This window comes from Eumetopias jubatus, unplaced genomic scaffold (genome assembly GCF_037043125.1).
Source record: "Eumetopias jubatus isolate StellerSeaLion01/CBP00866 unplaced genomic scaffold, mEumJub1_p1.0 scaffold_4, whole genome shotgun sequence".
NCBI lineage: Eukaryota > Metazoa > Chordata > Mammalia > Carnivora > Otariidae > Eumetopias > Eumetopias jubatus.
Window position 1 is genome coordinate 65,640,060 of NW_028274810.1, and position 144,179 is coordinate 65,784,238.

The 144,179-nt window shown below is 42.4% G+C and overlaps 2 protein-coding genes and 1 pseudogene across 3 annotated transcripts in view; all 3 read left to right on the top strand.

Moving 5' to 3' along the window:
* Positions 1 to 8,290: 8,290 nt before the first annotated feature.
* On the top strand, positions 8,291 to 70,401 carry RAB3B (RAB3B, member RAS oncogene family). The gene is made up of 5 exons (XM_028106736.2): positions 8,291 to 8,451; positions 17,108 to 17,335; positions 55,955 to 56,073; positions 60,000 to 60,124; positions 69,235 to 70,401. Exons 2-5 carry the CDS (start codon positions 17,108 to 17,110, stop codon positions 69,420 to 69,422), a joined length of 660 nt encoding a protein of 219 aa, XP_027962537.1. The 5' UTR covers positions 8,291 to 8,451; the 3' UTR covers positions 69,423 to 70,401.
* A 42,252-nt stretch (positions 70,402 to 112,653) lies between these two features.
* NRDC (nardilysin convertase) overlaps positions 112,654 to 144,179 on the top strand; it is a 106,061-nt gene continuing 74,535 nt past the window's right edge. For both annotated transcript variants that reach the window (XM_088022429.1, XM_028106810.2), the window contains exon 1: positions 112,654 to 113,153. In XM_088022429.1, coding sequence (XP_087878555.1) covers positions 112,810 to 113,153 — 344 coding nt within the window. In that variant the 5' untranslated portion in view covers positions 112,654 to 112,809. The remainder of the gene's footprint in view (positions 113,154 to 144,179) is intronic.
* LOC114212060 (non-histone chromosomal protein HMG-14 pseudogene) overlaps positions 119,220 to 144,179 on the top strand; it is a 27,506-nt pseudogene continuing 2,546 nt past the window's right edge.

The following is a 144,179-nucleotide window of genomic DNA, read 5'->3' on the forward strand; positions in this document are numbered from 1 at the left end:
TGGTTATATCATTTCCCTGCTTGAAACTCTTTATTGTCTCTCTTCCATTATTCTCAGGATGAATTCCAAAATCAGTAATATTGTTTAAGTGGATGCTATAATTTTAGGCCCACACGTCTCTCTCCATCTTCAATGCATGTAATTCTCTCAGTCTGTCGTGAGTATTCCAGCCACAATTGTGTTCTTTCCATTTTTCAGAGTTCCTCGTGCCTTTACACATGCTCTTCCCTCACTGGAGTGTCCTTCCCCATATTTTCGCCTACCTCATTCTTCAGAAACCCCACCTGAATGTTAATTTGAAAAGCCTTTCCTGATCATGCCACCAAAATGGCCTTTTCTTTTATATCCTCACTACTTTTCCTTCAAAACAATTATCACAATGTTAATTATTGGTGTGATTATTTAATGTCTGATTTCCTCATTAAAACATAAGCTCTGTGAGAATAGACTGTTTTGCTTATTATTGTTTTTCTAGTGCTCGACTGCTACCATACCTGTATACCATAAATAAATAGTTGTTGAATGAAAGCATGGGCAGTGTTAATTTCCTAGGGCTGAACATTTTACTTCAGCTCTCAGTATCAACAGCAAGCCTAAGGTCCAGAAATAGTAGGAAGGAGGGGGTGATTAAATTATCTCCAAGTAAGAAGGGTGGGATGGATGGCAGGATGAGTAAGGAGTTTTCTAGATAAAGGAGGGGTATTGAAGACACGTGAGGTAGAAAAGTCCTGTGCAAAAACACTGAGGTTTAAAGTCATTCTGTGTGTCCAGAGAGCTGGGACCAAAAGCATTAGTGATGAGAGATAAAGATAGAAAAAAGATCTGATCAAGTTCGCTAAAGAGGTTGAATTTTATTCTATAGTGCAACAAACATCACTGATTTTTCCAGTTCTTTCCTTTATTTAGGTCTGTTTTATCTCTTATCCATGGATACTTGGAAAAGTCATTTAATCTTGCTGAGTTTCAGTTTCCTTTTCTGTTGAATGGCTGATGAGAGACCTGAGAAGCTACTTCAGAGGTTCCAAGAATGACATAGATGCTGATCAAATGTTAGTTCCCTTTGGGGGTGCCTGGCTGGCTCAGTTAGTAAAGCATGTGACTCTGGATCTCCAGGTCATGAGTTCAAGCCCTACATTGGGTACGCCCAACGTAATTTTTTTTTACTTTAAAAAAATGTTAGTTCCCTTTTTTCTCCCCTATAGTCAGGTTGATTTCAGCACCATAGCTTTTGGTCCGTCCTGAGATAATGCAGTTCCCATGTAGAGCACAAGAGGGAGTATGAGACTGAACCTTTGCAAAGGGTCGTTAGGCTACCTTAGCAAGCCCTGGGAGAAAGACAAATAGAGGAGACATTCTTCCAAAAATAGAAAAGCAACCTGACTTATTTTAAAGATTTTAAGTAAGTGGTAACTGTTCTTCAGGTCCCTGGACATGTATTTGAAGGGGGAAACCATCGGCAAGCATGATGGATTTAGTTATAAGAGCTATCTGATCCCTTAAAGTAGCTGGTATTTTGTAATATCCTATTATACACTACCTATTTTCCATACATTATCACTTTTTAAATTTTTTATTTATTTGTTTGTTTTTAAAGATTTTATTTATTTATTTGACAGAGAGAGACACAGCGAGAGCAGGAAACAAGCAGGGGGAGTGGGGGAGGGAGAAGCAGCCTTCCCGCCGAGCAGGGAGCCCGATGTGGGGCTCAATCCCAGGACCCTGGGATCATGATCTGAGTCGAAGGCAGACGCTTAATGACCAAGCCACCCAGGCGCCCCGTATGTACATTATCACTTTTAATTTAACTCTCCCAAAGAGCCAGTAAAGTAATTCTCATCCCCTTTTTACAGATGAGCAACCTGTGTGATCAAGAGAAATTTAATCCCATAACTACAATTGGTGAAAGTTGGATTTGAACCTAGTCCTCTCTGATTGCAAAGCTTATGTGCTTTTGATTATCCCACACAGGTTTACCTTAGAAAGCCTTGGGGTTCATTTTAATTCAGTTCCCTTATTCAATAGAGATGGTCCAAAAAAAGAACTGGTCAGTGGTGAATGGTAACTGATGAGACAAAGGGGGACTTTGTGCCCAGAGTGGGCTTGTGGACACAAAGACCCTGACCACAGACCATCACTGTGCCCATGCGCATCCTGCAAGAGGGGAGGTTTTCAGTTTGGTCAGTTAGCCATAGTCTCACCCTGGGAGACTCACCTGTCCTCTCTGGCCCTTAAGTTCCTCATCTCTGGAATGAGCTGACTCCTTCTCCTACGGGTCTCAACTCAAATGTCATTTCCCTCAGAGAGGCTTTCTCTATTTAATCATTCTAAAATAATCCCCTCTCCTAGTTACTTTTATTCCTCTTGTTGGAATATTTCCTCAAATGTGCTCATCACTAACTGAAATTATCTTATGTATTTTGTTTGCTTATTTGTTTGTCTCCCCTCCTAGGATTCGTAACCTCCTAATGAGCAGGGTTCTGTCTGTTTATTTGTTGATTTAAATATTTTATTTTATTTATTTAAGTAACATTTACATCCGACAAGGGGCTTGAACTCACAACCCCAAGGTCAAGAGTCACCTGCAGCCAGGCACCCCCGTGGTAGGGGATTTTAAACTGGGTTTTGCGAGAGCCCTCTGCTGCTACAATGTGAAGCTTGGATTACAGGGGAAATTGGAGGCTATGGTAGCAGTAGGAGAGTGAGGAGGCTGTGGCCCTGGAAAGGAGAGAAAGGAATGGAGAGCTGTCAGGAGGTAGAATGGATCAGCTTCTGTGAGGGACTGGTAAGGTGGGTGAAGAAAGAGGGAGGGGGTGCTGGGTGGTGCCTGGGTTCTTACTATTCACCTCTTGAATGTTTCCCTGCGTGTCTCAGATTGCATTCCTGCTGACTGTGGTATGCCCTGATGCCTGATGATGGGGTAGCGTCCTCAATGTACATTTTAACCAATTTCACTTATAAACTTACGCTGGTGGGGAGAATGGCCATGCACGTTCATTTATTTTACAAATGAAGAAACTGAAGCACAGAGAAGGAAGGAATGATTAGTGCATGAGGTGGCATTTGGGATACTCATTATCTAAATCTGTTCTCACTCCTGTGGTAGATTGGTGAAAGGCAATAGATTTCTCTTCCCCGTATCCTCTCCATGCCCCTTTGTGATGTGACTTTGCTGTTCTTCCCAATCAGAGGTGACATTTATTTCTCCACTCCTTGGAATCTGGGCTGTGCTTGTGACTTGATTTGGCCAATAGAATAAAGTACATGGGATGTTATGCAATTTCTGAGGCTAGGCCTTAAGAGATAGCATCTTCTGCATTTACCGTCTTAGAAGGGTGCCCCGAGACCACCAGGGAAACTGGTCTAGCCTACTGGTGGATTAGAATTGGAGAATAGCCATGGCAGCCAGCCCTCAGCCAGAACCAACTGCCAGACCCGTGAGTGAGGCCATCTTAGACCTCCCGGTCCAGGGGACCTTCCAGCTGATGTCAAATAAAACCAGCAGACTAATCCATTCAGCCATCCACAGAATTATGAGAAACAATACATTATTACTGTTTTAAGCCATGAATTTTGGAGAGTGGTTTGTTACACAACCATAGGTAACTAAAACAACCTCTGTGCTCCTGTTGTCAGTAAATAGCTTCCTTGTCTACCTGGTTGTTTATGTCAGTTCCCTCTCCCTCACATCTCACATTTAATCCTTCCTAAATACATATAAAATCTCCCTACTTTTCACTTTCCCCTACTGCTAGGATATGAGTTCTGTTCCTCTTCATCTCTCACCTGGATTATCACAGCAATCTCTAATGGTGCTCCCTATTTGTTGAGTGCTATCTCCCTGCTCCCTACCTTTCCCATTCAATTTGTCATACCCACCATGATCAGAGCATTCTTTGCTATAGGCAGATGTAACCATGTTCCTCCACTGCTTAAAGCCTTTGGCTTGCAAGGTAAATTCCCAAGTCTTTAACATGATTTATGAGGCCTTAAGATCATCTGGCCCCTGCCTCTTCTCAGTCCTGTCTTCCACCAAGCCTCTCAGTGAACCCTGTGTTTCTAGAGCTGCTTCACAGGTTCTGGTGACCTTCTGGCACCTGTGTAAGCTCCCTCATTGTATGAGGCAACCTCTGAAGGGGTCAGATGAAAACACTTAACCTGTCAACACACCTAAGTTCCTAGGCCGGTCATGAGAGACTCACACTGGGGTGTGGATTTGAACCTTGTAAAGATCTGAACATTCCAAATGATATCCACCCTTATGATACTACCTTTTCTAAGTGACTGATTCTCACTCAGTAAAAAGCATCAATTTTATATTTCATATAAAAACCATGAGCTGGAGAAAGCTGATTACTCTGGCAATTAGAAAAGATTTAAGGAAACTTTTTTTTTGTAGGACTCTTCACCACAGTGGTACTCACTGAGCAACCATAATTCTGGGGTCGAATAGAAAGAGTCCTAGATTTGGAATCAGATAGACTTGGTATCTGGTTCTGCCATTTACCAGATATATACCCTTGGCAAGTCACTCGAATTTTCTGAGTTCTGTTTCCTCATTTATAAAAAGGGGATGACAATTGATACATTGCATGATTGTACTGAGGATTAAATGAGATAAAGATATGAATGAACCCATCATATGTTACGGCCTTAATGGTTATAGTTATATTTTTTAAAGATTTTATTTGTTTATTTGAGAGAGAGAGAGAGAGTGCATGAGTGGGGGAGGGGGGAGGAGGGAGGGGCAAGGGGACAAACAGATCCAGGACCCTGAGGCCATGACCTGAGCCAAAGTCCCACGCTTAACGGACTGAGCCACCTGGGACCCCCCCTTTTTTTTTTAAATTTTATTTATTTATTTGACAGAGAGAGACACAGCGAGAGAGAGAACACAAGCAGGGGGAGTGGGAGAGGGAGAAGCAGGCTTCCCGCGGAGCAGGGAGCCCGATGGGGGGCTCGATCCCAGGACCCCGGGATCATGACCTGAGCTGAAGGCAGACGCTTAACGACTGAGCCACCCAGGCACCCCCACCTGGGACCCCTTAATGATTATAGTTATTAATCAATATGATCCAAGGTAAAAAGTAGACTTTTGGGGTAGAATAAGTCTTTCTTCCTGTTTTTATTTGGGCATTTAGATCTGAAAGTGAAGACAGTTAAATACAATTTGATTTGTTTTGTTCTTCTCTCTGGTGGTAACCTGCTAGTTAATAGGGAGATAGCTATTGGGGGACATAATTGATACAGCTCAAGTGTCAGAAGTGGCCTCTCTGGGGCGCCTGGGTGGCTCAGTCGTTGGGCGTCTGCCTTCACAGGTCATGATCCCAGGGTCCTGGGATCGAGCCCCGCTTCGGGCTCCCTGCTCAGCAGGAAGCCTGCTTCTCCCTCTCCCCACTCCCCCTGCTTGTGTTCCCTCTCTCTCTATGTCTCTCTCTGTCAAATAAATAAATAAAATCTTAAAAAAAAAAAAAAAAAGAAGTGGCCTCTCTGCCCCCTTAAGATCTAAATGCAATGGGCTTGAACTTCCATTTTCACATTTTACAATCCTTATAAGTTCTAAGCCTTCCTGGGAATTTTTGTAAATAATGTGAGGGCTGTGCTCTCATAGTCTCTGCCCCTAGCCTCCATTTTCAACTCAGAAAAACAAAGCCCATTGCACAATTTCCCTACTCACTCATCCTCAGTACTCCCCTCAGACAGCATTCCTGAGTTTAACAGCCTTTACTGAGGTCTCAAGAGTCACAGAAAGTGGTCACATCGTACACTTGACAACGTATCCCATTTTATGCATCCTAGAGCTTAAACACTTTTTTGTCCACCTGCTATGGGAGAGTTTCTTCTGACCTTTTACCCATGTAGCACCTATCCTTACACTGATTTTCCTACTCATCTTCTGCCTCTCCCTCCTACTTTGCCAAGTGAATTCTAAATTCTCCTCCCTTTTCTATCCAGAGCAATACAGTGTTCCTCCTTCTCTTCCCATCCTTATATATCCACACTCTTCAAGGCCCTGAGTAGGACAAAAGGGCCTTCTGTACGTTAGGGTCTATCCTTCTTAGAAGGTGCTTGTGGCTAAAAATAGCATTTGTTTTTCTGTTATAAGAACCACAGTGTTTCCTGTTTATTGAGTGCTTACTATGTGCCTGACACTGTATCAAGTTCTTTTCAGTAGCTATCTCATTTTCTTATTTGGTCTTCATAATGACCCTGGGAGGTAGCTCTCATTATTGATATTTCTACAAATGAGCTTGATGTGTGTGTGTGTGTGTGTGTGTGTGTATTCAAAAAATTATGCAACTTGCATAGGATCACACAGCAAGCAACTGGTGGAACAAGGATTGAAAACCAGATCTAGCTGGCCCCAGTTTTGTGCTCTTTCCATTTTACTACATGACCTTCCAGGAGAAGGAGAACGAGAAAGTAATCAGAAGACCTGAGGCTACATAAACACAACACCATCTGTTCTCATATTGTTTCACAACTTTAAAAGGACAGTTTTGTATGTTATCTCATTATTCCTGTGAAGAATGAATAGTTGGGGCGCCTGGGTGGCTCAGTCGTTAAGTGTCTGCCTTTGGCTCAGGTCGTGATCCCAGGGTCCTGGGATCAAGCCCCACATCGGGCTCCCTGCTTTGCAGGAAGCCTGCTTCTCCCTCTCCCACTCCCCCTGCTTGTGTTCCCTCTCTCACTGTGTCTCTCTCTGTCAAATAAATAAATAAAATCTTTTAAAAAAGAGAATAAATCGTCATTATCATTACACCCATTTTGACATGAGTAAACCAGGGCCTTGTGGGAGACAGGGAGTGGGAGAACAGGTAGTATAGGATATTTGATTTGGGGATCACAAAGGCACTAGTTTGGGGTTAGTAAGAAGTTCAGGGTGTGACCATGGGAGCCAGTGGCCAAAGTGATGTGAAGAGGAGACAAAGGACTGAGGGATCAGGAAACCACACAGCTACTGAAGTCAGGATGGCAGGACAGGGACTAATGAGGCAATGCTGACTCCACCGCCTAGTTTTATGGCGTGTGGCGGGTGGGAAAGTGAGAAGCCTTCTTGCAGAGGGACTACAAGAGGAGTCCTGGAAGAGGGTCAAGTCTCAACAAGAAAAGAAGTAACCTGAAAACTCTCTGAAGCAGAGGGTGTAGGAGAGTTTATTGATAAAGGAACAGGGTTCTATAGGGTACAGTGGAATGGTCGGCCAGGGAGGTGGGCAGTCAGAAGGTGAGTGAAGGGGAGAGGGATGGAGAAGCTCAGAAATGTATAAGGATGAGTCTGAGAGAGAAGTTAGACAATCAGAGGGACTGTCAATTGGGCAGTTCCCCAGCTTGGGGAGACAAATTGCAGATAGGGTCATAATGGAACTTGGGGGAAAATGGTTTTGGTATCTGACTCAGACCTCTAAGATTTGAAATGGAGGAAGAGTGTGGGGAAGGATGATGATTCTAAATCAAAGCTGGCAACTACCCCTATGACCTCAGGAAGACTTAAAGTGAAGTCCATGTCAGGATGGGAGGTCAAATTGCCTCCTGTACCTGCCTCCTCTGACAGAATTGGGACTTCCTAATGATTGGCAATAACAATTTCTTACTCCAACCTACTGCTAATAATGGGAGCCATTGAAAGTTTTTATTTTGTTTTGTTTTAATAAGGTTGATGGTAGCATGGTGACATTTAGGACAATCACTCAGGCTGCTGGTGTACAGGATGAATTGAAGAGTAGGTGGGGAGATCAATTAGGAGGCTGTTACATTAGTCCAGGCAAGAAGTGATGAGGTCTGAAACAGGGTGAGAGCCGTGGAGATGGAGAGGAAGGGCAGAGATAGGACATGATAAGGAGGTGTTATTACCAGACTCATGGGATGTGGGGCATGAAGGAGTGCACCGAGTAAAGCACAATGCCCAGGTTTCTGACTTAGTTTCCTCTTGTAGTCAGCCGTCCAGGTTCTGCCTTTCTTCCTGGGCTTTTGTGAACATGAAGCAATATGACAGGAGAGTGTTTTGGAAATGGCAAAGCTGGGTACCCATCATCATCTACATTATTATCAAAGCTCTCTGATCACCATAGTAAGTTCAGTCTGTGAAATGAGATGTGACAATTAAGATAAATCACGGTAGTCACCCAGATATCAGCGAACTCAGGGTGGAGGGAGGGCAGGGATCCAAGATACAACGAATTTCTACACCTGCCGGCAGCTGGAGCCCGGGGCGGAGCGAACACAGACTCCGCCCCTGGGCGGGGCGTGGGTGGGGCCTGGACGCGGCAGTAGCGGAGCCGAGCTGTAGCCAGAGCCTCAGCCCTAAGTAGCCGCGGTGGGCACCAGACCCGACCCGCACCGACTCGCACCGCCGTGCTCCGCGAACCCGGCTGCGTCTTCTGCCTCGTGCCGCCAGGTCCGCCGTCCCGCAGCTTTGCCAGGAGCAAGCCGCTCGTAACGCACCCGGAGTCCCAGGTAAGGGGCGCGGCCCGGACACCCCGCCTGGAGAGAATCTGGGACCCACCCCGGCTCGGGGCTCTGGCGACAGCGAGCGGGCGCTGAGGGGTGCGGGTAGCGGGAGGCGACACCGAGAATAAGGGGCTGGAAGAGGCCGCTGAGGAGGGGGCACCATGACCGGGAGGGAGGCGCATAGCTGAGGGGGTCTATTAAACCGCGAGGGCGGTGAGGGGTGCTCCGAGGGCAGGGGGCGGCGGGAGGTGGGAAAGCAAAAGTGGCCACTGGAGCGCAGTAGGGGCTCGCTGGGGAAAAACACGGGGCGTTGGGGGCGGGGAGATGTAAGGAGGGCCTGAGAGGGGCAGTGCGGGAAGGGGGTGCCAGGCAGCTGAGGGGCGTGAAGCGGGCGCTGAACGAGGGCACTGAGGACAGCGAGGCAAGGGGGCGGCGTGGAGGGCAGTACACGGGGTCCGCAGGGGTCGTGGTGAGCTGGAGAGCAGTGAGGTGATGAGGGAAAGGGGCGCCGGGCAGAGGGGGGTGTTGGTCGGGGAGAGGGGAAGAGGGTGAGGGAATGTGAATGGAGAGCTGGGAGCGAAAAGGATGCGGAGCCCGAGGCCAGCTTGGCGCGGGCACAGGGGATAACCATGAGTCGGGGCTGGGGGGTGGGGCTCGGAGGTGGGAAGCCTGCAAGACTGGGAAGGTGGGAGGCAAGGCTGGGTCTACCCAGACTGCAGAGGAAGGGGGCGGGGAGCTGGTGGAGGTAGAGGGCAGTGGCCTTGGATATGGGCAGTGGGCGCCTGAGTTCTGCTAGGGATGGGGGGCGGAGAGGCACGGGAATAGAGCAGGGGTCCGGCGGTTGGGGGTGGAGGAACTGTCTGGGAGCTTGGAGAGATTAGGATGGTGGGTGTGCTGGGTTAGGTTGGGGAGGAAGCCAGGTATAGGTTGTGTGAGGGTGGAAAGACAATGGGGCCCGTATGGAGTCCATGGGCACCCAGGTGCTAAACGTGTCTTAGCTACTCAGAAGGCTGAGGAGGGGGCGCAGGCACTGAACTCTGATACACCACCACCTGGGATTACAGACAAGAAGAGAATTTTGGACAGAAATAGTTATCCACTGGCCGCCTCTGTTCATTAGTCTAAATGTATGAAGGATTTTAGGGAGGGCAGGGTGGCAGCCTCTGGAAGCTAATAAAGGTGTGGAGGGGAGTGGGAGAAAGACAGGGCCCTCCATCCCAACTTCCTGGAATTCAGATGGAAAGGGGTTGGGGACAGTAAAAGGAGTGTGTGTTTACAGGTGGATGCCCACCTGTTCTGTGCATAAAAATGGAGAAAGACCATGGAATACCATGAAAAGCCCTGGCTATGGTAGTGGGAAGTCCTGGCACTGTGTTAGCCAGAGAAGACATTCTGCCAGAAAGATGATGGGTAAGGGAAGGCTTTCTGGTCATGAAGGATTTAGCCAGCAGTGGAGGACAGTTGTGTTCCTGTCAGAGGAAACACTATGGGAAAAGGCAAAACTCTAAAATGATCTCCAGCCCAATAAATAAATCTCCAGTTTCGTAAGGAATATGATGTGAAGAGAGATACCAATAACCTATAGAGGATATTTTAAAAGATTTTCCCCCTGGGCACCTGGGTGGGCTCAGTTGGTTGAGCGACTGCCTTTGGCTCAGGTCATGATCCTGGAGTCCCGGGATCAAGTCCCACATCGGGCTCCCTGCTCAGCAGGGAGTCTGCTTCTCCCTCTGACCCTCTTCCCTCTCGTGCTCTCTATCTCTCATTCTCTCTCTCTCAAATAAATAAATAAAATCTTAAAAAAAAAAGAGAGATTTTCCCCCTAAGCTCAGAACTCCTTACAGTTCCTCTCCATCTTCCCAGAGTACAGCACAGGGTGTGGTGCACAATAGATGCTCAGTGAATGTTGATTCAGTGAACAATTGACCTGTGCTGGTGCTCCTGCCTCCAATTCACTCATCCCCCCACCCCATTGTTGTAAGAAGCAAATATGGTAACATGGGTGAAAAGAGCTTCATAAACTATAAAGCAGTGTACAAAAGAGAGAGGCCACTAATATTATGCAGGTGTGCCTACACTCTGTGTAAGACAGAATGCGTTGAAAGCACTTAGTAGAGTTCCTGGCATTTAGTAGGTGTGCAATAAATGGTAGCTATTATGATACAGTTTCTGGGGCTCTAAGAGACGTGGGGAAATAGTGAGGAGGTGGGCTGGGCTAGGCTGGCTGTGCTGGGTTGGGGAATGTCTAAAGAAAGTTTGAATTAAAAATAGAGTATGGCTTTAGGGAGCAGTTTGCATATAATAGGGTGAGGTCCACATTTGCCCATGTCGTATATTATCTAGATGTTTTACCAACATTGACTATAATTTTCCCAACAATGCTTGTTTTACAAATGAGGAAACTATGTCTTAGTCATGTAAAATTTCTTGGTCAAGGTCTCACAGCTAATAAATGACAGACCTGGAAACTGAATCTAGTTTGTTTGATTTGGAACCCCAAGCTATTTCTACTACCTAGGATGACTTGGTAGAAGAAAACATGAAGCAGACAGACAAAAAATTTTTAAGGGGTTTATAAGGCACTCTCCCATATATTGGTTTTTAATTCTTACAACAGTTTGCGAGGAAGTCTTTTGTTAACTCATTTTGTAGATGAGAAAACTGATCTGCCTGAGGTTTCATGACTGCTGAGAGAGCCAGGGGCTCAACCTAGGTCTCTAGGACTCAATCTTGTGCTATTTCTATCAAGAGAAGTTCAGGGCGCCTGGGTGGTTCAGTTGGTTAAGTGTCTGCCTGTGGCCCAAGTGATGATTCTGGGGTCCTGGGATTGAGTCCAGCGTTGTGCTCCCTGCCTAGCCTGCTTCTCTCTCTGTTCCCCCCCCCCGCTTCCCCACCACTGCCGACTTGTGCTCCCTCTTGCTCTCTTCCAAATAAATAAATAAAATCATAAAAAAAGAGAGAAGTTCATTCATTCACTTGTTTACTTCATGTAATGAGTTGATCTCTTACTAGATTTTAGGGCTCTCTCCTACTCTCTCCCCTCTTTCCTAGCTGGAATTAGCTTCTCCTTAGGTACTTATTTCTTCTGCCTATCAGACCGAAAGCCTTATTTGTTTTTCATACCAATGCTCTCAGGGGCCATTTTCTTCTTTCCCCCAGCTTGGGACCAGAGATGACTTCCCAGATGGTCCCTGGGCTTTCATCTTTATGGCTTGTCCCAGAGACAGTGAGCTACCCAGCTCTATCATTTATGTGACTGTCACAAAAGACAGGGAAGATCTGATCGATGCTTATCTTACAAATGCGTTCTGCACTCACCACTGTGCAGTGAACTGTCTGCTCATACCTGCCTTAGGTAGCTGCCTGCTGGGATGCTTTTTGCCTCTCTTCCAAATGTCTGTGTAGCCCCTGCCACCTTCTGAATATTCCCTTAGAGGCTTCCATCTGAACGTGCCTTTCAACGGAACCTCCACCTCTCCCTATTTGCATACCACCTACTGGCAAAGCTACGCTATGTGCACATAAACAGATGTTGACAGTACAGTATGGCAAGTTTTAGGAAAGAGCTGCACAGGGTGCTGGAGATGCTTCTTTACTCACCCTAAAAATGTTGAAGTTTTAAATTTCCCTAAGCCTAATCCAGTCTGGGAGTCATTAAATAATAGAAGGTCTAGTCATGATACTCCAGCTGACTTGCTATATGACCTTGGACAAATCACTTCTCTTTATGGAGCCTCAATTATTTTTTTTTTAACCTGTGAAATGAAGGGAAGTGGATCAGATTAGGAACTGAAACTTGTTTCTACTCTTGCCTCACCCCCTGTGGCAGACCTAGCTCATAAGGGCAGGCACTTTCCCCGCGGATTGTCCACGACGCCACGTGCGTTTTTCTTAACACAGTGTATGAAGCACATTCGTATGCATTCTGTTACTTAAAATCCACAGCAGCTTTCGGAGGTAGGTAATATCATCACATCATAGATGAGAACATTGAGGTTCAGAGTTTAAATGACTTGCCCAAGTTCATACATTGAATTATGAGAAAGCTGGGACCAGGAACCAGGCTTTTTGTTATGGTGAAGCTACCACACTCCCAAATCCGTTCTTATTCCAAAAATCTAAGAGTGTAAACAGCTGCATCAGAAAAAAATGAAGACTAATAACGTGACATTTACATCAATAGTCTGGCACATGGCAAATGCTCAATAAATGTTTATTGAAAGGAGTAACATGCCCTAAAGATTTGCTACAGGTCCAGTGTTGACAGAGTGTAAGGATGGATAAAACTCAGATCCAGAAGAGGAGGCAGACAGCTAATTGTAAAACAAGCTCCAAAAATGTAGTCCAGATTAGGGAGAAAGCAGTTGAACAAGATTTGACTACAGAAGTGAATTAGAGGGGCCAATGAAATAATATTTATTGCGTACCTCTCATGGGCCAAGAAACCATAGTAGATTAATTACATATGGCAACTGCTCATTCTATTTGTATCCCAGCTCCGTGAAGTAGGAGGTATTTTTCTCTATTCTAAAGTAAAAATGCTGTGACTTAGAGAGGTGATATGACTTGCCCAAAAATTCAGCTGAGGACTAGAACGGGGATTTTGAACTTTCCTATAATGAAAGAGACTAGGTCTAGTCTCAACTGTTGGCTTTGAGACTTGAGCAAATCCTTAATTTCTGGTCCTCAGTTTCTTTCTTGATTAAGTGGGAATAATAATATCTGCCCATCTAATTTTATCTCCCAGGTTTAGAGGATAAAATGAGATAGAGGATGTGAAATGAGGTAAGGATCCAATCTGTGTTTCAGTAAAGTTACTGAATATTTATTTATAATTGCTTTTATTTAACTTAGTTAAATAACTAAGTTATTTAACTTAAAATGACTGCTGGTTATTTAAGCAGCAGTTCCATTTCTAGGGATCTTCTTAAGGAAATAAATATGAAACTGAGCAAATATTTATGTAAAGACATAACCACTCTGATTTAATTTATAATAATTAAAAATAGAAAAATAAAGGTACAATATTAAAGACTTGGTCCTACGACACATCCATAGGATGGAATACAATGTAGTCAATTGAAATGATATTTATGAAGAGTTTTATTTTTTTTTAAGATTTTATTTATTTATTAGACAGAGAGAGACACAGCGAGAGAGGGAACACAAGCAGGGGGAGTGGGAGAGGGAGAAGCAGGCTTCCCGTGGAGCAGGGAGCCCGATGCGGGGCTCCATCCCAGGACCTTGGGATCATGACCTGAGCTGAAGGCAGACGCTTAATGACTGAGCCACCCAGGCGCCCCTCCCAATCCTCTCTTGATGAGAGAGCAGAAGGGTGACAGAAGACAAAGCACAAGCTGACACCCTGCAACCTCCCCCCCCCACTCCTGGGTGGGACAGTGTGACGTTCTTCCAGGAATCTCCCAACTATCAATGTTAATACCTTGCTAGAGGGGAAAACAACCTTAACTTGACAATGGCAAGGCCTCCATTATCTTGTAGGTCCTCTTTAGCATATGAAAATTCTTTTGAAACCTCCCTTTTCCTTACCTCCCCAACCCCATAGTATATAATCAGGCACCCCTCATAACCCCGGTGCAGCAACTCTTTCTGCCCACCTGTCCTGTTCCCGTGCTTTAATAAAATCACCTTTTTGCACCAAAGACATCTCAAGAATTCCTTCTTGGGCGCCTGGGTGGCTCAGCTGTTGAGCGTCTGCCTTCGGCCCAGGTCATGATCCCAGGGTCCTGGGATCGAGCCCCGCATCGGGCTCCCTGCTCCACGGGAAGCCTGCTTCTCCCTCTCCCACTCCCCCGCTTGTGTTCCCTCTCTCGCTGTGTCTCTCTCTGTCAAATAAATAAATAAAATCTTAAAAAAAAATTATTTCTCAGCCGTCGGCTTCAAACCCTAACGTCTTTCCTACATCATTAAAGGGCTGTTAATAATCCTACATATTTGTCTGACCTTTCTGCAAGAGAGCTTTAAATTTTCGTCAGTTCCTTGTCCTTAGAGCTCACCTGAGAGGCATATAGAGCTAAATCCACCAGTCAAAATCTTTCCTTTGAGGAACAAAAACAGGAATTTCTTTTTCTTTTTTAATTAAAATTTTTTTTAATTTAAATTCAATTAATTAGCATATAATGTATTATCAGGTTCAGAGGTGGAGGTCAGTGATTAATCAGTTGCATATAATACCCAGTGCTCCTTACATCACATGCCCTCCTTAATGTCCTTCACTCAGTTACCCCATCCCCCCACCCCTCTCCCCTCCAGCAGCCCTCAGTTTGTTTCCTATGCTTAAGAGTCTCTGGTTTGTCTCCCTCTCTGATTTCATCTTGTTTTAATTTTTTCCTGTCTTCCCCTATGATCCTCTGTTTTGTTTCTTAAATTCCACATATCAGCGAGATCATATGATAATTATCTTCTCTGACTGGCTTATTTTGCTTAGTATAACACCCTCTATTGCCATCCTCGTCGTTGCAAATGGCAAGATTTCATTTTTTGATGGCTGAGTAGTATTCCACTATGTATATATACCACATCTTTTTTATCCATTCATGTCAATGGACATCTGGGCTCTTTCCATAGTTTGGCTATTGTGGACATTACTGCTATTATAAACATTGGGGTGCAGGTGCCCCTTTGGATCACTACATTTGTATCTTTGGGGTAAATACCCAGTAGTGCAATTGCTGGGTCGTAGAATAGCTTTATTTTCAACTTTTTGAGGAACCTCCATACTGTTTTCCAGAGTGACTGCACCAGCTTGCATTCCCACCAACAGTGTAAGAGGGTTCCCCTTTCTCTGCATCCTCGCCAACATCTGTCATTTCCTGACTTGTTTAATTGTAGCCATTCTGACTGCTGCGAGGTGGTATCTCATTGTGGTGAGTGATGTGGAACATTTTTTCATGTGTCTGTTGGCCATTTGTATGTCTTCTTTGGAGAAATGTCTGTTCATATCTTCTGCCCATTTCTTGATTGGATTACTTATTCTTTAGGTGTTGAGTTTGATAAGTTCTTTATAGATTTTGGATACTAGCTCTTTATCTGATATGTCATTTGCAAATATCTGCTCCCATTCTGACTGTTGTCTTTTGATTTTGTTGACTATTTCCTTCTAAAACGGGAATTTCTAAAGACAGTGATACCCTGGATATTATCTCATGTGAGGGCTGTCCTCCCACCCTCTTCTGATCACTTACATACCTGTCCTAGAACCCAGTGTTGAGCATAAGGAGAGATTGCAGGTGGAGAAGTAGGGCACCTGCTACTCCAATAGGACTATGGGACCGAGTGCTGGATTATGGGGTTCAGATCCAAAGTGTTCTAGGAAAGGTGGCAGGTTTGAGAGAGCTGGGATCTCAGGGAAGGCGTGGCACATAAATAAATACTTGCTGAATGGATGAGTGAGCAAATAAATAAAGGATCGAGGCTTTAAGGGATTTGGAACAATAATGGCTAATGTTCACAGCTGTGTGGGATTTACCAGTTTATTAAGATCTTACTTATTGTTATCTCATTTGAGTCCTGTAACAGCCCTGTAAGAAAAGCAGGGCAGAAATTGTCCTTTCCATTTTCCAGATGATAAGATTGAGTCCCAGAGGGATGAGGTAACTTTTATTAATCCAGCACACATTTACTGAGTGCTGATTATGTACTAGGATTTGTGCTAGAGGCTAGAGATGTACTTCAGAAATGAAGTACATTAGATCCAAGATACTTGGTCTGAAGGAGGAGCTGGAATAGTAAACAGCTGTGAAATGATACCAGTGCTGTTAGTGTGCTCTGGGGGCATAGAGGCAGGAGTGCATGTATACCTCTGCCATGCACAGGAAAGGTGAGACTTCATTTGGATCTATAAGCATGAAGAGGAGTTTATTAGAAGAGTGTTGTGAACAGAAAGAATGCATGTCTAAAGGGACAAAGCAAGAAATAACATGGCATATTTAAAGCGTAATTTGGTACAAAAGTGGCACAGATTGGTAGGGAGAAGGCCTAGGGGAAGATAAAGTTTAGAGAGTTTATTCTTTGGTTAGTTGGTTCTTTGTCAAGTTAAACAGTTTGGGCTTGATCTTTAGAGCCATAGGGAGCCATGAATGATTTTGAAACGGGAATGATAGCCCTGTGCTGAGCCTTTCCTGGAATATTCATGTGTTTACTGTTTTGGCTTTTTCTTTTCAAAACTTGGCTCAGGAGCTGCCTCCTATGGGAGACTCTCCTTGACCATCATGCCTTCAAATTGGGTTAGATGTCAGATGTTTCTTGTGGGCTTCCTGGGCCAAGGCTTCCCTCCGTCTTATGATTTATCTACTGACTTGTTACCCTGTGTTTACATGCTGTTTCACTCTAATCTGTGGCCACTCGGAGGTCATACACCATGTCTGATACATATTTGTAGTCCCTATACCCAGCACAGGGCTTGACCCAGAGCAACATGCTCTGTAAATATTTGCAGAAGGAATGAATGGGAGGAACCAGGTTCCACCCCAATCCTGAGACAACCTTTGAGAGAGCAGGTGCAGTACTGGGGTGATTCTGTGGTGTGTGTGTTTCTTCAGTCATGCTTGGGTGGAGAGTATGTTTGTGAATGGTGGAGTAACCATTAAAGATTGGTGACACTGGAGGTGTGTTCCTGAGTGACCACAGGTGTCTCCTACAGATGGCTTCCGTGACCGATAGTAAAGCTGGAGTCAAAGATGCTTCCGACCAGAATTTTGACTACATGTTCAAACTGCTCATCATTGGCAACAGCAGCGTTGGCAAAACTTCCTTCCTCTTCCGCTATGCTGACGACACCTTTACCCCAGCCTTCGTCAGCACTGTGGGCATTGACTTCAAGGTGAAGACAGTCTACCGCCATGAAAAACGAGTGAAGCTGCAGATCTGGGTGAGTCCTGGGCATCTTGGGGTGACTAGTCTGCTAATATAAGGGCTGGGAGGTGGGCGCCAGTTTGGAACTTCTGGGTCTTATGACATCAAGCACCAGTGCTATTGAAGGTCTGGCCCCTGGACTGCTCCTTGCTGATTTTATAGAAGTTTCTCTCCTCTGGGGGCTCAGTTGATTCTGCTGCTTAACTAAGAGGCTTTATCCTGCCCATACACATGAGTGACCAAGAATCTGGGCTTTGGAGTTAGAAATCTGGATTCAACTTCTAGTTCTGCCACTTATTAATCATGGAATCTTGACTAAATTACTTAACCTCTCTAGGCTACCTTTTCCTCTTTGGGGATTATAATAGCATCTACATCGTAGGGCTGTTTGTTCTTAGCATAGTTCCTGAAACGTAGTAAATGCACAGTAAATGTTAGCTCCTGTGTTCATAATCTATCACTGCATAACAAATCACTTCAAAACTTGATGGCTTAAAACAACAATAGTTCATTATTACACAGTTTCTGTGGATCAAACATTTGGGAGTAGCTTGGTTTCTATCTTGTGGCCTCTTAGGAGGTTGCAGCCAGATACTGGCTCAGGTTGCAGTCATCTGAAGGCTTGAGTAGGGCTGGAGGATCCCTTCCCTTCTAAAGCTGCTTACTCATGTATATCAGGTATTGGCTGTTAGCAGGAGGCCTTAGTTCTTTCCCATGTGGTTCTGTCCTTGGAGTTGCTTAAGTATCTTCATGGCGTCCCCCAGGAGGAGAGAGCCAAGAAACCAGAGAGAATGTGGCAATGTCTCTTATTACTTAGGCTTAGAGTAGTCTGTTGGTCACTGATTCAGTGTAGGAGGAAAGTAAACAAGGGTATGAATCCTGGGAGGTAAGGATCATTGGGGACCATCTTAGAAGTTGGAAACCACAGCTATTATTATTGGTATTTACTACCAATTTATTACTACAGTGGTACTAATAATATATATATATCTACATATATCATATATATATATGAGATGATATAGCAAAATGTAGATCATATACTTTTCAATAATGAATTAGTACCAGGATTGGAAATTTTGAAAATTAGTGATTTAAAGTATTCAATGCATGTGTTATTTATTATCTCTCCATTCAGCTTGTTAAATGTACATCAATACATTAGGCATATATCTTATTGGCTGTATACAATACTTTTCTTTTTATAAATTATCTCCATATATTATCTTACAGTTAACCCCCTGGGCAGATATTATTTTAATTCACTCCTATTTTACAGAAGAAAAAAACTGAGACTCAGTAATTAACTTGCCTTAGGTCGAACACACAGTTGCAAAGTGGAATTCCAACTCAGACCTTCTGATTCCAAGTTACATGCTCTTTTCTCTACACTGTGCATGTGAAGTCTTGCAGAGCCCATACTTCCATTTATGATAGTTAAGTATAAATTTATATAGAGATAAAAGTTTATTTTGTTCATTTAGTCTCTCTTAAAAGTATTGAGGAATTATGAGTTATTAGAAATGTAAGAAGCTAAACAGACTACTAAGTTCATTGGTTCTAGAAGTGTGGTTTTAGTCCCAGCATTACCTGGGAATTTGTTAGAAATGCAGTTCTAGAAATGCAAATTCTCACGCCCCTCCTGAGACCCACTAAATAAGAAATTCTGAGCTATGGCCCAACAATGTGTGTGTTATAACAAGCCTTCCAGGTGACTTTGAGGCAGGCTAAAATTGAAGAACCACTTTGGTTTAACTACCATTTGGTTTGCCCATCTCATGGTGAGAATCAGTAAGCATTTATTAAGTACCTATTATGTGCCAAGTGCTTCCCCTTGTGTGCTCTAACATCCTCTTCATAGCCAGTGCACAGAGAGATGAGAGCACAGGATATTGGGGCCTGGTGAGTAATACAGGGTAACTGGAGCAAGGCTGTGGAGAGCTGGGAGGGGTGCTGAGAGAGAAATTTGCTGGAGAGGCTATCAGGCAGCAGCTTGAGGGTCAGGGACAACTTGCACAGCAAACAGAAGTTTCTTGTCATGGGCCAGGGTTTACCTACCTGATAATTGTTGAGAGAGCTGAAGAAGCTATTAGAATTTATTTTTATCTATGAACATAAAATGCATGTTTACTAATATTTCTTATGTGGATTGACATTCCACATCACATGGTCACATATCTTGAATTCAAAAAGTCTTCCAGTAGGGGAAGACATTCTGACCTTCTAAGGGATTGGCAGGGGTGGTTCCCTCACTCCTTCATTTATGTTCAGCCGTTGTGAGCTTTTGCAGTGGATTTATTGATTATACCACCCTTATTTAACTAAATAAACCTTCACGATGGATATGTGGTTTTAAAAGTGTCCTGCAAATAGGGCGCCTGGGTGGCTCAGTTGGTTAAGCAACTGCCTTCGGCTCGGGTCATGATCCTGGAGTCCAGGATGGGGAGTCTGCTTCTCCCTCTGACTCTCCCCCCTCTCATGTGCTCTCTCTCTCTCATTCTTGCTCTCTCTCAAATAAATAAATAAATAAATAAATAATTTAAAAAAAAAAGTGTCCTGCAAAGAAACCTCTGCCTGAAGACTATACTCAGTATAGTGAGCCCAATGAGCACGGAAAATGGCTGAACTGATGTTTCTCTGACTCCCAGCACAAGTTCATTGTCAGGGATGTTTTGAGGTAAAATCGATGATGATCTAATTAGATCTGACATAGTCAATCACATTGCTTTTGCTAAAAAAAAATTGGCAAAGAGATTTTGTGCATGTGTGCTTTCCTATAGCAAAAAAAAGTCTGTACTGTTCATAAATGCATTAAAATGTAAACATTGAAATATTAGTTATATCATTTTTATGTATTTTAACATCTTTTGTGTACAGAAGTAGGTATATATGTACATATGATCTAAGTAAATATACAAATATTGTGGTTATGTGCTCACATGGCCTTACCTACAGGGGCTTAAATTTGGAGACCGTTGCCAGACAGTGGGGAGCTATAGAAGGGTTTTATCAAGGTCAGATTTGCATTTTAGAAAAATCCCTTGCTTCGGTTTGGAGGATAGATGGAAGCAAGGCAAGGAAGCCAGTGGTTTGGGTAAGTTACAAAGGGCCTGAATTAAGTCTGCTTCGGCTGTGGTAACAAATACCACAGACTCAGTAGCTTAAACAACAGAAATTTATTTTCTCACAGTTCGAGAAACTGGAAGTCCAAGATCAGAGTGCCAGCTAGGTTGATGTCTGGGAAGAGGTCTCCCCAAGGGTTGCAGGTGGCCACCTTCTAGCTGTGTGCTCACATGGCCCTTCCTTGGTGCTTATATATGGAGAGTGAGTGGGCTCTCTGGTGTCTTTTCTTATAAGGACACTAATCCTATCAGATCAGGACCCCACTCTTACAGCCTCAATTAACCTTAATCTCTAACTTAGAATCCCCATCTCCAAATATAGCCACATTGGGGTTAGGGCTTCAATGTATGAATTTTGGGAGAATACAGCATTTGGAACATAATAGTAAGACAGTGACAAAATGACCTAAGGGATGGAAATGAGGGTTTGCAGATTTGTCGATGGGGGGCTACATGTGATAACATAGTATTGTGCCTGGCATGTATTAGGAACACAATAAATGTTAGGTTCCTTTTTTTCTGTGCTCTAATCCATACGCAAAGGCTGACTGGGTCCCTTCCCAGGTTTTCCACCTGTGGTTCCAGGAGTGCTGGAACAGGACAGGCGCTGTCTGAAGTGTTCAATTAAATTTCTCCAGCCAGTTTGATCTCTTGGGATTTCAGAAAGCCATTGTCAGGGTGGAAGGTGGAGAGAGGGAACAAGAGGAGGTTCTGAGCATTGCTGAGCAGGACCATTCACGAAAGGAGTTTCTCTCATCTCTGAAGGGTGTTGATGATGAAGGTATTGGTAGTGCTTTGTTCCCTGGGGTCCTTGGCTACATAGGTCCCTGAGAGCCCCCTGTTTCATGAGAGGTTAATTATTGTGGATCAGAGAAGAGAATCTTACTGGGGAGGTGGGGGTAGGGGAGAAATCTCATTAATAGAGAGTGAGAGCATGCACAGGTGTGAAGGGAGAGAGACTTGGTAACTCCACAGCAACAGACCTGACTAGAGGCCATTTACTGCTGGGTGCTGGTTGCCAAGCAACCGCTGGAGGCCTGTGGGAAGAGATGAGTGGGAGAGGGCCTTCCACTACTTCTGTTTGGGGCCCACTTCAGGGACTCTTAGGTCTGGTGCTGGTCAAGGGAAGAATCGGGGTGTCTGCAGAAGGACTGAGCTGACCTAGGACTTGAGTCCTGGGTTTCAGTCCTGGCTCTGCCCTCTAGTCATGTGATCTGGAGTGATCCTTCTCCTCCACGGGCCTGTTTCCCTAACTATCAAAGGGAGAAAATAATCCTTGGCTCTTCTTGCCTCATGAGTTGTTATGAAGATCAAGTGAGGAAATGCAAAGGAGTGCCTAAAGAGAACTCTGAAGCCTTGAGGAGATCAGGGGATTATGGATGTTGTCAGCCATGTGAATTCTTCTTGTATGTGATTTTTCAGTCATTCTTTGTATCTTTCCCACCTTCCCTCTGACCCAGGGAGGTAGTTATCTCCATAAAGAATGGGTGTTTGAGGTCGGAGATGTGAAGTACCTTATGTGGAGCCAAACCGTAAACTTCATTCTTTAATTCATTAAGTAGACATTGTGACAGGCATTGTACTAGCTGTGGGGAAATAGCCTTCCTGCTCGCATGGAGTTTGCCCTCTAGGAGGGGAGATAGACACTAAGTACATGAGTAAAAAATACCTAATTTGGGGACACCTGCGTGGCTCAGTCAGTTAAACTTTGGACTGTTGGTTTTGGCTCAGGTCATGATCTTGGGATCATGAGATCGAGCCCCACATCAGGCTCCATTCTCAGCAAGAGTCTGCTTGGGATTCTTTCCCTTTCCCTCCCCCTCTGCCCCTACCCCTGCATGTGTGTGTGCCCTCTCTCTCTCTTTCTCTTAAATAAATAAATAAATAAATAAATAAATAAATAAAATCTTAAAAAAACAAAAAACAAAACTAATTTTATCAGTGGTAAGGGCCCTGAAGGAAAAGAATAGACTTGTTTAAAACCCAGTCCACTGGGACTCAGAACTCTGAAATCACTGAAATATGGCTTAAATCTCATCCCTAGGCTTGCAACTGGAGTTCAGGGTCAAATTCTGTTCACATTTTTTTTCTTTTTTAAGGCTTCCTGCTGAGCAGGGAGCCCGATGCGGGGCTCCATCCCAGGACCCTGGGATCATGACCTGAGCCAAAGGCAGATGCTTAACCGACTGAGCCACCCAGGCGCCCCTCTCTTCACAATTTAAAAGGCTAGCTTTGCTGATGATTTTCACCACACCAGTTCACCTGAGGCCTATCTCCGTCAGGGGACATGATACCAGGGGTCTCTGTCATGGAAAGATAGTATCTCCTCCTGCCTACTCCCACCAGTGAGGCTTTTTTGATGACCTGCATGTCAAGAAGACTTTAAAGATAAGAGTGCTTCATGTGTCTGGGGTTATTTGTATATAGATTGGGAAAAGACCGGCTGGCCTGCCCAACATTCTTCTTTGCTTGTTTAAGAACTCTGTTTTGTGAAGGATTTATAGGCCGCTGCCCTTTCTCCTGGGCCTATCCTTGTATTACTGTTTTCCATCGTCTTTCTTTCTCTACAACTCATTCCTCTGAAGCCCTCAGTTACTATAGCACTTGTGTGTACTGCCATTATTCTATTTGTTTTGTTGTGTTGGTGATGATATTGGAAGGATAAAGTGTGTAAAGCACTAACAGAATGCCTGGCATGGAGTAAACACTCAACAAATAGTAGTTTTTATTAAGGTTCCAGGGTGATCAAGAAATGATACTCCTTGGGCACCCATGTGGCTCAGTTGGTTAAGCGACTGCCTTCGGCTCAGGTCATGATCCTGGAGTCCCTGGATCGAGTCCCGCATTGGGCTCCCTGCTCGGCGGGGAGTCTGCTTCTCCCTCTGACCCTAACCCCTCTCATGTGCTCTGTCTCATTCTCTCTCTCTCAAATAAATAAATAAAATCTAAAAAAAAAGAAAGAAAGAAATGATACTCCTTTTCTTCCCTCCTCAAGTTTGGAACCAAGTGAGAGAGTCAGAGAGATGGGGAGTAATGTGACAGCCTTATTACTGATAAAAGCTAGGTTGGAGCTCCTGGTCCAAGTCTTCAGGGAAGTGGAACTTGCTAATACTTCACTCTGGAGTCAGGTAGACGTAGAAACCAATCACAGGTCAACACGGGCCAGCTGCAATTAGCTCATGCAGTATGCATCCAAGGTCAAAGTACATGTGGCCCAGACTTACTAATGCTTCAGGCCTAAAGCATCCCACCCAGGTCTGCGTTAGATGCCTTTATCTCCGTGTTCAGTCTTCCTCATGGAGGAAGGGAGGGTTCCTCCTCCAACAGCTCTTTTTAACATAGAAGTAAGCATTCACTCCAAAGGGAAGTTGGACAAAGTAATGAAAGCTGGGAGGGGCACCTGGGTGGCTCAGTCAGTTAAGCATCTGCCTTCAGCTCGGGTCATGATCCCAGGGTCCTGGAATCGAGCCCTCCATTGGGCTCCTTGTCTGCGGGGAGCCCGCTTCTCCCTTTCCTCCCTGCTTGGACTCTCCTTCTCTCTCTCTCAAATAAGTAAATAAAATCTTTAAAAAAAAATAATGAAAGCTGGGAAAAATAGGAGGAGTCTTAAGAGATTTCCTGGGAATCCTGAATTCTACAGTAATAAAGGGTGACTTCCTATGTCACCAGGAGCTGAGAACAATAAGACCAGATGAGATAACGCTGTCGGGGGCGCCTCGGTGGCACAGTCGTTAAGCGTCTGCCTTCGGCTCAGGTCGTGATCCCAGGGTCCTGGGATCGAGTCCCACATCGTGCCCCCTGCTCGGCGGGAAGCCTGCTTCTCCCTCTCTCACTCCCCCTGCTTGTGTTCCTGCTCTCGCTATCTCTCTCTGTCAAATGAGTGAATAAAATATTAAAAAAAAAAAAAAAAAAGTTGGGAAGTCAGCTAGGTTCACTTACTATCCAACTACCTTATTCCCACAAAGCCACCCTGATGAAATTTGGGTTACCACATGGCTTTTGAGTCACTTATAAATAAGAAAAGTAGTGAATATTACATTGGGGAATGTCAAAGACTTATATCTTGGAACCAGTAATATAAGAATGCAATAAATATGGAGCGCCTGGTGGCTCAGTCAGTTAAGTGTCTGACTCTTGATTTTGGCTCAGGTCATGATCTCAGTGTGGTAAAATCAAGCCCTGCATAAGGCTCCATGCTGGGCGCGGAGCCTGCTTAGGATTCTCTCTCTTCTCTTCCTATCCCTGTGCCCCTCCCTGTCCTACTCTCTCTCTTTCTCTAAAAAAAAAAAAAAAAGAGGGCAATAAATGTAATGGAGCTTAGGAATGTGGGGAAATATAATCATACTAGAAACCTACATTAAGAAGGATTGTGGCCCTTAGGCAGTTTTTTAACAAATATTTGCTACGGCTAACACTGGGGATCGAGAAATTAATACAAAGAGTAACAGATTCTCTGCTCTCCAGAACTAGTGACACTGGATTTACCTCTGAGCTCCAAAAGTGAAATAAAATGAGTAGCATAGTTCTCTTGTTCTTGGTAAGGGAAGCAAACTAGGACATCCTGAGAGGGAGACTTTTCCCAAGAATTTAAGTGTATGTAATAAAGAGTTATTTTTTTTTAAAGATTTTATTTATTTATTTGAGAGAGAGAATGAGAGATAGAGAGCACGAGAGGGAAGAGGGTCAGAGGGTCAGAGGGAGAAGCAGACTCCCCGCTGAGCAGGGAGCCCGACGCGGGACTCGATCCCGGGACCCCAGGATCATGACCTGAGCCGAAGGCAGTCGCCTAACCAACTGAGCCACCCAGGCGCCCTAATAAAGAGTTATTATATGAGGTTGGGTGGCTGTCTCATGGATGTCTGTATGAGTTTCCTCCTGCTGCTCTAACAAATCACCACAAACCCAGTGGTTTAAAACAACACAAATTTATTATCTTAAGTTCTGGAGTCAGAAGTTCAAAATTGGTGTCCCTTGGTTAAAAATTGAAGTGTTGGGGCACCTGGGTGGCTCAGTCATTAAGCATCTGCCTTTGGCTTGGGTCATGATCCCAGGGTCCTGGGATCAAGCCCTGCATTGGGCTCCCTGCTCTGCTGGAGGCCTGCTTTTCCCTCTCCCACTCCCCCTGCTTGTGTTCCCTCTCTTGCTGTGTCTCTCTCTGTCAAATAAATAAATAAAATCTTTAAAAAAAAAACTGAAGTGTTGGCAGGTGTGTGTTCCTCTTGGTGGCCCTGGGGAGAATCCATTAACTTGCCTTTTTTGGCTTCTAGAGGTCACTTGCATTCCTTTGCTTGTGGCCCCTTCCTCCGTCTTCAAAGCCAGAGATGCAACATATAGATATATATTTTTTAAAGATTTTATTTATTCACTTGACAGAGAGAGACACAGCGAGAGAGGGAACACAAGCAGGGGGAGTGGGAGAGGGAGAGGCAGACTCCCCGCCGAGCAAGGAGCCTGATGCGGGGCTCGATCCCAGGACCCTGGGATCATGACCTGAGCTGAAGGCAGACACTTAACCGACTGAGCCACCCAGGTGCCCCGAGTTGAAACATCTTTTGATCTCTTGCTCTCTCGCTCTCTCTCTGACCTTCCTGCTTTTCTCTTATAAGGACCCTTATGATTATCTTGGGATCACCTGAATAATCAGGATAGTCTCCCATCTCCAAACCTTAATTTAATCCTATTTGTGAAGTCCCTATTGCCATGCCAGGTAACATATTCATAGGTTCTGGGGATTAAGATGTGAGTATCATTTGGGATGCTATTGTTCTGACTTCCACAGCATCTGTTGATAACATGGAAAAGATCTGTTGTACGCATGAAACTGAAATTACATGGTACGTTAACTAACTGGAATTTATCTATCTGTTTATTTTTGAGAGAGAGAGAGAGAGAGCTTGTGCGTGCACAAGAGGCAGGGAGGGGCAGAGGGAGAGAAAATCATAAGCAGGTTCCACGCCCAATGCAGAGCCAGACATGGGGCTTGATCTCACAACCCTGAGATCATGACCTGAGCTGAAATCAAAAGTTGGATGCCCAACCAACTGAGCCACCCAGGCACCCCATTAACCAACTGGAATTTAAATAAAAATGAAAAAAGAAACAACAACAACAAAACAAACAAGAGGGACACCTGGGTGGCTCAGTCGGTTAAGCGTCTGCCTTCAGATCAGATCATGATCCCAGGGTCCTGGGATCGAGCCCCGCATCGGGCTCCCTGCTCAGCAGGAAGCCTGCTTCTCCCTCTCTCACTCCCCCTGCTTATCTTCCCTCTCTCGCTGTGTCTCTCTCTGTCAAATAAACAAATAAAATCTTTAAAAATATATATATATAATAAAATCTTAAAAAAAAACAAAAACTAACTGGAAGTGATAGAAGCAAAAAAAATAATAACAATAACACGGAAAAGATCTAATATAAATGCTCCTTATCCTTCAAGGCTCTAACTCCCTCTCTTCCAATGATAGTTCCCTCCGCTGACTGCCTGAAACAGGTACTGTCTGCATCTTAGGCTCACACTGCCCACCGAGAGTGCCTGTCACCTTGTTAGATGCCAACAAGCCTGTGAGGTCAGAGCTCATCACATCTCAGTCTCCCATTTTAGACATGAGGAGGCTGAGGTCCAGAGAGAGATGCAGACTTTACTAAGGGCCCACAGTGAGGTTTCTTAACATGTTTCAGTGCTCTTCCTACCACTTCAGGAAGGTGAAATCTGGCCACCTGAACATAGACTGGGGACCCATGGAGAGACTGGTGGACAGCATAGAGGAGGCTGCAGGCTGAACAGGGATGCTGGGGCTCTGACGGGTCCCTGTGGCTCCAGGACTATGAAGACAGTTCCTGAGTGCAGCATCTCGTACATAGCTCTTATGATAATCAGAATTGATTTTTCTAGGCAGCAAGTTTCCTGGTGTGGCTGCAGAGACATGTTGACACTTTCATCTCCTGTAGGAACCAGCTGCTGGAGAGGTTTAATCTGATTTTTAAAATCACCACAAAGACTATGGGAAGTCAAATCAGAATCACAGGCATAGTCTGCTTTTGCAGTTTGCAAATGAATTAACCAAAGGCATTATTGGCTATTCAAAGGGCCTCCGTTCTTTGGGGCCACCATCCCCTTAACCTCTACCTAAATTGGTGTGGGAGAAAAATAAATACCTACAAGCCATTTGTGTACTCATTCATTCAATAAACCTGTACCTATTATGTTCCAGGCACTGTCATAAGAGGACAAATAAAGAGCCACAATACAATACGAATGATATAATAAAGGGATAAAGAAAGTGCTGTAGGAAAGGGAAAGGAGCCGTTACCTCTGCCTGGGGAAGTTATTTTCAGCTTCACAAAGGAGGGGACACTTGAGCTGGGTCTTGGCAAATGAGTCAGTTTTTCAGGTTAATGCTGGAGAAGATCTTTACAAGCAAAAGACATTTGCAAAAGCATGATTGCTTTTAAGGACCCATTATATGCCTGGCTGTGGTATGTTCTGCAGGGACTGGTGAGACAACATCCCTACCTCTAAGGGGCACTCAGTGCAATAAGACAGATATAACATGGATACAAATATCAATGATGCTACACACATGAATGATGCCTTGAGAGGTACAGAACGTTTTAAGGGAGTTCAGAGAGGGAGTGCTCCCTCTCAGCTTGAGAGCCTCAGGGAGGGTTTCATGGAGGAGGTGGCCTTATTTTAATGAGAGTCAGGTTTAGCAGATACAACATCCTCAGAGGCAGGGCTCTCTGTCTCATTCATCTAGTTCTGTGGTCCAGGCTGACCTCAGTTTTTAATATTTTATTTATTTATTTGACAGAGAAAGACCCAGCGAGAGAGGGAGCACAAGCAAGGGGAGTGGAAGAGGGAGAAGCAGGCCTCCCGCTGAGCAGGGAGCCCGATGAGGGGCTCAATCCCAGGACCCTGGGATCATGACCTGAGCCGAAGGCAGACGCTTAACGACTGAGCCACCTAGGCGCCCCAAGGCTGACCTCAGTTTTTGACTCAGTGACAGTGTTCTGACATTGCCTGGAATGATTTGCACGTTCAGAAAGCAGTGCAGCATGTTCTTAGGAGCAGAGGCTTTGGGGGTGAGCCAGTCCCATGCTCCAAACCCATGTCTGCCATCGTTACCTTGTATAAGTCCTGTTACCTCCCTGTGCTTCGCTTTCTTCTTTCTGAAATAAGGATAATTTTAGTAACGCCTACGTGGTGTTGAGAGAATGAAATGAGATAATGCTTCACATAGTCCCTGGCACATAGTAAATGATCATTAGTTGGTAGTTTTTGTTACTATTAACTCTGGTACTCTCAGGGATTGATTTGTGGCACCAGAAGTCTGATCTCAGCTGCATCTCTTTTAGGAATTGATGAACATCCACCTGAATTCTTTCTCTGAGTCCTGAGCTGAGTCTGCGATGGTTGGTGGCTGACCACTTTGGCAGAACTGTGCCCTAATTAATGGCTTACGCAGTTTAGCCGGGGAGATAAAACAGTTTAGAAAACCGTAAAAAACTAAAGTGTGTGGTGCAGAGTGAATGCAATGGAAATTTAAAGGAAAGAGTTCAGTATTGGAAAGAGTGGGTAAAAAAGGCTTCTGGGAGGAAGGCCGTGGGCAGGGTGGGCACTACAGGACAGGAAAGAGGGAGCAGTGTCATGGAGACATCCCAGGCAAGGGGGTTGACATTAAGGGAGGGCATGAGTTGTAGTGTGCTTTGGGCAGTGTTTTTCCTGTGAGGTGATTGGACTCCTCCAGTACCTACCAGTCACAGCTCCTGCCTCTGCTTCATACACCATGTGGTGTAGCCCTTCCCTCCACAAGAAATAGAAGGAATGGCAAATGCAGAAGCCCTGAGGCACTGAAGCAGGGGTATGCCCGGCACATTCCTGGAATAGTAAGTTAGTGCGGCTGGAGCAGGGAGGATAGTGGTTGGAGATGAGGCTAGAGAGTTGGTGGGAGGGCCAGATTGTGTAGGCCCTTAGAGGCCTTTGTAAAAACTTGGGTGTTTAAAAAAAAAAAATTCTTTTTATTTGAGTATAGCTGACACAGAATGTTACCTTAGTTTCAGGTGTACAACATAGTGATTCAACTTCCCTATACATTATGCTCTGCTCACCACAAGTGCAACTACCATCTGTCACCATAGAATGCTGTCATAAGGTCACCAACCATATTCCCTATGCTGCGTCCTTTGTTCTCGTGACTTATTTATTCCATAACTGGACTTTGGGGTTTTTAAAAACAGCTTTATTGTTGTATAATTGATAACACATAAAAAAGGCACATATTTAATGTATACCATTTGATGAATTTGGACTTATGCAAACATGTGTGAAACCATCACCACAATCAAGATAATAGACATATTCATAACATTTAAAAGTTTTCTTGTGTCCCCTTCCCCATATCTTTTTTTTGGTGGTAAGAACACTTAACATGGAGATTTACCCTTTTAATAAAATTAAGTGCACAGTACAGTATTATTAATTATAGGCACTATGTTGTACAGCAAATCTCTAGAACTTATTCATTTTGTATAACTGAAACTTTATACCAATGAAACAACTCCTCATTTCCCCCTTCCCCAGCTCCTGGAAAGCACTGTTCTATTCTGTGCTTCTTTGAGTTTTACTACTTTAGTTATGTCATATAAGCAGAATCATGCAATATTTGCCTTTCTGTGATTGGCTTATTTCACTTGGCATAATGTCTTCCAGGTTCATTCATATGTCGCAAATGGCAGAATTTCCTTTTTTCAAAGGCTGAGTAATACTCCATCGTATGTGTATACAACATTTTCTTTATCCATTCATCTAGCAATGGACATTTGGGTTGTTTCCATATCTTGGTTTTTGTGAATAATGCTGCACTGAACATGGGATTGCAGATACCTCTTTTGAGATTCTGATTTCAGTTCTTTTGGGTACATACCCAGAAGTGGGATTGCTAGATCATATGGCAAAGGACTTGAAAAGACATTTCTCCAAAGAAGACATGCGATTGGCCAACAGGTATATGAAAAAGGCTCAGTGTTACTAATCATCAAGGAAATGCAAATCAAAACCATAAGGTACTACCTCACATATATTAGGATGATTATTATAAAAAAAAAATAACAAGTGTTAGCGAGGATGTAGAGAAATTGGAACCATTGTTCTACTTGTACACTTTTCTAACCTTGTGCACTATTGATGGGAATGTAGGTGCAGCCACTGTGGAAAACCGTCTGGGGGAAAAAAAAGTAAGGAAAGGCTTTAGGTTTTACTCAGAATGAGTTGGGAGGGTTTTGAGCAGAGGAATTACATGAACTAACATTTTTAAAATCAACTTTATTTTTGGATAATTTTAGCTTTATAGAAAATTTGCAAGGAGAGTACAGCAAGTTCTCATATATCCGTCACCCAGTTTCCCTAATATTAACATCTTACATAACCATGGTGCATTTGTCAAAACTAAGAAATTAAAATTAGTACAATATTATTAACTAAACTATAGACTTTATCTAGATTTCACTAGTTTTCAGATAATGTCCTTTTACTGTTCCAGGGTCCAATTCATGTTATATTTAATAACATATTGTAAAAGTTGAGATATAATTCATATCTCATAAAATTCACCCTTTTAAAGTATACAGTTCAGTGATTTTTAGTATTCCCAAAATTGTGCAACCATCACTATTAACTCCAGAATACTTTAATGACCTAGACTTCAATATTTAATAGGATTGCTCTGAGGAAGGATTGTAGTCATAATAATATTCATGACTATTTCAAGGATAAATTAGAAACAGACAAAGGGCAGAAGCAGGGAGGATCATTTAGGATTTGTAATAATCCAGGCCAGGAATGATGTGGCTGGAATTAGAGTGGTAATTGTGGTGGTCGTGAAAGTGGTCAGATTCTGTGTATATGTTGAAAATATTGCTGACAGGGGCGCCTGGTTGGCTCAGTCGATGGGCGTCTGCCTTCGGCTCAGGTCGTGATCCCGGGGTCCTGGGATCGAGCCCCGCATCGGGCTCCCTGCTCGGCGGGAGGCCTGCTTCTCCCTCTCCCGCTCCTCTGCTTGTGTTCCCTCTCTCGCTGTGTCTCTCTCTGTCAAATAAATAAATAAAATCTTTAAAAGAAGAAAAAAAGAAAATATTGCTGACAGGATTTGCTGATGAATTGAATGTGGGAACAGAAGGAAGAGGAGGAGTCAGGGATGGTGCTGAGGGTTTGGGCTGAGTGACCAGAAGGTCGAAGATGCCTCTGACTAAGAAGGGAAGACTGTAGGGAGGGCAGGATTCAGGGAGACAACTGGGGCTGAGTTTTGGTTATGTGAAGTTTGAGATGCCTGTTGGAAAACTCGAGTGGAGATACAGAATAGGCTGTTGGATGAATGAGTCTGCAGTTCAGAGCAGAGGGCCTGGCTGGAGATCTAAATTAGCAAGTCATCAGCATAGAGGTGGTGTTTAAAACCATGAAGCCAAATAAAATCAACAGAGAGAAAGAATATAGAAAGATGAAAAGTTCTGAGGACTGAGCCCAGAGACAGTCCAACACTAAGATGTTTGGAAGATGAGTAAGAAGCAGCAAAGGAGACTGAAGAAGAGCAACTGAAAAGGGAAAGTATAGTGTCTTTGCAGCCAAAGTAGAGATAGAGTTTTTTGGAGGAAGGAGAGACCAACTGTGTCAAATGCCACTGCTAGTCATGAATGTGAGGCCTGGGAATTGACTTCGGGATTTAGCAACGTGGAGTTCAGTGGTCACCCTGATATGAGCTGTTTGCTGGAGTAGTGGGGATGAAAGCCTAATCAGAGTGGGAGAAGAGAAAACGGACATACCAAGTATGCATGGCACTTTTTTTTGCTCTTAGGAAAAGGAGTCAAATGGGTGGTAGCTGAAGGTGAAGGGAGCTGTGAGTCAGGGAAGGTTTTTGTTTTTTGTTTTTTTAAGATGGTAGAAGTACTAGTATGTTTGTGTGCTGGTGGAACAATCCAATAGAGATCAACCAACTAAGCAACCAACAAAGAAACAAAAACACAAAACTGATGCTGCAGGAGAGGGGAGAATTGCTGGGATAATATCCTTGAATTGATGAGAGAATGTGGCATCACAAGCAAAGGGTGAGCCCTTGCTAGGAGCACGGACTGTGCATCCACATCAACACGGGAGAGAGCAGAGATTATGGGCACAGGTAGGCTAGGGGCTACATGTGCTGGTGGGAGTTCTCCTGATATAATTTTCCGATGAAGTAGAAAGCAAGGTCAGCAGCTGAGAGTGAGGATGGGGGGCAGGAAGTGTGGAGATTTGAGGAGAGAGGAGAATATCATCTAGGAAGGCAGAAGAATGAATAGACTAGGGAAATGTAATTTGATTGCTCATTAACATTAAGGCTCCACTTGAAATTAATTCATGAATTCATGAATTTGAAGCATGGTTATGTGTTTCTCTCCAACCATGTTTTGCTCCGTGGATACAGTCATAGAATAGGCAGAGAGTTGGATTTAATGAAAGTGTTGTTTTGCCAAGAATGGACAAAGCAATAGAAGGCCAGGGGAGTCAAGAGTGTGTGCGGGGAAGTCATGGTATAATTGGCCATAGGATTCAAGCTGGGCAGAGAGGGAGGTGATGACGTAAGGGGGGGTAGAGGACAGTGTAAAGATCACAGGGGTTGATGACCATTGAAGGAATGAGCTAGAAAGATCATAGAGATCTGTAAATGGGAGTCTGGAAATGACTATTGGCAATGACAAGGTGCGGGGTATGATGATGGGGGTGAGTGGCTGAGCTGGAGGGGTTAGACATGAACATCACTGGAGGAAAGAAGCTCAAGGAAATAAGAGTCCAAGATGTTGGAAGGTTCATCTTTGTGGACATTGAAATCACCAAGAATTATGGAGAGCAGAACAAATGAACCAGGAGTTGTTGACTGGTCAGTAGACAGATAAGTGGGTGGCATAGTGTCATGATGCGAGATTCAAAGCTGGAGGTGTTGTGATTTTTGAAGGAGGGAAAGAGAATGATCTGGAAGCAGGGGTGAAAAGCAGCAATATCTGTTCTACCTCCTGGCCTAGAGATTCAAATGTGGTGAGGGAGGAAGCAACCGTCAGTTTGGAGGCTTTAGGGGAAGCTGTGTCCTCAGGGAAAGCCAGGTTTTGGTTACAGCAAGGAGGTGAAGAAAACATTCAGAGAAGAGGAAAAAAGAGATTTCTCTAATGACTGACTGTGGGTTTCAGAAGGCCCAGGGAGAAGTGTCAGTGGGGAGGGGAGGGGATAGGGTTGGAAAAGATAAAATGCTGGGCTGTATGGGCTTCAGAGTCCAGAGATCAAGGATGGCTTGAGAGACTTGGGTTGCTTGACATGACTGACAGGAATAGAGGAATAAAAGGTACAACATAAAAAATTAAAATGCAGGGCACCCGGGTGGCTCCATTGGTTAAGCAACTGCCTTCGGCTCAGGTCATGATCCTGGAGTCCCGGGATCGAGTTCCACGTCCGGCTCCCTGCTCAGCAGGGAGTCTGCTTCTCCCTCTGACCCTCTTCCCTCTCGTGCTATCTCTCATTCTCTCTCTCTCAAATAAATAAATAAAATCTTTAAAAAAAAATTAAAATGCAGACGGATGTCACCAAGACAGACAGTGGTTGTGGAGCAGGGGCGGATAGGGCCTTACTTTCTCTTGATCCCTGCTTTTAGAGATCAAGAGGCTGGTGCAGGGGCACTTGGGTAGTTCAGTCTGTGAAGCATCCGATTCTTGATTTCAGCTGAGTCATGATCTCAGGGTTGTGGGATGGAGCCCCGAATCTGGCTCCGCACTCACTGGGGAGTCTGCTTGGGATCTTTGCTATCCCTCCCTCTACTCCTACCCCCATGCGCATGCTCTCCCTCTCCCTCTCTCTCTCTCTAATAAATAAATCAATCTTAAAAAAAAAAAGGGAGGCTGGTGGTGGAGGTGCTATTCTTACTTGGAATGCCTCCCTCTTGATTTCACACATCAATAATTATTGTGGCAATAAACCCCAACTACCATTTATGTAAAATATCCTCGCCTATAACATGGGGCTAATAATACCCCTCACAAGGCTGGTGTGAGCTGCCAGTGGTTGGTGTGGCACTGGATGATGGCTATCTGTACTCAGTGCCTTTAAAACAAAATATATATATATTTTTTTTTAAGTGATCTGTACCCCCATACAGATCAGTCTGTTAAGTAAACTAAGGTCCAGAGAAGTTAGGTAGCTTACTTCAGTTCACATAGGTAGCAAGTGGTAGAGTCCAGATTTGAATTGAGGTCTGTCTTCAAAACCCCTGTACGTCCTGTGCCCTGTGCCTCCTTGTTGTATCTTCACATGGGTAAGGGCTTGGGTGCTTAGAAAGTACTCAATAGATGGTGAAAATGTTGCTTAGAGTTGTAGTTTATTCAGAAGCAACTATATATTGTGCAAATGCTTTCCATACATTTTTAAAAACATCATGACAACTATAATACATAGAACAAATGAGAAAACTAAGACTCATAAGTTAAGGAACTTGACAAAATCTTACTAATATTGGTAAATGGCACAGCTGGGATTCAAAATTAGGGCCATCTGCTGCCAGAGCCTGTATTATTATTATTTTTTTAAGTTTTATTTATTTATTTGAGAGAGAGAGCACACACATGAGTGAGTCGGGGGAGGGACATAGGGAGAGAATCTTTAAGCAGACTCCCTGATGAGCATGGAGCCCCGACTCAGGGCTGGATCAGGGCTTGATCCCATGACCCATGAGATCAGGACCTGAGCTGAAACCAAAGGTCAGATGCTTAACCGATTGAGCCACCCAGGCGCCCCCCAGAGCCCATATTCTTTTCACAGCCAGCTCCTCTCCACCTTCCCACTGCCCTGTGATACTGCAAGGACCTCACGGGTGGTAGGGAGCCAATATCATGGCTGAAATTTGGAGCCTCCAAGCAAACACCCAGAAAGGGATGGGTTATGTGTTGTAAACTGTCTCCTCTTAGCTTTCCAGCTGCCCTCCCTCTGCTCCCTCTCTCCACCCCACTACAACTTCACAGATGATTCTGATGGGCATCCAAAGTTGTATAACACTGATACATAGGTATGTAAGTAAGCGACTTGGCACTTAGTGTAGTAGTTTGTACGGAGCTGCTGCATATTCTGGCAGAGTGAAAGGAAGGATGGGGCTGGGTTAGTTCAGCAGTGGTAGAAGCAAAATGAAATCACGACACCAGCATTGTGATAAATAATGATGTCTCTGAACCCCAGTTTTCCTCGGCTGTAAAATAGGAATAATATTAGTGGTTACTTCTCAGTAGTGCAGTAAAGATTAAATGAGATGATATAAGGAAAGGACCTAGCATAGAGCTTGTCACGTATTAGGTGCTCAGTAAACTTGCCCAAAGCCACATAGTGAGTGTAGAGCCGGGTTAAATTCATGAGTGTTCTATTGCGCCACACTATTGTGACTGATCTTGGTTACTGCCATTCCAAAGGTTGTGAGGCGTGGGTTTACAGGGTAGAATCCGTGAGCAGAGAAATTAGGTGTGAGTCGTGGACCTTTTACCCCTATTTTCAGTGAGGGATAGAGGGAGCAGCAGTGCTCTGCTCCTAAAGATGCCCAGTTGCCTTCGAAGCCTTTGAAGATTCTCTTAGCTTTCTTGGGTCCTGCCTGGTGGGTTGCTGAGGGCGGGGGCGGGAGGAGGGGAGGCCATGCTACTGAGGATTTATAATTCCTTCCGTCTACAGCCTCCCCTTTCCCCCACACCGTTGCCCCACACCTTGGGTTGCCAGGGGACAGCTGGAAACTCTTACCCTGTCTGTCCTCCTGTGCTTCTCACCTTCCTCTGTGAAGTCTGTCAACTCTGTGCTAATGACGCAGAGGCTCTGAGCTCAGGCCCCAGGTGGAGGTGCACAAGAGGGGTAAAGGATGGGAGGTCAAGTCCAAGGTAATATCTATACTGCCTCTCTTTTTGAGCCTCTACCTCAAAACTGACGGTCCTCCTTTTTTTCCTCTCAGCTCTTGTCCTAGTCATCAGGTTGTTCATGAGAACTATCAGTTCTGTCTCCCAAATTTCCCTCCTTAGTTCTGCTCCATAGACATTTATCTAGGGTTAACTGTGAGCCTCTCTTCTGCCCCTTTCCTACCTCAGATTTCTCTTATTTCCCCTTTAGACTGTAGCAGCAGCCCAGGCGGCTCCCCCTGCCCCCAGTCTTGCTCGCTCCATATGCTCTCTGACCACTGTCACTCCACTGCTTAAAACCCAGAAAGGGCTGTCTACTGATACCCAATAAATTCCCTTTCCTGGCCCTCCAGATCCTTTTTTGCCTTCCCAACTCCATCTTCAGTCACTCACCCTTCAGGCAGTCCACACTCCACCCATGTGTTCTCCAAACGCCCAATCCAAACACAGGGTGCACTTAAAAAAACAAAAACAAAAACAAAACCTTTATTTTTTAGAATAGTTTTCAGGGCGCTTGGGTGGCTCAGTTGGTTAAGCGTCTGCCTTCAGCTCAGGTCATGATCTCAGGGGCCTGGGATAGAGCCCCTCATTGGGCTCTCTGATCAGCAGAGAGCCTGCTTCTCCCTCTGCCCCTCCCCCTGCTTATGCTCCCTCTCCCTCTCTCTCTCTCTCAAATAAATAAAATCTTTAAAAAAATAGAATAGTTTTAGACTTACAGAAAAATTACAAAGATAGCACAAAGAGTTCTCATTTACCCTGCACCCAGTTTCTCCTATTTTTACCATCTTACATTAATATGGTACATTTGTTCTAATTATAACCAATATTGATACCTTGTTATTAACCAAATAAGTCCAGAGTTTATTCAGATTTCTTTAGTTTTTACCTAATATCTCTTTTCTGTTCCAGGATCCCATCCAGGATACCATATTGCACTTAATTTGTCATGCCTGCTTAGGTTCCTCTTGGCTGTGAGCGTTAGGATGCCCTTTTTTTGCATGTTGCTTTCCCTTTCCCTGGGGATTACCCCCCCCCCCGCCCCCGCAATCCCCTGACCCTCATTTTCCACCAACCAACTTCCATTTGACTTTCAAATAGAACCTCCTCTGGAAAACCTTCCCTGACCCACCTCACCCCTAGCTTGAGTTAAGGGCCCCGCCTTTACTTCTACATTTACCAGCTGTACTGCAAGTGTTTGGGACTTGTCTTCCTCCCACACTGCAAGTTCCCTCAGGGCAGGGTCAGGTCTGATTCATGTCTACAATTCCATTGCCCAGCAGGGCCTGGCAAAGAGTAAGCATTCAATAGAACCTGGCAAAAGGGAAGTCAGTCTCAGGCTGTGGCTTTATACTTCTCCAAGTCAAGGCCAGCCATGCTCCCTGCACCTGGCATGTCTGACCCTTCTTTTGGCCTCAGATTAAGTTCTGCCTCCCCCAGGAACCTCCTCTGGTCAATTCTGCCCCACGGTGGCTGGGAGGGCAGAAGCTCCTCTTGGATTGGCCTCCCTGTAGAACAGACCCACTGATTTCTCACGTGCTTTCCTCTCAGAGCCGTGTGGACACCAGTCCAGTTAGATCATTGAATACATCGGTGATCACATTTGATCCTGAGAGGAGGTCTTGTCATCCTCACTGGACACATGAGGACACTGAGGCCCAGAGAGGTGGAGTGTTTGTACCTTTCTGGAGGTCACACAGCTGGCAAATGGGTTAAGTGAGACTTGAACCCAGGCGTTCCTGACTCACCTTCAAATCCCGGCTCTTCTCATGGGATCGCAGTGTTTCTGCATATAAAAAAATGAGCTCGGGGTGCTTGGGTGGCTCGGTTGGTTAAGCGACTGCCTTCGGCTCAGGTCATGATCCTGGAGTCCCAGGATCGAGTCCCACATCGGGCTCCCTGCTCAGCAGGGAGTCTGCTTTTCCCTCTGACCCTCCTCCCTCTCATGCTCTCTCTCTATCATTCTCTCTCTCTCTCAATAATAAAAATAATAAATAAAAATCTTTAAAAAAATTAAAAAAAAAAAGAGCTCTAACCCCAAGCAACAATTCCGTGCTATCTTGGAGCCATCCCAGGACATCCCTGCTTCCCCCGCAGGCTTTGTTTTAAAGAGCGCTCCAGGCTGAACCCTTCAGTTTCCTCAGCTAGGACTTGGGGAGGAAGAGATGAGGGAGGTGAGAGAGAAGAGAAAGAGTGAAGAGAAGAAATCAGAGGTGATTCTGAGGTTGGACATTGTGTCCAGGCTCCCAGGAGGTACCATTTTGTGAGGAGAGAAAATGTTCTCTCAGGATACAATTCTCCCCCACCTGTGTGTTGCTGTGTCAACTGATTGAGCCCAAAGGCTGGCCTGGAAATTTACCACCAGTGGAGGCATCATTAGCCTTTTAATTTCCTTCCAGCGGAAGTTTGCTCAGGTAGTTACCGGCCCTGTTTTCTTGGGCTCCTCCCTCTTCTCACTTTTCCACACCTCCAGCTCTGCGGGAATCTGACGCCTGCCCTGGATGTGGCACCAGGGGAGGAACAGCAGATAATTGAGGGCAAGATGTAAATTGAATGAACATGACTAATGTTTATACAGAGCTTTACAGCTGCCCAAGCACTGGCACAGCACTTATTTTATCCTCCCAGCAAATGCAGGGAAAAGGATATTACTATCAGCCCCATTTTGCAGCTAAAAGATCAACTCAGAAAGTCAGATAACTGGTCTAAGGTTACACACCAGGAAGTGACAGAGCTGGAATTTGAACTCAGGTGTGTTTGACCCCCAAATCCATCCTCTTAACTGCTGCCCCTCACAGTACCCACTCATGAAATGTTAATGATGTTTAATTAAGTGACAAATAAGTGCTGAAGATACACTAAAATTAGGGGGATGATGAGAATGAGGATTTTAAGAAGCTTCTTGGAGGAGGTGATCCCATTCCTGAGATGGGAACAGAATTCAATACCAATATATAGAATTAAAAATACATATATTTAGGGGCGCCTGGGTGGCTCAGTGGTTATCTTTGGCTCAGGTGGTGATCCCAGGGTCCTGGGATCGAGCCCCGCATCGGGCTCCCTGCTCAGCGGGAAGCCTGCTTCTCCCTCTCCCACTCCCCCTGCTTGTGTTCCCTCTCACGCTGTGTCTCTCTCTGTCACATAAATAAATAAAATATTTTTAAAAAATGGTCTTGTTTCCAAAGGGATTTAAAGTGGTAAAGAAAGGTCAGTCAGAATGAAGGACTTATCTTTTTTTTTTTTTCCCCAGTTTGGTCCTAACTCTAGCCTGATTTTTTTCCCTCAAGGTGTGCCGCTCCAAATTATCTCCCAGCAGTTCAAACAGTCCTGAAAGTAAAAACCAGACCAAATGAAAAACAAAACTGGAAGAGTTTGTGGTCTCGTGGATAAGACAGCTTGGCAATTCACATAGTTTTTCATTAGAGGGAGGGTAGAATGGGGGGTTAGGAAGGCTGTGGGGTGAGACTGCCTGGTTCAGATCTTTATCAGCTGTATGACCTTAGGCAGGTATTTAACCTCTGAGTCTCAGTTATTTCATCTGTTGAAGGTGTACGATAATAGAACCTCTCTCAGAAAGTTGTAATAATGAATAGTACATTGCCTGGTGCACTCTAAGTTTCAGCAAATGGCAGCCAGTCATTACTTCTGCCTGTGGGTATTGGGGGAGAGGAGCGGAAATGTGAATCAAAGAAGAGGAAACATTTGAACTGAATTCTGAATGGTAAGTAGGGACTGGTTCAGCAGGGCAGGAGATCAGGTTGTTCTAGGCAGAGGGAACAGCATGAAAAAAACCACAGAGACTTTGAGGAACACAATGTTTGGGACCTGGGAAGTAGCTCAGGGGGATTAGAAACTGGGTAGAAAGATTGGGAGGGGTGGTATGAGCTTAAGGCAGTAAAACTATTAAGTTAGAGAACCAGGGATAAGTGTAGCATCCTAGCATCCTGGGAGGCACAGGGGTTAAACTAGCTTCAGCATTTACTAACTTGGGCAAGTAGTTAACCCCTCTGTTTCTTGGTTTCTTTGTCCTACCCACCTCATAGAGCTGGTTGTAAAGATTGTGAAGTAATGCATGAAAAACACTTGTCACAATGCCTGACACTTAGTAAATACTTGATTTATGTTAATAATTTTCATTATTACTATTTATCCTGACTCCCTAGAACTAGAAGGGCCCTAAAAATTATCTAGTCTGATGTCCCTGTTTTAAAGATAGAAAACTCCCATCATCAGACGAATGGATAAAGAAGATGTCACACAGACACACACACACACACTGGAACATTACTCAGCCATCAAAAAGAATGAAATGTTATCATTTGCGATGACATGGGTGGAACTAGAGTGTATTACGTTAAGTGAAATAAGTCAGTCAGAGAAAGACAGCGGAATTTAAGAAACAAAACAGATGAACTTAGGGGAAGGGAAGGAAAAATAAAATAAGATAAAAAGAGAGAGGGCAGCGAGCCATAAGAGACTCTTAACTCTAGGAAACAAACTGAGGGTTGCTGGAGGGGAGGTGGGTGAGGGATGGGGTAAGTGGGTGATGGGTATTAAGGAGGGCACTCGATGTAATGAGCAGTGGGTGTTATATGCAACTGATGAAATCACTAAATTCTACCCCTAAAACTAATAATAGACTATATGTTAACTAAATTGAATTTAAATTAAAAAATTAAAAAAAACAACAACAAAGATGGAAAACCCAAGGCCCAAAGTGGGGCATATTTATAACCCCACAAAGCAAGTTAGTGGTAGAATTAAATCATACTCAGGCCTCCTGACTCCCAGCCTGCACCATGTGGCTCCCTTACCATTGTCAGGCTGCCTCTGACAGATTCTCCCTCCCTCTTCAGATGATTGTCTCCCCTACCTTGTAAATAAATTTCGGGCATTTGCTTTGTGTTTATCCTATTTTTAGAGCACTCTGGCACCTGTATGCAAATGATCCTCAGGGGGCTTGTCTGCTATGGTGACAGGCCAACTCCCCAAAGAAAGCAGCTATGAAACCAGAGAGAAAGCACAGCCCAGGGCAGGGCAGGGCAGTGTTCCTGGACTATCTTTCTAGTTAAGTCCTAGAAGTCCTGGGGAGTTTATTCTTTTTTTTTTCTTTTTAAGTTTTTTTTTTTTTTAATTTTATTTATTTATTTGTCAGAGAGAGAGAGAACACAAGCAGGGGAAGAGGCAGGTAGAGGGAGAAGCAGGCTCCCCGCTGAGCAAGGAGCTGATGCGGGACTTGATCCCAAGACCCTGGAATCATGACCTGAGCTGAAGGCAGATGCTTAACCGACTGAGCCACCCAGGCATCCCCTGGGGAGTTTATTCTAATCTCTTACCTGCCATCTATATTTTAACTCTTTGTGTCTCTATTTGGAAATGAGTTCATAAGTAGGTCTCTGGCCAGGCTCCGAGTTGAGTTTTTGGGATTCGAATGTCATGTCAGAAGGTGCTGTGTAACCCAGGCCTGTGGACATTCATATCAGCTATTCAGCTGTGGTGCTGGCTCAGGTTCTGAAGAAATGAAGGAAAATGGAAGTACTATAGGGGATTGGAGGGAGAAAGACAACTTCATGAGACATCCCATGATTCTGCCCTGCAGAGCTGAAGAGAATTGGGACGCATGAGGTGATGAGGGGGGCAGAGCAAGGCCTCAAACACTTCTCCCCTAAAGGGCAATTTCCCTGGCCCTTGGCATAAGCAGCAGTGTCCCCATCACAAGGGGCCTCACCATTTAGCACACACTTTCTGTGTGTCTTCCAAGTGCTAGGCCCTATGTTGGGCACCTCAAACCCCTCAGTAGCTCCTTGTTCTCTTCAGGACAATGTCCAAGCACCTGGCCTGGCATTCGAGACCTTGATGATCTAGCTAGCTCCAACTTCACTTTCTACTTCCTCCCCCACCTAGTATTTTAAGTACTGTGTTTCAGAGAATCTAAAATGCTATCAGTTGTAATTTGCATTCTTATTTCAGAGATGCTAAAATGTGAAAAAGTGGACATCTTAGAATCCTTCTGAGTATTTTATATACTTCAGTGAAATTGGAACCGCTTGTATTTTCCCCAGACACCATGCTGTTTCAGGCTTTATTATTTTTTTTTCCTTTTTAACTGTTTCTTATGGAAAATTTCAAACACACACTCAAGTAGGGAGACTAAATATTACATGCACTCCATAATCCATCTGCAACAATTATCACCTTACAGTTTATCCTCCATGTTTTTCCCATATTTTGTTCTCCTGGGACTATTAGTAGTAATAGCTACTGCCACTACTTACTATGGGCTTAATTTTTCTAAATTATAAAAGTAATATATGCTCATTAAAAAAAATACTTTAAGATTACATCCAAGCAGGGGCGCCTGGGTGGCTCAGCTGGTTAAGCGGCTGCCTTTGGCTCAGGTCATGATCCTGGAGTCCTGGGATCGAGCCCCACGTCCGGTTCCCTGCTCAGTGGAGAGCCTGCTTCTCCCTCTCCCTCTGCCTGCCACTCTGCCTACTTGAGCTCTCTCTCTATCTGTCGAATAAATAAATAAAATCTTTAAAAAAAAAAAGGATTACATCCAAGCATAAAGAAGAAAATATTATTGATGTTTGGTTGGTTTCTTTTCTTTTTTTTTTTTAAGATTTTATTTATTTATTTGACAGAGAGAGACACAGCGAGAGAGGGAACACAAGCAGGGGGAGTGGGAGAGGGAGAAGCAGCCTTCCCGCCAAGCAGGGAGCCTAACCAACTGAGCCACCCAGGCACCCACGCCAAGCAGGGAGCCTGACGCGGGGCTTGATCCCGGAACCTGGGATCACCTGACCCGAGCCGAAGGCAGATGCCCAACGACTAAGCCACCCAGGTGCCCGATCCAGTTTCTTTTCTATGAGTTTTTTTTTTTAAGATTTTATTTATTTATTTGATAAAGGGAGAGGGAGAAGCAGGCTTCCTGTGGAGCAGGGAGCCCGATGTGGGGCTCGATCCAAGGACCCCGGGATCATGACCTGAGCGGAAGGCAGATGCTTAACCAGCTGAGCCACCCAGGCGCCCAGTCATTTCTATGAGTTTTTAACATAATTGAAGTCATACTGTACGTTCAATTATATATCCTGCTTTTTTAAAAAAAGTAACATTATAGCATAAGTATTGCTAACATTATTAGAACACCTTTATGAATATGTTTTTAATGACTTCATTGTACACTATAGGGAGATTGCACCAGATGCGTTCATTAATTCATGCATTCAACAATAGTTGTTGCACTTACATTGTTGGACACTCTAAATCATGGTAAAAGAATGAGCCACAATCTCTGGCCTCTTAAAGCTTAGTTGTTTTCCGTTATTTGAATGTTTAACTACTTTTCAGTTTGGGGCAGTTATGAATCATGTTACAGTGATCAGTGATCATCCTTGTGTGTAAAACTTTTCCTAGGTTTCAGATGATTTCTTTTAAATAGATTTTTGATAGTGAAATTCCTATCTCACTCCATCTTTGCCAGCATGGAATATTACATTATTTAATTTTAGCTAATTCAATAGGTAAAAAAATGTTATCTCATCATTTCAAATTGCATTTCTCTGATTACTTATTGAACAATCATCCATATATTTGTTAACCATTTGTTTTCTGCAAATTGTTCGACAAGATTCCTATTTTTATCACTGGCAATTTCTCAGTACAAGGTCTGACTATCATTTCCTTTTACTTGCTGTGACCTGGGAATGTATTAAGTATAATCTTGTTCCAAGCTTCTTTTTTTCCTCCTGGCCCTCTCCTACCTTACTTCCCCCACCTCTTCCTGTCTTGAAGGGGCTTTGGGTGAGTCACCTAAAAGATACAGGAAGTGAAAAATTAAGTGAATCCCCCAGAGAGACTTCTTAGCATGCTCTGAATGGTGCTGATGTCAATTTGGAGGCAAAAAGGGTGAGGAGGAAATGGGTTGGCAACTCTGATGCTAAATTTGTCCATGCCAAAGTACTAGGGTTTTATGGATGATGGTTCATTCCGCAGCTATCTTTAAAATACCTGCTATGTGCCCAGATCTGTGCTGGGTACTGATAAGGGCTTATTAGCTAGAGAAGACACAAATGAAATAGGTCATAATTAATAATCAACTATGTACACTTCAAAGACATTCAGACTAAGTGGAGAAGTTCAGCAGATAATTGGAAATTTCCATCTAAAACTTGGAGGTGAGGGGCCCAGGGGAGAATAAAGAGCCAGTGTAGAAAACAGAGCAGGAGCAGGAGGAGATACAGGGAACACACTAGTGAAGCAAGGTTTCATAGACAAAGGAAAGGAGGGGTTTCAAGAAGAGGAGTGTGTGAGGGAGCACCTGGGTGGCTCAGTTGTTAAGCATCTGCCTTCGGCTCAGGTCATGATCCCAGGATCCCCACGTCTGGCTCCCTGCTCAGCGGGAAGCCTGCTTCTCCCTTTCCCACTCCCCCTGCTTATGTTCCCTCTCTCACTGTGTCCTTCTCTGTCAAATAAATAAATAAAATCTTAAAAAAAAAAAAAAAGGAGTGTGTGTCTGGGGATGCCATCTTTATTATTTAGGGCAACAGAGAGATCACATTATCTGCCCTTCTCTCCTTCCTTCATTTCTTTGTTCATTTAGTATTTTTGAATACCTATCAGGTGCTAGGTACTGCTTGAGATATTGCTGAAGGTACAGAAATGAAAGACAGAGCCCCTAAGCCACAGTCTAAATGAGGAGATACAGATAGGAGTGGAGACAAATCCCTGCTATAAGTGCTATGGTGCATTCCTTCCGAAAATATTTATTGAATACCCAAGACATGGCAGATATATTGAGGAACAGTGAAAGGAAGTCCTATGACCTTTAGTTTATCTGCTTGAAGTAAAATGTAATGCCTATATCTTAATGGAAATCATGGAAATCAATAGTTCTATCCTTGAGAGATTTTGAGTTTTGAGTTTTTGAGGGTTTTGTGTAAGAGACCAATGCCAAAACTAAGAATCCAGGGCACTCATTTCTCTGGGCCTTGGCTTCCCATCTGTAAAATGAGGGAGTTGACCCTATATGTACCTATCATGGGATTTGTCACATGGGAAGTAACTTTCCCACGAGACTGAGAATTCCCAGAGCAGGGATTACATGGATCTTTTTTACTGGCACAGTGTGGGCTCAATAAATATTTGTGGAATTGATTATTCTCGTAAGGTAATCTTCCTGCTCTAATACTCTGTGCTCTGCTGTCACTAAAATAAAGTCCCATGTACATTCTGTGGAAGCCCAGAAGGAATGATCACAAATTTTGATGCTGGCTCCCAAAGAACTTTCTGGAATAGATGCCCTTTGACCTGGACCTCAAAGGTTAGATAGGATTCCCGTGGGCAGGAAAGTGCTGTATAATCCCCAGTCCTGGTTTCCAGTGACCTCTTTCCTGCCCTTTACCCTCAAGTTACTACCTATATGCCCTTAGACTTTAATTTCCTCACCTGTAAACCAGTAGTGACAATAATGCAAGGTATGCTGGAAAGAACATCCTGTGGAGTCCAAATAAAGGAGTCAGACAGGATGAGCTAAGATTGATTTCTTCTGGCTCTAGAAAAGTCTGCATCCAGGGTTATTGTTAGTATCCAATGAGATGATGCAACAAAATGTTTATAAACTGTAGGTGCTCCACAATGTGGTTTGTACTGCTGAGGACAGATGGGTGTTAACACCAAGTTAGCTCCAAGAGATCACTTTTCTCCATTCCTCAGTCCTCCTTCTCCCAGGTGCCACTGAACCTCCCTGAAAAGCTCTCTACCTATGATTTCCTCCCATTCCCATGGGACATAATGCCTCAGCTCCCTGCTGCCGCGAAGTACAGAGAGCTTGGAGCTTGGCAGCTGTGGGTCAGAGGGTGGGGTATGGGGAGAGCCAGTCCAGAAGCTCTCCTTACCTGCCTTCCTGGTACTCGTTATTTCTAACTCCCAACATGGCCCAGAGGTAGTGAATTGAAGAGGGAGGAGGGAGGAGTCTGGCTGGGGGAGAAGGTATACAGCAGGGCCGTATCCAGGGATGGAGGCCCAGAAATAACCTCTTACTGGTTGTGTGACCTTCCAAGTTCTGTCACTGCTCTGGGCCTCTCCCTTTGTCTGTAACATGGAAAGGGACCAGTAAGAGTGGGTGGTTTGTATGATCTCACAGACCCTTTTCTAATCAATCTTGAAGTTCTAAATTAGTTTTCCCTAGACCAGCACATGGTCAGCCCTTGAGTTTCATTCAGCATTCTTATTAAGTGCCTACTAGGTGTCAGGTGCTATAGTCAAGGGCCTGGGATTTAGCTAAATATAAGATTGGGTCTTAAGATGCTCATAATCTGAAAGAGGAGACAGATAAATAAACCAGTAAGTATAATAAATGTGTCCAGGGATATAATGCCAAAGCTTAAAAAGGCAGAGAAGGAAGTTACTTTGTCAGGGAAGAGGAGGTCAGGGAAAGCTTCAGAGAGGATGTGACCTTTGAATGAGTTTGTGAATTATAAAAGAGAAGGGGTGGGGAGTCCAGTCAAACATCTGCAAATCAGCAAAAGGCCCACGACTCCTTGGGCAAAACTGGAACTCATGGGTTGAGGGGAGGTAAGAGAGAGAAGGACTGAAGGGAAGCCTGAGCTAGATCCTGAAGGGTCTGTATGTTCTACTGAGAAGTTCAGACCTTGTGGTGTGGGCTATAGGAGACCAGAGAAGGGATTTAGATCAAGAGGGAAATAATGAGATTTGGATTTTGGAAAGACCCATCTGACATTCAGTGTGCTCTATTGAAAATGTTGCAGACACCTAATAAATTCATCCTTTCAACAAGTATTTATTGGAAATCTCCCCCACCTCATGTGCTAGTGCTATGCCAGGCACTGAGACACAGTAGTAAGCAAAACCAGACATCCTGTTCTTGTGGCACTTGCAGTTTGGCAGCGGAGACAGACTTTAATCAAATAATTACACAAATAAGTACAAAATTACAGTGGGGATGAGTGCTACAAAGGAGAAGGACATGGTGCCAGGACAGCATGTAATTGGAGCATTTGACTCTGCCAGGATGGTCAGGGGAGCTTCTCTGCTGAGCTGAGCTGAGCTCCAAAGGAAGAGTGTTACCTCAAGAAAAGGCACAGGAAGGCTGTATGGGAACAGCCTCTCAGGCTTCAGAATCCCACCCCGTGCATGTTTACCTTCTGCAGCGAATTTTAAGCAAGTACTGTGTTGCACTCATCCTTTGATCTTCCGGACCTAGCCAATACTGCCACACCCAGTGAAGATTTGAAAGAAAAGAAAGGCAAAGGAGGAAAATCTGTTAGGCACTTTAGGTAATTTGAAGATAACGGTGCTAGTCCCCAGAGTACTAAACATCTTCCTTCCTGTAGCCGTTCCTCCGGTGATACAGTTTCAAGTTCCCATCACCATTCTGTTCCTTCTGCTAATTGTCCAGGTCCCTGTGACAGGTGATTTAAAACAGAGATGGAGGATTGTGTTAAGAGCCGTGGTCCTTTGGAGCCAAAAGACCTGGTTTTATTTAAGCCCCTTTCCATCATTCACTGTCTTTAGCCTCCACAAGCTTCAGTTGCCTCTGTTGTGGAATGGGGATTTGGTTCTTCTCTCATAGGATTTCTTTGGGAATTAACTGAGATAATAAGAAAAAACTTTATAACCTCTAAGAGCTAAACAAACATAGGATTTAAATATTTGGAAGGCTGCCACATGAGTGAAAAATTAGATTTATTCTTTGTGTCTCCAGAGAACAGAATTAAATCAATGGATAGAAATTACCACATGCAGAGTTCAGCTCAACAGAAGGAAGAAATGTTCTTATAATCAGAACTGTCCATCAGTGGAACCACTGCCTTTTAAGGTGGTGGGCATCCAACATTAGAAATACTCGTAAATACAAGTATGCCCTGCAGTAAATTCCTATTTTGAGTGAGAGGGCAAATTGAATAACTCTTCAGGTTTCCTTTTAACTTTAGAATTCAACAATCTGGTAGTCAAGACAAGTGGAGGAGCTGAGAGAGGGCAGATGTGGCAGAGAGTTGCATGAACAGAAATAATGGAGCAGAAATGAATGTGGCACGTGTGGGCGACCATGAGGAAACTCTAGAAAGAAATGAAGGGTCTGTGTTGGGTTGATGATTCAGTGGAAGATAAAGAAGATAACTAGGGCACCTGGGTGGCTCAGTTGGTTAAGTGACTGCCTTCAGCTCAGGTCATGATCCTGGGGTCCCAGGATCAAGTCCGGCATCAGGCTCCCTGCTCAGCAGGGAGTCTGCTTCTCTCTCTGACCCTCCTCCTTCTCATGCTCTCTGTCTCTCATTCTCTCTCTCTCAGATAAATAAAATCTTAAAAAAAAAAGAAGATAACTAATATTGGTTGAGCACCTGAGTGCCAGACACATGTGATTCCATTTAAGCTCTGTGGGTACAGCCTTACCCTCTGGTGGAGAGGAGATTGTTCACCCCAGGAAGCCTTAGAGGACCTCCTATCTGGGAGGGGGAGGGTGCTGCAGAGTGGGCTGGGTCCTGTCTTAGGGGGCATAAAGGGATCAAGAATACATAGTCTGGTTGGGCTATAGATTGTATTGAAAATGCACAGGCTGTGGTCAAAAGACAGAATTTGAATCCTGACTGTCTCCTTATAGCTTGTGACTCTAGCAATTTATTTAACTTCTGTGATCCTCAGCTAATTTATATATAAAATGGAGACTCAAACTTACCCTGCTTTAGGCTGCTGTAACAATTAAGAGAAGTGATGGGAAATAAAGGGCATCCTGGGAAGAGCATAGACTTTGGAATCAGACAGACCCAGGTTTCAATCTGTCTGCCACGAACTGGTTGCAAGATCTTAGGCAAGTTAACTTTTTCTCGTCTGTAAATAGAGATAACAGTATTTCAAGACTATTTGATAATTAAATAAAATAGGAAAGGTCCTTAGCATGGTGCCTGTCATTTAACCGTGCTCAACTAGCAGTTTTATTTTGTTACTGTAAATAATGAGATCCCATATATAAAGCATTTATCAAAATGTCTGGCACATAGTTGATGTTAGCATCTTTCCGCCTTGCCTATGTGTCTGTCTGCCACATGGGGCTGCTGGAGGCTGGGGCAGTGGCTTGCTCACCCTGGTGTCCATTCTCTGGCATAATGCTCTGCCCATATGAAGAGCTCAATGGATGCCTGTTTCATAGGAGTGAATTGATGGTTCTTGATGACATGGTCTCCTTCCTCAAGTAGCCAGTGAGTCATGCGTCTTTCTTTCTCCTCCTTCCTGTCTCCTCTTTGGTTCTATTTCTGACTCTCATCAGTAGGAGGGGACTCAATGTTTGTCAAAGTGATTTTTAAAAATAAAAGAGAGAAGGAGAGAGAGGGAGGTTCAGGAGCAATTCTCTGGGCTACTTTTTTTTTTTTTATTTGACAGAGGGAGACACAGCGAGAGAGGGAACACAAGCAGGGGGCGTCGGAGAGGGAGAAGCAGGCTTCCTGCAAAGCAGGGAGCCTGATGTGGGGCTCGATCCCAGAACCCTGGGATCATGACCTGAGCCAAAGGCAGCCACTTAACTGACTGAGCCACCCAGGTGCCCCTCTCTGGGCTACTTTCCATTGAGCATAGGATAGTGAGCGCTGGATTGTTGTTCCAACCTTGCTTTTCTTGAAGTGAAATAACCATAACAAGGGCGCCTGGGTGGCTCGGTTGGTTAAGTGACTGCCTTTGGCTCAGGTCATGATCCTGGAGTCCCGGGATCGAGTCCCACATCGGGCTCCCTGCTCAGCGGGGAGTCTGCTTCTCCCTCTGACCCTCTTCCCTCTCGTGCTCTCTCTCATTCTCTCTCTCTCTCAAATAAATAAATAAAATCTTTAAAAAAAAAAAGAAATAACCATAACAACAATATCAACAATAGTAGCAGGAGCTCCTATGAGCTTTACTGAGCACCTACTGTGTGCCTGGCATTGTGCCAGGTTCTAAAAATGTATTATCTGTAATCCTCACACAAGCACTTCAAAGGTGGTATTATTATCACCACATTACAAACGAGAAAACTAAGGCTTAGAAGAGTTAAATAATAATGAAAAACTCATATTTGAGTACCAGTTATGAGCTAGACATTTTAAAAAATCTTCTTTAATTGCAAACAGCCTACAATGTAGGCATTATTATTTCTATTCTAGATGTGAGGAAGCTGAGTGTCAGAGAGATGAAAAAAGCCAAGCTTTCCAAAATCACACAACTGATGAATGCAGAGCTGGAGTCAGACCAAGCCCTGCTCAACTTTTACACTCATCTGTTCCCTTTCTATCAGGCCATTTGCTACTCTTTGAGAGAAGCATCATATTAAGACTCTGCTGGAGGCCGCTCTGGGCAGGTTTGAATGAGTGGGAAGTGACACATAGCATGAAGCTCATCTTCTCCAGCTGGGCAGACCCTGGGAAGCTGGCCTTGTTCCTGGGGCTAACTCTGGAAGTGCAGAAATAACAATTCTGATTCTTTTATGGCACTTACTATGTACTAGGAACCATTCCAAGCATTTTAGATATAATAACTTTCTTAATCTTCACAATAAGTAGACACTGCTATTATTCCCACTTTATAGATGAAGAGAATACAGCTCAAAAAGGCAAATTGCCCAAGGAGGGGATTACACAAGAGCATAAATACCAGGAGACAGTGATCATTGGGAGGCGTTTTAGAGGCTGCCTACCATTGCCACATAGTATGCAGTTAGAACAGGGATTCACACGCAGGAGTCTAACTCCAGAGACCATGCTCTCAATCTCAAAACTATGTGGCCTTTTTGTTTAGCAAGTGGTGATTGAATCCCTACTATATGCACAGCCCTGTGCTAGGCACTAGGAGCATGGAGAGGAAACTGTTTCCATGTCCAAGCTCATTTATTATTCCATACCAGGATTTTATTGTATTATATTGTATTGTATTGTAATATAATCTCTACACCCAATGTGGGGCTTAATTGGATATCAATTGGGTGACTCTTCTGTCAAAGAGCTGGGGCACAGGGCCAGGCTCCAGTCAGAGGTGGGGGACTAGAAATTCTCACAGGGAAATGGTACAACGCAGATGGAGTGAGAAGAGTTGAGACCTTCTAGCAGTGCAGCTTCTCAGAAATCTTGCCTGGGCCTCTAGGTCACTACTCTGGATGGTTGGCTAAATGCTAAACCCTCCAGGACAAGATTTGGGGCTTGGCCTACAGATGGGTGGAAAGAGTCTCATCTATGTTGTTGACTCCGAGGAGCTCAGGAAGCTGAGTCAAGAGTGTATGGGGGTCGGGTAGATCAAATACTGCTGAAGTGTTCCATAGGGACACACAAGGCTTCTGTGTAGGTAAGGCAAACTGATGATTTCTCTCAGTAGTGCCTAAGTTACGTGTTCACTCACTCATCCATCTCTTCACTCATTCATTCATTCATCTGCTCACTCATTTATGAACTGGAGAAAATTATATTTGCCAGAATGCTTTTTTTTTTTTAAAGATTTTATTTATTTATTTGACAGAGAGAGACATAGCAGGAGAGGGAACACAAGCAGGGGGAGTGGGAGAGGGAGAAGCAGGCCTCCCACTGAGAGGGAGCCCGATGCAGGGCTCGATCCCAGGCCCCTGGGACCATGACCTGAGCCAAAGGCAGACGCCCAATGACTGAGCCACCCAGGTGCCCCTATTTGCCAGAACTCTTAGGGAGAAGTACTATATGTGGTTAGAAGGAATAAAGCTGCTTGAGGTGAAGAGTAAGACACCCAAAGACTATCCTCAACAAAAGGAGATGGAGATTTATATGCTCCCCAAGGATGGTGGGTGTAGTAAGTACAGATTTTATTTTGCTGAGTAAGGTTGTGCAAGTCTGGGCCAGAGCTGAATTGCTGAGGACATGGAGAAAATGAGCACTGCCAGAAACATAACTTATCTTTGATTTCTTATCTCTTCACCTCTAATCCATCACCATGCCCTACAGTTCACCTTTTAAACATCTCTTGGATCTGTTTCTACTCCATTCTCATTGCTACCACTCTAGTTCAATCCTTACTGGGACTCATTTGAACCACTGCAAAGATCTTCTAACTAGCCTTCCTGCTTCCCATCTCTTTTTCCAGTGCATTCTCCACATCACAGCCAGAGTGATCTTTCTAAATAAAGTTCAGATCTAATTATATTAATTCCCTGCCTCAAAATCTTTTATTTTAAAAGATAAAGTCCAGAGGTGCCTGGGTGGCTCAGTTGGTTGAGTGTCTGACTCTTGATCTCAGCTCAGGTCTTGATCTTGGGGTCATGAGTTCGAGCTCCACATTGGGCTCTGTGCTGGGCATGGAGCCTGAAAAAAAAAGATAAAGTCCAAACCCCATAGCACAACATTTAAAACTCTTTCTAGTTTCAGCACGTACCCATTTCCCATTTCCTAACATTCCTTTTCTTTTGGAGTACTCAATGGCAAAAACTCTTCCTTCTGCCAAAATACTTTTCCTTCACTTCTCTGCTTGGAAAATTCTTCTTTAGAAAAGTCCTTGTTGGGGCACCTGGGTGGCTCAGTCGTTAAGCGTCTGCCTTCGGCTCAGGACATGATCCCGGGGTCCTGGGATCGAGCCCCGCATCGGGCTCCTGGGATCGAGCCCCGCATCGGACTCCCTGCTCAGTGGGGAGTCTGCTTCTCCCTCTCCCACTCCCCCTGCTTGTGTTCCCCTCTCTCGCTGTCTCTCTGTCAAATAAATAAAATAATAATTAAAAAAAAAAGAAAAGTCCTTGTTGTCCTCCTACTATTGTCAAATAAGCACATCTTCAGGCCAATGCTTCTGGACTTGGTACAGATTCCATTAGTGGGAGCTATGCTGTCTACCACATTTATGATTCTCCTCCTGGACATATTATAAGATTGCATTTTCTTGGATGTGGGTGTGTGACTTGCTTTGGCTAGTGAAATGGGAGAAGTGGAAGTTTTAAGAGCCAACACATGACTCACACACTTTTCCCCTCTGGTAGCTGCTCTGTCAGTCTTTATCTTAGAATAAGGAAGACAAAAAGCAGAGCACCCAGCCAATGCTTAATGGATATGGAGCAATAGTAAAAAATAAAACCTTGTTTAAGCTGTGGAGATTTGGGGATTGCTTTGTTATTGAATAACTCAGTATATCGTAACTGATACACTATCTCTGCTTTGACATCTTCTATAATTACCCAAAACCACCATGTTTCTACCTTACCTGCCTTGTGTAACACATTTTCTTCATACTGATTATCTGGAACTCATGACATATTGCCACATATTTCTTATTATCAGTCTATTGGTGTATGTCTTAGCTACCTCTGCACTTCTACTGAGGCTCCCTGAGGGCAGGGATAGTGTTTGTTTTATGTTAAATCACACGAGGTATGGTTCATGGCTAAGGTATAAATTGTAATGAGTGTAGGGGTCAGATAGACTTTATTTTGAATCGCAATTCTGACACTTAGTGGCAATCTCTCAGAGCCTCAGTTTCCTCATCTGGAGTAAAGTGGAGTAGCCATATATATCCTACAGGGTTTTTCTGAAGTATGTGGATAACAGGTGCAACATATGTACAAATAATGGCATACTGTAGTTATTATTGTTCCCTTATTTGTTTTTATTATCATATAGATTGTGTTCAGGAAGTATTTGTGCACACATCCTTCATTGATTGAGGGTTAGTGCTTTGTGCATTGGACTTGGAATCAGAAGCCCTGGATTTAAGGCATAGCTTTTGTCAGTAGCTTTATGACCTTGTCACTTACCTGGCTGCATTTTTGCATTCTCAACTATAAAATGTAAATGCTAATAATACCTACCTCACAGGGATTTTATAAAATTTAAGTAAGCTAATATACGAAGAGATGTTTTATACATGCTCAAGTATCATGCATTCTAAAATTGTAATGAAACAGAAGATTGGATGGTCCCTCACATAAGGACTGTGTGGACATACGTGAAACATCCCAATGTGCTCCAATAACATTTTACTGTTGGTCTTGTTTTTGCTTCCTTGCTTATATGTCTGTCTTTCCAACTAGACTGTGATCTGCTTGAGATAAAGAATTGTGTTGGGGGACGCCTGGGTGGCTCAGTTGGTTAAGCACCTGCCTTCAACTCAGGTTATGATCCCAGGATCCTGGGATGGAGTCCCGCGTCGGGCTCCTTGCTCAGCAGGGAGCCTGCTTCTCCCTCTCCCTCTGCCTGCCACTCCCCCTGCTTGTGCTCTCTCTCTGATAAATAAATAAATAAAATCTTTATAAAAAAAAAGGATTGTTAAAGGATTTTAAGCAAAATATTTGTTTCTCCATATGTAAGAGCAATATGTGCTTATTGTAGAGGAAATAAAAGTGCATGAAAAGGTTTAAAATCCCTGTAATTCTTGACTCTCATACAGAGATAATCACTATTAATCTTTTGATGTTTTCTTCTCTGCATATATAGTTACAAAACTGATATTATATCACATATACAAGCATTGTCTCCTGTCCCAACAAATATTTTTGTGCATAGGGCTGATTTTCTAATTTTGTAACAAAAGTTTTGAGGAAGAAAATTTCTGTGTTAAGAGTGCAAATATTTTTTTCTGTATTTTTTTATTATGTTACGTTCATACATTCATACATACATACATAATCACCATATATTACATTAGTTTTTGATGTAGTGTTCCATGATTCACTGTTTGCATATAACACCCAGTGCTCCATGCAGAACGTGCCCTCAATACCCATCACCAGGCTAACCCATCCTCCCACCCCCCTCCCCTCTAGAACCTTCAGTCTGCAAATATTTTTAATGGTCTTGAGACTTCCAAATTGATTTTCAGAAAGACTGAACCAAGTTTCCATGAGCAAGGAGTGAGGTTGCACATCTCACTACATCCTCATCTATAATGAGAATTATAATTAAGAATAGTTAAAATCTTTTTTTTAAAGATTTATTTATTTATTTATTTATTTATTTATTTATTTATTTGACAGAGAGAGACACAGCAAGAGAGGGAACACAAGCGGGGGTGGGTGGGAGAGGGAGAAGCAGGCCCCCCCCTGCTGAGCAGGGAGCCCAATGCAGGGCTTGCCCTTTTTTCTGTTGGAATTTCAATTATTTTCTTTCTTTCTTTTTTTTTTCTTAAGTAAACTCTGCCCTCAACATGGGGCTCGAACTCATGACCCCAAGATCAAAAGTTGCCTGCCCTACTGACTGAGCCGGCCAGGCACTCCTTAATTATTTTCTTATTAATTTTTATGAGGTTTTATTTATTTTTTAAAGATTTTTATTTATTTGAGAGAGAGAGAGTATGGGGGGGGTAGGAACAGAAGGAGAGGGAGAAGCAGGCTCCCCATTGAGCAGGGAGCCCACCACAGGGCTCGATCCCAGGACCCTGAGACCATGACCTGAGCTGAAGGCACACACTTAACTGACTGAGCCACCCAGGTGCCCAAATTTTTATGAGGTTTTAAAAACCATTTTATTCTACCCACCAAGTACAATACAAGACACATAACAGGTGCTCCTTAAATATACCTTGGGTTATTTGTTAATTATTCTGAGGACTTTTTAGGAACAAAAGTAGACTTTCTAGGAGGCTAACTCTTTCTTTTTCCTACCCAGGACACAGCTGGACAAGAGCGGTACCGGACCATCACAACAGCCTATTACCGTGGGGCCATGGGCTTCATTCTGATGTATGACATTACCAATGAGGATTCCTTCAATGCTGTCCAAGATTGGTATGAGATTCATTCATTCACCTCACTCATTCATTATTCATCAAACTGTCTAGAAAAACCTAATGTGTGCTAGGCCTTGTGCTTTATGCCAGGGCAATCTGGATGAATCAGACATGGCTCCTGGCCTCCAGGAGCTCACAGATGAGAGGAAAGCACAGATCAGTAAGCAAGCAGTGAGAATATCATATGACATGTGCAGTAATGAGGAGAGGCACCAGGGTTGTGGGAACCCAACAGAGGGCTCTGACCCAGCTTGGGGAGTCAGGGAAGGGATCCTGGAGTTGCTGACACAGATGCTGCATTTTGTAAGATGAAGCAGGAGTTAGCCAGGGAGTGAGTAGATAAGAATGTTCCAGGAAAAGAATGCAGATGTGCAAAGGTGAGACAGTAAGTGAAGGGTACAGGGAGAGCAGAGGTCATGAAGAATTTTGTGTGCTGGGGTAAGGAGTTTGGAGTTTATCCCCTAGGCGATGACATTTGAACAGAGAACCAACAGGTTCAGATTCATGTTTTGGAAAGATCATTCTGGTTCCAGCAGTGAGTGAATGCACATACCACTCCCCCATAAAGTTTATCCCTAGGCTGAGGGTTAAGAGCACATCCAGTCCAGGCGCCTGGGTGGCTCAGTTGGTTAAGCGACTGCCTTCGGCTCAGGTCATGATCCTGGAGTCCTGGGATCGAGTCCCGCATCGGGCTCCCTGCTCAGCGGGGAGCCTGCTTCTCCCTCTGACCCTCTTCCCTCTCGTGTTCTCTATCTCTCATTCTCTCTCTCAAATAAAATAAATAAAATCTTTTTTTAAAAAAAAGAGCACATCCGGCCCAAGTTTGTAAGGATTCAACACACGGTGGAAATCAGCACAGCTCCAGATGTACAACCTCTGAGTAACTTACATCTTTCTTCCTGGAGCATAACTCACCGGGAGAAAGGAGCTGAGGAGAAGGTTAGGTGAGAGGGAGGGCTGGAGCCCTTGCCCAGTGGAAAGGATGAGGGTGGGAGAAGGTGGAACATCTGTGCCATGGGTCTTGCTCAGAATCAAAGAGGCTGAGCAGGCCAGGCATACAGCAGCAGCACTGGCCAGCGCCAAGCTTATCTCCCGTTCCCCTTTGCATAATAGCCACCCTTTGAGGACTTCCCTTCTCTGACTGAACAGTCGCCATGATCTGTGAAGTCCTGTGAGTGCCTTGTAGCCTTGAGCTGAGAGTGGCTTTGCAGCCTGTCCAGGGTGCCGTGCACACGTCTGACCTTCATGGTGGTTGACGTTCTCCTTCCCAGCCTACTGGGCATCTTCCCCTTCCTCCTTTCTCTTTCTTCTCTTCTAACAAGTACCCTCTATCTTCCTTTTCCTCCTTTCCTTCCTCTCTTTTCTCTTTACTCCCTTTTTTTCTCTTCCCTTTTCTCTTCCTTCCCCCCCCCTTTTATTCCCTCTCTTCTCTACGGTCATGATTTGTCTCCCCTCCTCCTCTTTCCCCCCCTTCTCCATCTTTCCCTCCACCTCCTACCCCGGAGTGATTAGCTGTTTTTTTAAGTGTCTTCACACTGCTCATTCCCTGTTGGCCTGACCTTCCTCCTTTTACCATCAGTCCCTGTTCATTCTGTCTCAGGAACACAGTGAGTTTAACACTTGGTGACAGTTCCTCCAAGAATAACCTGAGTTGCTAATCTGGGAGCTGAGAGTGGATGAGGGTGGGAGGAGGGAGGAAGATGACAGGAAGAGGAGTATGGGGAGACATGGAGACTTGGCTCCAGTTACCTGCCTTGAGGCTAAAGATTGAATGTCTATTTCTCCCAAGCCCTGGCCTTTCAGTTTTGCCTCTGAGCAACTTGGTCCTGGACTAGCCATCTAAGCCCCAGCTCTCAGCACAGAACCTGGCTCTTTGTCAGCCCACAACAAATGTGGCTGAGTGAATTCTGTACCTTGAAGGAATGGCTTCTCACCCTTAGAGAGAAGATTAGTGGGGGATCAGCTTTATGAGTAGAGTCGGTAATAGGTCCAGGTTGCAGTTAGGGTTGAGTCAGATTGAGTGTCGGTGTCAGGATAGGGTAACATTTAAGATCTGCCTCAGGATTAACCATTAGCTGGCTTACTCATTCATCAGACAGTTGCTGACACCTGTGCTCTGTGCTGGGGACTGGCACTCCAAAGATGAATGAGACTATCCCTGCCTTCAAGGAGAGACTTATAAATTCAGCCAAATGTAGCAGGTGCTATGGTAAAGGTGTAGGGGACCAAAAGGAGAAGTAATCATTTCTATTTGATGGGGTGGTTAGAGACAGAGTTAGGCTCAACGCCACAAAGAGATGTATCCACAATATAAGGGTCCTATTTTATTCATTATATTAAAATTTTGTTTCTCATTATGTAAGTAGTATATGCTCACTTTCAAAAATTTGAAAAATACAGAAAAGCATTTTTTTTAAAGATTCTATTTATTTATTTGACAGAGAGAGACACAGCGAGAGAGGGAACACAAGCAGGGGGAGCGGGAGCGGGAGAAGCAGGCTTCCCGTTGAGCAGGGAGCCCGATGTGGGGCTCGATCCCAGGACCCCGGGATCATCACCTGAGCCGAAGGCAGACACTCAACCGACTGAGCGACCCAGGTGCCCCAAGAAAAGCATTTTTTTAAAAGATTCTATTTATTTATTCGAGAAAGACAGAGAGAGAGCAAGTGAGCAGGGAGGGGGGAGGAGGAGAGGGAGAGGGACAAGCAGACTCTGCACTGAGCTGGAGTCTGATACTAGGCTCGATCCCATGACCCGAGATCATGACCTGAGCCAAAATCAAGAGTCAGTTGCCTAACCAATTGAGCCACCCGGACACCCCTACAGAAAAGTATTTTTAAAAAGTTTCATAACCATCCTATGTGAAGGAAACCACTGCTGACATTTTGGTTTCTACAAATAATCACCATCTGAGGCCTCAGTGAATGTTTATAAGTCACAGAGGAGGAGGAGAGAGAGGCTAGTTGGGCCTGAGAAAGCCTGGGAAGGCTTCTCCCAAGGAATTATGAGATCAGCACTGGGCCCTGGGGGATGAGTTAGTGTGGGGAAGGGACTCCCAGTCATGCCATGGAAGAGCATTTCGGGATGGGAGAGAAGTGGGATAAAGCTGCAGAGACAGGATGTGAATGGTCTTGAACACCTGAGGGATCTAGACTTCATCACACGCTAATCAGGGGGCCAGAGGAGAGTCCTTTTAAGAAAGGACTTACCGTGGTCAGATAGATGTTTTAGGGATGCCTGGGTGGCTCAGTCAGTTAAATGTCTGCCTTTGGCTTCGGTCACGATCCTAAGGTTCTGGGATTGAGACCCACGTTGGGCTCCTTGCTCAGTGGGAAGCCTGCTTCTCCCTCTGCCTGCCGTTCCCCTGCTTGTGCTCTCTCTCTCTCTCTCTCTGACAAATAAATAAACAAAATCTTGGGGCGCCTGAGTGGCTCAGTCATTAAGCATCTGTCTTTGGCTCAGGTCATGATCCCAGGGTCCTGGGATCGAGCCGCGCATCGGGCTCCCTGCTCAGCGGGAGACCTGCTTCTCCCTCTCCCACTCCCCTTGCTTGTGTTCCCTCTCTTGCTGTGTCTCTCTCTGTCAAATAAATAAAATCTTAATAAATAAATAAATGAATAAAATCTTAAAAAGAAAAAAAAAAAGGATGTTTTAGAAAGAGCTCTCTGCCCAGTGAGGAGAGGGATGGGCAGATGTATTAGAGGAAGGCTTCTGGGAGCTGGGGAAGGTTTGCAAGAAGAGCTTATGGGTCAGCACCTGTGACAGCCAGCTGGGGCAGGCATCCGTTTGTCCTCAGCTGAGTTCATTGATGTAACTTGGGTGTAGCAAGCCCCCTGGAAGGGAAACCATGTCTTTGAGTTTTGCAGGGTCCTTTCCAGCATAGCAGGATGTCATTAACACAGTCCTCTCTCTGTCTCTCTTTAGGGCTACTCAGATCAAGACCTACTCCTGGGACAATGCACAGGTTATCCTGGTTGGGAACAAGTGTGATATGGAGGAAGAGAGGGTTGTTCCCGCCGAGAAGGGCCAGCTCCTTGCAGAGCAGCTTGGTATGGGCATGACATATGTGCATGTGTACATGTTTACATGGGAGTGTGATATAAGGGTGTGTTGTGATTGTGAATTATGTGCATGTGTGCTCTGTGTGTATTGTTTTATATTTGTGCCACATGCATGTAAGCTTTGTGCTAGAGAATTTTAGGTAATTTGTTGTTGTTGTTTTATTTACGATGTGTATATTTTGTTACATTGAATTAATAAGTATAATTTAAACTTACGAAATTTTTTTCACCAGTTCCTTCCACAAAGGCTTTGAGGTGTCTTATAAAAATCATCATAGTGGGTGCCTATGTGTCTCAGTCGGTTAAGCGGCTGCCTTTGGCTCAGGTCGTGATCCCAGGGTCCTGGGATTGAGTCCCGCATCGGGCTCCCTGCTCAGAGGAGAGAGCCTTCTTCTCCCTCTCTCTCTGCCTACCACTCTGCCTACTTGTGCTCTCTCTCTAGCTCTCTGCCAAATACATAAATAAATATTTTAAGATTTTATTTATTTGACACAGAGAGAGAGAGAGAACACAAACAGGGGGAGTAGGAGAAGGAGAAGCAGGCTCCCCGCTGAACAGGGAGCCCGATGTGGGGCTCGATCCCAGGACTCTGAGATCAGGACCTGAGCCGAAGGCAGACACTTAACTGACTGAGCCACCCAGGCACCCCCAAATAAATAAATCTTTAAAAAAAAATCATAGTACACCAATTAAAAAAATAAGAAAATTGGAGTAAAGGGAAAACAAAGGTAGAAGAAAATAAGAGGAAGCCGGTGTGAGATAAGTGGGTATGTTTTAAGTTCCCAGGCATGTGTAAGAGTTGGGCCAAAATATTGGCTTTGAGCTTCCTTACCAGCCATGCAAGGCAAGAAACATACACAGTCTTGAGATGGTCCTTAAAATAAAAAAACCCATTATTCAGAGAAGCACTTCTCTTGTGCAACTGTAGAGCAGACTCTATATGCTGGATGAGACAATGTCCTTAATATCAAACGTCCTTACAGCAACCACAACATTACGTCTTAGAATTTCCCTCAATGTAAACTGATGTTTCTTTACCAAAACACAATTCACAACAAAAGTAATTGTATGAAGGGATGAAACAATGTGGTTTAAGTGATGCTCTGGCATTTTCCAAGGTTAAAGCACTTTTATCTCTGTGCTTCTCTGAGACCCGGTGCCTCAGATGTGTCTCAGTGGCTCCACAGCAGAACTCCGACCAATACTTGCTTCAAAGAGCAGCTCCTTGCCTTCCCTTGCCTTCCTTTTTTAAGATTTTATTTATTTACTTGACACAGAGAGAAACAGCATGAGAGAGAGCACTGCAGGCAGAGGGAGAAGCAGGTTCCCCACTGAGCAGGGAGCCCGATATGGGGCTCGATCCCAGGACCCTGAGATCATGACCTGAGCTGAAGGCAGACACTTAACCAACTGAGCCACCCAGGCTTCCCCCTTTTGTTTTGTTTTGTTTTGTTTCCTTTTCTTTTCCTTTCTTTTCTATATTGGGGTTCAATGTGGGATCACCTCGGAGAAAACTTCCCCAGAAGAAAGGATATATTGCTTAACTTTTAGCCAGTTTCCCTAAATATGTCTCATAACCTAGGTGTTGTAAATATTGAGGAGTAGGGAGTTTAAAGTTATTTTCTCTGATGGTCTCTGAAGTATAGATATTTGGGCTTGTGGGCGGGCAAACTGTATAATATACAAATGTGAGTTGTGTGTGGTGTATATTTGTATTATGCGTATTATGAGTACATGTGTGGGAGAGTGTCTTATACTTCTTTCTTCCCTCCCTTATTCCCCAGGGTGGCCTGGAATAGAAATTAGCAAACTGTAGGTGTTTAATAAAGAGGGAGGTTGGGTTATCTTGGATCTTGCTGTTATTTCCCCATCAGGGAAAAAAAAAGTACCTCTACCCGTCCCCCTGGTTCAAAGAACAGTGAGCATGTGGTGAAGCATACATTTGGGTGACCTTAGGTATCACTTTATGCCTTCAACCTGCTGTCCCCAGGGAGACTCCCAGCACTTTCCCTGGAGTGGCTACACCCCATCTGTTTAGAGTGCTCTCTTCTACTCCCCACCCCATTACCCTCAACCAGCCGGTAAACCTCCACTCACTTTTCAAAACAGCTCACACTATGAAACCTCTCCTGGCCCCCAGAGCTCTTTTCTTCATGCCCTCACCTCACACACAGCAGACACAGTCCCAGTCACACTTGGGTACACTTGTTTACTTGTCCATCTCCCCTCAAGTTCCATGAGGACAGGAAATGAGTCTAGTTTATTTTTGTGCCAACAGTGCCTACTTATATGGCCTGGCACTGAGTAGACACTGCAAAAATATGTTTTGATTAAATTTTATTTATGTTAAGTATTTGGCTACTTCATTTTATTTCAGTCCAGTTAAGACTTCCTGAGTGCCTACTCTATGCCAGGTACTGAGCTGTGAAATAGGATCACACGCCCCTGTCTGAAGGACAGAAACCGTGATACCCTGAGTGATCAGTGTGATAGAGGGATGTGCTGGGGCTTGGGGGGTCGGCAGAGGAGGCACCTAACTCAGTGGGGATCAGAGAACATGAGGCCCAAGCTGAGTCTTGAAGACAAAAATAGGAGCAGCCAAGTGAGGAGGAGAAGCAAGGACATTTCAGGGGAATGACACTGGCAAAGGCAAGGAACAGCATGTATGTTCAGGGAACTATAAATTTGTGTGAGTTGAGAGTAGCATTTCCCAAAAGAAAGACTTATGCCACTGGAAGTGTGTAAGATGATTTTATGTATGTATTGGAAAAAATATATATATAATCAGCGTGTCAAACCCTTAGAATTAAACAAGACTAAGTTTTAAAAGGTGTATTTGGAAAAAATATAATTGGCATGCCAAGCCCTTATGACTAAGATTTGTTAAAAGTGAGTTGGTTAAATATTTATTAGGTGTTTACCTTGTGCCAGGCACTATTCTAAGTGTTTTAAAGTATTACTCAGTTAATTTAATCTCCCTGGAGCCCTCTGACATACGTACTTCTCTTATCTCTAAATTGTGTGTGTTTTTTTTTAAACAGATGAGAAAACTGAGGCACAGAGAAATTGAGTAACTTGCTAAAGTCACACAGGTAGTAACAGGTAGAGTCAGAATTTGAACCCAAGCAGTAGTCTGGCTCCATAGCCTGTGGTCCTAACTACTTAACCTCACTGTACAAGAAATACGGTAATAGGTGATATATATTGATCCAGGCATTATATGAGATACTATGTATTAATTATTTCATTTAATTCTCACTATAACCCTTCCAAGTAGGTACTATAGGGTACGTCTAATACTCTGAAAAACGAAGTTCAGAGGGGTTAAATAATATGCTCAAGTTTATGCAGTTAAGAAGTAGTGGAGTCAGTTTAGATCTATCAAATTTATATAGGAACATGAAGTCAGATTAATTCTTAGTGCAGGGTTTAGGGAGGCACTTAAAGTAGGCCTCAATGAATAGGTCAGATTTTGGGCAGGTCATAGTAAACCATGTCTGTCCTACATAATTTCCTGGGCTTTCCTCTATTGCTTACCAATATTTCCCTATTTAGAGACCTATCTCTCTTGCTAGACCTCGAGAGCAACAAGGTTATGTCTAATTTGGTTCATTATCCTAAGCACCCAGCATAAGTTAGATATTCATTCATTCATACATTTATTCACTTATTCATTGAGCACTTACTCTGAGCTGGGTTCTGTCTTGGTACTTGGGATATAATAGTGAATGAAACAGCTATGATACTTATTCTTATGGAACTAATGGAAAAGGGACAATAAATAATTAATCAAATATATAACTTAAAATGTTTTAAATAGACAAATTGAATGGTGTGTGAATTATATCTCAATAAACCTGTTAGAAATTTTGATAAGTTCTGCGTGAGTTAGGACTCTTGTTATGACAAGTGATAAAATCCCAAATCAAACTAGCTTTAATTTTTTTAAAAATAGAATTTATTAGCTCATGTAGCTGGAAAGTCCACTAGACTCAGGATTCAATTGCACTTTCCATTTCTCAACTTTGCTTATCCCTTTAGCCTCCTTCCTTTCCCAGTCAAACTCTGCATGAGGAGTAAAATGGATGATGGAAGCTCCAGATTCATATCTTCCCAATTCCTGCAAAAAAAGGCCTTCTCTGTCCCAACCACCACATATCAATGTCAGGGAAGACTATGATTGGCCACCTGTGAGTCACGGGCCTGTCCCAGTGGATGAGGAGGCGGGTATGATAACCTATAGTGTCACCACAACTCTTTAAAATAGTGATTCCCTAAAGGAAGGAATGGTGGGCAGATAAAAGTAACATACGTTACAAGTGCTATGAAGAAAGTGAGAAAGAGAAACCTAATTTTAGACTGGAGAATCAAGATCTTCTGAGAAAGTAACACTGAAGCTGAGAACTAAAAGATGAGAAAAAGTTAGCCAGGCAAAGAGTGGGTGTGCGTGGGTGTGGGTGTGTGGGTGTGTGTGTGGGGGGAGGCAGAGGGCCATATTCCAGATCAAGAATAGTCCTAATGTGGGGTAGAGCTTGAAGCACTCATGATACTGAAAGAAGCCCATGCCACAGGGACTAGATAATCAAGGGGAGAGTAGTGAGAGATGAGAGTAGAGAGGTAGGCAGGGGCCAGTTCATGAAGGATCCCGTGGACCATGTTAAGTATTTTGCAAGGATGTGATCGGATCTGGGAGCAGTGAGGGAGGGTGCTCAGCTTTCCTCATCCCCACATCAGTCCTATCCCTCTGCTATGCTGGCAATTAAGTAAGTTTCAGTGGTCTGCTGGCCACCACAGTAGTGCCCCTTTTCTGCTTTATGGGATTCCTCTTCAGGACTCCCTTTCCTTTAGCTTTTCTCAGCTCGCTAGGCCAAGACTAGTGATATGGCCAGCAGCTAGCTTTTTTAAAAGTTGGGAGTAGCAGCAGGCTGTCAATATCCTCAAAGTTCCTGGGACATGGGTGAGACTGGAGTCACTGAGGCAAGTGGATCTTTGGGAGAGTGAGGGAGTTTCAGGGACTCCTGTTCTAAGAAGCATGGCATTTTAGGGCCTCTGCCCTCCTGTGCCCCTCAGAAATGGGCTTCTTTTTCCTTCCCTAGATCTGAATGCGAATGAGTCTGCCAAAGCCTGAAGGATAGTAAAGGAGAAATGCACTTCTGCCTACAAAGGAAGGAGAGACTCATTTACAATGTGGTTTTGGAACACACACATACACTCACTCCAGCAAAGTATAGTGGGAAAAGCACCAGACTAGGAGTTAGGAGGCTGAGGGTTTTATTCTGTTTCTGCCACTAGTTTACTATGTGACCTTGAGCATCTTGTTTCCTGTCCTTGGGTCTTAGTTTGCCCATCGGAAAAACGGGATTCAGATTTGTTGAGTGGGAAGGTCCATTTGGCTCTATCCCTCTTTGATTCTATGATTTCAATTCACATAATTCCTACTTATCACTCGGACTCCACAGACCCTTGTACACTGCGGTGCTTATTTTAGGTGTCCAGGGAACAACTCTGGACAGAAAGGAACACAGTGAGTCCCTGGCCAAATCATCAGTGACCAGAGGGGCATGAGTTGAAGATTGATACATGACAGAGATGGGAGGTATCAGAGAGAGATAGAAAAGGAATTTGAAGATAAAAGTGGAGGAGAAGTGTTCTGGGGCAGTATCAGGATGAGGAGAGGTGAGTTCAGTTGGTTATGAGTTTTGAATAGAATTCTGAGGTCAAATTCAGGAGTAGGGAGTGTGGACAAACTAGAGTCTGTGGGTCTGTGGCAGCTGCCTTTGGACAGGATAGGTAAACATGATCATGGGGGGTGGTGTGGATTATTGTTCTGAAGCCAATTAGAGGGAGGAAAGGATTGAGGGCTAGTCTGATTAATTTGTTGTCATCTTCCTTACCTCACTAGGTTCTCAGCTCCTGAGAATCCTTATTAATGAACCTGAGGAAAAGGTTACCATCTGGGCCTGCTAATGAAGGGCCTTCCAGAAGTATGACAGTAATTGGGTGGGTGTGCATTTGGGGTTGTTCTGCTAGGAAGAGAGACCCATGAGCTGCCTAGGGCCATGAGCTGGTTATTTGAATCAGAGTTCCCATACCTTGGGTACCTTTGAGATGACAGTGACAACATCTCCTTGACATGACATACAAGCTCTCCGAGTCTCCACAAGACTTACTGCCTCATCTCTCATCACTTTGAGCTTTCTGCTCTAATGATAACAAACTGCTATGGCCATTCTGGCATATACCAAGGCTGTTTTTTGCCCCATTAGCTGTGCTCATGCTGTTTCCCCTGCCTGGTACGCTACACATGCATGTGTTCACACATACACTCACAATCACCTGTCTTTATCTAGCTGATATCTGCTTAGGAATCACCTTGTCCAAGAAGCTTTCCCTGGCCCCCAAGACAGGTGCCTCCTCTTGTGCCCTGCTAATCCCCACTTCCCACCATCCCAGCATTTATCACTCTACTATTGTCAGTGTGTCTGTTTCCCACACTAGACTAGGAGCTCCTCAAGGGTAAGAACTATTGATTCACCTCAGTGTCCTCATGCCTGTTGAGCGAGCTCTCATGACCCCCACTGTCCACACCCTCCATGCTCATTCCCACCTCCTTCATTCTTCTGTCCATCAGTCGACACTCACCAAGCACCTATTCCTCTGGCTAGTGCTGGGGCTCGGATGAATGACATGATCCCTGCTCAGGGAGCTCCTCGTCAAATGGACTTCTACCATGCAGGGTAACATGTGCTATAGCAGAGGGAAGCACAGAGGAAAATGAAGGGGCTGTATCTAAGCTGAGTCCTGAAGAATGAGAAGTTAGTTAGGTGAAGAGTTTTGCTCAATTCTAGCCTTAAACTCTCCCCTCTCCACCAACTTCGGGAAGCCTCCTCCTGCTCTCTTCCCCTGCCACTCTCTCCCCACTGCATTCCTGCACAGCCTCTGGTTTGTTCTACCTGGGTTACAAATGTTACAGTGTTCGGTCACTGTTCCAACTGAGAGCAAGACAAGGGGACATAAGGGATAGAGCCCTGGCTTATGCCGATCTCTGAGTCTAGGTTTTACTATCTGTAAATTACAAATAACTCCTGCCTTGCCTTACGCTACTCACAAGGTTTTAAAATTGTATCTTTGAACTGTTACAGACTATGCACATGTGAGGGATTGAAACTCTGATTAGTGTGTCTTTTCCATGATTAGATTTGGTCTCCCTTTGTCCCTGCTCAGTAGGGAGTCTGCTTCTCCCACTACAGAGAAGCTCCCTCTACCCCTTTCCCTGTTCAAGCGTGCGTGCTCTCTCTCTCTAATAAATAAAATCTTAAAAAAAACAAAAAAACAAAAAAACCAGAGGGGGCCAAAGAGACTTGTAAAGAAGAGAAAGATATGGTCAAGGAAGGAAGGAAATTGAAAGGGAGAAAGGAAAAAAAAAAAAAAGAAAGGGGGGAAGAGAAGTGGGAGACAGGGCTGTGTATGGACTTGGAGCCAGTCAAACCCAGATCTAAACCCAGTTTCCACGAATAGCCATGTGACCTTGTGTAAGTTATGTAATCTCTTGAAGGCATTTTCTCATTTATAAATTGAAGATGATTATATTTACCCACAGGCTGTTGTGAGGATTAAGTAAGACAGTATTTCCCAAGCTCCTGGCATAGTGTCTGACGTTTAGTAGGTGCTCAACAAAAAGAATCCCAAGGAGAAAGTGTGAGGAACATAAGGGAAAGGAAGGAGTGACATGAAAAAAAAGGGAAGAGAGAAGCTTTTGAGGAGAAAAAAAGATGGGCCTGGAAGGAAAAGAAGGAGGAAGATAGATGGACAACAGAGGAAGAAGGCTGGGACAGGGGCATGGGGAACACTGGCCTCCAACTGGCCAAATTCCGCAGTTGGGAAGCAGCCACTTTGTCTGAATCAGGAGGGCCTCTCTTATGTCTCCCAGGACACCCAAGTTCTGTTCATTGTCACAGAGAGTGTCGTTAAGGATCTGAAGGTACAAAACAGACAAGAATATCTCACACTTCAGGTGCAGTCCTGCAGGTGCCTTTTGTTGGGTTTGTGGGGGGAGGGAGAGATACAGGGCAATTCCAGGGGGACCCGGGAGGAGGAACCTCAGGCAGTGGGGATTAGCCAGTGTGTCTGGGGTGGAAAGGGCAAATGAAGCTTTGCTTGTTCATTGTGGATCTTGGGGTGCCTTCCAGATCCTAGACTAGAGCTGGGTAGGCTGAGGTGAGTGGAAGGCAGGGGAATAGAGGAGGAACAACCCTAGTCAAAAAGGTCAGAGCCTGGACTTCTCACACTGGTTCCTCTATTTATCTTGGGCAAGTCAGCTTATTTCCCTAAGCCACAGTGTCTGCATTAGTGAAATGGAGAGGGTCTGCCCAGACATTCCTTCTCCCGGGGGTGACTTGAGGATCAGATGACGTAATGGATGTGATGAATGCATTGGAAAAACTGTGAAGTGCTACATACAAATATTGAAGTATTCAGTCTTTCGGAAAACACCTAATGACCCCCACTCTGTATCAGACACAGCACTATACACTTTATCTACATTATCTTGTTTAATGAGGTAGGTAAAATTATCCCTATTTATAAGCCAGAGAATTGAGTCATAAAGAGAATTAGGTGACTTGCTGGGGTGACACAGCTGGCCAATGGTAGAACCAGGATCTGTCTGACTCTACAACCAGTGCAGGTAATCCCTGCCCTGTACCATCTGTTTATTTATTTATTTTTAATTATTTTTAAAATTTTTTTAATTTTTAAAGGTTTTATTTATATATTTGAGAGAGAGTGAACGAGAGGGAGAGAGCATGAGCAGGGGAGGGGCAGAAGGAGAGGGAGAGGAGATTCCCCACTGAGTAGGGAGCCCGAGGCCGGGCTCGATCCCAGGACCCCAGGACCACAACCTGAGCTGAAGCAAATGCTTGCCTGACTGAGCCACCCCAGGCACCCCTGTACCATCTCTTTAGAGCCGAATCCTCTGCCATGGAATTAGGCCTCCTTGCTTCACTCCTTTGCACTGGCTATACTAATCCAGAGTGGTCTGGCCAGGGGGCATAAAAAGGAAAGGATAATCCTTACTGTTACCTCTCTTCTCTTCTTAGGGTTTGACTTCTTTGAAGCCAGCGCCAAGGAGAACATCAGTGTGAGGCAGGCCTTCGAGCGGCTGGTAGATGCCATTTGTGACAAGATGTCTGATTCGCTGGACACGGACCCCTCCATGTTGGGCACCTCCAAGAACACCCGTCTCTCGGACACCCCACCACTGCTGCAGCAGAACTGCTCGTGTTAGGCAAGGCCCACCCTCCTGATCTCCCCTTCTTGTGACCCCACACCCACTCTGCTTTCCCCATTACACTCTGTCCACCCCCAGCCCCAAGCAGGCTGCGTTGTCACTGACCTTTGCCTGCAATGGAGGCGGAAGCATGCCCCTTGAGTTCTCTGCAGATGGTCCTGCTAGTAGACACCCAGTCCTAGACTAACAGCCAGGTTACAGCATGGGTAGAGATTCACTTTACAAAAAAAGACTCCATCTTACAAAGGGTATTCACTTCAGGGACTTGGAAAGCGAGTCTCTTTTCTGCCTTTAAAATAAGATTTCCTCCATTTACCAAAATTTGACATACACACACTTTTTAGGGCCTGGCCAGCTGGGTAAGTGCGGCCCACCTGCACAGCTAATCCTGTTAAAGAAAACGTCCTCATACACAGCATGCTTGTTTCATATCAGGCTCCCTGTGGGGCTTCCTCTCACTGCAAGCCACGCTTTGACTCTCGAAGCCCTCTGCCTGTTACCACGGATGCCCACAGGGCCTGGGGCAGTTGCTGTGGTGACAGGCCAGAGCTAATCTCCAGAGAGCTCAGACTCTCTAATGATGCTGAAGGAGCAAAGGCTGAGTCAGAAATATACTTAAAGAAAAGATTATTCCCTGCAAAATGTCAAAGGTTCCTGCTATATAAAAGAGCAGGAGAGTGAGCTCAAGAAAGATAACGAGAAATAAAAGAGAAACATAGGCAAGATAAAGGAGCAGGTCATGACTTTCTGATTTTGCTGCTTTCCAGCTGGTTCTTAACTGTGGGAACTCCATGAAATTGGTCTTTGTTTTTTAGACTCCCAGAATTTGAAATATTTAGAGTTACTTAGTCTGACTAGTCAATTTCAATCTTCACATCTCTGATAAGTGGCTGCCAGGCCTCACAACCAAATCTCTTTCTTCTTCTTCTTTTTTTTTTAAAGGATGTTATTTATTTTATTTATTTATTTAGATAGAAAGAGCAAGCAGTGGGGGGGTGGGAGGGGCAGATGGAGAGGGAGAGAGAGACTCTCCAGCAGACTCCCTGCTGAGCACAGAGCCTAACTTGGGTCTGTAGCTCACAACCCTAAGATCATGACCTGAGCCAAAATCAAGAGTCAGATGCATAACTGACTGAGCCACCCAGGCGCCCCCCACCCCAAACCTCTTTCTTCTAAAACACACCTTCTAGGCAGGGCTGGGAGCTCATTGTCCATACCACCTTTGGATAGCTCTCATAATCAGAAAGTTTTCCTTGCTTTAAGCTGAAATCTGTCCCCTGGAAATTCCTCTTCCTCTTCTCACCCTATTTAACCCAGCTCTGCTGTCAGAGACCTCACAGTCCATGCTCCTTCTGCCCCTTGAAACCCTCAGATGATTTGAGAACAGAAATCATGACCTCTGCCCTTTCTCTAAATCAAGTAGTTCTGCCATTCTTCATAGTGTCTTCCCGCCATCCTGCCCTTTCTTCCAACCCATCTTTCAGTCACTCCTGAGTAGTCTGACTGGGAAATGTGATTCAAAGCAGAATAAATCTGGGGGAGCATGACCCTCACAAAATTGGGAAAAACTGAACTCAGAGGTCCCAATTCCAGACTCATTCTCCTGTGAGTGAAATCTTAGTTTCTACTGAAGAGTAGATGTGAAACCACTCCTAGTGGAAACTGCTTAATTAAACACCTGAAGGGAAAATCTAAGCCAAAATCAAAACCACAAAAAACCCTCTGACACCAGAAACAAACTGAATGGATTCTAGCTTGTTTAGACATGGCAGATGTTTGGTTTTTAGCTGAAATAATGACATGGAATTAGCAGTGATTCCTGAAAATCTTTCCTCCCAGGCCTGACCCAAATCCCCAGCTTCCTCCTACACTAACATGCCACCTCAGAAGTTGATGGGGGAAGGGGGAGAGTCTCTTCCAAGTTTTTTCTCCATTTCAAATGCATCTCATTATCCTAGGAAAGTGCATTAACTTGCATAGGTCCAATGACTACATAAAAGGACCCTCCAGAGTCAGCCCGATGGAGATGTTGCTTTCTTTGATGCAATGTGCACAGGATGGAGCTTTGGACTTTGGAATCAGGAGTCCTGGACTCTGCCCTTAAATCAAGTGTGACTCTGGATCAGTCACTCCATCTCTGAGTCTTGTTTTCCCACCTATAAAACGAGGGGTTTTTTATTTTAAGATTTTATTTATGTATTTAACAGAGAGAGACACAGCGAGAGAGGGAACACAAGCAGGGGGAGTGGGAGAGGGAGAAGCAGGCTTCCCGCTGAGCAGGGAGCCCGATGCAGGGCTCAATCCCAGGACCCTGGGATCATGACCTGAGCCAAAGGCAGACGCTTAATGACTGAGCCACCCAGGCGCCCCTATCTGGGTAATCTTTAAGGTCCCTTCTAGTGCTAGTAACTGTGACTCTTTTTTTCACCTTTATCGTTTCAGTTTATCTGCAAAATAAAGTTAAGAGATAAGGATTATCACCCCAATATCATTGTAGCTAACACTGATGTCATGCTTACTCTGTACTATATATGTATGATCTTATTTAGCTTCTCAACATCTTTGTGAGGGAGGCACTATAATCAATCTCATTTAAAGATGAGGAAACTAAGGTACAACAAGATTCTCTAGCTTGCCTAAGGTCACATAATTAGTAAATAGTACAACTGGGTTTCAAACCCAGGCAGTAGGCTCCAAGGTTTACGCTCTTGACCACATTCTATACTACATTTTTAATAAATAAACTGTGACCCAGAAAGGTTAAGGACGTGACCAAGATGATACAGCTAGCGAGTATTAGAGCCCTGTTAGGATTCGATCCCAAGGCCATCAGATTCTAAGTCCACTGGAGAAAAGACTTATGTCTCTTCTCTGTTAACAATTGCTCATCTATTCAGACTAATCCAAGGTGATGGATGTCTAATGCTTCTGGAAAGGAGTCAGCTTTGACTTGCTCTGAGGCAGCCAGTTCCCAAGAGACTGAGCAGAAATTGTCGTGTTTCTCAGATTCAAGTCCCTGTATCTGCCTTTGTCAGGTAATTCTTACCTAGCTTTCAATCAGTGCTTTAAGCAGCCTCCCAGCTCCAGCAATGGGGCATTTTGCAGGAGTGACTTGGTTAACTTCCTTGACCACAGAAGAATGTGATCCCTTTTCAGGCAGTGGTTCTAGATGTGCTTTTTACACTGTCAAGTCAATATAGGTCATGCATAATTACTATTTTTCTGGGCAGTAACACCCACCCACCCTAGTAGTGGGATTTCAGACTGAGCTCATCATGACCCATGGTTATTTTAGGACATATATCCAATAATCTTTTCTTTCATATTGGATATCTAGGCAAAGATTGAATTTTTACTTAAAAATTGTTAAATTCTTTAAAACTCAGGGGCCAGTGTAAGAGAGCAATTTTCTTTCTTTTTTTCTTTTTTTAAAGATTTTATTTATTTGACAGAGAGAGACACAGCGAGAGCAGGAAAACAAGCAGCGGGAGTGGGAGAGGGAGAAGCAGCTTCCCTCCGAGGAGGGAGCCCGATGTGGGGCTCGATCCCAGAACCCTGGGATCATGACCTGAGCCGAAGGCAAACGCTTAATGACTGAGCCACCCAGGCACCCTAAGAGAGCAATTTTCTTGACAACAGATAGAATCAAGAGTTAAATGTAGTAGTGGCTAACTCTTCTGCTGGGCAGCAGACAAGCAGAGGTGCTTGCTAGATGGCAGTTCCCCAGCCCTGCTCTGTGACCTTGTTTCTGCTGCATGGAAGGCAGCAGCTTCCAGCTGATTACAGTGTAATGTTCATCAGTCATGGTAATACTGCAATTAGCCACCAAAGTTTAAGTTGCAGAATATGTTAGTGGCAACTTGTCCCAGTTTTCATCTTGCTTAACAATCCAAATAAAGATTTAAAAACAAAAAAACTCTTGACCCCAGAAGAGGCAAAAGTAGGCCAAATGTGCAATACAGTATTATAGCTATTTACAGAATCTGTTTTAAATGCATGTGTACCTGTAAATACAAAGTGATTTGTGACTTACTATTGTCTCCTCAGTCTGTAGCATTAATTAACTCCTAGGAGCAGCAATGGGGTAGAGTGTACTGAATGGCCACAGACTTGTCAAATATTAGATTGGGAAGGGAGCTTAGAGAAAATCCTGTCCAGCTCCTCATTTTACAAAAAGGAAGGTTGAGGTCCAGGGAGAAAAAGGAAATTTCCTAGGGCCACTCTGAGAGTATATTAGTGAGGGAGTCAGGACTCGGTCTTGGATCACCTCTACATAGAAATTTATTTATTCCATATCTACTGTGGGCTTGGTACTGTTAAACACTAGATAAATGTATATAAAAACAAATGATCCCTGCCTGCAAGGTACCTATAGTCTAATGGAGGTGCTGTTTCTAAAATATTACCCCAATTTGGCAGCCAAGGAAACATAGCCTTGGAAAAGTTGTATGTTCAAGTCACTCAGTAATATCATTTGAATTCACTTCTATCTGACTCACGCTCATTCCATTGTCTCTCAGATGAAGAGTATATGGAGTGGTGGTAGTGACAGGCTCCAGTGTCCCTGTTGATATTGTTTAATTAACTCTGAGAGTCCGTGGTCTCACAATTACTTTGTGACTGCAGCCTTGTAATGTCCACAGAATGATATAAATATCCGCCAGACCCAACTTTCCCATTCACATCACCTGCTCCTGCTCCAAAGCTCTTTGCTTGGGTATCAAGGTTCCTGCAGTGTCTTGAGGAATGTTTGTTGGAGTTTGTTTGCCAATAGTTTTGGGGTAAGGAGAAGGAATTACAGTAACCAGTGTCCTGGGATCTCACTGATTTCAGATTCTGCATCTCTACTAAATTATCCTTGATTACCTGCCACAGTTGGAGGATCAGCCTGTGCCTAGGATTGCATGCAATAGACAGGCCCATGAGATACAAATACTGTTAAGTGATGTTTTTGAAGGCCTTCATCCCTTATATGAAGTAGGCAAAACTCAAATTTATTCATTTATATTTACTCATTCAATAAATGTCTAGTATGTGTCAGGATATAATCAATGGCAAATTAAAACAAGCTTTGCCTTTATAAAGCTTATAGTCTAGTAGCTTGTGGTTTAGTCTAGACATTATAAAATACTCACCCAAATATAATTAAAAAGTGCTCTGAAGAGGGCGCCTGGGTGGCTCAGATGGTTAAGCGTCTGCCTTAGGCTCAGGTCATGATCCCAGGGTCCTGGGATCGAGTCCCGCATCGGGCTCCCGGCTCAGCGAGGAGCCTGCTTCTCCCTCTGCCTCTCTCTCTCTCTGTCTCTCATGAGTAAATAAATAAAATCTTTAAAAAAAAAATGCTCTGAAGAAAAGATACATCATTTTATGAGACTATAAGTGGGAAAATTGAATCATATTTGGGGAGCTGTTTCAGGAGTCCTGAAAGACTCCACTGCCCCCAAATACCTCCACTATCCATTGGCCATTGCTTTATATTCCTCAAGCTTTCATCCTTTAGTTCAAACCTTTGATGACTAATGAAACACAAATCCTCCAAAGAGAATAAGGGTGAGAGAAACAATATCTGTACCTGTGAAATATGTTTAGCCTGGTTCAGAGTTAATTATTGTCTTCTGAGGGACATAACAAATGACCACAGAACTTAGTGACTTGAAACAAACATTTGTCATTTCTCATGATTCTTTGGGTTGGCTGGATGATTCTTCTGGCTGAGGCTGGATGGTCTAGAATGACATCATTCACATGCCTGGAGTCCCAGCTGAAATGACTAGGGTGATTGAGGTGCCTCTCCATGTGTTTTCATCTTCCAGAAGGCTGCTCAGAGTTGTTGACATGGTGATGGAAGTTTTTCCAGCAGCAAGAGAGGGCAAGCTCTGATTCAGAAGTTCTTCTCAAGCCTCTATTTGTATCATGTTTGCTAGTGTCCCACTGACTAATCCAAGTCACATACAAGGGGTGGAGAAATAGATGCCGTATCTTGATGGGAGGAACTGTAAAATATTGTGGCCATTTTTCAACCCACCAAAGGAAGCAACACTAAGTCATCTGAAACCAAGTCTGACAAATTTCCCTGGGTCTTAAAACCTGCTATTCCCAAAGAGAAATGTCAAAATGGTTTGCAGCAGGGCAGTCTCCCCATTTGTTTAGTTGTCCAAAGGGTCTACTTTGGAGGAATGAAGACACATCTGTATGGCATTTTGATGCATATTTCACCATTCATTTGGTTACTGAGCTACTCCCTGAGGGATGAATCTGGCTTCTCATTCTATGGAATTAACTGTAATAATGGTTGTAATTCCCACCTGAGATTCCTGGCTAGAGGCCCAGCAGAAGGATTCAGTATATGCAGGAAAGATGGCTCAAAGAATAGTTGAGGGGCACCTGGCTGGCTCAATCGGTAGAGCATGCGACTCTTGATCTCGGGGTTGTAAGTTTGATCCCCACGTTGGATGTAGAGATTACTTAAAAATCAAATCTTAAAAAAAAAAAAGAAGAACAGTTGGTCCCTCTGCTCTAGCTACACTGTCTTCCTTGGAGACCTTGTCTAGTCCTGTGGCTTTAGATGCCAAGTCTTTGGTAATGACATGTATACCTAGGGTCCAGTAGACATCTCCATTTCTCAAACTCAACATGTCCACATGGAAATTTATTTCAACCCCAGTCATCACAGAAACCTTGCTATTATTCTTAATTCCTTTCCTTTCCTTTCCTTTCCTCTTTCTTCCTTCCTTCCTTTCTTTCTTCCTTCCTTCCTTCCTTCCTTCCTTTTTCTTTCTTTCTTTCTTTTTCTTTCTTTCTTCCTTTCTTCCTTTCTTTCTTTCTTTCTTCTTTCTTTCTTTCTTTCTTTCTTTCTTTCTTTCTTTCTTTCTTTCTTCTTTCTTTCTTCTTTCTTCTTTCTTTCTTTCTTTCTTTCTTTCTTTCTTTCTTTCTTTCTTTTTCTTTCTTTTTCTTTCTTTCTTTCTTCTTTCTTTTCTTTCCTTCCACATCCAGTGCAAGACCTGTGAGTCTACTTTTAAAATATATCTCAAGTCTGCTTACTTTTCTCCATATGCCATGATCTTGGTTCAAGCCACTTGTTTCTCCCTTAGAGAGCTACCATAGAGTTCCTAACCAGTTTCCCTAGTCCACACTTGCTCTCCCATAGTCCATCCTCTACACAACACAAATCTTTTAAAAATATAAATAAATGAATAGCTCAGTAACACTGGGGTTTACTTCAATACCACACATGAAAAGAATCCAGAGACTTCAATTATTATTAATAACAGTTATTTTATCAATTCTCTTTCTAGCCCTGAATCTGCCCCTAACTTACTATAGGACTCCTGGTAAATCATTTCTTGTAATAGCCAGCTGTCACTTCTCCCCAGAATTTCTTCTGGAAATAATAATCTCTTCTTTTGTAGTACTACTACTACTCCTTCATCCAAACCAGGTGATTCTAGTAAAGACTGTCAGTAAAGTGGACATGTGATCAAGCAAGGCCAATCAGAATTCTTCCCTAGGATTTGAAAAGAAAAAAATTGGAGCTATTTTCTTCCCTTTTGAATGGCAAATATTATGAAGATGTGTTCTCTAAAACTGTGATACCTATCCTCAACCCATTATAAAATGATCTATAGTAGGAGAAAACAAGGCGATCATGCAGACAGAGGCATAGGTATAGGATGAGAAACTCTGTCCTGTGGCTTTCTCAGCCCTGATTCTGGCTTCATGAGGTTTGGCAGATCACATCTTCCTTTGATTCTATTAGACGCCTCAGTGTTTCCAACAAAGTCCCCATTTAGTTTTGCTCGTTGGAGTTAGGTTCTTAACACTTAATAACCAAAAATATATTGTCCCCCTTTAGTTCTTAGTTTTCCCCTTTATATATCCTTCTAGGTCCGAAGTGCGGTAATTCTAATTTTTAAACACTGAGTCTTTCAGAAAAAGTCTACTTCTGTCGACTTTCTGATGCAGATTTTGTATAATCTAGAACAAAACCTACTTTCTTCATTTTCTGTTCATGTACCTGAATAGAGGAGGAAGAGGGATTTCTCAAGATGAAAAGTAGTTCTCCACAAACACTGATGACAGCACAGACAAAGGTTCCTGTGGTAGGGTTACTAGTCCACACATAGACTAACCTCCCAGGGACTCAAGCTAGACAAAACAGCTAACACCTCTGCTGCTTTTTCTCCATATCTGTTCCTATGTCTACCAACTCAGTGACACCCACCATCTTGACAGAATACCATTGACTGGACTGAGTTGTGTGACATCTGTTTTGCCTGCTTCTCTTCTATCATTTTGAAGTGGCTAAACAGCAAATACCTAAATAGGAAGTCTCTGGGAGACTTGAATTCAAGAATTTCCTTTGCTTGGTACAAAATCATGTCATAGAAATGCTAATGTCTGGCAAAGTAAATCAGCAGGTCTCCGAGGGGTGAGATTAGTATTCCCAGCTCCCTTCAGATTCTGATGCATCTCTTTCCAAGTTTTACCAATGGACTAGGATAAAGCTAATGGGCTGTGCAACCTTGATTAAGTCACTCCCTATTTCTGGGCTGCTTGAGTTTAGACCAGATAATTTCTGCAGGCCCTCTTGGAGCTAATGCTCTGTGATTTTAGGCCCATTTTCTGTCAGAGCTGCAAGTGGCAAACAGGATTTTGGCAGGAATCCTTTCATTATGAAAGCCTTCTTTCTTGGATAGGATAAAAACAGCCAAGGCTGTATGGACCCCCCCTGCCCTCATCACTCAGCCAGGCTTGTGGCCTTGATTTCTGGGGCTTCCAGAAAGCATCTTAGTAATTTTACTAAGTGCATCTGGATGCTCCACGCCTGCCTGTACTAGACCAGAGGTTCCTAAAGGTTAACGAGGAAGAGGAACAAGAATCTCTGATGAGACTTTTTGAGAATAGAATACAGACATATGCATTTGAGAAACAACAGCAAGCATCCATGTCTTAAGAGCCAATTCAAGGGGAAATTAATTTACCAAGCACCAAACATGTGCCAGGTTGAGCTGGGTAAGATCTTTCTGTCATACAGCTGGAAGCCTGGGAACTAAAGGGCTGAGAGATTGGTGCTGAGCTATCTTCCAGTCCCTCCAAACATCGTTACAGGATGAGGACTGAGAAAGTAGCATGGTGGAGTGGTTAAGAGCATAAGGTTTGTAGTCCAAGAGACCTGGGTTCAATCCTTGGATCTTCATCGCTAAATAGTTGTGTGACTTTGAGAAAATTACTCTTGGAGCCTCAATTACTTCATATACAAATGGAATAATAGCTGCCTCAAGAGGTTGTTGAGAGGAGTAAATGTAGGAATTAGTTTAAAGCCCTTAGTGCAGTGCCTGACACCCTTAGTAGGTGCTAAACATGTGGTGTTGACTATTGTACTGCACAAGGTCATTCCAATTAGGCGGAGTGTCCTGGAGCCTTTGTCAAAAGATGCCCCACCGATGGGTACCTGGCTGGCTCAGTTGGTAAACCATGTGACTCTTGATCTTGGGGTCGTGAGTTTGAGCCCCACGTTGGGGGTAGAGTTTACTTTAAAAAAAAAATGCCCTCCAGTGCTCAGAAAACCAGGATTCCAAAAGACCTGGATTTGAGTCCTACAATATACTAGCTGTATTACCCTGGACAAACATATTTTCATCTATAAAATGAGATTAATAATCTTGCCTACTTTACAAAATAGTTGTGAGAGTCAAATAAAAGTGCATTTTAGAAACTGTGAAGTATTGTGGACATGTAAGATGGAGCCAATGTGAGGGGCTGGGAGTAGACAGCATTCATCCCAGAATGAAACTGGGCATACCCCTCCTGGAGCCACTTCCAAGGGTCCCTTCCACCTCTACCAACTTTCCCCTCTCCCCCTACGTTTTGGCCCCAGGAACCTAATCTCACGTAGAAATATCATGCCAACATGCCTTATACCCAGAAGTTTGGTTGGGTACAGAGAAACTTCCAGAGGCTAAGATCTCCCAAAAAGAATCAGCCAGTTCATGCTGAACAGAGCAGTGAGCTATGGATGGGGTTGGGGCCCAGGAGGGGCAGACAGTAGAGTCTATTTGTACTATGATTAGTATATTATAACAAAAATCATCAATTCTGTATTCGACACTTTACAGTTCCCAAAGTACTTTCTCAGTGAAGCTTCAGTGGTCTTTGACACAACCCTGTGATGTGGGTTTTATTATTCCCAGTACTCCGATAAGGAAAACTGAGGCCTGCATCAGTGAAGCAACCTGCTCAAGACTACATAACGAAGGCAGCAAATGGCTTGGTTGGTGTCAGAACAAGGTAGGGTCTGCCCCAGGGAATGAGCAGTCCTGATCCTGAACCCTGCCTATTTGGGGGGATTGGGGGTAGCTGAAGAGAAAACCTAAGCATCAGTTGTGCCTACGTCTGGCTTCCTCTCTGCTTGTGGGAGAGAAGGAAGGAGAGGAATGCATACTCTCCTCACCACCCCCACACCCTTAATAACAATTAAACCTTAGAACAGAGGTTTTCCTCATATCATGGGGCCAGAGGCTGATGGTCTCAGCAGTTACACAGAGAAATGTCACCCTTACTCAATTTGCACATCACCTTCAACTCCCCCAGTTGCTCTTTCTAATTTCTTCAACCAGGGACTGGGCTGGTCTCATGTTAGCCTAGGAGATGTGCCACATTAGGCTGAGCAGAATTCCTCAGGAGGAGCAATTAGCAAAAATTGGAGTTCTCCCTCTATGGGACTGAGCACAAAGAGGAATAATAACGCTCACATCTCTCCCCATAAGATTCTAGCTAAGCAGATGTTTTCATGCTTTTTTAATCTTCCTATGTTCTGTATACCGACAGCTATTCTCAGTGATATATGAAATGTTACGTGGTATTGTGAGTTTGTACAAATGCAAATACACACACACACACACACACACACACACGTATACACAGTAACAAAAGGGAAGATGCCATTTGCAAATATCTGCTGTGTCTCCCCCGTTCTGTATTGATATGTTTTATTGATACAAACTGGCTTATTTTAATGTATCTCTTATCCTTATTGTAATGGCAATGATGGTATGTGCATTAAAGTTCATGAACTTTACCTCATTTATGGAGTGACTCTTCCCTGGGCTTGTGCTAAGAACTTTGGGGGTAGACTTCTGAGATCTTAGAAGGGAACTGGAAAAACAGGTCCAGCACCAACGCAATGAAAGCCACAGTACAAGGCAGTATTCAAGTTCATGATGGACAAGGCAAGTTCATGATGGACTCGGGATGGGGGAAATCAGGATGGGTATAACTGTTGGGACGGCTTCAAGGAGGATGAAGGACTGGCACTGCAAGAGGTCAGGGACAGCAGGTCAGCTTGTACTTCTGGAGACCCCGTGGCTCCTGGCTGTATCCTGGCTGTTGTAGAGAATGCAGAGAATCCCAAGGAGCAGTGTGTACCTCAAAAAAAGGGTTAGGCTATATTGCTGGACAGCGCGTGGAAGCAAGGCTGCTGAGCTGGTGAGAAAGTAGTGAGCCCACAGGAAAATGAAACAAAATGCAGACAGAATTGACAGCTCTGGAAAGCAGCAGAACCCACTCCCCACCTGCCAACGCCCCCAAACTATAACAAGTCTAAGAACACAGCAAATTCAGTCCAGTTCTTCGCCCATTCCCACTGCAGTGTGGTAGGGAACCCTTTCCCTTTCTTTAGCCTGGTTAACTCTTCCTCATCTGTCAGGACTCAGGCATGGAAACCTTGGAGGGCCAGAGAGAATGAGGAGCTGTGGAAATGTAGAGCAGGGGTGACAGAAGTGTCAGATTCTTCATCCAGTCAACATTCTTTTGATTATAAGTGTCATATCCCCACTTTAAATAATCACAAGAAAAGAATGAGATCATGGGGGGGTGGATTTGTTAGCTCATGTTACTGTAAAGTCCAGTGGTATATCTAGCTTCAGGCCCATCTGGAACTAGGTGATCAAATTATATTTTCAGGATTCTCTGGGTTGGCTTCATTCTCAGTCCACCCCAGGCTTACCCTACCAATATAGCCATCTAGACAGAGAGTCTTTGCTTTAATAGTTTTGGCGAAAGTCCTGGGTCATGTACCTAAACTAGGATCAATTACACCAGGAGATGAGGTGTTCTGATTGGCTAAGCTTAGATCTTGTCCAGCTCCATCTCTGGAGTTGGAGGCTGGAGTCAGTACTACTCAAACCAGATAAACTGAAAGTGGCAGAGGAGTGGTTGCTTGAAAAGAAAATTAGGGCACTTTTTTCTGGAAGAGAAAAGAATGGATGCTGGCTAGGCAAAAAATCAGCTATTCACAGGAGATACAGAATCAGATCATTGCACAAAAGACATTTAAAAACTGGACAGAAGAGAACAAAAATGGGTTCTGCCCCTAGGATATGGGAATGGAAGGAATAAAGTGGGCAGTGTTGGGGGCACAGACCTGAGGCAGTCAGCTGAGCACAGAGCGGTCAGGGTCCGTATACATGGCTTGATAGGGTATGTCTTGCCAAGGGGGGCAGCAGGGGCTGACTAGGGATTGAAATACAGCCTCGGCTCTAAGTGCAGAGCCTTGTATCCTACTGTGGAGTTACCTCTACTAGGAAGAAGGATTCCTTTGTGTAATTCACACAAAAGTGCCTGCTCACCAAGCCATGAGTAGAGGGGCAGCATCCATCCAGAGGGGCCACCTATCTCCAATTTGCTAACGGTGCTGCAGTGGGTTGAATCGTGTTCTCCAAAAGATATATGTAAATTCTAATCCCTGGTACTTCTGAATGTGACTTTATTTGGAAATAGAGTCTTTGCTGATGTAATCAAGTTAAGATGGGGCTATTTTGAGTTGGGGTAGGCACTAAAACCAACACTGGTGGCTTTATAAGAGAAAGGAGAGGGAAAATGGACATGGAGACACAGAGGAGACCTAAGAAGGAAGGCTGTGTGATGATGCAGGTAGAGATTGGAGGGTTGCAACTATATACCAAGAAAGGCAAAAGATTGCTGGCAACCACCAGAAGAAGACTTCAGAAGAAACCAACTCTCCCAACACCTTGATTTTGGACTCCCACTTCCAGATCTGTAAGAGAGTAAACTGTTGTTTTAAGCCCCCCAGTTTGTGGTACTTTGTCACAGCATTCTTTGGAAACTAATGCAGGTGCTACATGAGCTAGCAGCAATCCTGAGAATAAGGTTCTCCTCTATCCCTGTGTCCTGGTAGAAGATATGGTCAACCCAGGTACTTAAGAGATCCCAACAGAAAATCTGAGCCTGCTCATGGGTCCTACTGCCTAAGAGTATCCTGGAGGTGCCTATTACCTTCACTGTCACACAGAGAATAAACATCATTTTCAAATGGTAGTAGTTCATAGAGTGAGGGCTGCTAATAAAATGAGGGGCAATTCTTGGTTTGGGAAGAGGACTGGGGCACACTTTAGATTTGAGCCTCTGCATATGCTGTTCTTTCTACTCCTGGTTCCCAAGCTGAGGTAGGTACCTCCTTTGTGAAACCATATCCCCCTTTGTTTTCCTTTGCCATAGAACTGCCTGTGCTATACTATGCTTTCCTGGTCACTTGTGGGAGTGGATTGTCACATGTTTCTGTGAAATAAACATATTTTTTTCTGTGAAATAAACCAGGCAAGCAGTAGGCAAATGTGCATAAGGAGTCTGGAGACCTACTTAAACAAGGAAATGAGACTCCAATAGTTTCACTCCCAAGATTCAGAGTTATTGAAATGTGTTGAGGTAAGCCGGGGTGGCTGTGAACACACAGGCCAGTGACAGGGAAGAACATCTCTGGAAGTCATTCCTCGGAGAAGTATACCGCAACTTTATCATACCCCTTCATCTTGTTTTACTTATTATCTTCTTCATCGCATTAATCATGATGAAATTATTTTATTTGTTTAATGAAAGTTTCATGATAGCAGGGACCTTGCCTGTTTTGTTCACTGCTGTACCCTCAGAGCCTTTGGCAGGTTACTTTACTTCTATTTTACTTAAAACCTTTGTTACAAACCTCTCATTTTTATAACGTACCAACTTCATAGGGTTATTATGAGGATTGAAGGTGTTAATGTAGGAGCTTAGATTGGTACACCTGGCACATAAGTGATAGTCAATACTAGCTAGCGTTTATATTGTTCCTGGGCACCATTCTAAGCCCTTTACCTATATATTAATTTAATCTTCACAACTTTATTAGATAGGTTTCATTAGTATCCTTATGAGATAGATAACTATTCTTAGCCCCATAATGATGAGGAAACAGGATATTTAACTTTCCTAAGGCCACACAATTAGTAAATGCAGAGCAGGGATTGAAACCCTAGAGTCCCTGCCCTTAACCATGACACTATGTTGTCTCCTAATACAAATCCTTTTTGAATGAATAAATCTCCAAGAGAATGGAAAGAGATAGAGTCAATGGACAGACTCAAAATCAAGACAGTATTGGAGGGGAATAGTAGTTTGGGTCTGGGTAGCATGAAATTTGCATCTTATTTGTCCTCCTGTGGGCAGGCTTGTGCCTGGAGAAATGGCTGTGAGGGTCAATTTATAAAGTAGTAAGAAGCAAGGTAATTGGTGGCTGAGTGTAGCCCTGGGATGGGGTGTTGTCTTCCTTCACATCCTGAAGAGGTTCTGAAGCTTGGTCGGGGATTCACTCTAGTGGCAAGCACAGGGACTGATGCTGCAGACCCAGCTCCCGGATCAGACCCAGTATCCCACATGGCATACACTCAAAGCCATCCCCTCCAGTGGTATAACAGAAGCAGAGGAAAGGATCTGTCTCAACTGCCCCTGTTCCAGATACCTCTGGCTTTGGCAGCTGCATCGGTGCTTTATGGAACACTACTGAGGCATTCTCTAAGAAATAAACTTGTTCTGGGGCCCAGCCAGTTTCTCTTTGCCACCACTAAAGAGTGAGCTCCTGAAGGTCAGGGAAGAAGGTTTTATTTCTCTCTCAATCCCCTGATTTCCACAGGTGCCAGCACATTAAGGGTGTCCAATGGCCATTTGTTGAAAGAAGGGAATTGAATGCTCGTTTTGAACAGATGGGATGGTTCCTAGACAAGGCAGTTGCTGATATCTTAGATTTTTAGCTGAAGGGTGGTGGTGGTGATGGTATTTTAGAAGGGTGTTGAGAGCATGCAGGAATCATAGTCAAGGTAGTTCTGGAGGGGGCCATGAAGGAAATGGTTTGTTCAGGTGGTCACAAGTTTAAAGCCCTTCATGGCCGAAGGTCTTATTTAAATCCGTTTGTAATACTTCTATAGTCTGCTTAAATTGGAGAACCCCTTTTCCCTGTTTATCTTCAAAGATAAGTTGGCTGTGATATCCAGAGTCCACTATCAGGACTGATATGGGGAGCTGTCCTTCCAAGCTGCCAGATTTTGCAAGAGCTGCCTGGATCACAGTTGTGCCTATTGAAAAGGAAATCTCTGTGCCTTCCTTAATGGTGTCCTCCTGTCTGTCATGGTATACAGGATGCCTGTGAATCAACTGGTAATTGTCTAAATCAAATACTTGGGTTGTCTATGCATGACTCAATTAACTGACTTTAAAAGAACAGCTCTAAAAATAAGAGTAACTATTTTTCAACATACATATATATATATATATATATATAAAACATATATCTTCACATAAGCAGATTTCTTTACATATATTGAAAATATGATTCTAGAAGTACTTCTGCTCCACAAACTTGCTCATCCTGGCAGATTATATCTACATAAATATTCCTTAGCTACTAGGATCAGGATCACCCCTTTCTATTTTCATCCGTTCCCCTTTGCAAAGGGCACCACCTTTCAGGTAACCACAGTCTCCATGTTGCCTTAGATCCTATTGTCTAACTCTAACATTAAAGTGACCACACTCCAGATCCTGATAGACACTAATAAACTATTCTCCCATTGAGATGATCTGAAAGATACTGGCTTAATATATAATCTCTCCAGAGAACTATCATCAAATAAGTCTTCAGGAGCTGAAGTCCCTAAGAGTAGACTCTCAGGCACTGTGGCAGGTTAGCAAAATATACAGAGAATCCAGGAAAAAACTAATACATATATTGAAACAAAATTTTTGTCTCAGAAAGCATTTGCAGCCAGTTGGGGAAAAAAATGGACTATTCAGTAATTGGTTATCTATATGGAAAAAATTAAATCTGACCCCTTACTTACACCATACACAAGTATCAGTTCCAGGTAGATTTAAGACTTAAGTATGGGGGCGCCTCAGTGGCTCAGTTGGTTAAGCGACTGCCTTCGGCTCAGGTCATGATCTTGGAGTCCCAGGATCGAGTCCCACATCAGGCTCCCTGCTCAGCAGGGAGTCTGCTTCTCCCTCTGACCCTCTTCCCTCTCGTGCTCTCTATCTCTCATTCTCTCTCTCTCTCAAATAAATAAATAAAATCTTTAAAAAAAAAAAAGACTTAACTATGGGGGTGCCTGGGTGGCTCAGTCCTTAGGCGTCTGCCTTCAGCTCAGGTCGTGATCCCAGAGTCCTGGGATCGAGCCCCGCATCGGGCTCCCTGCTTAGCGGGAAGCCTGCTTCTCCCTCTCCCACTCCCTCTGCTTGTGTTCCCTCCCTCACTGTGTCTCTCTCTGTCAAATAAATAAATAAAATCTTAAAAAAAAAAGACTTAACTATGAAAGACTTAAAGCTTATAGTATAATGTAAAACAATGGACCTTTTAGAAGACAAAATAGGAAATATTTTTATGACCTCAGGGTAGAGAAGGATTTTTTAAAGGGGAACCAAAAGTGCAAACCACGAAGGGAAAAAAGTATAAATTCAATTATGTTAAAATTAACAACTTCTGTGAACCAAAAGATACTATATTATGAGTGAAAAAACAAGGCACTAAGGGGGAGATGGTATTTATAATTCATATAACTGACAAATGAGCAAAAGAAAAAAATAATCATAGGTATGGCCAATAAGCATGTAAAAAGATGTTCAACTTTGTTAGAAACAAGGAAATGAACATTAGAACCACAACAAGATACTATTTCCCACCTATCAAACTCACAAAGTTAGAAAGTCTGATAATACCAAGTATTGGTGAGATGATGGAATGACAGGAAGCTTAATTTAATGCTAGTTGGAAATGTCAATTCGTATGACTTTGGAAAATAGTTTGGTATTCTCTGTTAATAAAAAGCTGGAAACAATCCAAATGCCCATCAACTGTAGGATGGATAAATAAATACATTGTAGTAGATTCATACAATGGGATATTACACAGAACTGAATATGAATGAACTACATCTACACACTTGAACTCTCTAATGAATAAACAAAAAAGGCAAGTCACAGAAGAATACATAATGTATTACTCCATTTATGTAAATTTAAAAAGGCAAAATAAGCAACGTATGTGGCCCGAATTATCTTCAGTTTGCCCTTCCAGATTCACTCTCCACATTTCTAGTTCCAGGAGGCTGAGTTGCATGGACTCAAACGGCTCTTTTAACTTCTGGCTTCTGGTTAGGTTTGGCTGATGGTAAGCACCCGCGGAAGATTGGAGAACTAGGGGAAAGTGGGGTTGGGTATTTATTCTCTGGTATTCTCACTGTGGGTTGCTGTGAGCTGGTCGGATTCCTTCCACTCAAGGTCTCACACACAGCTCACCATTTCTCTCTCCACACAGCCCACCATTTCTTACTTTTGGTAGCTACTCTGTCCTCCCCCTATTCAATCCTAGGGTGGAAAAGAGCACCGTTATGAGCCTCAAAATAATATCCTAAAGTATTCTTACAATACCCTGCCTCCTTATATTCTGAGTGTGCTACCTGTTTTCTGCCAGGACCCTGACTGATACAATAATGTTTAGGGATATGCAGACAGTGTGGAAAAACATAAAGAAAAGCAAAGAGGGGCACCTGGGTGGCTCAGTCGTTAAGCATCTGCCTTCGGCTCAGGTCATGATCCCAGGGTCCTGGGATTGAACCCCACATCGGGCTCCCTGCTCAGCGGGAATCCTGCTTCTCCCTCTCCCACTCCCCCTGCTTGTGTTCCTTCTCTCACTATCTCTTTGTCAAATAAATAAAATCTTAAAAAAAAGAAAAGAAAAGAAATTATTAACACAAAATTCTGGATAGTAATTACTTCTGTGTGTGTGTGTGTGTGTGTGTGCGCGTATGTTTAAACATGATATAAAAAAGCCAGATGGAGGATTCATTATGTACTGGAAATATTCTATTTCTTAAGTGGAGCTGTTTGTAGATGTGTATTTGCTTTATGATGATTATTCTTTAATATGGTCCCATATGTTGCAGATAACCTTTTGTATGTATGTCTTCTAACAAAAATAAAATATAATAAACTCCCACTAGAATGAAAGGTTGGGAGGGTAGATTTTTGTCTTGTTTCTTTGCTAGAATGGTATTGATACATTAAGTATTAAATAAATATGTGTTGACTATTGACCCAATGGATATCTAACTTTGGCGCAAGACCTCCCTATCCATGATACAGCAGCAAGAAATCTTCACTAAGACTTTTTATAAAAATTTATTTGAGAGAGAGAGAGAATGCATGTATGTGCACATGGAGCATGGGTGGGGAGAGGGAGAGGAAGAGAATCTCATGTAGACTCCCCGCTGAGAGCAGAGCCCAACGTGGGGCTCAGTCTCACCCCTGTGAGATCATGACCTGAGCCGAAATCAAGAGTTAGACGCTTAACCAACTGAGCCACCCAGGCACCCCTAACACTTTTTTTTTAAAACTCAAAATCCCATTGCACAAGCCAGGAAGAGTTTCTTTTATCCTGCCTTCCTTGCTACAAGCACCACAGACTCTGTCTCCTTTTCTCTCTTCCTGGTGGTTACCACCACACACTCTGTGTTTGGGGTGTTCTGCCACTCCTCCACCTCATCCCTCTCTCTCTATCTGGCTACAGAATTAGATACACTCTCTCTTCATCTTTCTTCTTCCTTAGACTACAAGCTCAGTCATTTTTTTAATTTTTTTAATTTTTAATTTATTTATTTTTTTAAAGATTTTATTTATTTATTTGAGAGAGAGAATGAGAGAGAGCATGAGAGGGAAGAGGGTCAGAGGGAGAAGCAGACTCCCTGCTGAGCAGGGAGCCCGATGCGGGACTCGATCCCGGGACTCCAGGATCATGACCTGAGCCGAAGGCAGTCGCTTAACCAACTGAGCCACCCAGGCGCCCTCAGTCATTTTTTTTAAAGATTTTTTTTATTTATTCATTTGACAGAGAGAGACAGAGCAAGAGAGGGAACACAAGCAGGGGGAGTGGGAGAGGGAGAAGCAGGCTTCCCATGGAGCAGGGAGCCCGATGCGGGGCTCGATCCCAGGACCCCGGGATCATGACCTGAGCTGAAGGCAGACGCTTAACGACTGAGCCACCCAGGCACCCGAAGCTCAGTCATTTTTTAAAAAGCATTTTATTACCAACAATTTTAGGGAAATACAAAAGGAACAACAACAACAACAAAAAACAAGAAATATTTACAAAGGTCTTGGTTGCCAGTGTAGTTTGACTTCCTTGTAGGAAATCAGGTTAGATTTTAGTCTTTCCCTTTTAACTATTCTTCTTTTAGGTTTGGTCATTACCACTTCTTACTCTGGATTGGTCATTGAAGAAACAGGCTTGGCAGGCCTCCGGGGAGGGTCATTCCTCATTCCAGGAATAATTCATTTGAAGGAGACCTGGACCTCCCTTCTCCAAGGTTCTTCAACATCTGTCTAGATCCTGATGGTGAATGGTGGGATAGTTAAGAACAGGCTGATCAGGGTAAGAAAAACAAAACTCTAATAAAGTATTTTCTTTTTCTTTTTTTAGAAGATGATTTTATTTTTAAGTAATCTGTACACCCAAAGTGAGGCTCGAACTCAACAACCCTGAGAACAAGAGTTGCATGTTCCACTGACTGAGCCAGCCAGGCGTCCCAGAACTATAAGTATTTTCCAAACTGTTTCCCACAAAATACTGGTCTTGTAAGACTATGCATTGCCCCTCCCCTCCAAAAAAGAGGGTGTTTCTATGGTCAGGCAAGTTTGGGAAATGCTACATACGATTTTGTCCTCTTGGAGAATCAAAATGTTTGTTAGCAAATTAAAGATCCTGAGAAACAGCTCTAATTTGTTCAAACCTATATTTCTCAAGTTTATTGACACTGAACAACTTTTTCTGGACCTCTATCCATATTCTGCTGAAGTTCTACTGAACACGCTTTGGGGAAATTCCGCTCTCATTAGAAAGTAGAATAAGGGGGCGCCTGGGTGGCTCAGATGGTTGGGTGTCTGCCTTTGGCTCAGGCCATGATCTCCAGGTCCTGGAATCGAGCCCCTCATTCGGGCTCCCAGCTCAGCTGGGAGTCTGCTTCTCCTGCTCCCTCTGCCTCTCCCCCTGCTTATGTGTGCTCTCTTTCTCTCTAATGAACAAATAAAATCTTTAAAAGAAAAATAAAAAGTAAAATAAGGTCTACTTTAGTCCACTAGGGTTGTTATAACAAACTATAGCAAACTGGGTGGCTTAAACAGAAATTTATTTTCTTATATTTTCTGGAGGCTCTAAGTCCAAGATCAAGTGTGAGCACATTTGGTTTTCCCCGAGGCCTCTCTCTGTGGCTTGCAGATGGCCAACTTCTCATTGTGTCCTCACATGGCCTTTTCTCTGTTAAGTGCGTCCCTTGGTGTCTGTCTTTCCTTATAAAGACTAGTCATATTGGATTAGGACCCCACCCTTATGACCCTGTTTAACTTTAACTGCCTCCTTAAAGGTCTTATCTCTAAATACAGTCACATTAGGGGGTGCCTGGGTGGCTCAGTGGGTTAAGCGTCTGCCTTCGGCTCAGGTCGTGATCCTGGGATCGAGCCCCGCGTCAAGCTCCTTGCTCCGCAGGAACCTGTTCTCCCTCTCCCAGTCCCCCTGCTTGTGTTCCCCCTCTCGCTGTCTCTCTCTCTGTCAAATAAATAAATAAAAATCGTTTAAATAAATAAATAAATACAGTCACATTGGGATTTAGGGCTTTTTTTTTTTTTAAAGATTTTCTTTATTTATTTGAGAGACAGAGAATGAGAAATAGCACAAGAGCGAAGAGGGTCAGAAGGAGAAGCAGACTCCCTGCCGAGCAGGGAGCCCGACGTGGGACCCAATCCCGGGACTCAAGGGCCATGACCCGAGCCAAAGGCAGTCACTCAACCAACTGAGCCACCCAGGCGCCCCGGATTTAGGGTTTTAACATGTGAATTTTGGGTGGGCACAATTCAGTACAGAATAGGGCCATACCTTTATGCCTTCTCTTTCATCTCATATTTAAACAATTTATCACACAAGTAAATCATACTCCCCAGGCCTTAATGTTTATCCAGTGGGGCAACAAAATCAAGAATCTGAATTAGCAGGCCATGATTTAATTATACACATATTGACCTATGTGGTGCAAAGTATTTTGCTAGGTATTGCAGGGGGATACAAAGATGGTGAATAAAGTTTCAGGGGAATACAAAATTGGTCATAAGGCCAGGTCTGACTTTCAGAAACTAGGACTTTCACCAAGACTATCCCTAAAATAGATTGTTTTGTCTACCACCATACTTTTCCTATTCTTCAACAGAAACTCTGAGTCAAAACGTTAGATTATTATATTAGCTTTTAGTCTAAATATCACATAGTATCCTTAGTTTCATGGAGACTAGATGCTGACAACGTGGTGCAGCTTTAGAATCAGTTAATGAGTTTTGTGAGCTCAACCCTCTTGGTTCACTAATATAAGATGGGTGCCCGTGTGGAAAATAAACTTGGAAAGACCTTATTTTTCACAGGAATCATTCCATTTAATCTTAAAGCAACACTTGAAGGAAGCACAGATGGACAAGCAAGGAATAAAGGAGGTTATTTTTCTCAGAATGGGGAGGAGGAAGAGGTACAAGGAAGCTAGCCAAGGAGGGCTTCTGAGAAGGTGCATGTGATGGGGCCAGGAGCAGGAGTAGTTTGAGCCAAATCTTGGGGGATGGGAAAGATTTGAATAGAAAAGGCTGAAAAGAAAGCATTTCAGGGACACCTGGGTGGCACAGTCTGTTAAGCATCTGACTCTTGATTTCAGCTCAGGTCATGATCTCAGGGAGGTGAGATCCATGATGGGAGTGGAGCTCACTTAAGATTTTCTCTCTGCCCCTTCCCCACCCCACCCCCTCATGCTCTCTCTCTCTCTTTAAAAAAAAAAAAAATTTTTTTTAATTTTATTTTTTTATTTTAAATTTTTTTAAAGAAAGCATTTCAGACTAAGGAAATAGCCAAAGTAAGGAGATGGAAATTAGCATGTTGTTGGGGGAGTGAGCATCAAGGAAACATCTGGCAGGAGCAGACAATGTTATACATTGGCTGTGCAGCAGATCATGAGAGACTGAAATTTAGGGCTAACTGGGATCAATTCTTCAGAAGCAGGGAAAGTTCAGTCCCTGGGCCAAGGACATGGTAGTAATATCAAGCCAGTTTCAATGATCAGGTTGATCTGTGAAGAGCCCAGTGCAATGTCCCTCAAAACGTGGGCCCAGGAATCTGCATTTCTTTCTTTTTTGGGGAAAGATTTTATTTATTTATTTGACAGAGAGAGACACAGCAAGAGAGGGAACATAAACAGAGGAACAGGAGAGGGAGAAGCAGGCTTGCCGCAGAGCAGGGAGTCCAATGTGGGGCTCAATCCCAGGACCCTGGGATCATGACCTGAGCCGAAGGCAGACGCTTAACGAATGAGCCACCCAGGCGCCCTGGAATCTGCATTTCTGACATTTAAACTATCTCCCTAGTTATTTAAGCCTTCTAAAGTTTGAGATTTACTCATTTGCCTAGGGTTGAGGAGGCCAGACTCAGAGTAATGCCTTGTGTACTAGGCTTCACATATTGACTTAAAAAAGAAAGGATGGTGACTCCAAAGTGTCTCTCTACCCTCAGCACTATGTGGATAACATTTGTTAAGCCCTTACTATGAGCCAGTCAGCATTTTTAGCTCTCACAATTCTTTTTTTTTTTTAATGTTATTTATTTATTCATGAGAGTCAGAGAGAGAGAGAGAGGCAGAGGCAGAGGGAGAAGCAGGCTCCCCGCCTAGCAGGGAGCCCGATGCGGGACTCGATCCCAGGACCCTGGGATCATGACCTGAGCCGAAGGCAGACGCTTAACCATCTGAGCCACCCAGGTGCCCCTCTCATGATTCTTTTACGTCTATGAGATAAGTTCTATTATCCTCATTACACATGAGGAAATTGAGGCACATTGAGGATATGAACTTGTTCAGTATCTCACAGCATTAGAACCTGGATTTGAATCCAGCTAATCTGACTCCACAACCTCCAGTGTGCTAGGCTGCCAGTTTCCTATAACTGCTTGATGTTAGTTCCTTCATTTAACAAATATTTACTAAGCACCTAGTGTGTCTCAGGCTTTGTGAATAAATAAGAAAAGTAACCAATAAAGTTGCAGAGTAGTTTTCTCATCTTCATGACAGCAGGAAAGGCAAATTGAGATAAAACTCAGGAAATAATTTCCTAGGAGTGTTGAGTTATTTGTCCATTCAGTATTACCGAGCATTTATTGTGTGCTACAAATTACGGTAGTAACTAAAGCTAAAGATATGAATCAGGATTCTATGACTCTGACCTTGACTAATGGAGCTTCACAGGGGAGAGAGACATATGAAACACTAAATCTAACAGCAGACAGAGTAAAAGACATGCAATAAAGATGCCATAGATGATCAAAGTACTGTAGACACCCAAAGGAAAGAAAAGTCCAACTGTGTTGTTGTAAATAGCAGGATTTCCTTCTTTTTTATGGTTGAATAATGTTCCACTGTGTGTGTGTGTGTGTGTGTGTGTGTACCACTTTTTTTTATTCATTCATCCATCAGTGGGCACTTTGATCGTTTCCATGTCTTAGCTATTGTAAATACTGTTTCAGTGAACATGGGGGTGCAGATATCTTTTCAAGTTAGTGTTTTTGTTTCCTTCAGATCAATATCCAGAAGTGGAGTTACTGGATCATCTCTTATATTTGTAATTTTTTGAGGAATCTCCATACTGTTTTCCACAGTGGCTACACCAATTTACATTCCCACCAACAGTGCACAAGGGTTCCCTTTTCTCCACATCCTCACCAACACTTCTTCTTCTTCTTCTTTTTTAATAATAGCAATTCTGGCGGGTGTGAGGGGATATCTCATTGTAGTTTTTTTTTTCTAAGATTTTATTTATTTATTTGACAGAGAGACACAGCGAGAGCAGGAACACAAGCAGGGGGAGTGGGAGAGGGAGAAGCAGGCTTCCCGCTGAGCAGGGAGCCCGATGTGGGACTCGATCCCAGGACCCTGGGATCATGACCTGAGCTGAAGGCAGACGCTTAACGACTGAGCCACCCAGGCGCCCTCATTGTAGTTTTGATTTGTATTTGCTGGGTGATTAGTGATTTGAGCATCTTTCCACATACCTGTTGGCTATCTGAATGTCTTCTTTGGAAAAATGTCTATTCAGGTCCTCTACCCATTTTTAAATTGAATTATTTGCTTGTTCATTTGCTGCTATTGAGTTGTATGAGTCCTTGATGTATTTTGGATATTAACTCATTATCAGATATATGATTTGCAAATATTTTTCTCTCATTCCATAGGTTGTCTTTTCATTTGGTTGATGGTTTCCTTTGCCTAGCAAAAGCTTTTTAGTTTGATGTAGACCCACTTGTTTATTTTTGCTTTTGTTGACTTTGCTTTTGGTGTCAAATCCAAATCATCATGGCCAAGACCAATGTCAAGGAGCTTACCCCCTGTATTTTCTTCTAGGAGTTTTATAGTTTCAGGTGTTACATTCAAGTCTTTAATTCATTTTCAGGTTTTTTGTTTGTTTGTTTGTATGGTATAAGATAGGGTCCAGTTTCATTCTTTTGCATGTGGTTGTCTAGTTTTTCCAACACCATTTATTGAAGAGACTATTCTTTCCTCATTGTATATTCTTGGCTCTTTTATAAATTAACTGACCATATATGTGTGGGTTTATTTCTGAACTCTTTATTCTGTTCTATTGATTTACATGTCTTATTTATTTATTTATTTAAAGATTTTGTTTATTTATTTGACAGAGAGAGACACAGTGAGAGAGAGAGAGAACACAAGCAGGGGGAGTGGGAAAGGGAGAAGCAGGCCTCCCGCCGAGAAGGGAGCCCGATGCGGGGCTCGATCCCAGGATCCTGGGATCATGACCTGAGCCAAAGGCAGACGCCTAACGACTGAGCCACCCAGGCGCCCGATTTACATGTCTTTTTTTAATGCCAATATCATACTGCTTTAATTACTATAGCTGGGTAATATAGTTTGAAATCAGAAGGTGTTATGCCTTCAGATTTGCTCTTCTCAAGATTGCTTTGGCTATTTAGGGTCTTTTGAGGTGCTATACGAATTTTAGGATTACTTGTTCTATTTCTATGAAAAATGTCATTGGAATTTTGATAGGAATTGCCCTGAATCTATAAATTGCTTTGGTTCATAGGGACATTTTAACAGTATTAATTCTTCCATGAGCACAAAATATCTTCCCATTTATTTGTGTCTTCTTCAGTTGTTTTTATCAACATATGATAGTTTTCAGTGTATGGGTCTTTCACTTCCTTGGTTAAATTTATTCCTAGGTATCTTATTCTTTTTGATGCAATGGTAAGTGTTATTGTTTTCTTGATTTCTCTTTCTGATAGCTCATTATTAGAGTTTAGAAATGCAAATTGATTTTGTGTCCTGTAGCTTTACTGAATTTGTTTATTAGTCTCATAGTTTTTCGGTGGAGTCTCTCTCTCTCTCTCTCTCTCTCTCTGCAAATGAAGACAGTTTTACTTTTTCCTTTTGGATTTAGATGCCTTTTGTTTCTTTTTCTTGCCTAACTGTTCTGGCTGGGACTTCCAGTACTTTGTTTAATTCTTATAGCCACTCCATGAAGTAGGTATTATTGGTCCCATTTTACAGATGAAGAAACTAAAATCTGGAAAGATAAAGTGACTTACTCAAGATCACCCAGGTAGTAAGATACAAATTATAAACAAGGGTCCCTTTCATTCTTAAATCAATGCATTTATATTGTCTCTTGATCCCAACTAATCTTCCAAATTGTGCTGAGATTAGCAGTAATATCTCTTAAACCCTTCCATTCCTCTCCATCCACTGCTATTGCTTCAACTTACAACATCAACTCTTACCTCATCAAAGGAGTATAGTGTTAAGAACACAGACTCTGGAAACAGACTGTGGTTTTGAATTATGGTTTAGCTTCTTACTAGTGACTTTGGGAAAACTGCTTAATCTCTCTCTACCTCAGATTCCATATTTGTAAAAGAGGGATAATTCATAGAGTTGCTGTAAGCATTAAATGAGTTAACGTATGTAAACTGTTTAGGAGAATGCCTGGAACATAATTAATGTTAGCTGTCATTATTATTACTTGTTTCTTTCTCTACCAGTTAAGAGTCCTGGCAGGAAATAGAGAGCACGCTCATACTAGATAATTTCCAGTGTGTTTAATAAAGGAACTATTTACAAAATGTGTGCAGGGTTTAGGGAACCAACAAGGGATATAAAGTTCCCCCAGGGCTAGCAACAGTGGAAATCATTACTAGCCAAAGGCATGAAAAAATAAGGGAGAGAGTGATTACAAGAATCTGAAGAGGGCAGCTGAATGGAGGGTGCTGTCTGGTAAGAGCTACGGTCCTTATAAAGTGGCTCAGCAGGGAGGGAGCTGGGGATAAGTATTCAGGCCTTTCTTTCTTTCCTTTCTGACCTCTCATCTCCTGCTCCTATTTCCCAATGCTGGACCCAACCAGAAGCCAGAAGGCAATGGAGCCTGTTGGGAGCCCCTATCAGTAAGGCTTCTGTGACACAAAACAAGTGGAGTAGGGTGGAAAGACCATCTGGAGAGACAAACAAAATATTGAGCACACCTTCCATCCAGTTTTGCCTTCCTCTAGTCTCTATCTTGCAGCCAGAATGATCTCTCTAAAGCATGAATCTGATCTTGTCTTGCCCCACTTTGATGTCCTTGGGTGACTCTGCATTGTCCTCAGATAAAGTCCATACTCAACATAAAACATAGGGCCTAATGATTTATTTCCAGCTTACCCCTCCAGTTTTAATTATTGCCATTCCCCACTCAGTCTTTACTGTTAAGCCATATGTAATTACTCTCTTTCTTTTTTTTTTTAAGATTTTAAAAATTTATTTATTTGACAGAGAGAGACACAGCAAGAGAGGGAATACAAGCAGGGGGAGTGGGAGAGGGAGAAGGAGGCTTCCCGGGGAGCCGGGAGACGGATGCGGGTTCGGTCCCAGGACCCTGGTTTCATGACCTGAGCCGAAAGCAGTCACTTAATGACTGAGCCACTCAGGCGCCCCTGTAATTACTTTCAAACCTACAAGAACACTGCTTTTTCTTCTTTGACCCTTTACATGTCTTGGAACTCAGCTTCTAATGATCTTTCCTCTTTCATTCTCCTTCCCTTGGCTAATGCTTATTCATCCTTTAGTTATACATAGAAATGAAGGGGTTTCTTTTATCCAATTAGATTTTGGGGAAAATCTAAGCTCTGCTTCTACAGTAATGTTTTCTTGAGTCCTAAAAGTAGTGGCCCTTTGAAGTTGATACTTGATGGTACCTTCATCTTCTAAGCAGACTTTATGGTTTTATTGAGATTCTAATCCTAATTATATATATAATATGTATATAATTTTTTGAGATTATAATTATAATAGTTACATAGCCTATAAGATCATGCCTGGAGGTAATGAGAGTTGAGTTTTTAATGAACTTTTATCAAAATATACCAACAAAGTGATCGTCTGAGAACAACTGAAACCAAATCTACATCCTGAGAATCCTGGGATGCTAAGATAGACTTCTAAGAGTCCTATTTTCATGAGGACCCAATGGGCTTCTTGGGAGAAAGGGTAAGTATGCCCCATTTAAAATAAATAAAAAATTTTTTAAATCTTAAAAAAAAACCCCACCCTGCCTCTTGTTTCTAGACTGAGGAAGCAGAAGAAAATAAGTGTATTAAAGATGTTCTCTCAGGGGTGCCTGGGCGGCTCAGTCGTTGGGTGTCTGCCTTTGGCTCAGGTCATGATCCCAGGGTCCTAGGATTGAGCCCCGCATCGGGCTCCCTGCTCAGCGGGAAGCCTGCTTCTCCCTCTGCTGCTCCCCCCTCCCCCTTGTGCTCGCTCTCTCACGGTGTCTCTGTCAAATAAATAAACAATCTTGGGGCGCCTGGGTGGCTCAGTCATTAAGCGTCTGCCTTCGTCTCAGGTCGGGATCCGAGGGTCTTGAGATCGAGCCCCGCATCGGGCTCTCCGCCCCGCGGGAAGCCTGCTTCTCCCTCTCCCACTCTCCGGGCTTGTGTTCCCTTTCTCGCTGTGTCTCTCTCTGTCAAATAAATAAATAAAATCTTAAATAAATAAATAAAAAATCTTAAAAAAAATTTCATAACAGTTGTACAGTCATCTCTTCTGTATCAGATACCACATTTTCTGCAAGTGGAAGTAAAATTCACATTATTAAAGAATGTCTATTGAAATCTCCTTTGTCTCTCTGACTCTCTCTGAAAACCAAAAAAACAAAAAACAAGGGCTCTCATGATGGAGGAATAGGTGTGGGGGCTTAAAGGCAGATAGGATCTATTCTGTCAAGACTCAGATGCAAAGGCTACTCTTTTTACCGCCTTAAATTCAAAATTCCAGAATCAAGACATACATTATTGGGGTGCCTGGGTGGCTCAGTCGTTAAGCGTCTGATTTCGGCTCAGGTCATGATCCCAGAGTCCTAGAATCGAACCCCGCATCGGGGTCCCCGCTCCGCGGGAAGCCTGCTTCTCCCTCTCCCACTCCCCCTGCTTGTGTTCCTGCTCTCGCGCTCTCTCTCTCGCTCTCTCTCTCTCTGAGTAATAAATAAATAAAATCTTAAAAAAAAAAAAGACATACATTCCTGTGTCTCTATCTCCACCTTGTGGTTGATCAAGAAATCACCCATTCCAGAATCTATTCGTGAATTAGGTAAAGAAGCCATCAGGATCTTTATTAACACTTGCCAACAGTTCTTAGACACAAACGTTGAGCCAGGCTCTGTCGTAAGTGCTTTTCAAGAATTATGGCATGTATTTCTCACAGCAACCCTATGAATGATGTATTTTATAGATCAGAAAATTAAGGTTAAGAGAGTTTACCAGGATTTGGGATTTGTCCATGAACATACAAGAGGCAAAGTCAGGATTTGATCAAGACTCTTCTCAGCCTTTCCTTTCTTTCACAACTGTCTGCTTATACACTAAGGCATACATCTATCATATATCCTTTTCTCTTCCTTTACAACATATGTGTACAACTATAATCTTATTTAATCGGCTACCGGAGGATATGTATTACTCTTCTGCAAGGATTTACATTTGCAAGGCGGTCCATAGAAAGTGGATGATCCAAAGGAACAGATTGGTATTTAAGTCACAGGCATTAAATTAGGGCATTAGGGCCTGGGAGGAGCTATTCTTGGTGAAGAAATGGTATAAATGGAAAAGCCCTGATCTTTGCGGTAGGACCTAATTTTGAATTCCTACTCTGCCACTTACTAGCTGTGTGTCCTTGACAAAGTTTCTTAATGTCACCGGCCTCAGTTCCCTTATTTGTTGAATTAAGAACCACTGGACTCAGAGAATACTAATTTTTGTAAATCAAACTCTGGCTCATTTTTCATAAAAACAATTTTCTAGATATTAATAATGGATTAGTAAACAAAGTGTCCTATTAGAATCTGATGATTGATTTTCAGTAGATGGAAGAACTGTTCATATCATGATTTAAGATGTTAAAGTGCTCAGGAAATTTTGGGGAAATGAAACTTTGAAGAACATACAGTTGAGAGAATATTGGCCCCCAAAGATGTCCATGTGTTAATCTCTGGAAACTATTAATATGTTAGAATACATAGCAAAGGGGAATTAAGGTTGCAGAAGGTATTAAGGTTGCTAATCAACTGACCCTAAAATAGGGCGATTATCTTGGATTATCTGGATAGGTCCAACTTTAATCACAAGAGTTTTTATAATTGGGGCACCTGGGTGGCTCAGTTGGTTAAGCAACAGCCTTCGGCTCAGGTCATGATGCCGGAATGCTGGGATGGAGTCCCACATCGGGCTCCCGGCTCTGACCCTCTCCCTTCTCATGCTGTTTCTTTCTTTCTCTCTCTCAAATAAATAAATAAATAAATAAAATATTTTTTAAAAAAGAGTTTTTATAAGTGGAAGAGAGAGTGAGTGGAAGATGTAATTATAGACAGAGGCACAAAGAGATGCACTGTTGCTTGCTTTGAAGATGGAGAAAGGGGGACATGAGCCAAAGAACATGATCAGCATCTATAAACTAGACAGGGTAAGGAGATGGATTCTCTTCTAGAGTCTGTAGAAAGGAATATAACCCTGCGGACTCCTTAATTTTAGCCCAGTGAGACCTTTGTTAGACTTCTATTTTACAGAATTGCAAGCTAATGTATTTGTGTTGTGTAAGCCACTATGTTTGTGATACCTTGTTACAGAAGCAATAGAAAATTAATACAATACCTATGACCGTCAATGTGTCCAGACTTGTTACCTGTTTCCTAGGGTGATGTTGAAAATGCGCTGCACGTGGCATCTGAAGACCAAGGTTTGCATCCCAATTCTGCTATTAAATGGCTGTGGGACTTCCAGTCAATCACAGTCCTTCTCTGAGCATGTTTATCATGTGGTGGCACCTACCTCATTTGTTATGTAGAACAAATGAGATAATGGATTTGTAGGTGCTACATAAACTGTAAAGCATTCTATACATGTGAGGAATTATTATTTACAGTACCTGATACATAGTGGGGATGCAAGAAATATCAATTATCAGTTGAGATCAATTATCCTTTGACAGTCCTTGGAATGTGGAAATGTGATTGCAAAACATATGCTAGGTACCATAACTATAGAGTTGTCAAATCACTATGCTGTACACCTGACAATAATGTGATGTTGTATGTCAACTATACTTGAATAAACAACAACAACAAACAAACATACGCTGGGTACCCTGGGAAGAAAAAGAGATCATACATGGTGTCTGCTCCTAAGCTGATTGCAACATAATTATAGTGGTATAGTGGTATAGATGATATATTCATGAGAGGATTTAAACAAGAACCCCCAAATTATGTATGATAATAGTACAAGAGAGGTCACAAGGTTATACATGATTAAATGCCAAGGAAGTGATGCAAAAAATATGTATCCTGAGTGCTGGTATGGAATGGATGATGAGTGTGGGCTGGAAGAGTCAAAGGCTTCCAGGAGGAGGTAGATTTCTATTGGGATCTTGGAGGGTGTGGTTAGATGGAGAATAATTGCTATTATTAAGCCCACAAAGCAATGTTTTTCTACCCACAATTCCAGGAATCACATTTTCCATTTAAGACATTGGTAGTCAGTTCCAATGTTTGGAAGGGTATTCTTTTGGACCCCCTTGCTAATATTTTTCCTTTTTATTTTAAAATATTTCAGACTTATAGATAGGAAGGTTATTAGAACAGTACAAAAAGGATATTTTAATTTCTAAACCTTTGAGAGTAGGTTGCCCATATAATCTTTTTTTTAAGATTTTATTTATTTATTTATTTGACAGGGAGACAGCGAGAGAGAGAACACAAGCAGGGGGAGTGGGGGTGGGAGAGGGAGAAACGGCTTCCCGTGGAGCAGGAGGCCCGATGCGGGGCTCGATCCCAGGACTCTGGGATCATGACCTGAGCCGAAGGCAGAGGCTTAACGACTGAGCCACCCAGGTGCCCCCATATGATTTTTCAGCATCCACAAATTATAAAAATCAGGCAATTAACATTGATGCATTACTCTCATCTAAGCCACAGACTCCACTCAGGTGTAGCCAATTGTTCCCAATAATGGCCTTTATAGTGATGCATTTAATTATCACCTCTTGTGAGTCTTTAATCAAAACAGTTCCATAGCCTATCTTTGATTTTCATGACCTTGCTACTTTTAAAGATTATAGGTGAGTTATTTTATAGAATGTTCCTCAGAGTTAGTCTGATGTTTCCTCTTCATTAGATTCAGATTATGCATTTTTAGCAAGAATAGCACAGAAGTGATGCTGTTGTTGTTTTTTCTCATTGCATGCCATCGGGTGGTAACAATTTCAATTTTCCTATTACTGATGTTAACTGTTCACAGATTAAGTGGTATTTGCTGGTGTTTTCCATAGTATAGTTGTTCTTTTCCCCTTCTTAATTAATAAGTATTTTGTAGGGAAGTATTTTGAGGCTATATAAATATCCCATTCCTCATCAAATTTTCACCAAGTAGCTTAACATACATAGATGATTCTTGGCTTAATTAATTATTACTACTATGGTTGCCAAATGGTGAATTTCTAATTCTATCATCCCTTCTACACTCACTGTTGGCATTCCACTTTAACAAAAAGCTTTCTTCTATCCGTTTTTATTTATTTATATCAGTTTAGATGCATGGATTCCAATTTAATACAATGGGTTGTGATCTGTTGCTATTATTATTTATTTTGATTCCCAAATTGTCCCATTCTGGTCCTGTGGGGGGCCCCTTCAAGCTGTCCTCTGTGTCCTTTTGACATGGCCTCATCATTCTTTGAATACTTCCTTACTTTCTGGCATATAAGATGTTGCAGGTTCATCTTGTACCTTCCCTGCCCTAGCCTTGGAATCAACTATTTCTCTAAGAAGCAGTTCCTTTTAGAGGAAAATGGCCTTTTAGTGGAGAACAGAATTTAGAAACCAAGATGGAGATATTAGGTATGCCTATTGTTGTTGAGGTGTTACTGCTCCCAGGCCCTGTCAGTGAACAAGGCTTGAGGATATACGTATGTATATACATGTTCACATATGCATATACACACATCTATATTTATTTCTATATCTATCTATTGAAAATTATGAGTTCACACTGATACCTACAATTCCAATCCAACACCACAGAGTTCACTCTAATTTCTTTTTTTGTTTGTTTTTGTTTTAATTTTTATTTAAATTCAGTTAACATATAATGTACTATTGGTTTCAAAGGTAGAGGTCAGTGATTCATAGTCTTATGTAACACCCAGTGATCCTCACATCATGTGCCCTCCTTAATATCCTTCATTCAGTTACCCCATCCCCCCACCCCTCTCCCCTCCAGCAGCCCTCAGTTTGTTTCCTGTGATTAAGAGTCTCATTACGGTTTGTCTCCCTCTCTGATTTCATCTTGTTTTATTTTTTTCCTCTCTTCCCCTACGATCCTCTGTTTTGTTTCTTAAATGCCACATATCAGCGAGATCTTATGATAATTATCTTTCTCTGATTGGCTTATTTTGCTCAGTATAACACACTCTAATTCCATCTATGTCGTTGCAAATGGCAAGATTTCATTTTTTGATGGCTGAGTAGTATTCCACTGTGTATATAGACCACATCTTCTTTATACATTCATATCGATGGACATCTGGGCTCTTTCCACAGTTTGGCTATTGTGGACACTGCTGCTATAAACATTGGGGTGCAGGTGCCCCTTCGGATCACTACATTTGTATCTTTGGGGTAAATACCCAGTGAGTTCACTCTAATTTCTGCTTTTCCATGTTTATAACTCCCTCCTCACATCTCCCTTCAGTGAGAAGAAACCTGACTCCCATTATCTTCAATATATTTATTTATTTGATAAATCACCCTTTTATGTAACCGATTGCTATTGCCCCTGCTGCCATCATCCCTCACCCTCCCTGCTCTGCTGGGACTCTGATATCCAGCACCAAGCGCCCACATATTCACCCTTCTCATATTGCTCATGCTCCAACACCTCTCATCAGGCTGCTCTTCCACACCCTGGGCGCAGAGCCTAGTTTGATTAGCCCCACCTAAACAAATGACTTTTAGATATAATTATTCAGAAAGGAAGGAAGGAAGGCTGATGGAAAGCCAGATGCTTTCTTAATGATATTTATGAACTGTCCTTTTGGGATATGTAAATTATGACATTTGTTATTTTGCATATTGCATTTAAAAACTGGACTGGGTGTTAACCACAACAAGGAATATCAATGATCAAATTAATGAATTCGAAGTCTGTTTATTCTAGGTATTTGAGGTATTTGACAGGCATCGTGTGAGAGACAAAAAAAATAAAATCTTTGGAATTTTGGTAATACTACTTTCCTGTTGTGTGATTTTTGTGCAAGTTATTCAACCTCTCTGAACCTCAGTTTCTTCATCGATAAACTAGTAAATAACAGACTTAGGTTGTTATGAGGAGTTATGTAACATTAATGTAAATAAAATGCTTGGCCCAAACTATTGCTAATCAGGAAATGAAAACTACCAACTAGGCTTGGCTTCAAGACATGTGAAGTTTAAGCAAACTAAAAAAGCAAGTATCTTATTTACTGATTCCCACAGAAGCAGGACCCATCACTATATATCCCCTCATTCCCAGCAATCACTTTATATTACATTTCAAAAAGAAGGTGGAGTCTTTTAAATATTTTTATTTACTTGAGAGAGTGAAAGAAAGAGAGAGGACACACATGCGTGCAGGGAGGGGCAGAGGGGGAGGGAGAGGGAAAAGCAGACTCCTTGCTGAGCACAGAGACTGATGGAGGGCTTGATCTTAGGATCCCGAGATCATGACCTGAGCCAAAATCAAGAGTCCGATGCTCAACCGACTGAGCCACCCAAGGGTCCCGGAAGGTGGAGGCTTTTAAATTTCTACCCTTTCTTTCCTCCTAACAACATTTAAAATCTTTGCTGCTTCTGTACCTATCTGTGCCTCTTTCCCTCCATGCCCAATGATAAAGGTGTCCCTTTCTAATTTAAGGCTAATCTTTCCCTTCTGCCTCCGTTGGGACCTCATAACTTCAACGGTCCCCTCTTTTTCCTGTATCATCATTCATTAATTCAACAAGTATTTATTGAATACCGGGCGCCTGGGTGGCTCAGTCGTTCAGCGTCTGCCTTCGGCTCCAGTCATGATCTCAGCGTCCTGGGATGGAGCCCTGCATCAGGCTCCCTGGTCAGCGGGGAGCCTGCTTCTCCCTCTCCCACTCCCCCTGCTTGTGTTCCCTCTCTCGCTGTGTCTCTCTCTGTCAAATAAATAAATAAAATCTTAAAAAAAAAAGTATTTATTGAATACCCACTATGTACCTGGCACTATTTCTGATGCTGGGGACATGGTGGGGAACAAGATGACAAAGTACCAAGTCTCCAATGGACCTTATAAAATAGAGGGGATATATAGACAAAAATAACATACTTTCAGTTAATGAGTGCTATTTTAGAATGATAAGAGAAGGGCTCTCTTAAGAGGTGACATTTTAAATGACATATGACACGTGAAAAGGAGCCATGACACAAAATCTAGAGAAAGAACAGTCCAGGCATAGGAACAGATGTAATGGCCCTAAGGCAAGAACTAGTGTGTTGAAAGACATTAAGAAAACCAATGTGGGGTGCCTGGGTGGCTCAGTCAGTTAAGTGACTCTTGATTTAGGCTCGGTCATGATCTCAAGGTCATGATCTCAAGATCATGAGATCGGGCCCCGTATCGGGCTTGGGGCTGGACACAGAGCCTGTTTGGGATTCTCTCTTTCTCTTTGCCTGCCCCCTTACCCGTCCCTGAGCGCAAGCATATGCTCTCTCCCTCTCTCTCTCAAAAAAAAAAAAAAAAAAGCCAGTGTGAATAGAGCAAAGGGCACAAAGATAGATGAGATTGTGAACATAGAGGAAGGTTAGAAATCATAAGTGAGCCTTATAGGCTATGGCAAGCAGCTAGATTTTATTCAAAGTGCAAAGAGAAGCCACTGATAGATTTTAAAAAGGGAAATAATATGTTCTGACTTATATATTTTATTTATTTACTTACTTATTTAGGATTTATTTATTTATTTGAGAGAGTGAGAGTGTGAGTAGGGGGAGGGGCAGAGGGAGCAGAAGAGAGAGAATCCCAAGCAGACTCAGTGCCCACGACCCCAAGATCATGACCTGAGCTGAAAAGAGGAGTCAGACACTCAACCGACTGAGCCACACAGGCATCCCTTTATTTTATTTTTAATTGTATTTTTATTACTTTTTTAAGGGGGGGTGGGGCAGAGGGAGAGAGAAAATCCTAAGCAGGCTCCGTGCCCAGCGCAGAGTCCTTGGCTCGATCTCAGGATCATGAGATCATGACCTGAGCTGAAATCAGGGGTGGGAATCTTAGCTGACTGAACCACCCAAGTGCCCCTGATTTATTTATTTTAAATATCATTTTGTGCCTTCACATTCTCCCTTCCAGGCAGTCTCAAAATCTGTACCTTTAGATCAGAGTGTAAAATACAGCTGGATTTGTAATAGAATAACTTTTCATTTGACATAAAGATTTTTTTAGAGTTGCTCCTAATTTCTTTTGAAGTTTGAATACCAAATTCTCTCTAGCACTATGTTAATAGTACAGGAAAAAACAATTTTTATGGTCACACAAATTCCTTGGAATGTTGTACACACATTTGGTCTCCCAAGAGAAGGCTATATAAGAACATGCCTACTTCTTGACCTAGATACAAAGCTACCAAATATGGAGAGCAATCAGTGGGCAGGACACTTAATAACTAGAGCTCCAAAGATATAATTGCTTAGAGTGTGGGTCCAGGACAACATAGTAAATTAAGTAAGTAATACATCTCTTGTTATCTACATGTGCCTTTCTTCCCACATTTAGCAACCTCTTCAACCACCCCAGGTTCATGGTGATCTCAAGCTGCCCCCAGTATGTTTCAAAAACGGGGGAATAAAACAAATCTGCTCACAAAATGGTGGTAGTTTTTCATTCCTTTCAGGGTTATTATTGACATTTAAAAGGAATTCTAAAGAGGACAATGATTCACTAATGGGGGAATTTTAGACATAAAGTAAAATAGAGAATTTTGGGCTTGAGACTTTAATGGGCTCACAGCACTCCCAATCTTTCCAACCTAGAATCAACATTTCATATTTCTGACTTATCATGACTCTCAAATATAAAGGTGGTAATGGGGTTAAAACAATAATTTACCTTTGAATTTTTAGGATTAGGGCTTAATTTGTCCCTCTGGGAGGTAGATAACCATTGCATTGACTAAAATAACATTCAGAGGTAAGTACCAAACATAGAAATGAGATGTTTTTAATTTTTATGATTTCTAACCTCTCATCAGAAAAATGAAGAACCTAATGGGTTCTTCTCCCTTTCCAAACCTAATGGGAAGGGAATCCTTGAGGTAAAAATGGGAAGGAAAGGGTGGCTGAAGATAGAAGAAAGCATTTAAATACTCTGAGAGTAAATGAGGCTAAAAATTATTATCTGTGATCTTCAACTTTCTTTTTTTTTTAAGATTTTATTTATTTTTTTGTCAGAGAGAGAAAGCACAAGCAGGGGGAGCGGCAGGCAGAGCAGGTAGAGGGAGAAGCAGGCTCTCTGCCAAGCAAGGAGCCCGATGTGGGACTCGATCCCAGGATCCTGGGATCATGACCTGAGCCGAAGGCAGACGCTTAAGCGACTGAGCCACCCAGGTGTCCATTCTTTCTTTCTTTCTTTTTTAAGATTTATTTTTTAAGGATCTCTACACCCAACGTGGGACTCAAACTCACAACCCTGAGATCAAGAGTCACATGTTCCACCAACTAAGCCACCCAGGGCTCCTGTGGATCTCAAGATTTTTTAACTTTCTAATGTCTCAATTTCCTATAAAATGGCAATAGCTTAATTTGTTTTCACTGAGGAATATTCAAATGAAGAATGGCAAATTTCTAAACTACAGTTGACCCTTGAACAATATAGTTTGGACTATGTACAATCACTTATACGCAAATTTTTTTGGTAAATATGTACACTGTAAATGTATTTTCTATACTGTAAATGTATTTTCTATACTGTAAATGTATTTTCTATTATGATTTTCCTAATAATTTTTTCTCTAGCTTTATTGTAAGAATACAATTTATAACACATATAACATACAAAATATGTGTTAATTGACTGTTTTTGTTATTGGTGAGCCTTCTGATCAGTAACAGTAGGCTATCAGTAATGTTTTTGAGGAGTCAAGAGTTATATGCAAATTTTTCTTTGCATGGGGGGTCGATGTCCCTAACCTCTGCATTGTTCAACTGTATTTTATTTTATTATTATTTATTAACTGTATTTTATTTTACTGTTTTTATTTTATTTTATTTATTTATTTTTTTTTTTTAGAGATGGAGAGAGCAGGGGGAAGGGCAGAGGGAGAGACAGAATCTTAAGCAGGCTTCACACCCAGCACAGAGCCCAACACAGGACTTGATCCCACAACCCTGAGATCATGACCTGAGCCGAAATCAAGAGTCAGACACTTAACCAAATGAGCCACCCAGGTGCCCCAGTTCACTGTATTTTAAATGTGAAAACAATACTTCTGATTTGGAAGTCCTGGCTGTGCCACAGGTTGCTTATGATCTTCACCTCTCTGGGTAGGTATTTCTCTTTGTATCTGAAGAGGCCAGATTAAAGTACTTCTGTGATCCTTTGCTAGTTCTCATATTTTATACATCTAATCTGACACTCTGACATTTGCTGTAGGGTCAGAATTGTATCGGGCCAACCATTAAAGAGGTATTTTTCCTGGAATATTACATTCTTCTGGTTTTCCTCTTACCATTCCAGTAGCTGCTTCTCAGTGTCTTTTGGGAGCTCATTTTCTAAAAGCTCCTCAAAGCTTGGTCATTCAGCCCTCTTCTCTTTTTGTTTTACAACATCAATGTAAATGATCTCAATAGGCTTTGGTTATCACCTATAAACGGATAAACTTCAAATTGGCTCAAATTGACATCTCCAATTAAAGCCTCTTTTCTGATCTCCGGCCTAATCTTTCTTTTGCAAGCACACAAACGACTCCAACTTAACATATCCAAAACTAAGCTTATGCTTTTCTTCTCTAAAACCTGTCCCTCTTTCAGAATTTGCTTAATGAGATATGGCATCATCATCTACCTTAGGCTCTCTAAACAATAGAAATTGATAGAAAGCCAAAGGGAGTTTTAGGCAAGGCATTACTAGGGCTTTTGCTTGAACATAAAGTAGACAACACAAAGGAAAGTATCCTCAGTCTGACTCCATGAGGAGAGGTTAGGGAGAGTTATTTTAAAGAAATTTAGGTGGGAAAAGGGTGATGTCTAAGCATGTAGAGGCCGGGATTTATTAGCACCTGCACATTTAAAGGTCATGTTTCTTCATATGTCCCATGTCTAACTGGCATATTAAATCTCCACCCCCAGCAGGATTTTTAGTGTTATAATGAGGGAAAAAGTTGGTGAAAGTTCAGCACCGGGGTCCATCTTGGCACAGACTGGTTTAGTCCAGTCTTCACCAGTTTTTGTAGTAAGCATCCTCCTTTTGGTAAGCATCCTCCCTCTGCATTCCTGCAAGATATGCTACTCAAGAGGCATAGAGATTTAGCCCCTCCCTCCCTCCTTATGGAGGAAGCCAAAGAACACTGGATTTTGCGGTCACGGTTGAGAGGACCTGAGTCCAATCCCTGCTGTCTCATACTCGTCCAGAAAACAAGACACCATGGAGATATACTTGACACTTCTCTCTTATTCTTCCACATTAAATCAATTACTATCCAAAACCAGTCAATTCTACCTCCTAAATATATGACCTATCTGTATACATCTCTCCATCCCCAACTAACACTTCTCAAATCCAAATTATCATTTTCTAGTGCCTATGTCACAGTATTTCTTTCCTTCCAGTGTTCACGGTTCTTGGTCACACTGCTCCAAAGAATGAAGAGGTAGACCAGGGGAAGAGTGGTGGGCAGCAAAGCAAAGTTTATTGAATGATAGGAGAAAGCTCCTGAAGAGGGAGGGGACCCGAGAGGGTTGCTACCTGAGTTTCTAAGTCTAGTGGTTTTTATGGGCTTGTCGTTGGCCTGTTTTAATCTGATTAACCCTCCAGGTGCCTGTCACCCAATCAGGTTTTTATCATCTACTCATCACCTAGGAAAGGGTGGAGGGCTCCTTCCAGGGTGGTGTAAAATCCTTTTAAGGGTGGTTTCCTCTTAGGGCAGGGGTCCCTTGTCCCTGCCTGCCTTTCTTCTGACTATCCTTCATTACCTATATTACTTCAATACTCTCCTGATTTCTCTCTTCTTACTTTTAGTCTTGCCCTCACCTCCGCCATCCAAACTCTTTTTCCCACATCAACCAGAGTGATCTACTTGGAAAACACTTGTGATCCTGTCTTCCTGTCTCATTTGTTCAACCATTATTTAGTGGGTATCTTCACATCGAATGTGGGGATCAGACTCATGACTCCAAGATCAAGAGTCACTGAGCCAGCCAGGCACCCCTAGTGAATATAATGTGCCATACACTATTCTAGAAACTAGAAATCCAGCGAAACACAAAATAGACAAGGCAATTACTCCTTTTTATTCTTATGAAGGTTCTGTTCGATCTTGGCCACAGACTCACTTCCCCTTTGCTCCCAGATTACTACAGTTTAGCCACACTGACTTGCTTTCTCAGAGTTTTTTTTTAACAAGTTTATTCCTATAAATTATATGCGAATTCCCATATATATATTTTTAAAGCAAGTTAGAAGAATTTTTTTTTAAAGATTTTATTTATACATTGGAGACACAGAGATACAGAGAGAGAGAGAGCACGAGCAGGGGGAGAGGGAGAAGCAGGCTCCCCGCTGAGCCAGGAGCCAGACATGGGGATCGATTCCAGGACCCTGGGATCATGACCTGAGCTGAAGGCAGACGTTTAAACATCTGAGCCACCCAGGCGGCCCTCCCATATATTTTTCAAATTTAAGTTTATTTTTAAATTTTTTTTAAAGATTTTATTTATTTATTTATTTGAGAGAGAGAATGAGAGAGAGAAGAGGGTCAGAGGGAGAAGCAGACTCCCCGCCGAGCAGGGAGCCTGATGCGGGACTCGATCCCGGGACTCCAGGATCATGACCCGAGCCGAAGGCAGTCGCTCAACCAAATGAGCCACCCAGGCGCCCCTATTTTTAATTTTTTAAAAAGATTTTTATGTATTTATTCATGAGAGACAGAGACACAGAGAGAGAGGCAGAGGGAGAAGCAGGCTCCCCAAGGAGCAGGGAGCCCGATGTAGGACCGATCCCAGGACCCCGGGATCACAACCTGAACCGAAGGCAGACGCTTAACTGAGCCTCCCAGGCATCCCCAAATTTAAGTTTAAATGTCTATTGTTTAAAGAAACTCTCTGACTAGACTAGGTGCCTCTGTATTTTTTCTTTTAGAGTTTTTCACAATGACAAATTTAAAAGTTTGTGGCCAGCTGAACCACTCAGGCGCCCCCAGAGGCCTCTTTTTAAAGGGAGAAACTAACAGGTCACACTTTAGATGCAGCCTCTCTGTCTGTAGTTATAAAATTCTAATTACTGGCTGAATCTAAAGAGTCCTTCCCCACGGTATTATTGCTTTGGTAAGTAAAAAAAAACACTCTCAAAATAGACATGTCACTTCAGGTATTTATTCAACAACAAACATTACTGACTGCTTTACAATGTACTGACTGGGAAGCTATGCTAGGAACTGGATTTACAAAGAAAAAACATTTCCCTGAAGGAGGGCAGTCCCTCGGAGTTCTTACCTTAAAAACTGACAGGTTCCTGAAAAGATGTATGAAAATAAACTGGGATATTTAAACAATATTTTTCAATTAATTTCTCTCATGTGCTGCCCTAGTTCAGTTTTTCATCATCTGCCTGAATCAATGCACTTACTCTGCCCAACTTCTTATTCGTTTATCCTGAATTATTTGTCACAGCATTCATTGTTTTTAAAATATATCATTGATTTTATTGTCTGTTTATCCCCATTAGAATGCAAGCCCCAGGAGCGCCTGGCTTGCTTACTTGGTAGAGCATGCCACGCTTCATCTCAAGAGTCTGAGTTGGAGCCTCACACTGGGGGTAGAGTTTACTTAAAAAAAAAAAAAAAGCTTCGTAAAGACAAGGATCTTTGTTTTGTTCATGATTGCATTCCCTGAGTCTAGAGCTCCAGAGGCCTAGGAAAATGTAAACTGATTTAACAGCCATCAATATCTCTTTCTGGGGCGCCTGGGTGGCTCAGTTGGTTGAGCGACTGCCCTCGGCTCAGGTCATGATCCTGGAGTCCCCAGGATCGAGTCCCGCATCCGACTCCCTGCTCAGCGGGGAGTCTGCTTCTCCCTCTGACCTTACCCCCTCTCATGTACTCTCTCTCTCTCAAATAAAATTTAAAAAAAAAAAACCTCTTTCTGATCTTCCTCCATTCATTTATATGTATTTTCCCCTTTATGTGTGAGGATATTTTGCTTCAGGGTGTCAGTATATTGTATCTTATTAACACGTCAGTTGCTTTTTATTTTTCAAGTATGTTTCAGTCAGTTTAAATGACTGACCACCAAAGACCATTAGAGGCAGAAAAAACTTTGGAAAAAGGTACTTGAAGGCAGCAGACAGGCTGTGGACTCTAGGCTGTAGCGGAGCTAATGTTCTCGCGTGGAAGAATGAGCACATCTACGCTAGTCTCTCAAGCACTTTCTTAGGTTCTGAGGGGGAAGAGCACCAAGGTTCTCCAAGCGATGAGGTGGAGAACCACAACCGCTATCTCTGGCATACAGCCAGACTTCACTCCCTGGCAGCATCCATCCGGCCGAGAAAAATACTTCCGGCGTTCCGCTTTTTACGTGCTGAGTCACGGCTGAAGGCTACGCCCCGGGTGTCAAGGGCAGAATACAAAAAATATATAATTGGGGGGAAAAAACCTTGGAAATTCATTTTCTCCACTCGCTTCTCAGTTTTCTCATCAAGGGAATATTTTTTTCAGAGCCGCGGAGTATTATTCAGTGGCTGCCTCACACCAACACCCCGTATACGTCATAAACGCGGCGCCAGCGACTTTCTTCCCGTCGTCCTCCGCGCCACTCTCTCCGCCTCTTCTTCCTCGCCCCGCCCACCCTTGGTTTCCAGGTGCTCCGAGAATCCGGCCCGGTCTCTTTGGTTCCTTTTATTCCCTGTTTCCATTGGTTGTTTGCATGCGCGTGACCTCTCTTCTTGCCTCCTGATTGGCTGGAATCAGTAGCGTCATCGGCGGCCGGGAGGGCGGAGGGATGAGGGAAGCTGGCGTGAAGCCGACCGGGTTGGGGGAGGGGTTCAGGCCTGTTTTCCCCAGCGGCTGCGGCAGCACCAGCGCCGGCCGCCGCCGCCTCTGGAACGCGGAGGAGGAGGAGCGGCTGGAGGAGTAGGAGGAGGAGGTGGTCCCTGGCGAGCGGGATGCCCACTGCTCCGGCTTCGTGGTGAATGCTGAGGAGAGTCACGGTTGCTGCAGTCTGTGCCACCGGGAAGAAGTTGTGGTGTGGGGCCGGGCGGGAGCTCGCGGCGCTGTGGAGAATCCAAGCGCGGGGTCAGTGCGAAGACTCGGCTGCTGCCAGACCCTTTCCTACTCTGACCATGCCTGGGAGGAACAAGGCGAAGTCTACCTGCAGCTGTCCTGACCTGCAACCCAATGGACAGGATTTGGGCGAGAGCGGCCGGGGTGCCCGTCTAGGAGCTGATGAATCTGAGGAGGAGGGACGAAGGGGGCCTATTAATAATGCCGGAGACCCTGAGATCGTCAAATCTCCCAGCGACCCCAAGCAATACCGGTGAGGGAGGAGGCTTGGACCGGGGAGGAGAGCCGGGAGCGGGCCTCTCTGTTGCTGACGCCGTCACTTCTTGTCTCTGTCTTCCGAAGGAGCAAGAGGGGCACACTTGCCATCCCAAGTGCTTCCTTGGGCGGAGGTGGCGAGGGCAATTAGGGGCTTCCATGTGGTTTCAGCTGGACAATTGCAAAATCTTGGGTTCTACGAGGAATCAGGATGTTAGAATGGGAAGGGCTGTTCGAGTGATTTTGACATTCGCTAAAGCAAGAATGGAGGGTTCTCTGAGGAAGGCAGGCTGGATGGTGAGGGAGTCTTGGTATTATGTTAGGAGGAAAGGTTGAAGGAGTTGGGAATTTTAATTCTGGAGAGGATATTTAAGGGGCATATTATTACTATCCAGAAATATTTAGGTGCCCATGGCTGAAAGAGGGGTAAAACTAATGGGTGGAAGTTGTTAGAGGTTGGTGTGGCTTCAGTAACAGAACTTGGGCATCATAGTTGGCCTAAGATGAAGTGGCTCGTTTCCATGGGTTGTTCCTCATTTACTAGAATGTTTGGGGGATCTCTTCCAGGGTCTTGTTAGAGAGGACTTGGCTGTCAGTTGGGTGAGTCATAGACTTGTGCGGTTTCTTCTAATCCTAAAATTGTCTACTTTTATTCTGGAATCCTCTGAACATCTTTAATAACTAGTAGCTCAATCCCCACCTGAATATTTCAGAGATAGCTTATTTCATAGAATGTTGTGACTGTGATGTCTTGTAAAGAGAGATCATATTGTCCAACAACTTCGTTTTCCAGGTTGAGGAAATTGAGATCCAGAGGTTGGCTTCTTAGAATTACACAGCTAAGTAACAACCGATAGGAAAACCCTGTCTGTTTGACACCAAATCCAGTTCACCATTTACTGATTTTTATATTGTTCTTACTCATGTTGGGTTGGAAGGTGAAGGATTCTAGATCCCAATTTCTTATAAGCCCCTACAGTATTAGAGCAGGAAAGAACCTTGGAGGTAATCTTTTGCACTCCCCATTTCTCCCATTTGACAAATGACTGAAACTGAGATCTAGAAAGAAATTATTTAGCCCCAAGTTTGAGACTGGCCTAATTTCTCCTTTCACTCCCAAGTCTAGAGATTAACAGTACACAACTCTTTGTACTATTTTTTGCAGGCTGCAGGGTCAAGAGATCTTTGTGGTGGGCAAAAATTTTTTCTTTCTCATAAAAGATGAGAGTGGTTGCATTAGTAATATGTGAATGAGCTTCTCGGCCTTTTGGCTGAGATCAAGTGTAGTAATATGTGAATGAGCAAATTGAAACCTTGATAAAAGGTGCTTACTTTCCAGAATAAATGTTGAGTAACAGCTTCAGTTTTTTCTGCCTATATAACATTACATACAACAGCTCATGTTTATAGAATATACACTATGTGTCATAATGTTCTAACTGCTTTAGATATTTCATTTAATGACCTCAACTTGGCAAATTTGTTTGACAAATGCTTAAGTCCTACTGTGTGCCAGGTGCTGCACTATCTTAAATCTTTTCTTTCTTCTTCTTTTTTTTTTAAAGATTTATCCATTTATTTGAGAGAGCGAGAATGAGAGAGAGAGTACATGAGAGGGGTGAGGGCCAGAGGGAGAAACAGGCTCCCCGCCGAGCAGGGAGCCCGATGCGGGACTCCGGGATCATGACCTGAGCCGAAGGCAGTTGCTTAACCAACTGAGTCACCCAGGCGCCCTTAAATCTTTTCTAAAACTTGGTTGAGTATAACTTATTCTCCGTGCTGGCGATACAAAAATGAGTAAGACAGTCCCTGCCTTCAGGGAGCTTAATCTAAAAGAGCGACACACACACACACACACATTAAAAAAAAAGAAAAGGTAAAATTAGGGGACTAAAGTTTTATAGAAGCCATAATAGAAGTATGTGCTAGATATATTGGGGAATAATATAAGGAGTTACAAACTACATTTAGGGGGAAAATTAGGAAAGACTTAAGAGGTAATACTTAAGGGTATTCTTTGACTATATTGTTGCAGTTCTTGATGAGGTCCTTTGTCAATTCATTGTTCTTATTAGTTTTTAAAGTGAGTGGGGTTGGGGTGCCTGGGTGGCTCAGATGGTTAACCATCTGCCTTTGGCTCAGGTCATGATCCCAGGGTCATGGGTTCGAGCCCCACATCGGGCTCCTGGCTCAGCAAGGAGCCTGCTTCTCCCTCTGCCTCTCTCCCTGCTCATGCGTTCTCTGTCTGTATCTCTGTGTCTCAAATGAATAAATAAAATCTTTAAAAAAAATTAAAGTGAATGGGGTTGATTAGAACAACAGTGTTTTCCAGTAACTTTCTCCTTTCAAAAGAGCCGGTCCACTTTTATCTATCTTGTATACTGCAAGTTTCAATTAGACTTAGAAAGAAAAATTTTGTTACTTTTTTTTTTCTTTTTTTAAAGTAGGCTTCACTCCCAGCATGGGGCCCAATGCGGGGCTTGAACTCATGACCCTGAGATCATGACCTGAGTTGCGATCGTGAGTCGGACACTTAACCGACTGAGCCAGCCAGGCACCCCAAGATTCTGTGGCTATAGACTAAAGTTGGAAAACCTCAATACTAGATGATCTTTTAAAGACTTACCCAACCTAAAGTGAAATTCTGTGAATTTTTGTAGTTAGAAATAGACATGAGGCACCTGCCGGCCAGAGAGCTGAATTATCCTTCTAGGACTCTGAGATGTTATCTCTGTGAAGTTTTTACATGTAGAACCAATTCCTCGTTTCACTGTGTTTCAGTAGGATTTTGTATATGGCCTATTACAGTACATATCCGTCATATAATTATATGTCTTTTGAATGTGTGAATAAGCACCAGAGGTGGACCTGATTAAAGGAATATTATGGGGAAATAATGCCTGGAAAGATTCGCATACCAATCTGCATTTATTAAGTAATAGCATGTGGAATTTTACTAATGTATATGTGTAATTTGTATTCAGCTTTTTTGAAATGTTAAACATACCTGCAGGACATCTATTCGGTTTTTTTAGGGATCTGTTTAAGTGGTAAGTGTTGATTTCCTTCTCATCTGCAAGAATTAAGGGACTTCAGTTTGGAAACTACTGTTCAAATCTTTATTGGTGTAAAGTGGAAATTCTAGATGGACAGAATTATTTAGTGCAGTCTAAGTAGTAAATTATTTTAATAATGAAGAGTAGTTAGGAAGTTTGGATTGACTTAAATAAGTATAAAACACAGGGGCACCTGGCTGGCTCAGTCTGTGGAGCATGTGATGCTTGATCTTGGGGTTGTGAGTTCAAGCCCCGTGTTGGGTGTAGAGAGTGTTTAAAAATAAAATCCTAGGGGCGCCTGGGTGGCTCAGTCATTAAGCGTTTGCCTTCGGCTCAGGTCATGATCTAGGGTCCTGGGATCGAGCCCCGCATCGGGCTCCCTGCTCCACGGGAAGCCTGCTTCTCCCTCTCCAGCTACCCCTGCTTGTGTTCCCTCTCTCGCTGTCAGCAGGCTTCTTGCCGAGCAGGGAGCCCGATGCGGGGCTCGATCCCAGGACCCTGGGATCATGACTTGAGCCAAAGACAGGTGCTTAACTGACTGAGCAACCCAGGCGTCCCAAAAATAAAATCTTAAAAAAAGAGTATAAAACACTTCCATGTTTAACCAGTTTGTAAAAAGACCCGTGTTTTTCCGTGGGGGAGGGGAGAAGAACAATATGAAAAGGCTTGTAAGCTTCTGAAGGGCAAGCTCTTTTATTTTAAATTTTGTTCAGACTGTTACAAGTGAGAAGATGGTTATTTTTTTTTTTTTTAAGATTTTATTTATTCGACAGACACAGTGAGAGAGGGAACACAAGCAGGGGGAGTGGGAGAGGGAGAAGCAGGCTTCCCGCGGAGCAGGGAGCCCAGTGCGGGGCTTGATCCCAGGACCCTGGGACCATGACCTGACCCAAAGGCAGACGCTTAACAACTGAGCCACCCAGGCGTGGAGAAGATGGTTATCTTAATAAATTCTCAATGTACCATAGAAAATAATGGATGTGTGCTGAATAAGGTACAGGTTATTTCTGAATGTTGTTTACTGTTATATGCTGATGGACAGAAGGATGTTCACAATCCAAGTGAACATCTGCTGGCTTCCCAAAGTTAAGAGTAGGGTGACACACTTCTGAGCAGAAGCTTTGGGCAAATCTCAGATATCAGAATAACATAAGAGAGCATTTTCTTTTGTATTAGATGGGAAGAACATGGGTTTATTTCTTGATCTTTTCAACTAACCCCCCCTGGAATAGTAACACTTTTTTTTTTTTCATATATGAGGCAGCAATTGCAGTGTGGTATATATACATCTTATTGGTAAGATTATAGAATCTGAGAGCTACAAAAGAAATCATGTGCTTACATCTATATACGTTCTAGGAACTTGACACCATCCAACCCCTTGTTCTTTTTTTTTTTTTAAGATTTTATTTATTTATTTGTCAGAGAGAGAGCACAAGCAGGGGGAGTGGCAGGCAGAGGGAGAGGGAGAAGCAGGCTCCCTGCTGAGCAGGGGGCCCGATGTGGGACTCGATCCCAGGACCCCGGGATCATGACGTGAGCCTAAGGCAATCGCTTAACCAACTGCGCCACCCAGTTAATCGCTTAACCAACTGAGCCACCCTGAATTTAAAACTTGATTTCATTTGTACTTTCTTAGTCTTATAATGTAGAGACAAATTCCTTGTGAGATTCAAGCTCAGTTAACAAAGTGAGTGCATCTGTGGTTGAAATACATTGAATCTTCTGAAAACTAACTTGACTTTAATAAATGTATCTTTGTTACCATTCCTTAGACTGATTTCTTCAGTGTGGGCTGATGGACTGGTAAGAATAGGGAGAACATTCTTTTTTTTTTTAAGATTTTATTAATTTATTTGTCAGAGAGACAGCCAGGGGGAGCAGGAGACAGAGGAAGAAGCAGGCCCCCTGCTAAGCAAGGAGCCCGATGCGGGACTCGATCCCAGGACCCCGGGATCACGACCCGAGCCCAAGGCAGATACTTAACCGACTGAGCCACCCAGGCATCCCAGGAAGAACATTCTTGACTAAAATGTTTCTTTTGGAAATAAGATTTAGCATTAAAAACATCTCTAGCCCATTAAAAAGAATTCTAGTTCATCTAGACTCCTGGTAGAGTTAGGGAGCAGATAGATACTGAAGCACAAATGGATTAAATGTAATAGGTGCTGGAATGTATAAAGTATGGCATTCTTAGTCCTTTGTGTATCTAGTTTTACATCATTAATCATGTGACCTTGAGCACATTAATCTCTCCAAGGCTGAGGACCTTTAACCCATAAATCATTGAAATTGAAAAGGGAAAGTCAGGAAGTGGGAGAAAATGCTAGTGTCCCCCCAACCCTTTTTTTAAGTGAGGAGCCATTGAAGGAAATTCTTTTAAGTATTTCATTATTAGATTATTCTAAGAAGTCAGGTAATGTAAGAACTGAGAACAGACTTGTGGAGACCCAAGAAATTATTTGGCCCTGGTGAAAGCAATTTCAAAGGAATGGTGGGGAGGCAGAAGCTAGATTGCAGTGAGTTACAAATTGAGAAATTTTAGATAGATGGATATTTCTAAAGAAATTTGGTTCTAGGGGAGGGGATGAGGAGGTTTTAGGATAAAGTATTATATGTGGTCAAGGGAGAATTCTTCCAAGACAGAAGAGACATGAGCATGTTTATTGCCTGAGAAAAAAAAGAATCAGAAAGAGGTTGAAGATACAGGAGATAATAGAGGGAACAAGATCCTTAGATGATTGTGAGGTGACAGGGTCAAGAATATTCATGAGGGGATTGGTTTTATTTTATTTTTTTAAAGATTTTATTTCTTTGACAGATAGCAAGAGCAGGAACACAAGCAGGGGGAGTGGGAGAGGGAGAAGCAGGCTTCCTGTGGAGCAGGGGTTGGATTCCAGGACTCTGGGATCACGACCTGAGCCAAAGGCAAACACTTAACAACTGAGCCACCCAGGCGCCCCAAGGGGATTGGTTTTAGAGAAATAAAGAGAAAATCTCTATCGAAAATGGAGGAATGTGTAATGAAGAGTGTGGATGCAGGCGGTTAGGTGTTGAAAGCATTCTTTATTGACTTTTTTTGCTCTGTAAAGTAGGCATTGGAGTTTACTTAAGTGGTTTTTTAGAAGTTGTGGGGGAAGTGGTGGGAAACAGGAAACCTTTAGTGGTAAAGATTGAAATAGCTAGTATAGAGAATGGGTAAAGTATATTTGGGAAGTACTAAGAGAAGTTGTGGGTTCTTGATCATGAAAATGACATAAGTAAACCAGTGTTTTAAGAAGATTAATCTAAAGATAGTTTAGAGCCATAGGATGAGGCAAGACTGGTTTAAGAGGTAATTATAGGGGCGCCTGGGGGGCTCAGTTGGTTAAGCATCTGCCTTCGGCTCAGGTCATGATCCCAGGGTCCTGGGATCAAGCCCCACGTCAGGCTCTCTGCTCAGCGGGGAGCCTACTTCTCCCTCTGCCTCTGCCTGCCACTCCCCCTGCTTGTGCTCTCTCTGTCAAATAAATAAAACCAAAAAAAAAAAGGTAACTATAATTGTGTATTGAATGGTGTGCACTGATATATACTAGTCTTTCTCTAATTGACATATACATATTCCCTTTTTTACTTTTTTTTCCTTTCCCCTTATTAACTCAGTTTAGCTAGGCTAAAAACCCATGAGTATGGAGACCATGTCCTCTTGTTCACTTAATGTCCAGCACATAGTAGGTTCTCAAATAATATTTGTAGAATGTATAAATGCATGAGTGCTCATATGCTAGATGTTTTCATGGAACTCTTGGATATTCTGCCAGAAATTTTTTATTTTTATTTATTTATTTAATTTATTTTTAAGATTTTATTGATTTATTTGAGAGAAAGAACAAGTGAGAGCACACAAGTGGGGGGGAAGGAGCAGAGGGTGAGGTAGAAGCAGACTCCCTGCTAAGCAGGGAGCAGCCCGCCTTGGGCCTGGATCCCAGGACCCCGGGATCATGACTTGAGCCGAAGGCAGATGCCCAACTGAATAAGCCACCCAGGCGCTCCAGAAATTTTTAGATTAAATTTTTAGATTAAAAAAATAATTACTTGGGACGCCTGGGTGGCTCAGGTGGTTAAGCGTCTGCCTTCAGCTCAGGTCATGATTCCAGGGTCCTGGGATTGAGTCCCGCATTGGGCTCCCTGCTCGATGGGGAGCCTGCTTCTCCCTCTGCCTGCCACTACTGCTTGTGCTCTCACACTCTCTTGCACCCTCTTTCTCTCCCTGGCAAATAAATAAAATCATTTAAAAAAAATTACTTGATATTCAAGGAAAACAGTATGACTGGGTAGGTTACAGAAGAAAATATAAATTATACAAGTAATAATTATACAGTAATAATTGTATATTTAATTCCTCTAGAAGCTTGTGGGGCTTGGCAGATAGTTAGCAGTCAAATGTTATTGTTTTAATATGTTCCCAATTATTAAATGATATTTGCAGCATTGTTTGTAATAGCAAAAAATCGGCAACTTTATTGTCCATTAGTTGGCTAAAGATTATTATATAGTTATATAATGATGATAATATGTATCCATAAAAAAAGAGATGGTTTTATATATTGAAATGGAAAGATGTCCTGTGATTTATTGTTGAATGAAAAAAGCTTGTTGCTACCAAGATTAAAATATTTTATTTATTTATTTGTCAGAGAGAGAGAGAGAGCACAAGCAGGGGGAATGGCAGGCAGAGGGAGAAGCAGGCTCCCCGCTGAGCAGAGAGCCCGATGTGGGACTTGATCCCAGGACCCTGGGATCATGACCTGAGCTGGAGGCAACTGTTTAACCCACTAAACCACCCAGGCGTCCCATATAATTCCATTTTTAAAAGGAGAAAATAGCACCTCCCATTATATGTTTACCTAAAATACAATTTTTTATGTTTAAATATGTACAGAGATGGTTAGGAATGATAGTAAGCTTATTTCTCTAAGGAAAGGTGGAAGGAATTTGACTTGTATTATTTACTATTTATTTATTTAAAGATTTTATTTATTTATTTGACAGAGAGAGACACGGCGAGAGAGGGAACACAAGCAGGGGGAATGTGAGAGGGAGAAGCAGACTTCCCGCTGAACAGGAAGCCCAATGCGGGGCTCTATCCCAGGACTCTGGGATCATGACCTGAGCGGAAGGCAGACGCTTAACGACTGAGCCACCCAGGCACCCCAGTATTTATAATTTGTGTATATATATTTTTAATTGAAGTATACTTGATATGTAAGTTTCAGGTGTACAACATAGTGATTTACAAATTATCTGTATTGTCATATGCTCACCATAATAAGTATAGTTACTGTCACCACACAAAATTGTCACAGTATTATTGACTATATTCCCAATGCTGTACTTTTCTTCCCTGTGACTTATTTATTTTATAACTGGAAGTTTATATCTCTTAATTTCCTTTACCTATTTCAGGTATCCCTCCACCATCTTCCCTCTGGGGGTCACTCGTTATTATTTATGAGTCTGTTTTTCTTTGTTGTTGTTTGTTTTGTTCAGATTCCATATGTAAATGAAATCATAAGGTATTTGTCCTTCTCTGTCTGACTTATTTCACTTAGTATAATGTCCATGTTTTCACAAATGGCAGGATTTCATTCTTTTTCATGGTTAATATTCCATGTGTATGTACACCACATCTTCTTCATCCATTCATCCATCAGTGGGCACTTAAATTGCTTCCATATCTTGGCTATTGTAAATAATGTTGCAGTTTTGAATTAATGTTTTCGTTTTTCTTTTCCAGAAGTGGAATTACTGGATCCTAGGGTACTTGTATTTTTAGTTTTTGAGGAACCTCTATACTGTTTTCCATAGTGATTGCAACAATTTACACACTCACTAATAGTGCACAACAGTTTCCTTTTCTCTACATCCTAGCCTCATTATTTCTTGTCTTTAGCTATTCTGACTGGTGTGAGGTGATTTCTCATTGGGTTTTGATTTGTGATTAGTAAGCATCTTTTCATGTTTCTGTTGGTCATCTGTATGTCTGTTCAGGTCATCTGCCCATTTTTAATCAGATTATATTTTGGTGTTGACTTGTATGAGTTCTTTATTTATTTTGGATGTTAACCCCTGATTGGCTATATCATTTGCAAATACTTTCTCCCATTCAGGAGATTGCCTTTTTGTTTTGTTGATGGCTTCATTCTCTGCAAAAGCTTTTTAGTTTGATACAATCCCCATTTATTTTTGCTTTTGTTATCCCTTACTTGGGTAAACATATTTAGAAAAATATTGCTAAGGTTGATGCGTAAGAGATTACTGCTTGTGTTTTTTTTTAGGAGTTCTATGGTTTTAGGTCTTACATTTAGGTCTTTAATCCATTTTGAGTTTATTTTTGTGTATGGTGTAAGAAAGTGGTTCAGTTCCATTCTTTTGCCTATAGCTTCCAGTTTTTCCACCACCATTTATTGAAGAGATTGTCTTTTCCTCATTGTGTATTTTTGCCTTCTTTGTCATAATCATATAAGCGTGCATTGGTTTATTTCTGGGGTTTCAATTCTGTTCCATTGATCTGTGTGTCTGTTTTGTGCCAGTACCATACTGTTTTGATACACATTTAAAAAATGGTCATGAACATTTTCTTATTTTTTTTTTTAAGATTTTATTTATTTATCTGACAGAGAGAGACACAGTGAGAGAGGGAACACAAGCAGGCGGAATGGGAGAGGGAGAAGCAGGCTTCTTGCCGAGCAGGGAGCCCTATGAGGGGCTCGATCCCAGGACCCTGGGATCATGACTTGAGCCAAAGGCTCAATGACAATGTTTAATGACTGAGCCACCCAGGTGCCCTCTTATTGTTTTTCAGTATACTTTGTCTACCTAGTGGTCCGTTGTGTGGGTATGCCATAATTTAATCATTACCGTTTTAAAAGATAGATTGTCAAATTTTCTTTACTTAAGAGGCCTACAGAGTCCTTTGAGAGTGAACTCAGTCATAATGAGTTTGGTAGGTATGTAGGGTAACCTCTGGTGATCTAGTCTGTTTCAAGGATATTCTCTAATTGGGAGATCTGGCAGGCAAGAAGATTGGTCTGGGACTTCCACTCTGACATAGGCCTCATATTCATACTGTTTCCCAGAATGAAGTCAATTCCAACTCACAGGAAACTGAGTAGATTATAGGCCCTTTATTATAGCTCTTTCTAGTATGGGAGGGTGGTGGCTGGGAGGGCTCAACTATATGGTTGGACCAGAATTTAACTGTTTTCAGAAGGGTTGGAAGTAGATTGTAGTTTGAAAAGTTAACTTGGTCCTTTGGAGAGGTGTTTAGAGAGATTTTATATTTTTATTAATAAAACTAACAGTAATCTTGCTTCTCCTAATAATAATAACTGGTATTTGTTGAGTGCTTACTATGTACTAGGTCCTGTTCTAAGGAGTTTATGTAGATTACCTCATTTAATCTTTACAGTAACCTTATTAGGTACTGCTCTTATTACATGATAGCCTAAAATGCTGTTCTATGAAAACACATTCTGAGCAGGTACCGGGCACTGATTAGTGTAAATGGGTGTTCTGTCATTTGGTTCCTTCTAAGTATACTCCTTGCCATGACAGACAAGCTCCAAGCCCCTCAATTTTTGGTTTCTTTCTAGCTTTATCTTCTGTTGTGCTGTTTTGTACTCTTTTTCTTGGCACATGCTTTACTCTTTGGTCACGTTTGCCTTGTGAGTTGAAGCATTACCTCCTTTGCGAATCCTTTTATGTATGTATGTATGTAATCATACATACATACATGTGTGATCTGTATCTGTGATCAAGAGTTACATGCTGTACTGACCCTGCCAGCCAGGTGCCCCTTCTCAATCCTTTCTCTTACTTCAGTCTTCCCCTCCCACATGTGAGTTATTTATTCCTTTATGTACCCCTGTAGCAATTTTTTTCAAGCTGTTTGATATTTTTTATAAGTTCAATTTCTCTTTCCCCCTTATTCTGAAATTTTTGTACGGAGAGACTTTGTCATTTCGAGTCTTTGCATGCCTTTTCTTCTGTTACTAATAAGTCACATATCTGTACCTCTATCTAAGACCCATAGCTCCATTTGTGCAGTAGCTCCCATCCCCTTTATTGATACTATCCATCAGTTATTCCAGCAATTTTCCCCCTTACACTTGGCATCGTCAGTTTCCCCCTTTTACTGGATCATTTCCATGAGTACACAAATATGTTGTAATTGTTCGTCTTCAGGGAAAAGACATTTCTTTATTCCACATCCCCTCTGAGTTACGCCCTTCCAGCTACTCAAATTTCTTTTTTTTTTTTTAAGATTTTATTTATTTGACAGAGAGAGACACAGCAAGAGAGGGAACACAAGCAGGGGGAGTGGGAGCGGGAGAAGCAGGCTTCCTGCTGAGCAGGGAGCCTGATGCGGGGCTCAATCCCAGGACCCTGGGATCATGACCTGGGCCGAAGGCAGACGCTTAACAACTGAGCCACCCAGGCATCCCAAGTTTCTTGGTTTTCTTTATAGCAAAGCTTGTTATAAGAATTGTCTATACTTGGGCACCTGGGTGGCTCAGTCAGTTGAGCCTCCAGCTCTTGGTTTTGGCTCAGATCCTGATCTCATGGTCAGATCCCCCCCTTCTCACACCTTTGGAGTGCCGAGGCCTCCCCCAAAGGGATCCAGTGGGGCTTCATGCTCTGTAGGGGGTCTGCTTGAAGGTTCTCTCCCTCTGCCCCTCCTCCCACTCACACTTGCACATGTGTGCGCTTGATCTCTCTCATAAATAAATATTAAAAAAAAGAATTGTCTATCCTTGAAATTTGCAGTTCACTTATTCCCATTCTTTTTTTTGAGACTATCCATTTTAATTTGTAATTTTTTTCATTTAATATATGATTTCTATCTTTCATTGCCATTAGTATGTTCCACAGCATCATTAAAAAATTTTTTTTATTGATGTATAGTTGACACGTTATTTCTTGAACTCAGAGTGGTCTTTTCTCATTATTGCTATATCAAAATAGCTGTTTTCAAGATCACCAATATCCTCTATAGTTGGTTAGTTCTCAAGTTCTTATCTTACTTGGCCTTTCAGTATCATATGACATGGTTAATCATTCTTCTCTTCTTGAAATGCTTTTTGCAAATGGCTCCCAGGTCAATCAGTACTGTTCTCCTTCTCTTTCTGCCTCATTTGAAGATTCCTCCTTATCTCCTTGACCTCTAAATTTTGGAGTGTTGAGGCCTCAGTCCTCAGACTTCTTCTTTTCCCTGTTTTCCTTTGCTCTCTGTGTTATCTCATTCAGTTTCATTGGCTTTAAATAGTATCCTATATAAAGTAACAATTTTGCTCAGGTTCCCAATCCCTATACTCTTTTTTTTTTTTTATACATGAGAGACAGAGAGAGAGAGAGAGGCAGAGGCAGAGGGAGAAGCAGGCTCCCTGCTCAGGGAGTCCCACACAGGACTCCATCCTGGGACCCCGGGATCGTAACCTGAGCCAAAGGCAGACGCTTAACCATCAGAGCCACCCAGGCACCCCCTATACTGTTTCTTACGGTTATGTTTCTTCATAGCACTTATTGCCATTTGATATTATTTACTGGTATGTGAGAACAAGGAGTTTGTTTTGTTCACTGCTGTATCCCCAGTGCCTAGATTAGTGCCTGTCTCATATTCTTGCTTCCATCTCTTGACTCTTTCATCCTTTTCTCCTCTGGCCGGATTGTTATATAAAGATACGTTCTTCAGTCTTTTTTTTTAATCATTTCATTTCTCACTTTTATTTTAGAAATGTATTTATTTGTAAGAGAGAGAGCACAAGCCAGGGGGAGAGGCAGAGGCTCTCCCTCTCCCTGCTGAGGCCAGGGAGCCCGATTTGGGGCTCAATCCCAGAACCCTGGGATCATGACCCAAGCCAAAGGCAGACCCTTAACCGACTGAGCCACCCAGGTGCCCCTAAAAAAATTTTTTTTAGGAAATAAAACTGTACTAATACAGTTGAAATTCTTTATAACTGCTCCTCCTATTTCATTTCCTACCCTCTTTTCCCAGTATTAATCTTTATCTAAATTAGATATATAGGGGCGCCTGGGTGGCTCAGTCGTTAAGCGCCTGCCTTCGGCTCAGGTCATGATCCCAGGGTCCTGGGATCGAGCCCCGCATTGGGCTCCCTGCTCAGCGGGAAGCCTGCTTCTCCCTCTCCCACTCCCCCGGCTTGTGTTCCCTCTCTCGGTCAAATAATAAATAAATAAAAATCTTTAAAAAAAATAGATATATAAATGTATACCATTCCTATGTTTATTTTATACTTTTTATCAAAAATGCATTTATCTTTAAACAGTATATATTGTTTTAAGACATATACATAGAAATTGTAATATTAGATGTCTCATAACCTGCTTTTTTTTTTGGTTTAACATTGCTTTTGAGATTTGTCAGTGCTAATAATACTCTGTTAAATGCTATTTAGTAATATCTTGTATGAATACATCATAATTTATCTGTTTTCTTATTATTGGTCATTTAGATTATTCTCACTTTTTTTTTAAAGATTTATTCATAAGAGACAGAGAGAGAGAGAGAGGCAGAGGAAGAAGCAGGCTCCCCGCTGAGCAGGGAGCCTGATGGGGAACTTGATCCCAGGACCCTGGGATCATGACCTGAGCCGAAGGCAGATGCTTAACCATCTGAGCCACCCAGGTGCCCTATTCCCAATATTTTTGTTATTTTTTTATGTTATGCCCCCATTTATCTTTTCTCTGATTGTTGGACATTTAACTTGTTCCCAGTGTTCAGTGAACATTTTCTACATGACTCCTTGGGCACACATTTGAGAGTTTATCTATATACCTATAAGTGAAACAACTCATTTTTAACTAGGTATAGCCAAAGTACTCTTCTAATTGGCTGTACTATTTTACATTTATGCCAATAGAGCATTAGAGTTCCTCCTCCTGTACCTTTCTACCAACTCTTGATATTGTTAGATTTTTTAAAAATTTGATTCTCTTTTTTTTAAGAGAGAGAGAGCAAGCATGTGAGCACGTGAGTGGAGGGGGAGGGGCAAAGGGATAGAGAGAATCTTAAGTGGGCTCCATTCCCTGTGCAGAGCGCAGGATAGGGCTCAGTGTCATGAGCCTGGTATCATGACCTGAGCAGAAATCAGGAGTCAGATGCTTAACCAACTGAGCCCCCAGGTGTCCCTATTTTTCTCTTCTAAATTGTCCTTTTGTTTGTGTTTTCTCTTAGTACTAATAAGATCAAGCATTATTTCGTGTTTCCTGGTCATTTGAATTTCTCCTTTTATGAACTGCCCATTTTAGGGGGAGGTGTTATTTCTTTTCCTCTTTAAAATTGACTTGTAAGACTTTATATATTTTGAATCCTTTATTGGTTATAAGAATCACAGATATATTCTCTAAGTCTATATAGCTTTTCTTCACCCTTTGTTTATAAAGTCTTAAAATTTAATCAGATTTTTTTCATCTTTGTGTTTTGTGCTTTTTTATCTGATTTATTTTCTGCTACAAGTTTTACAGTTTTGCTTTTTATATTTGGGTATGGATCTCATTTTATTACTGTTGTATAAATACATACAACCAGTTGTCCAAGCACACCTTTTGAAGTCTGCATCCCAGAAGTCACCAAATGTTTTCTCTAAAGGCCTATATAACAAACATTTTAGGCTTTGTCAGTCAAGAGGCAAAATTAAAGATATTATGTAGGTACTTCTATAACAAGGAAGAAAACAAATTTCTGCAGTTTTTTTAGATTTCTGCAAATTTTAAATAAAATTTTTATTAAGTTCAAGATATAGTAACAGTACTTTAAAAAAAAAGATTTATTTATTTATTTATTTATTTGAGAGAGAGAGAGAAAAAAGCAGGGAGGAGGGGTAGAGGGTGAAAGAGAGAGGGAGAGAAGCAGACTCCCTGTTGAGCAGGGAGCCTGATCTGGGGCTTAATCCCAGGATCTGGAGATTATGACCTGAGCTGAAGGCAGACACTTAACTGACTGAGTCACCCAGGCACCCTGTAATAGTACTTTATTGATAATACAGATCAACTAGTGAGAAGACTGGAATTCTTTTTATTGGGATAACATTTTTGGGGGGGTTCATCTCATTATCAAAGTTGATTGCTGTTCATCTGTTAATACTGATTTGTAATGAGACTTGACTTATTTCATCTTTGAAAATGTGTTTTCATCCTGACAGGTACTGCCAAATACTGAATATCAGTCCATTGAGTGTATGCTTTTAATTTAGCATATTCATTGCTTGGAAAGCATTTATAGAATTCTGTTAGAGGGCTCCTGAGTGGCTCAGTCATTGAGCATCTGCCTTCGGCTCGGGTCATGATCCCAGGGTCCTGGGATCAAGTCCCACATCGGGCTCCCTCCTCAGCGGGAAGCCTGCTCTCCCTCTCCCACTCCTGCTGCTTGTGTTCCTGCTCTCGCTATCTCTCTCTCTGTCAAATAAATAAAATCTTAAAAAAAAAAATAAAGAATTCTGTTAGATTCTTGTGATATTTTTGCCCTTTTGCATGTTGTTACATTGTAGATAAATCACTTCTGATTGAAAATTAGGTGGAAACTCCTCAATTAGATGGAGTCTTTGCACAGTTAAAAGGACTTTGAAATATGGAAATTTCCTTTGTACTTGTACCAAGATCTGAAAAACTTTGCTGGAACTATAGTTTGCTTGGAAAACATAACTGTTGGAAATTTGTGTTGGAATGGAGATATGGCTTCTTGTTTTAACTTTTGACAGCACAGGAAGTGTATAAAGCAGCTTGCCATTACGGGTGATTCAGATAAAATTAGTTGTTGTTGAAATGACTTTACCATAAGATGTTTTGCATAAGTGCTATTTTGTAATTTTGGGTTGAATTCATTAAGAAACACTATGGGGCCTTCAGCAAAAGCTGATTTCCAAAGCCATTTGGTGTTTGACAGTAGTGGTTGAAGGCTGTTCTTTTTCAGAAAAATTTCAATCTTGTCCTGGAACTCAATTGCAATAAAGTGTTCCCATTGCTAAGCCATCAAACCTCTCTATAGTAAGGTAATTCAAGATATTCAGCTTCTGTTTCTGAAAAAAAAATTCACAGAACTGATCATTGTAAAGTCTACAAGAGTAAATGACACTACTGTCTCACTAATACATGATAGATTCAAATATTTTCTGTAAAGTACTGCTGATGAATAAGACAATGAATAATCATAGGCTTTGAAACACCTCACAAAGGGTAAATTTGTCCTACTAAACCTTTTTTTCTGCTCCAAATTTTTACCAACAGTGGTGGTAATATGTGTTAGATTACACTTCCAGTTATAGTACATTCATGTTTTCTCAGCCTCTTTGAAAATATTCTTGTAGGGACGCCTGGGTGGCTCAGTCGGTTAAGCGTCTGCCTTCAGTTCAGGTCATGATCTCAGGCTCCTGGGATCAAGCCCCGCATTGGGCTCTCTGCCCAGTGGCGAGTCAGCTTCTCCCTCTGGCTTGCAATCTCTCTTGCTTTCACTCTCTCTCAAATAAATAAATAAAATCTTTAAAAAAAAAAAAAGAAAATATTGCCTCCCAACCCCTGGCAACTATCATTCTACTTTCTTTCTTTTTTTTTTTTTTAAGATTTTATTTATTTATTAGAGAGAGAGACGTTGAGAGAGGAAACACAAACAGGGGGAGTGGGAGAGGGAGAAGCAGGCTTCCTGCTGAGAAGGGAGCCTGATGTGGGGCTCTGGGATCATGACCTGAGCCGAAGGCAGATGCTTAACGACTGAGCCACCCAGGTGCCCCCGTATCGTTCTTTCTTTCAGTGAATATGACTGCTCTGGGTAACTCATATAAGTGAAATCTCAATACAATATTTGTCCTTTTGTATCTGGCTTACATCATTTAGCCTATCTTCAGAATTCATCCATGTTGTAGCATATGTCAGAATTTTTCTTTCTTTCTTTCTTTCTTTCTTTCTTTCTTTCTTTCTTTCTTTCTTTCTTTTTCTTTCTTTCTTTCTTTCTTTCTTTCTTTCTTTTTCTCTCTTTTTCTTTTCTTTTCTTTCTTCAGATTTTATTTGTCAGAGAAAGAGAGAGAGAGAGCACAAGCAGGGGTAGTGGCAGGCAGAGGGAGAAGCAGGCTCCCTTCTGAGCAGGGAGCCCGATGCGGGTCTTGATCCCAGGACCCTGGGATCATGACCTGAGCCGAAGGCAGATGCTTAACCAACTGAGCCACCCAGGGGTCCCGATTTTTCCTTCCTTTTTAGAGCTGAATAACATTCCGTTGTATGTATATACCACATTTTGTTTATCCATTCATCTGTTGATAGACATTGGGTTGTTTGCACCTTTTAGGTATTTGAGTCCCTGCTTTAAATTCATTTGGATATATATCCAGAAATGGTATTGCTCAACCATTTGCATTCTTCTAGTATGTTAGTATTGCTGTGTAACAATCTACCTCACAATTTAAGTAACTCAAAGCAACAATGATTTATTATTTCTTAAAATTCTATGGGATAACTAGGTACTTTTTGTGCCAGGGGTCACTTGTGTGACTGCATTCATTTGGTGGGTTGGCTGGAGCTAGAGTACCTAAGGTGGCTTCACTCACATGTTTGGGCCTTGGTGAGGACAACAAGTGGGCCTTCTCTCTGCTCACAATCTCTCCTTATTCAGTGTGGCTTGTATTACTTTAGGTGACAACTGAGTCCCAAGAGAATAAAGGCAGAAGCTGCAAGACATCTTGAGGCCTAGACTCCAGGACTCACACATCAATTTCACCACAATGTATAGGACAAAATGTACAAATCTAGCCTAGATTCAAGGGATCGAGAGAAATAGTCTCTAAGTCTTGTGGGAAGATTAGTCAGGTTAATAATTGGGGCCATTATTAAAATGATCAGTCACACCTAATAACCTAACAGCTGTTCCATAGCGAAGGAACCTTGAGAAATGGGGAAGGACTGCCATTTAGGGAGCCAAATGTACTTCTGGTGAGTCTTAAATGGGGTGGCTTGGTATTATGTTTTAACAAGTAAGGAGATGTGGGTTTTTTGAGCTTGGTTATTTGCAGGAACTATGTTGTACCATGCAGGGTTTTTTTTTTTTTAAACTGTTGTATGGTTAGCTTTATTTTTATTTATTTATTTTTATTTTATTTATACGAGCAGAGGGAGAGGGAGAAGTGGGCTTTCTGCCGAGCAGGGAGCCTGGTGCGGGTTTGGATCCCAGGACCCTGAGATCATGACCTGAGCTGAAGGCAGACGCTTAACGACTGAGCCACCCAGGCGCCCCAGTATGGTTAGCTTTAAACTGATGCAGCTTGGGCAAGAAGGCCTTAGTTGACTCAGGCAGGTCATATCAGCTTTAGTGTGTGGGCTGTTTTAACTTCAGAGTTGCAGCTGGCCTAGAATTGTAGGCAAAGCGCTAAACAGGGATTTGAATTTTTAATTTTTTTAATTTTTATTTATTTTATTTTTTTAAGAACAGATTTTTTTACATTTTTTTTGTTTTATTATGCTAATCACCATACATCATTAGTTTTTGATGTAGTGTTCCACAATTCGTTGTTTGCGTATAACACCTGGTGCTCCATTCAGTACGTGCCCTCTTTAATACCCATCACCAGGCTAACCCATCCCCCTACCCCCCCAGTATTTTTTTTTTTTTGAGATTTTATCCATTTATTAGAGCATAAGTAGGCAGAGCTGCAGGCAGAGGGAGAAGCAGACTCCCCGCTGAGCAGGGAGCCTGACGTGGGGCTTGATCCCAGGACTCCGGGATCATGACCTGAGCCGAAGGCAGTTGCTTACCGACTGAGCCACCCAGGCGCCCCGGGATTTGATTTTTTAAAGCTTTTATGGGCATAACAATACTTAATGCTTTTATTGATTTCTTGAGCCAGGCCTGCAGTTTTAAACTGCAAAGATGTCTAAAATTCCAAATGTGCTGTAGAGTAATTAATGACTGAGGCACTAGACTTAAATTGTTAATTCCAGATCTAGACAGTGCTAAATCTGTTTAGGTTAAAAGAGGGTATTTGGGAAGGCTTACTTTGTAACTGTGTAACTTGTCACCACCCTCCCCATCTCCACCATGTGGTCTCAAGTATTTTTGGATTTAAATATGTGAGCTTTTGGAGGGGGGGAGAGGGAAAAAAAAGAGGGTGGGGGGAGGGAAAAATATGTGAGCTTTTAACTGGTAATTTTAGTGACTGAAAGTGGATTTCTTCACAAAAAGTTAGCTTGTTAAGGAACAAATAAAAATGCATGGTTGGATACTTTATTATAGAGAGAATAATACCATACTCTTGATTCTTGGACATGGTTTGCAAAATCTGCTTTGGTCTTCCATGTCAGTACAGGAGCAATGGGAGAATGAAACCAAATAAAGGAAGACAGATTGAATAAGCTAGAGGAAGAGAAGTCTTCTTAGAGAAAGAGTGACATCCTATATACATATAAATATTTGAGGCTACATGGTTTGAGGGGGAAGTAATGACAAGTTATGTAATTACAAAGTTAGCACCCCAAGTATCCTCTTTTGACCTAAAATGATTTAGCACTATCTATTTAGACCTAGAAATAGCAATTTAAGGCTGGAAGCTGTGTCACTATGTTCTCACTATATATGAAAATGAGGTCTTAAAGGCTATATAGTATGCTATGTTATGGCTGGCTATAGGAAATTTATTTGCGCATTCATCTATCTGTGGACATTTGGGTGATGTCCAATTTTTCTCTATCAAACGTTGCTTCAGTGAACACTCTTAACATATCCCTGAGATACAACAATATTGAAATTAGGCCAATTAATAGCTCTACAATGAACAAAGTGTACAAGTTAAAGGAAGAGTCCTTTGTCTCTCACTTTAAACCAAAAGTTAGAAACAGTTTTAGTGAGGAAGGCATGTCAAAAGCTGAGATAGACTGGAAGCTAGACTTCTTGAGCCAGTTAGCCAAGTTGTGAATGCAATTAAAAGTACTACTTAGTGAATACACAAATGAAAGGATGATAAGAAAGCAAAACAGCCTGATATGGAGAAAGTTTGAGTATTCTGGATAGAATATTATTTCCTTAAATCAAAGCCTAATCCAGAACAAGGCCCTAACTCTCTTCAATTTTATAAAGGCTGAGAGAGGTGAGGAAGCTGCGAAAGAAAATTTTGAAGTTAGCAGAGGTTGGTTTATGAGGTTTAAAGAAAGGAACTGTCTCCATAAGATAAAGATTTTATTTATTTATTTGACATAGAGAGAGAGACAGAGTGAGCACAAGCAGGGGGAGTGGCAGGCAGAGGCAGAGGGAGAAGCAGGCTCCCCACAGAGAAGGGGAAGCCCGATGTGGGACTCGATCCCAGGACACCGGGATCATGACCTGAGCCGAAGGCAGTCGCTTAACCAACTGAGCCACCCAGGCGCCCTGTCTCCATAAGATAAAAGTGCAAGGTGAAGGGGCACCTGGTGGCTCAGTTGGTTAAATGTCTACCTTCTACTCAGGTCATGGTCCCAGGGTCCTGTGATTGAGCCCTGTGTCGTCGTCCATGCTCCCTGCTGGGGAGTCTGCTTCTCTCTCTCCTTCTGCCTCTCCCTGCTCATGTTCGCTCTTTTGCTCACCCTCTTTCAAACACACACACACACACATGCATACATACATACCTTAAAAAAGCAAAAAGTCCAAGGTGAACCAGCAAGATGTAGAAGCTGCAGCAAGTTATCCAGAAGATCCAGTTTAGATAATTAAGGAGGGTGGCTACACTAAACAACAGATTTTCAGTGTAAATGAAACAGTTTTCTGTTGGAAGAAGATGCTATCTAGGACTTTCATAGCTATAGAGGAGGAGTCAGTGCCTGGCTTCAAAGGACAGGCTGATTCATGCTAGGAGCTAATGGTAGCTGATGACTCTAAATTGAGGCCAGTTCTCAGTTACCATTCTGAAAATCGTAGGTCCCTTAAGAATTATGCTTAATCTACTCTGCCTCTGCTCTATAAATGGAACAACAAAGCCTGGGTGATAGCACATCTATTTACAACATGGCTTACTGAATTTTTAAGCCTACTGTTGAGACTTACTGCTTAGAAAAAAAAAAGATTTTTAAAAATATTACTGCTCATTGGCAATGCATTTGGTCACCCAAGAGCTCTGATGGAGATGTACAATGAGATGAATGTTGTTTTCATGCCCACCAACACGGCATTATCTATTCTGCAGCTCATGTATCAAGGAATAATTTTGACTTGTAAGTCTTGTTATTTAGCAGATTTTGTAAGGCTATAGCTGCCATAGTTAGTGATTCCTCTGATGGATCTGGGCAAAGTAAATTGAAAACCTTCTGGAAAGGATTCACCATTCTAGATGTCATTGAAAACATTTGTGATTCATGGGAAGAGGTCAAACTGTCTGCAAATACATGAGCAGGAGTTTGGAAGAAGTTGATTCCAACTCTTATGGATGACTTTGAGGGGTTTAAGATTTCTGTAGAGGAAGGAACTGCAGATGGGTGGAAAGAGGAAGATAACTAGAAGTGGAGCCTGAAGATGGGACTGCATTGCTGCCACCTCATGATAAAACTTGAATGGTTGAGGAGTTGCTTCTTACGAATGAACAAAGAAAGTGGTTTCTTGAGATAGATTGTACTCCTGGTGAAGATGCTATGAAGATTGCTGAAAGGACAACAAAGGATTTAGAATATTATATAAACCTAGTTGATAAAGCAGCGTCAGGGTTTGAGAAGATTAATTTTGAGAGAAAGTCTGTGGATAAAATGCTATCAAAGAACATTGCATGCTATAGAGAAATTATTTGTGAAAGGAAGAGTCAGTTGATGCAGAGGCAACTTCATTGTTTTATTTTAAGAAATTGCCTTAGCCAACCCATCCTTCCGCAACCACTACCATCATCAGGCAGAAACCGTGGACATTGAAGCAAGACTTTACACCAGCAAAAAGATTACGACTCACTGAAACCATGGGTGATGATTAGCATTTTTTAGCAATAAAGTACTTTTAAATTAAGGTATGTATTTTTTTTTTTTTTAGGTATAATGCTCTTGCACACTTAATAGATGACAGTATGGGTTAAACATTAAGTTATATACACAGGGAAACCAAAAAGTTCATTTGACTCGCTTTATTGTAATATTTGGTTTATTGTAGCAGTCTGGAACTGAACCTGCAGCATCTTTGAGATATGCCTGTATACAGTTTGCTCTTTGATTTTGTTTATGATGCTTTGTTTTAGGAAAGTTTTAAATTATGGTGAAATCTTTCCATTTTTTTTTTAAAGATTTTATTTATTTATTCATGAGAGACAGAGAGAGAGAGAGAGAGAGAAGCAGAGGGAGAAGCAGGCTCCCAAGGAGCAGGGAGCCTGATGTGGGACTCGATCCCAGGACCCTGGGATCATGACCTGAGCTGAAGGCAGACGCTCAACCATCTGAGCCACCCAGGCGCCCGAAATCTTTCCCTTTTTTTTCCTTTATGAACTTCTGGATTTTGTGTCTTGTTGAGCACAGATTTTTCTTCACCCCAATATTATAACAAGATTTCCTCTTTAAATACTTAAAAAAATACTTTTAGATTTTCCTTTTAGGTCTATAATCTCTGAAATTTATGTGTTGAGCGTGAGGAGGTAGATATGTTTTTTTCCCTCAAATGAATTCCCTGTTTTTTTAGCATCATTAATGAATTGTAAATGGTGTTGCAACAGTATTATAAACACTGCTGTTTCTAGAATGTCCTTTCATTGATCTCTCAGTGTTCCTATACCAATATACTGTTTGAATTCAATTGATTTAAAAATTTGTATTTTTAGGGGTGCCTGGGTGGCTCAGTTGTTAAGTGTCTGCCTTCGGCTTAGGTCATGATCCTGGGATCCTGGGATCGAGCCCCACATCTGGCTCCCTGCTCGGCAGGAAGCCTGCTTCTCCCTTTTCCACTCCCCCTGCTTGTGTTCCCTCTCTTGCTGTCTCTCTCTCTTTGTCAAATGAATAAATAAAATCTTTAAAAAAATTAAAAATAAAAATTTACATTATTATAATTGGTAAGGACATTTCCCCTCATTGTTTTCCATTTTCAAAATGTTCTTGCCATTTATGTGACTCTTCACATGAATTTTGGAGTCAGTGTGTATGTTATGATCCACAAAAAATCTTGTTGGTTTTTTTTTTTTATTGGAATTGCCTTGAATTTAGAGACTCATTTGGGGGAGGAATTTATATCTTTATAATATTGGGTCGTCCCATTCAACAGTATGGTATGACTAGTCAGGTCTTCTATTTTCTTCTGTAGTTTTCTAGTTTTCCTTATGTTGATTGTGTTGAGTAGTAGTGAAAAGAATGGGTTCTAGTGCCATGCTACTTGGGTTCAGTCTCTCCTAAGCTTGGGCAAATGAAAAACCCTTTTTGTGTTTCAGTTTCCTCATCCATGAAATGGGAGTAATAATAACAAGATTTCCTCTTGGGTTATTGTGAGGATGAAATTAAGACATGTTGAGACATGTAAGTTAACACATTTAGTATGTTAGCTAATGTTAATAAGTATATATTTAGGTATTTTATAGTTTCTGTTGTTTTTGTGAATAGGGTCTCATATTTAAATCTCATTTTAGGGTACCTGGGTGGCTCGGTTGGTTAAGCGACTGCCTTTGGCTCAGGTCATGATCCTGGAGTCCCAGGATCGAGTCCCGCATCGGGCTCCCTGCTCACTGGGGAGTCTGCTTCTTCCTCTGACCCTCCCCCCTTTCATGTGCTCTCTCTCTCTCTCTCTCTCTCTCATTCTCTCTCCCTCAAATAAATAAATAAAATCTTTCTTTAAATTGGTTATCTTTGGTATATAGGAAAGTTCATGATCTTTTTGTTCATGTTTTGTTTTTCTAAATTCTCGCATTCTCTAGGTAATCATATATTTTACAATGAATTGTTTTTGCTTTCAATATATTTGCCTTATTTATTTATTTATTTATATTTTGGATCGTTTTTCATTGACTAGGACTCCCAATACAATGTTGAATAGAAGTGATGATAAAGAGCATTTTTTTTCATGCCTCTTTAAATGGCTTTGATGTTGATTTATGAAAGTTAACCCTCTATAAAGCCAAGGGCTTTGTGTGTTTGTTCTTATTTTGTTAACTAGTGGGTTTTGAATTTTTATTAAATTACTTTTATTATACAAATAATAAATTAACATACTTTTATTACAAAAGTTTGGAAAAGTACAGAAATTATGGAGTATAGGGAAATTATAAAGCATGGAAGTTCTTTTGTATGCTGTTCTACTTTTATTCCTCTCTTTCTGTATATAACTGTTATATTTGGTTTCTATCCTTTTAATTCTTTTGTGATACCATTATATACATTTAATGTGTACATGTGCACACATACGTTTATTTAGTTTTATAAAACTAGGAGTTAGATTTTCATTTAGCAGATACTAAGTACCTATCATGTATCAGGCATTAACCTTTTTTTGTTCATTCAGCAGACATTTCTTAAATGTTTCCGAAGTGCCAAACAATGTCTCTGGTGCTGTGGTATATCTGTGAAGAAAAAGAATAGCTCTGCCCTCAGAGCTAATATTCTAAAGATGCAGACAAGAGAAAGGAAGGGAAGGAGGAAGGAAGGAAGGAGCCAAGTGTTGATAAATGGTGTGAAAAAGTTAAAGCAGGATAAGAGAGGAGAAAGATTGTGGTGCTGTTTTATTTATTTTATTATTTTAAAAAATATCTACTTTTTAAAAAGATGTATTTATTTTAGAGAGAGAGAGAGGGCGCATGCAAGCACAGGGAGAGGCACAGGGAGAGAGAGAGAGAGAAAGAGAGAGAGAATCTCAAGCAGACTCCGTGCTGAGCATGGAGCCCGACGCAGGGCTCAATCCCACGACCCTGAGACCATGACCTGAGCCAAAAGCAAGAATTGGATGCTTAACCAACTGAACCACTCAGGCTCCCTAAAAATTTCTGATCTGCTAACAGTGTCCTTTTCTATTTTGAGTCTGTCATGATTTTATTCTCAAACAAAACCAAAACAAAATATAACCACAAATTTTTTTTTTTTTTGTTATTTACATGTGATTTTTTGGTATGAAAGGAGATAAAGCCGTATGTTCAGTCTTTCATCTTAAACCAGAGGCTCCTTTCCTTGTCTTCCTTTGCATATTATTCTTTCCAGTTTCTGCTAGCCTGACTTTCTTTTTTTTAAATTGAATAAATTTGGCACATAACATTGTGTAAGTTTAAGGTGTAAGGCATGTTACTTTGATACATTTATATATTGAAATATTGCTGATATAGTGATGTTTATCACATTACATAATTATAGTAGAGTATTATCTATATTCATTATATTGTGCATAAAATCTCTATGACTTGTTCACTATTCGTTACAAGTTTGTACCCTTAAACACCATTCTTCTTAACTCCCACCCCATCCCATCCCCTCGCAACCACCATTTTCTCTTTTTTACAGGTTTAACTTTTTTAGATAGGACATATAAGTAATACCCTACAGAACTTGTTTTTCTCTGTCTGACTTATCTCACTTAGCATAATGTGCTCAAGGTCTATCCATTTTGTCCTTTCTCATGGCTAAATATTCCATTGTGTATATATTGCCACATCTACTTTATCCATTCATCCATTGTTGGGCATTTGGGTTGTTTCCATATCCGGGCTTTTATGAATAATGCTGGAATAAGCATGGGAGTGCATATTTCTTGTCGAATTCCTGTTTATATTTCCTTTGGGTATATACCCAGAGGTGGAAACGCTGGATCACATGGTAGATCTATTTTAAATTTTTTGAGGAATCTCCACATTGTTTTTCACAGTAGTTGGACCAATTTACATTCCTGCCAACAATGTTTAAGGGTTTTCTTTTCATTTTCATCAGCACCTGTTGTCTCTTGCCTTCTTGATGATAGCAATTCTAACAGGTGTGAGGTAATATCTTACTGTGGTTTCGATTTGTATTTCCTGGATAACTATGATGTTGAGCATCTTTTCATGTGTCTGTTGGCCATTTTGATATTCTCTTTGGAAAAGTGTATATTTAGTTCTGCCCATTTTTTAATTGAATTGTTTTTGTTGTTATTAAGTTGACCATGTTCTTTATATATTTTGGATATTAACTCCTTATCCAATATATGGTTTGTAAAAATTTTCTCCTGTTCTGTAGGTTGTCTTTTCATATTGTTGTTTCTTGGGCTGTACAGATGCTTTTGGGTATGATGTAGTTCCATTTGGTTTTTTGCTTTTTTTTTTAAAGATTTTATTTATTTATCTGAGAGAGAGAGAGAGAACATGCAAGGAGGGGAGGTGCAGAGGGAGAAGGAGAATCAGACTTTGCTGAGCAGGGAGCCTGACACGGGGCTTGATTCTAGGACTCTGGGATCATGACTTGAGCTGAAGGCAGATGCTTAACTGACTGAGCCACCCAGGTGCCCCTCTAATTTCTTAATACATGTCTTCATTGCTATGAACTGTACTCTCAGAATTGCTTTTGCTGTGTCCCACAATATTTGCTATGTTATATTTCCATTTTCATTTGTGTTGGGATACTTTTTTCTCTTTTGATTTTTCCTTTGACCTAATTGTTTAGATGTGTCTTTTTTAGTTTCCACATATTTGTAGATCTTTTCACTTTCCTTTTGTTGTCGATGACTAGTTTCATACTATTGTGGTCAAAGAAGATAACTTGGTATGATTGCAGTCTTAAATTTGCTAAGATTTGTTTTGTAGCCTATCATATGATCTATCCTGGAGAATGTTCTATGTGCACCTGAGAAGAATGTGTATTCTTCTGCTGTTGGATGGAATGTTCTGTATGTCTATTGAGTACATTTGTTCTTTTTTTTTTTAAGTTTTTTTATTTGTGAGAGAGAGAGAGCACAAGAGGGAGAGCAGCAGGGAGAGGGAGAAGCAGGCTCCCCACCAGGCAAGAGCCTGATGTGGGGCTTGATCCCAGGACCCTGGGATCATGACCTGAGCCGAAGGCAGATGCTTAACTGACTGAGCTACCCAGACACCCCAGTACATTTGTTCTTAAGTGTGGTTTAATTCCAGTATTTCCTGTTGATTTTTCCCTCTGGACGATCTACCCATTGCTGATAGTGGGGTATTGAATTCTCTTATAATTATTGTATTGTTGTCTATTTTTCCCTTAAGATTTGTTATTATTTGCTTGATATATTTTGTTGCTTGAGTGTTGGGAGCACATATGTTTATGATTGTTATATCTTCTTGATGAACTGACACCTTTATCATTATGTAATGACTTTATTTTGAAGTCCGTTTTGTCTGATGAAAGTATGGCTATGCTTGCCTTCTTTTGGTTTCACTTTGAACCTGTGTGGGTATTTTTGTTTGTTTTTTTAACCTATATGTGTCTTTAGTGCTGAAATGAGTCTCCTGTAGGCAGTATATAGTCAGGTCTTGTTTTTTTTTTTTTATCCATTCAGCCACTCTGTGCCTTTTAACCAACTGAGCCACCCAGGCGCCCTACACTCTGTGCCTTTTGATTGATGAGTTTCATCCATTACCTTTAGGGGCGTTATTGATATGTAAGGATTTACTACTGTCATCTTTTTTGCCTTCTGGTTATTTTGTTTCTCCATTGTTTCCTTTTCCTTCTGCTTATGTCTACCTTTGTAAGTTGGTGGTTTTCCATGGTGATTTGTTCAGTCTCTCCTTTTTTTTATGTTTGTATCTCTGCGTAGATTTTTGCTTTGTGGTTATCATGAGGTTTACATAAAACATTTCATAGATAGGGCAGGAGGAGTGGCAGTGGCCAGGCAGCCCAGCTTCAAGAAAGATTTCTGCCCCTGTGGCTGCAGGCACCTGGTGCACACCTGCCCCACCACGATACTCAAGAGGAAGGTCCGCTCCACTGAGGGATTGGCAAAGGAGGAGCCCAAGAGGAGGTCATCAAGGTGGTCAGTTAAACCTGCTCCTGCAGAAGTGGAAACGAAGCCAAAAAAGGCAGCAGGAAAGGATAAATCTTCAGACAAAAAAGTGCAGACAAAGGGGAGAAGGGGAGCAAAGGGAAAACAGGCTGAAGTGGCTAACCAAGAAATGAAGACTTATCTGCAGAAAAATGGAGAAACTGAAAATGAGGAGCATCCAGCCTCAGATGAAGCAGGAGAAAAAAGCCAAGTCTGTTTGATACCATATACCATGTCTTATCAGTGGTCCCTGTCTCCCTCTCATACAATCCAGGGGAATATATATTTTTTTAAGATTTATTTATTTCAGGGAGAGAGAGAGAGAACATGTGCACATGCAAGTTGGGGGGAGTGGCAGAGGGAGAGAATCTTCAAGCAGATTGAAGGAGCCTGTTTGGGGGGGAGGGGGGCTGGGTCTCCTGACCCATGAGATCATGACCTCAGCCAAACCAAAGAATCGGAAGTTCAACCCACTGACTGAGTCACCCAGGCTCCCCCAGAGGAGGTTTTTTGTTTTTTTTTTAAGATTTTATTTATTTATTTGACAGAGACACAGCGAGAGAAGGAACACAACCAGGGGGAGTGGGAGAGGGAGAAGCAGGCTTCCTGCGGAGCAGGGAGCCCAATGCGGGGCTCAATCCCAGGACACTGGGATCATGACCTGAGCCAAAGGCAGACGCTTAACCAACTGAGCCACCCAGGTGCCCTGAGGAATATTTTTTTAAAATTTTTATTGTTATGTTAATCACCATACATTACATCATTAGTTTTTGATGTAGTGTTCCATGATTCATTGTTTGTGCATAACACCCAGTGCTCCATGCAGAACATGCCCTCTTTAATACCCATTACCAGGCTAACCCATCCTCCCACCCCCCTCCCCTCTAGAATCCTCAGTTTGTTTTTCAGAGTCCATCGTCTCTCATGGTTCGTCTCCCCCTCCGATTTCCCCCCTTCATTCTTCCCCTCCTGCTATCTTCTTCCTTTTTTTTTCTTAACATATATTGCATTATTTGTTTCAGAGGTACAGATCTGTGATTCAACAGTCTTGCACAATTCACAGTGCTCACCATAGCACATACCCTCCCCAATGTCTATCACCCAGCCACCCCCGAGGAATATTTTTATCAACTGTTTTATAAATGCAAGTTTTTTAGTAGCTCTAGAAATATTTTTTTAAATATATATTTTTTAAGATTTTATTTATTTATCAGAGAGAGAGAGACAGAGGCAGGCAGAGGGAGAAGCAGGCTCCTTGCTGAGCAAGGAGCCCGATGTGGGACTCGATCCCAGGACCCTGGGATCATGACCTGAGCTGAAGGCAGATGCTTAACTGACTGAGCCACCCAGGCATCCCTAGAAATATTTTTAAGAAGGAGGGAATCCCACCTCATCCCATTTTTTAAGTGTAAATGCTTTTTTTTTAAGATGTGAAATCATTTGCTGGTTGCTTATTTTTTGGTACAACCAGAAAATAGTGGGATATTGAATGTGGGAGGCCTTGATTGTCTTGGGTATCAGCTCAACATTCCATAGATGGGGTTGTTTTTATTTACTATAGTACCAAACATACTAAATGGCAATTTGGGGGCAGTTGTGCATTTAATATGTCTTGAACATCAATTTTTTTATTTTTTATTTATTTAATTTATTTATTTTTAAAGATTTTATTTGTCAGAGAGAGAAAGTGAGAGTGAACAGCATAAGCAGGGGGAGCGGCAGAGGGAGAAGCAGACTCCCGGCAGAGCAAGGAGCCCGATGCGGGACTCGATCCCAGGATCCTGGGCTGAGCTGAAGGCAGACGCTTAACTGACTGAGCTGCCTAGGCGTTTCAATTTTTTTTTAAGATTTTATTTATTTATTTGACAGAGACACAGCGAGAGCGGGAACACAAGCGGGGGGGTAGGAGAGGGAGAAGCAGGCTTCCCTTGGAGCAGGGATCCCGATACAGGGCTCAATTCCAGGACCCTGGAACCATGACTGAGCCAAAGGCAGATGCATAACCGACTGAGCTACCCAGGTGCCCCTATCTTGAACATTTTAAATTACTTCTCTTCCCATGTTGTTTTTGGTAGAATTGTTTCCTAAAGAAAACTACTCCTTGATCTTGGCTCTCCCTGTCAGAATTTTGTACTCTCTTTAACATCTTGGTTGTGGTAGTCCGGTTTTTCTAGTAACTTTATTAATGTGCTGTGCAAGATTAAAAATTTGAGTGTGTAGTGTATATGATATTAAATTGTGAATTAATGGGACTTAATGTAACAGTGTATCAACATTTGATGATATTGGTACTTGAAATGCTGTTAAGGAAAATTTGCCTCCAGATTTTAAGCTGGAAGGTCACTGGAATAACTTTTGGAAAAGAATCACAACTGCATGATTTTTTAGATTTTTGGTACGTATGTTAAGAATTGTACAAATTGAAATGTCTGACCTGATCCTTAGAATAATCAATAAAAACTTAATTATGAAAGAAAAAAATATTTCATAGATAAAATAGTCCTTTTTCTTCTGATACCAGTTTATCTTCATTTGTCTATAAAATTTCCATCATTTTACTGTTCCCTTTTTATATTTTTGATATCACAAATTATCTCTTTATGCTGTAGTTTTTTTACTTAATTATAATAGCTGTAGTTATTTTTAATGTTCTTTTCCTTTAATTTTTGTGTTATAATTAAGAGTTTAACATATTCTAAAAAAGGATCAGTTTTCTAATTCTTTGTATCACCTTAATTATAGTTTAGTGTACATAGGTCTTTTTGTTCAGCTTGAAGAGCTCCTTTCAACATTTCTTTTAAGGCAAGTATAGTGGGTCTCCTGGTGGTAAACTCCCTTAGCTTTTGTTAGTCTGGGAAAGCCTTTATTTCTCTTTCATATCTAGAGGATAAGTTTGGCATATACAGTATTCTTGGCTGACAGTTTTTATCTTTCAACATTTTGAATATGTAATTCCATTCTCTCCTGGTCTGTAGATTTTCGCATGAGAAATCTGCTGATAGCCAAATGTGGGTTCCTTTGTAAGGTTACTGTCTTTCTTTTCCCTAGCTACCTT

What these genes read in the sequence shown, in the direction of transcription:
- RAB3B (XM_028106736.2), top strand. Translation starts at nt 17,108, where the DNA reads ATGGCTTCCGTGACCGATAGTAAAGCTGGAGTCAAAGATGCTTCCGAC. An exon ending in TTCAATGCTGTCCAAGATTG is followed by an intron (nt 56,074 to 59,999) that starts GTATGAGATTCA and finishes GTCTCTCTTTAG; the next exon opens with GGCTACTCAGATCAAGACCT. An exon ending in GCTCCTTGCAGAGCAGCTTG is followed by an intron (nt 60,125 to 69,234) that starts GTATGGGCATGA and finishes TTCTCTTCTTAG; the next exon opens with GGTTTGACTTCTTTGAAGCC.